The sequence below is a fragment of the Leucopleurus acutus genome (genome assembly GCF_964270905.1).
Source record: "Leucopleurus acutus genome assembly, chromosome: 11".
In the NCBI taxonomy this organism is placed as follows: domain Eukaryota; kingdom Metazoa; phylum Chordata; class Mammalia; order Artiodactyla; family Delphinidae; genus Leucopleurus; species Leucopleurus acutus.
In genome coordinates, this window is record NC_139152.1 from 45,242,851 (window position 1) to 45,345,117 (window position 102,267).

Sequence of the window (102,267 nt, forward strand, 5' to 3'; positions counted from 1 at the left end):
CTTATACATATATCCCCACGTTTTTGGATTTCCTTCCCATTTAGGTCACCACGGAGCACTGAGTAGAGTTCCCTGAGCTATACATTAGGTTCTCACTAGTTACCTGTTTTATACATAGTATCAATAGTATATATATATGTCAATCCCAATCTCCCAATTCATCCCTTCCCACTTTCCTCCCTTGGTGTCCATATGCTTGTTCTCTACATCTGTGTCTCTATTTCTGCTTTGCAAATAAGATGATCTATACCATTTTTCTAGATTCCACATATATGCGTTAATATATGATATTTGTTTTTCTCTTCCTGAATTACTTCACTCAGTATGACAGTCTCTAGGTCCATCCACATCTCTATAAATGACCCAATTTTATTCCTTTTTATGGCCGAGTAATATTCCATTGTATATATGTACCACATCTTTATCCATTCCTCTGCTGATGGGCATTTAGATTGCTTCCATGTCCTGGCTATTGTAAATCGTGCTGCAATGACATTGGGGTGCATGTGTCTTTTTGAATTATGGTTTTCTCAGGGTGTATGCCCAGTAGTGGGATCGCTGGATCATATGGTAGTTCTATTTTAGTTTTTTAAGGAACCTCCATACTGTTCTCCATAGTGGCTGCATTATTTTTAGTTCTTTGAGGAACCTCCATACTGTTTTCCATAATGGCTGTACCAATTACATTCCCACCAATAGTGTAAGAGGGTTCCCTTTTCTCCACACCCTCTCCAGCATTTATTATTGTAGACTTTTTTTTTTTTTTTTTTTTTTTTGCGGTACGCGGGCCTCTCACTGTTGTGGCCTCTCCCGTTGCGGAGCACAGGCTCCGGACGCGCAGGCTCAGTGGCCATGGCTCACGGGCCTAGCCGCTCCGCGGCATGTGGGATCTTCCCAGACTGGGGCACGAACCTGTGTCCCCTGCATCGGCAGGCGGACTCTCAACCACTGCACCACCAGGGAAGCTCTATTGTAGACTTTTTAATGATGGGGATTCTTACTGCTGTGAGGTGGTACCTCGTTGTTTTTATTTGCATTTCTCTAATAATTAGCATTTTTTCGTGTGCCTATTGGCCACCTGTATGTCTTCTTTGGAGAAATGTCTATTTAGGTCTTCTGGGGGAATTCCCTGGCGGTCCAGTGGTTAGGAGTCCGAGCTTTCATTGCCAAGGTCTAGGTTTGATCCCTGGTCAGGGAACTAAGTAAGATCCCATAAGCCGCATGGCGCAGCCAAAAAAAAAAAAAAAATTTAGGTCTTCTGTGCATTTTTTGATTGGGTTTTGTTTGTTTTGTTTGTTGCTGTTGTTATTGAACTGTAGGAGTTGCTTGTATATTTTGGAAATTAAGCCCTTGTTGGTAGCATCGTTTGCAAATATTTTCTCCCAGTCCGTAGGTTGTGTTTTCGTTTTGTTTATGTTTTCCTTTGCTGTGCAAAAGCTTATAAGTTTGATTAGGTCCCATTTGTTTAATTTTACTTTTATTTCTATTGCCCTTGGAGACTGACCTAACAAAACATTGGTATGGGGACTTCCCTGGTGGCACAGTGGTTAAGAATCTGCCTGCCAATGCAGGGGACACGGGTTCGAGCCCTGGTCCAGGAAGATCCCACATGCCAAGGAGCAACTAAGCCTGTGTGCCACAACTACTGAGCCTGTGCTCTGAGCCCTTCAGCCACAACTACTAAGCCTGTGTGCCGCAACTACTGAAGCCCACGCACCTAGAGCCCCTGCTCCGCAACAGAGAAGCCACCGCAATGAGAAGCCCAAGCACAAAGAGTAGCCCCCGCTCACCACAACTAGAGAAAACCCGTGTGCAGCAACAAAGACCCAACGCAGCCAAAAAAAAAAAAGCAACAATGGTATGATTTATATCAGAGAATGTTTTGCCTACGTTCTCTTCTAGGAGTTTTATGGTGTCATGTCATATTTAAGTCTTTAAGCCATTTTGAGTTTATTTTGACACAACAGTTTTTTTAAATTTTACTTACTAGATTACTGGTTTATTGTAAAAGGATACAACTCAGGGAGCAGCCTGATGGAAGAGATGTATAAGGCAAAGTTTGTGGGAGTTTCCATGCCCTCTCCAGGTGCCACTCTCCCCACATCTCCACATGTTCACCAACTCAGAAGCTCCCACAACAGATTTTTTAAAAAATACTAACAATATTGGACTTCCCTGGAGGTCCAGTGGTTAAGACTTCTCGCTTGCACTGCAGGGGGCACAGGTTCGATCCCTGGTCTGGGTAATATTCCACATGCTGTTTGGCCAAAAACCAAAACAGAACAAAACCAACAAAACGATATTATTAATAACCATACACTAATGAATTTATAAGTCTAGGTGAAATGGATAAATTTCTGGGAAAATATAAATAGCAAAATGGATCGAGAAGGAATTTAAAACCAGCAAGCATTAAAGAAATGTAATGTTAAAAAAAAAAAAAAAAAAAAAGAAATGTAATGTTAATCAAAGGGAGTTCCCTGGCAGTCCAGTGGTTAGGACTCCATGCTTTCACTGCCATGGGCCCGGAGCAGCCATAAACAAACAAACAAATAAATAAATAAAGCTTCGAAAAATAAATAAATAAAATGTTAATCAAAGACTTTCCTGCCAAAAGTTTTGACCCAGATGATTTTACAGATATGTTCTACTGATTTTCAAGAACAGTTTCTTACTACTTCATGCAAGTTTTTCAGAAACTAGAAAAGGAGTGTGCAGACAATTATTATTATTATTATTTTTATTTTATTTTATTTTATTTTATTTTATTTGTTTTGTTTTTTGCAGTACGCAGGCCTCTCACTGTTGTGGCCTCTCCCGTTGCGGAGCACAGGCTCCGGACGCACAGGCTCAGCGGCCATGGCTCACGGACCCAGCTGCTCCGCGGCATGTGGGATCTTCCCGGACCGGGGCACGAACCCGTGTCCCCTGCATCGGCAGGCGGACTCTCAACCACTGCGCCACCAGGGAAGCCCCAGACAATTATTTTTTAATATACTAAGTTAACTAGTATTTTACTTAGGACACTTGTATATACACACATAAGTATAAGATGTATATATATACATATACGTAAGATGGACCAGTAACATTCATTTCATGCGTTTTCATTATCCAGTTTTAGGATCAAGATAACGACTATTGGTTGGGTAATATTCATGCTGTACTCAGAAATTTTTTTTTAAATAAATTTTAATTAATTTATTTGTGGCTGCATTGGGTCTTCGTTGCTGCGCGCTTGCTTTCTCTAGTTGTGGCAAGCAGGGGCTACTCTTCGTTGTGGTGCGCAGGCTTCTCATCACAGTGGCTTCTCTTGTTGCAGAGCATGGGCTCTAAGCACGCGGGCTTCAGTAGTTGTGGCACTCGGGTTCAGTAGTTGTGGCTCCCGGGCTCTAGAGCACAGGCTCAGTAGTTGTGGCACATGGGCTTAGTTGCTCAGCGGCATGTGGGATCTTCCTGGACCAGGGCTCGAACCCGTGTCCCCTGAATTGGCAGGCAGATTCTTAACCACTGCACCACCAGGGAAGTCCCAGAAATTATTTTTTATTTTTATTTTTTGCCCCAAGGCATGTTGGATCTTATTTCCCTGACCAGGGATCAAATCCGCACCCCCTACATTGGAAAGACGGAGTCTTAACCACTGGACTGCCAGGGAAGTCCCCAGAAATCTTTTTAATGTTCTTATTAGTTGTAATTGTGTATGTGGGGTTTTGTTTGTTTGTTTTTGCATTAATCACTCTTGCAGGGGCTCTTTCGTTTTTGTTTTTTGGTGCGGGGGCCGCACCGGGCGTGCATTCAGGATCTTAGTTCCCCACCAGGGATCGAACCAGCACCCCCTGTAGTGGAAGCCTGGAGTCTTAACCACTGGACCGCCAAGGAAGTCCCTGCAGGGGCTTTATGTTAAATGAAACTTACTTGGCATATACGTTTTACCTCTTCTAAGTGTTTATTTAACGAGGTCCATTTCAAAGGATTCTGTATGTAAAATACCTCCCCTGAAGTTTTCTCCCCTAAAAAATAACTTTTTAAAAAAATGCCCAGTTTTTCTAACTATGTAGTACTAGAATTTTTTAGTATTAAAAATTTACTACTATTGGGACTTCCCTAGTGGCGCAGTGGTTAAGAATCCACCTACCAATGCAGGGGACACAGGTTCGAGCAAGGGACACGGGCTCAAGCCCTAGTCGGGGAAGATCCCACATGCCGTGGAGCAGCTAAGCCCGTGTGCCACAACTACTGAGCCTGCACTCTAGAGCCCGCGAGCCACAATCACTGAACTTGTGAACCACAACTACTGAAGCCCGTTCGCCTAGAGCCCATGCTCCACAACAAGAGAAGCCACTGCAATGAGAAGCACGCACACTGCAACGAGGAGTAGCCCCTCTCGCCGCAACTAGAGAAAGCCTGCACGCAGCAACAAAGACCCACCTGCAGCCAAAAATAAATAAATTAAAAAAAAATTTTACTACTATCAACAAATGACGCTGGAACAACTGGGCATACACATGCTGGTGTGGGGCAGGGGGAGATAATGGGGAAGGAGGAATTGCCAAAAGGCACAAGGAAATTCTCCTGGGTGATGGATATGTTCATTATTTTGATTGTGGTTATGTATGTCAAAACATCACATTGTAGACTTGATATATGTGCAGTTTATTGTATATTAATTATATCTCAATTATACCTCAATAAATTGTTGCCAGGGTGGGGAAGTCTTTAAACATATCAAGATCAGAAACCATAAGAATAATAGTGACTAATTAGATTATACCAAAATTAAGGATTTCATTATTGACAGCTAATGATAAAAGTTAGGAAGAGATATTTGCAATGTCTAAAATCAATGAAGGACTAATATGGTAAATACATATACACTAAACTGCTACAGGGAATTCCCTGGCAGTCCAGTGGTTAGGAGTCGGCACTTTCACTGCAGGGGCCTGGGTTCAGTCCCTGGTAGGGGAAATAAGATCCTGCAAGCCAAGTGGTGCAGCCAAAATAAATAAATGAATAAAATAAATTGCTACAAATCAATTTTTTTAAATGGGAATCTCAATAGAAAAATAGGCAAAGGAGGGCTTCCCTGGTGGCGCAGTGGTTGAGAGTCTGCCTGCCGATGCAGGGGACACGGGTTCATGCCCCAGTCTGGGAAGATCCCACATGCCGCGGAGCGGCTAGGCCCGTGCTGAGCCTGCGCGTCCGGAGCCTGTGCTCCGCAACGTGAGAGGCCACAACAGTGAGAGGCCCGCGTACCGCAAAAAAAGGAAAAGAAAAAGAAAAATAGGCAAAGGAAAATGAATAGGCAATTCATAAAAGGAAAACCAAAAGTAAGAAAAAATTTGAGATGTTCAAACACATTAAAGAAATGCAATGAGATTTGTTGTTGTTGTTGTTGTTGTACGTGGGCCTCCCACTGTTGTGGCCTCCCCTGTTGCGGAGCACAGGCTCCGGACGCGCAGGCTCAGCGGCCATGGCTCACGGGCCCAGCTGCTCCGCGGCATGTGGGATCTTCCTGGACCGGGGCACGAACCCATGTACCCTGCATCGGCAGGCGGACTCTCAACCACTGCGCCACTAGGGAAGCCCTTTTTGTGTGTGTGTGTGTGGCAATGAGGTATTTTTAATTCATGGCAACTTGGAAATTTGAGTAATGTCAAGGACTTCCCTGGTGGTGCAGTGGTTAAGAATCTGCCTGCCAATGTAGGGGACACGGGTTCGAGTCCTGGCTCGGGAAGATCCCACATGCCATGGAGAAACTAAGTCCGTGTGCCACAACTACTGAACCCACATACCACAACTATTGAAGCCTGTGTGCCTAAAGCCCATGCTCCAGAGAAGCCACTGCAATGAGAAGCCTGCACTCAGCAAGGAAGAGCAGCCCCTGAGAGCCACAACTAGAGAAAGCCCCGCGGGCAGCAACGAAGACCCAACGCAGCCAAAAATAAATAAATTAAAAAATAAATAAATAAAAATAACGTCAAGTATTGGCAAGAAGGTTGGGATACAGAAATCCCACTATTAATGGTGTGACATTCCAGAGACTGTGGAGCTCAATATGCAGAAGAAATTATCACAGAACCAAAGCAGACATGTGCGTACAAGGATATTTATTGCAGCATCACTTGTGGTAGCAGGAAACTGGAGGCAATCATTGGAGTAGTGAACAAATAAAGGATAGGGATTCCCACAATAGAGTATCTTGCAGCAGTTAGGAGCAAAGGACTAGAAGGCCACGAGGGGCGTGGTCAGAGAAAGTTTGTTTTGTTTTATTTTTTTAAGATGGTAGATATTACAGCACACTTGTATGCTAATAGGAATGATCTAGTAGAGAGAAAAATTGATAATACAGGAGAAAGGGGATAATACAGGAAAAAGACAAGAAGGAATGGACTGACGGGGCTTCCCTGGTGGCTCAGTGGTTAAGAATCCGCCTGCCGGTGCAGGGGACATGGGTTCGAGCTCTGGTCCCAGAAGATCCCACATGCCGCAGAGCAACTAAGTCTGTGCGCCACCACTACTGATCCTGCACTCTAGAGCCCGCGTGCCATAACTACTGAGTCCGTGTGCCACAACTACTGAAGCCCACGTGCCTACAGCCCAAGCTCCGGAACAAGAGAAGCCACAGCAATGAGAAGCCCGCGCACTGCAATAAAGTATAGCCCCCGCTCACCACAACTAAAGTAGGCCGGGTGCAGCAACGAAGACCCAATGCAGCCAAAAATAAATAAATAAATAAATAAATAAATTAATTAATTAAAGAAATGGACTGAGGTGTAGAACTGGAGGGTGGGGGTGAGGGTGGGGTGAGGGATGGGAATGGGAGAGTGACAGCTAGCTTAAATAGCAGCAATGACAATTCACTGTAACAAGATGGAAGTCAGAATACATAAGTGAGGATGGAGGTAATTTGGCCAGATTGGTGTGAGATAGATAAGGATGTCTTCTTCTGATTACTTTTCACAATAAAACAAGAACCAAAGGAAAAATAAAGGGATGCTGGATAACTGCAGAGAGCATTCGTAAATAAAGCCTCCCTTCCTTCATTTATTGAGTCAGAGCAGCACCCAACAGAGATGGCCCCTTACTTGTCAGCTTTATCCAATGTTTACATCCCTGATGTTTAGCATAATGTATTGAAGAATGGATACCAGCAAGCACACCTGGCTATCTAGTCGGGGAGGGGAGGGTTAGGGTTGGTGATAACAGGAAGAAATACAGCTAGCTTTCAGTAATGAAGACCTCCCTGTCTTTTCTCAGTAAATACAAATGACAACCTTTAAGTAAATATGACTGCTCTACAAACAAAGAAACTAAGGAGGGTTTCCTCCTTCAGAACCAGAGCCTGAAGACTAACTAAGTCAAGGTGGATGAGTGATAAAATGAAAGTCCCCTTAAGTGCTGTTAGCTCAGTTATCACGGCAGTTTGATTCTGAGCAGGGGAAGCTCCAGTCTCGGAGTGACAGACGAAATCCTAGCAAAAAACCGGAGTCCCTTCTTCTGATCATCTGATCATCTCAGCATTGTCACCGGGTGGATGACCTTGGAGTAGTCCTACATTTCCAGTTCTGTAAACTAGAGTGAAGTCCCCTAGGTCACATAATTTTTATGTTAAGTGAAACATTATCTAAGTTGAGGAAGCACTTGAAAACCACGTGGTATATGTATGTATGTGTTAATGTTGCTATTACTATTATGACTGTTATGTAAGTGGTCAGGGTAAGATCAACGCCCAGAGGGCAAAGGTAGCCTCCAGAGAGGTAGCCTCCCCAGAGAATGGGCCCTCTAGGATGAAGATCGATACAAAGCGAGTTTAAAGAATTTTAGCCAGTAATCTTTGCTCGGAGTGAGAGGTGGAATTTTTCTTAATCAAAGTTAAAATGTTCTCGAAGTCTTCAGGCTTGAAACTCCGGGGAAGATAATTAGGCTCTCTGGGCAAGATCCGGAATGCAACGCCGTGTGGGGCCTCACTGCCGCCGGTTGGGCACCAGGGGGTGCCCGTCGGATCCACTTGGAGTCTGGCTAGGTTTGGGGCAGCCCCTCGCGGTGCGCCCCACCGCCTCTGGCCAGAATCCTGGAGCTAGTGCTGGAGGTGCCCAGGGTTCATGCCTTTGGGGGACGCAGTCTCTAGTGCCCTCTCCGCGTCCCCCTCCTTCTCCTCTCCAGCGACAGCCCGGGCCCGGAAGGCCTGGGAAAGTGAGCGCCTGTGGTGGGAACGCTGGCCGCCCCGACGGCGCGGTCCGACCCCAGTGTGCAAGGGGAGGCAGCTGTTCTCCCAGGCGGCCTTGGGGGGCAGCAGAGGGGACGGTGACAGGTGCGGGAGCCCCTCCCGGAGTGGAAGTGAAAAGGCGGGCTTCGGGGTCTGTTCCCAGGCTGGAAGCCACCCCCGCCCCCCAACCAAATCCCCGGGAGAGGCCGGGCCGGCGCCGGGTCTGGAGGAGGAAGCGGCCGGAGACACTGCAATTTCACGCGGCCTCTGGGGCTCGGGTTCCTCGGCAGGGTGCATGAGTTATGGGGTTTCGAGGCGGTTCCGGGGAAACTGAGGTGGCCTGAGCGGGCGGCAAAAACACCCTCCCCCTCAAAAACACACTCGGAGAGAAGAATTCACATTCAGACGGAAAATCCCCCAAGTGACCCAACCGGCTAGGGGAGTTGAGTGATTTGGTTAGTGGGCGAGGCCAACTTGCAGGGGGTCGGGCTTTGGAGCGCTCTCCCCACCCCCATTACCTTTCTCCTTTGGAAGCATTTGGGGGCGTTTGGAATCTTGGCCTCCCCTTACTTCAGCTCCCGGAGAAAAATTAGGGCGAGACCCGTCCTGGATCTGCGCGGCCAAGTTGCCGGGCACTGGGGCGTGGGGCGCGCTCGGGGCGGGCCGCAGAGGCTCCAGCAATCGCTACTCCAGCCTCGCGCCCGAGGGGGCGCGGCCGAGATTCACCCCCTCCCCCTGCGCTCCCTTGCAGACTACACCCCTCCCCTGCCATCCCGCCCCAAACTCCGGCTCCGGCTCCGGTTGCAGTTTGCAACCTCCTCTGCCGCCGCTACCAAGTCTTCGGCGGCTCAGGTGGCTCCGCTTAGATGTCCTAGTCCAGGGCCGCCCCCCGGCCGGATTGGGCTGGGCTCCCCTCACTCTCCGCTGGAGTCATGAGAGCGAACGGGGCTCTGCAGGTGCTGGGCTTCCTCCTCAGCCTGGCCCGGGGCTCCGAGGTGGGCAACTCGCAGGCAGGTAAGCGGTGCGGGAGCACCGGCAGGCTCGGAACCTGGGATTCCGAGACAAATTCGCGGGGTGCCGGAGGCCAGGGGCAGGAGCTCGGGCTGTGCGAGGCTGGGGGTGCGGAGCCCCGGCGCGCTGGGGCTCCCTGGGCGGAGACCGTCAGGATCAGGTTCTCGGCGTGGTCCGGGCGGGGACGGGATTCCCGAACCACTACCTTGCCCCGGCCACCTCCTCCCTGCCGTGTCGCGGACCCTCTGATTTGTCTCTCCGGATAGGGCTGATGCCGAAACAGTTCACACTTCTGAGGGGCCCTGCAGGGAGGGGAGCTGGGACCTCCATTCTGTAAACGTGAGAGGATGATTGGAGGTGGAGATCTTGGAAAGAGCGGGGCAGGGAAGGGGGGGTTCTCGGTTTGTTCCCAACCTCCTGCCCCCAGGGGCTCAAAACCCTCCAGTTTTGTTGTTTTGCCGGCAGGGCGGAGCTGTGGGAGGGGGGAGGTTGTTGTTGTCTACTGTTGGAAAACGAGAGAGGCACCTCCTCTTCCGTGAGTGGGCCTGCCCTGTGGAGAGCTGAGATTAACCCAAGGGCCAAGTCCAGGTGACAGCAGGGTGAGAGGCCCCGCAGAGGCTGACTGGCCTCTTTCTCTCAAAATAATAAAGTTAGCTGGTCCCCGACTTGACCAAACTTTTTTTGTCAAGACCCAGATCAATTCAACTAATACTTATTGAGCATCTACTATGTACAAAGCACTGAGCCAGGAGCTATAGGGTCAAGGACTTCCAGACACTATTTCTCTTTGTCTTTTCTCTCGCCAACCTGAGGGCCAACAGGGCACCTGTCCTGTCTTCTGAGCCCCCTGTCCTTGGGGTGGGGCGTCCTTCTTAGGCCCAGAGTCACCCCCACCCCCATTCTGTTTATTGTCTGGCTGTCTCTAGCAGTCTAGACAAGAGTCAGATTGCTCCTCTGTTCCTCCTCCCACTCCCATGCCAGCTGAGCCCACCTCTTTGGGGTGTCTCTGGGACCGTGGACACCTGAGGGGTGCTGGGGTTGCTGGCACTGGAGGAACCCTGTTGATTTCCTCCCCTCCCCCCAGATCTCGGCTTGGGGTTTGGCACAGTCAGGGCCCCTTCCCCAGGGTGGGAGTGGGAGAAACACCTGTGCTTCCCTCACAGTTGCTGGGCCTAAATTTAGACCCTGGGATCTTGAGATGTGAACACTCCCAGCTGGTGGAGGGCGGGGGTCTGGGGATTGGAGTGTGAGAGACTGAGTAAAGTGACTGTGTATCACTGTCCCATCCAGACCCCTGGAATCTTCAGCTGGGAACCCAGGAGTCCCAGATCCTGGCCACCTTCCCTGAGGGAGACAGGAGGCAGGCTTGGTTGGGTCTCTTTACCCTTTATCTGGATCCTGCAGCCTCTGGGCATCCGGCCCTGTCTCAGTCCTTCTATAGCCCCTTTGTCCTGGCTGTGATGGGGGGTGGGGGACTTTGGAGAGGAGGCCTCTGGTTAAGGAGGGGCTGGAGATTCTTGCTGTGACCCACCCCAGTGCTCTTTACCAAAGGGGGGGTCTGTGCCACTGGCCCTCCCTGTGCCCCTAATCCCTGCGTATAGCAGGGACTTTCTAATTCCCCTACCCCCCCCTCTCCTCCCCAAGCTGCCTGGTTCCTCCTCAGAGGTGCTGTTCATACTCTCTTCCCACCCAGCCCTTTGCTCCTATTTGTGTAATATGGACTTTACCCTCAGGGTGGCAGGGAACTGGGATCTCGAACACCGTAGCCTCCCAAGCACAGACACAAAGTTTGCACAAACACATATGGGCAGGTGGAATGGATGGGGCCACCTGAAATCCTTCCAAATAAGGAAACCCAAGGACAGAACCAGTGTAGATTTCTGGGCCAGTAGGGGAGCTGTGTACGTGTACGTGTGTGTGTGTGTGTGTACACGCCCACACCCCACTTCCCTGTGCAGAAATCGTGGCTCCCTTATCTGGGGAGAAGGGTTGGCGCCTTGACTTGGAAGAGGGGGTGTCCTGCCAGGAAGGGGGTTGGGGTGGCGCTGTTCCAGAAACGACTAACCTCCTAGTCGTTTCGTTTTCAACCCAAGGACCCTAGAGTTCCCAGGCTCCTCTGGGAGCTCCCAGCCTGTTTACCCCTCTGCTGGGTCTAGCTCACCCCTTTCCCTTCATGGGGTGTGATAGGGAATGGGAGCCCTTCAAAGGTCAGGTGGTCAGACTAGGGGTGCATCAGGGAGGAGGGGTTGGGGCCTCACCAATCTCCCTCCCTCCATTCACTCCTGCCTCCCACTAGGCTGCCACTGCCTCAGGGAAGGGTGGCTGGGACAGGTGGTATCTACCCCCCTCCCCACGGTCTTTCACTGAGCCAGAGGAGAGACAAGTTGTAGGGAGGGCTTCAGGATCCAACATTTCCCATAGCCCCTATGTCTTCCATACTTACAAAGTAAAGTGAACCCCCAAGACTGACATGCCTCATGAACCTCGAGTCTAGGCTGTCCCTAATGTGAGTGAGAGTGCCATGTTGGAAACATTCTTTTTTTTAATTATTATTAATTAATTAATTTATTTTTGGCTGTGTTGGGTCTTCGTTTTCTGGGCAAGGGCTTTCTCTAGTTGCGGCAAATGGGGGCCACTCTTCATCGCGGTGCGCGGGCCTCTAACTATCGCGGCCTCTCTTGTTGCGGAGCACAGGCTCCGGATGCGCAGGCTCAGCGGCCATGGCTCACGGGCCCAGTTGCTCCACAGCATGTGGGATCTTCCCAGACCGGGGCTCGAACCCGTGTCCCCTGCATTGGCAGGCAGATTCTCAACCACTGCGCCACCAGGGAAGCCCTGGAAGGCTTCTTAATGAATCTCCTCTGACGATGAAATTGGGTAGAAGGCTTAGAATGGAGGCAGTCGGCTGCTGTTTCCATCCGGCTTCTCTGTATTTGCTGAAAAATACTCTAGGGCTGGAAAGTGTGATGCTGAGGGAGCTGGAGTGGGCTGGGATGGGGAGCAGAGTGAGAGGAAAGCCAGAGTTGATGAAGGGGGTGCGAGGTGGGCAGTCAGCTCCCTATCTTCCAGCTTTATAGACAAAGCTCACACTGAGCCCCCCACACTACCACCAGAGGCCCCCTGCCAGTGAGGTCACTCGTCTGAGCCCAAGGCTTGAGGGGAGAGAGGGGGCCAGCGGCTGAGGACAGGGTGTCTGGGGACAGGGTGGGGCAGCCCCCTCCTCCTAAATAGAATCGCCTCATTGTGGGCCGTACCGTGGCCCCAGGCACTGCCCCCGCCCTCTGCCCCCATCCCACCCTCAGTAGACACAATAGGGGCTGTGTGCTGCCCCAAAGAGATATTTATTCCAGGACCTAGAGAGGCAGGATGGGGGTAGAGAAGTGCCCTGGTTGGAGCGGGGGAGGGAAGAGGAGGGTAACCAAGCTGTGGTCCTTTTCTAACTTCTTTCTAGGGAGGGGAAAACAACCCCACATCCTCCTTGATTAACTCCTTAGCACCTAAAGTAGTACCCAGTAGAGGCACAGAGGAGGCCCAGGTGGGAAAAGGCAATCTTTCACCTTCCTGTTCAGGGGGCCAGTGAAGGGATTCTGGGAAAAGAGGAAGTTGAGGCTCTCAGTCTGGCCTTGGCATCTGCCTCTAGGGCGGAGGCTTGGAGGCAGCGGCCTCTGATCGTGCTAAATGTTACTGGAAGAGGGCAACCAAGGGGTGGTCCTGGGGGACAGGGCCGAAAACTTGTGTCCAGGCCTCTGCCATTCTTACCTCCACTTGGAACAGTGTGCCCTGGGACTCTGAATGGGCTGAGTGTGACTGGCGATGCCGAGAACCAGTACCAGACACTGTACAAGCTCTACGAGAGGTGTGAGGTGGTGATGGGGAACCTGGAGATCGTGCTCACAGGACACAATGCTGACCTCTCCTTCCTGCAGGTTAGAGTGCCGACCTCCTTCCTCGACCTCTTCCCCCTTGTCCTCCCTACAGAAGCCTCTTTCCTGTCCTCAGGGCTGGAGTTGAGCATTCCTAAGACTCCATGGTTCCTAAGATCCAAGCCAGTGTGTTTATGGGGCAATGATTGGAATCTGGGGCCTGTGGACTGGTCGCTGTAGCCGGGGATGCACAGGGGCTGGCCCTGAGAAGGGGGCAGGGGCAGGGTGGGGTTCTGCACCAGGGACCAAGAGGCACCTGAGGAGGTGAGGAAGGGATAAGCAAGGACCCTCCTGGCCTGAGGAGCCCTGAGAAGGAAAGGCTAGGAGCCTAGAATTCCTCGGTTATTTCTACAGCTTGTCTTCACTTGCAGAAGTCGTGTGGCGCCTGCTACTCCCTACTCCAAAACAGGACTTGGAAAAAATTAGAGGAGCTAGAGCTTCCTCAGTGCCTTAGGGAGGGAAAGCGGATCGACACTTCTTGCCCCACTCTCCCTCTCACCCACACGATCTGCTCCATCACAGTGGATCCGAGAAGTGACCGGCTACGTCCTTGTGGCCATGAATGAGTTCTCTACGCTGCCACTGCCCAACCTCCGAGTGGTGCGGGGGACCCAGGTCTACGATGGGAAGTTTGCCATCTTTGTCATGTTGAACTACAACACCAACTCCAGCCATGCTCTGCGCCAGCTCCGCTTTACTCAGCTCACTGGTCAGTTCCTGATGATTCCTTCCAGGCCTGCCCCTCAGCCAACCTGCTGACAGGTGCCTCTTTGATGATGACCCAAGACTGCTCCCTCTAAGTACCCCCGTTCAACGTGCCCACCACCTTGACCACCACGGTCTAAAGGTCCACTCCTCCTTAAATGATAGAGGGCCCTAACAGGGAGCTGAGGCATCTGTCCCCGGGGAGGGTCCTTATGTCCTGGTGGGGCTGGAGTTGGAGCTGAGGCTGTTACACATTCTTCTAACTTCCGAGTACAGTGTCCCTTGATGTCCCTCCTTCCCTGGGAATGGGAATCCTCCCTCCCGCCCTCACAAGTCGCCCCAAGCTGGAGGACTAGAGGGGTTAAATACCACCTGGCCACCTTCTGATTCTGCCTGTCCCAGTCAGTTGAAAAACACACAGGTAGGGCACGCGGGGGTGGGGAGGTGTGGATTTGAGTCAGGGATCTACTCTCCTTCTTTCCCTTCCCCTCCCCAACTCGCTAAACCGGATCTGGACAGGTGTCTGAGGGGGAAGGACTTTCTTTTGGCCTGTTCCTCTTACAAGGCGCGCCTCCTCTGCAGTTTGGATTTAATTGGACATATCCGCCTGCCCATGTCCTCTGCTCAGACTGGTGGGGAGGCAGGGAGAAGGAGGACTTCCCTGACTAGCCCTTGACCCCGGCACTTCTCTTCCCTACCTCAGAGATTCTGTCAGGGGGCGTTTACATTGAGAAGAATGATAAACTTTGTCACATGGACACAGTTGACTGGAGGGACATCGTGCGGGACCGAGAAGCCGAGATAGTGGTGAAGGACAATGGCAGGACCTGTGAGTGGCCATGATCAAGACTGCCCCCTTGCCCCCACCCAACCAGAGTGACCCCTTTCCCCTCAGTATGTCCCTAATGTGAACCCAGCTGCCACTGAACAAACCTTGGGCTCTAACCCAAGGAGCCTGCCAGGAGGGAGCAGGTCAGTCCCCTAGAACCCGAACCGCAGAAGCAGCGTGTGAAGGAAAGGGGCTAAAGAACTCTGTGCTCTGAGTGGGAAGCCAGGTCTCTGGACTGCACATCCATTTCTCTTTCCACTCCTACATCGTTGCTTCTTAGAACCTACCTAGCCCTGACCGCAGTCTGCCACTCCCTGTCCACTCACTCACACATATTCCTACTGGGTTCAGTTTGCCAAGAAGAACCAAATTCCTGGGTTGGGACTGGGCTGAGTGAGGCATGTGCCCCGGGCCCTCCCGTCAGCTGCCCTGTGGGTGGTGTGGAGGCGCGGCTCCACCCCTTGCTGACAGGTTCACTTGAGCCCAGCCCAGCTCCGCTGGGGTAAGGAGGGATGCTGCCCTGGCTCCTCGCTTCCCGGGACTGGGTGCCTGTGTGCTGACATCATACCCTGTGGATCCGAGCAAGCCTTTCTGACAGCCGCTTGTGCTACTTTCCCTCCCAACCAGGTCCCCCCTGTCATGAGGTCTGCAAGGGGCGATGCTGGGGTCCTGGACCAGAAGACTGCCAGACACGTGGGTTTACTTCATTTTAAAGACTTCAAACTCATATACACTTTCATATCCTTGCCCACCCCAGCCTGTGTCGACAGGGGGTAGCGATGAGCCTCTAAGGCAAGAGGGTGAGAGAGAGCCTCAGAATACAGTCCTGTGAGCCCTGACAGCTGTGCTTTCTCTCCGTCCGTAGTGACCAAGACCATCTGTGCCCCTCAGTGTAATGGTCACTGCTTTGGGCCGAACCCCAACCAGTGCTGCCACGACGAGTGTGCAGGGGGCTGCTCGGGCCCTCAGGACACAGACTGCTTTGTACGTACTGTTACCACCGCTTGCCTGTTCTGAAATGGGACGTGGGCTTTGGGGAGGAAGTAGGGGTCCATATGTAACATGAGTCTTATGAGCCTTCTGTGTTCCTAGGCCTGCCGGCTCTTCAATGACAGTGGAGCCTGTGTACGCCAGTGTCCACAGCCTCTTGTCTACAACAAGCTAACTTTCCAGCTGGAACCCAATCCCCACACCAAGTATCAGTATGGAGGAGTTTGTGTAGCCAGCTGTCCCCGTAAGTGTCTGAAGGGAAGGAACAATGGTAGTGGAACGAGGATTTTAGATGAAATTTTAGGAGGCAAAATGGATCAAGTTGGGTGGTTAATAGAGGATATAGAGGGCAATTGGTTGTGATCATCTAGTCACCCCTAATGAATGACCCCTATGTCCCGTTCCCGCATCTATCTCCCCATGACTTCCAGCAATTGCTCCTAGCTCTGCTCTTTGGATCCAAAGAGCAAAGCGCCTTTCTAATCCATGAGACAGCACTTAAGGAACCTCGGGTGGTCGATTGGAGCAAATGCAGTGCAGAGCAGGAGGAAGGAGGTTCAGTTAGTTGGTAGTTGGCAGTGTTCCTCCCTCATCTCTAATGGTGCCCTCCTCCCTCCTAGATAACTTTGTGGTGGATCAAACATCTTGTGTCAGGGCTTGTCCTCCTGACAAAATGGAAGTAGATAAAAATGGACTCAAGATATGTGAACCTTGTGGGGGTCTGTGCCCCAAAGGTGAGTAAGAGATGGTAAGGAGTTGGTGAAGAGATACCCTTTCCCCTGAGCCTACTCAGACTCCACCCCCCACACCCCCTCCCCAGTGAGCCTCTTCTGTGTTTACAGCTTGTGAGGGGACGGGCTCTGGGAGCCGCTTCCAGACTGTGGACTCGAGCAACATTGATGGATTTGTGAACTGCACCAAGATCCTGGGCAACCTGGACTTTCTTATCACCGGCCTCAATGGGTTAGAGATTCTGCTTTCATCCCCTGATCCCCCACCCCATCCACCTGCTCACGGTTCATTGCATTGGTTCAAGCCTTTGTATGTGGAGCTGATCAGGAATCTAGATCATAAAATCTTAGAGGCCACAAAGGACCTGACAGTGCTTAACTCCCCAGCCAGGGCTTGAATCCCCTCAGATACCCCTAAGCAATCCAGCCAGCTGAGTGGCAAGGGACAGGGACGTTGTGTCCTCCTTCTTAAAGGTTTCTAAATGTTCTTACTTAAATTGGATAAAAATCTGTCTCATGACTTCCAGCTGTTTCCCCTAGTTCTGCTTCTTGGTTTGGAGCCACAAAGAGCAAAGGGACATTCTAATCCATAGGACAGCATTTACAGTGAGTGAGTGAGTGAGTGAGTGAGTGAGTGATTGAGTGAGTGAGTGAGTGAGTGTGTGTGTGTGTGTGTGTGTGTGTGTGTGTGTGTGTGTGTGAGTGTGTGTGTGAAACGTTAGGGCCACCTGTCTACTTTGGACAAAATTTTAGATCTAAAGTTGCAAAAAATGGTATAAAGATTTCCCATACACTCTTTATTCAGATCCCCCAAATGTTACCAATGTACCACATGTTTATCATTTCTGTCTCTACACACCACACACACTATATATACATGCTCTTGTTTTTCTGAACCACTTGAAGGTAAATTTCCAGACATGGTGTCCCCTCACCCCACTGAAATACACATTTCAGTGTGTATTCCTTGAAAACAAGAACATTTTCTTACAAAACCATAGTACAATTGTTTAAATCGGGAAATTAGCATTGATACAAAATGTTATCTAATCTACAGACCTTAATCACATTTCGCTAATAGTCTTGCTCATGTCCTGGATCACACATTTACATTTGGTGTCTCTTCAGTCTCCTTTAATCTGTCACAGGTCATGACCTTGACATTGCTGATAGAGTACAGGTCAGGTGATTGGTAGTGTGTTCCTCAGTTGGGGTTTATCTAATGTTGCCTCACACTTAGCTTCAAGTTATGCATTTTGATAGGAATACTACAGTTGTATTCTCAGTGCAAAGTATCAAGGAGGCACATGATGTTGATTTGTTCCATCATTGGTGATGATACCTCTGGTCACTTGGTTAAGGGGGCGTCTGCCAGCTTTTCTACTGTAAAGTTACTATTTTCCCTTTGCAATTAATAAGTATCTTGTGGGGAGATATTTGCCTGAAGCAGTTTTTATGAGAATTGCCAAATGATGATTTTCTAACTCCATTATTCCTCCTGTATTTATTTGTAGGCATTCTCGTGTGAGGGAGAGCCTTCCCTTCCTGTTTATTTACTTACTTGTTTGTGTGTTTAATCTGTGTGGATACTTGTTTTAGTCAACATTTCAGAGTCTCTTACAATCATCATTCCAGTTGTCCTTGGTCTGTTCATTGTGGGGCCCCTTCATGATGGCTCCTGTGTTCTTTGGGCTTATACCCCTCATTCTTTGAGCATTTCCTTACTTTTTTGCACAGGATGCTGTAGGCTCATGTTATATTTCTCCTGCCTCAGCCATTTCTCCCAAGAGTCCTGTTTCCTTTTAGTGGAGAACGCTGTTTGGAAACTAAGTTCTGAGGCTAGGCGTGCTCACTGCTACTTGGTTATGCCTCTACCTTGTTGACTGGTTTTTACTGTTCTCCTCAGAGACCCCTGGCACAAGATTCCTGCTCTGGACCCTGAGAAGCTCAATGTCTTCCGGACAGTGCGGGAGATCACAGGTGAATGGGAGGAGAGCCTGCCCTTACTGAGTATACCACTTGAGAAAATCATGTGCCAGGCGTCAGGGGAGGGACCAGGCAAACCTGAGGAAGGAAGGGGAGAGGCTCCCCACTCATGTGCCCCTCTCCAACCCCTCAGGTTACCTGAACATCCAGTCCTGGCCTCCCCACATGCACAACTTCAGTGTCTTTTCCAACCTGACGACCATTGGGGGCCGAAGCCTCTACAAGTGAGTAAGGGGTGTGGAGGCCGTCGCATCTCCGGGCAAAGGACCCAGTTTCTCAGGCATCCTTGAGTGAAATACAAGGCATGGTCTCATACAGTGGGAGTTGGATGGGGCAAAGGCTAAAGGAGGGGGGAGTCCCTCTCAGTGGGTTGATTAGCCCAGAGCAAATTTGTTGAATGGAAATGAATCCACTGCGTGCTCAGTTTTTCCTCTGTAGTCTCCCCTCTCATCCAGTCTCCTTGTTCTCAGCCGGGGCTTCTCACTGTTGATCATGAAGAACTTGAATGTAACATCTCTGGGCCTCCGATCCTTGAAAGAAATTAGTGCTGGGCGTATCTACATAAGTGCCAATCGACAGCTCTGCTACCACCATTCTTTGAACTGGACCAGGCTGCTTCGGGGGCCTTCGGAAGAGAGACTGGACATCAAGCATAATCGGCCCCGCAGAGACTGCGGTGAGGGAAAGGGCCCACGGACGGGGCGGTGGAATCAGGCAGGAGAGGGGCATAAGGGCTGCTCTGCCCTGCAAGTGGGAGTAGGGATGGGGGACGGAGCCAAGGGGACATTAGGCTGGAAGCAGTAATGAGCAAGAGTTCAGGAAAAGGCTTGTTAGGAGACCTCAGACCCCTCCTAACCCACCCTCCCTTCCAGTGGCAGAAGGCAAAGTGTGTGACCCACTGTGCTCCTCTGGGGGATGCTGGGGCCCAGGCCCCAGTCAGTGCCTATCTTGCCGAAACTACAGCCGAGGAGGTGTCTGTGTGACCCGCTGCAACTTTCTGAATGGGTACAGTGAGGGGGGAGAGTCAAGAGGGGGTTGGGGGATGGACCCAAGGGATGGAGCTGTTCACGTGGCACCTGAAAGCCTTTAGACAACTTTCTGTATATGCCTTGGTGGGAATTAGGTAGGAGGCCCTGTGGTTGGGAGATCAGAGCATAAAGGTCAGGCCTTGGAAGTGACCCACCTCCCTTTACCCCTGGCCCCCCACTGCAGGGAGCCTCGTGAGTTTGCCCATGAAGCTGAATGCTTTTCCTGCCACCCGGAATGCCAACCCATGGAGGGCACTACCACGTGCAATGGCTCGGTACAGTAGCAGCACCAGGATCTCTAAGGGAGAGAGGGCGGGGCAACACTGGAGGGTCTAGGGAATGATATGGCCAAATTTCAAGGCCATAGAGAGGCACAGGGAGGTCAGATAATGCTAGGGTCTGTGAATGGAGGATCCTAAATGGCTGGGCTAGTTCTTGTTGGGAAGTGTGGAATTGATCTTGGAATACCATACTTCCTGACCTTCTCTCTTCCACCCAGGGCTCTGATGCTTGTGCCCAGTGTGCCCATTTTCGAGATGGGCCCCACTGTGTGAGCAGCTGCCCCTTTGGAGTCCTCGGTGCCAAGGGCCCCATCTACAAGTACCCAGATGCTCAGAATGAATGTCGGCCCTGTCATGAGAACTGCACCCAGGGGTCAGTGATGGGATGATAAAAGGGTGTTGGCAGAGGGGTAAGAGTACAGAACTAGAGGGAAAGAAGATGGTGAGGAGAGCAGAAAGAAAGAAGGAACTATGACTTAAGAACCACTCCCAGCTGTGTAGTGAAGGATTGGAGAAAGGGAAACTCAGTAGCAGCACAAAATGATGCTACAATTTGGGGAACCTGGAATAACCTCAGCTCAGGGGAGTTTCATTCAAGAGAGGGACTCAGGGAGGATTGGTGAGCCAGAGATGGGAGCCATGTCTTGGGATATGCTTTGGGCTTCAGGATGGGATGCCATGGTAGGGTCTGAAACAATGTACGTTGAGAGTGTTGGAATTGAGCTTCCTGTGGAAGTTTACCAAGCTCCCATTTAAGGAGGTGACTTTCTTCTCCAGGTGTAAGGGACCAGAGCTACAAGACTGTTTAGGCCAAACACTGGCACTGATCAGGTATGGTGGGCTTGGAGATTTAGGGAGCTGGGAATATTTGGGGAAGGGCCGTTACCTCCTGGGAAGATTAAGTCTCTATTCATTCTGGCCCTCTATATACAGGCTACTATCACTGGACCTGGGGACACAAGAATCCAGGCTTCTGGTCTTCCCTTCCTAAGATTAACTTGCAGTAGTCTTGGGGTGCAGATTGAGGTTAACCCCTTCATATTGCTCAAGGATATATGTAGATGTGAATGTTAACTTCTTGCCCCAGATCTGCGCTATACCTTTAGTACAGGTGTAAATGACATTTGTAAGGGAAGTGTAGACCCAGGATAATTCTGGGCTTCTCTGTCCCACAGCAAAACCCATCTGGCAATGGCTTTAACAGTGGTAGTAGGATTGGCAGTGATTTTCCTGATCCTGGGCAGCACTTTTCTCTATTGGCGTGGGCGCCGGATTCAGAATAAGAGGGCTATGAGGCGCTACTTGGAACGGGGTGAGGTGAGTGCCTAGCTTACCCTTGAAACATACCCTATACCATCACCCTTTAAGATCCTCTTCCTTCCCCAGAGCTTTGATCCCTTTCTTCAAGGAGGTAGTATGGTCCATTAGAAAGGACTCTGGCCAGAGAAATGGGAGACATGAATTCTAGTCCTGATTTTGCCATTAATATGCTGTATGACTTTGAAGAAGTTAGCTTCCTTCTCTGTGCCTCAGTTTATGCATGTATACAGAGGAAATAATAACATTCATCCTTACAAGGTGGCTGTAAGGGTAAAAGGGGATGATGTATGTGAAAGTGCTTTGAAAAACAGAGAATTGTATAAAGGTACTCAAGGAGATAGTATTACCAACTCTCTCCCAACAAAGGGAAAACCTGACCCTCTTGATTTCTGGTCTCATGAACACAAACGACTTCCTCAATCCTCAGGTCTTTTATTCCCCCATATGCCTGCAATGCTTTCCAAGACTAGAGACATTCCTCTTCCTGCTCCCACCCCTTTGGGCTTTGCTGCTCTTGGCATCCACCTCTGGGGAGGGGGTTGGAGAGGGACATGGGAGTGGGCTTTCCTGAGTACCTCCTTTCCGTCTGTTCCAGAGCGTAGAGCCTCTGGATCCCAGTGAGAAGGCTAACAAAGTCTCGGCCAGAATCTTCAAGGAAACAGAGCTGAAGAAGCTTAAAGTGCTGGGCTCGGGCGTCTTCGGAACTGTGCACAAAGTGAGTGGCCCACAGGAAGTCTGGGGAGGTGGGAAAAGGATCTAGGGCAAAGGAGGGAAAGATTCAGAGACAGGACTAGCCTGGGGAGAATGACCTTAGGCTGACTCCTGCCCAAAATTTCCCAGGGAGTGTGGATTCCTGAGGGTGAATCGATCAAGATTCCAGTCTGCATTAAAGTCATTGAGGACAAGAGTGGACGGCAAAGTTTTCAAGCTGTGACGGACGTAAGTGAAGGCAGGGTGTTCTGTGTGCCACTAGGAGAGGGTTGATATTAGATACGATTACGTAGAAGCACGGTCTCGTGTTAGCAGATACTGTGTTAGCCATGTTGATGTCTTTGAATGTTGGGGGAGCCCTGGTCTGGTTTTATGTGACCCTGTTTGTTCCCAGGATGACCCTTCTTGTGTCTCTTAGCATATGCTGGCCATTGGCAGCCTCGACCATGCCCACATTGTACGGCTGCTGGGACTGTGCCCAGGGTCATCTCTGCAGCTCATCACTCAGTACCTGCCTCTGGGCTCCCTGCTGGATCATGTGAGACAACACCGTGGGGCACTGGGGCCACAGCTGCTGCTCAACTGGGGAGTACAAATTGCCAAGGTGAGAGGAGACTGGAGGAGTTCTAAGATGAAACTGCCTGTGGGCCCACAGGGAGGGGACCAGGAGGTTCAAGTGTTGAGAGGTGCCTTAGGGTTTGAGGTGATTCTGAAGCTCAAGGACCAATTTCCCCAACCTTGAGAATACTTCCTTCCCTATAGGGAATGTACTACCTTGAGGAACATGGTATGGTGCACAGGAACCTGGCTGCCCGAAATGTGCTACTGAAATCACCTAGTCAGGTTCAGGTGGCAGATTTTGGGGTTGCTGACTTGCTGCCCCCTGATGATAAGCAGCTACTGCACAGTGAGACCAAGGTAAGGTGACACAAAGGCTGGGTAAGGAGGCAGGGGTGGAGTGAAGCATGGGGACGGGAAGTACTCTGTGGTTTCTTTGAGAGGCTAGCAGATGCTGCAGGGTTAGTCCAAGGAGAAGAACCTGGAGATGCCAGAAATAAAAGTTTAGAGAGCAGCAAAGAACAACGGAGAACATGGGTTTAGAAATGCTAAGAAAATGTGTGGAAATCAGCTGGTGACACCTTTGTCTTTAATCCCCCAGACTCCAATTAAGTGGATGGCCCTCGAGAGTATCCACTTTGGGAAATACACACACCAGAGTGACGTCTGGAGCTATGGTCAGTCCATCTGGATGCCCACCATACCATCACTGGTCCAAATTCCAAAGATGCCTTTTGAGACCCTTTCTTAGAATCTCTAAGCCCTTCAGATCCTGGGTCAGATCAAGTTCTGCCTTCTCTTCATCTGCATGCCCATGTCTACTATTTTGCCATCAACTAGTCATGTCTTCCTATACCAGGAGTAACAGTTTGGGAGCTGATGACCTTTGGGGCAGAGCCCTATGCAGGGCTGCGACTGGCTGAAGTACCAGATCTGCTGGAGAAGGGGGAGCGGTTGGCACAGCCCCAGATCTGTACCATTGACGTCTACATGGTCATGGTCAAGTGTGAGTTACCTGCTGATTTCAGCCTTTTTTTTTTTACTCCATTATTGCTTCATTGGACTGAAAACCCAAAAAGCATAGATAAACAATGCTCAGTGATGAAAAGTGAATACCCAGGACAGCGGTGCATGCCCCAAACGGTCTCTGCCCAATAAACACTAAGCACTCTCCACATTATTGATGCCAATGGCATCTACGTGGATGTCAGGCTCCCCACACAAAGATGAGGGAACAAAGCATCAGCCATTTTCTAAGTAGCTTCCCTCCCTACTCCACTCCCCTCTTATCGCTCTCCTTCCTACATCTTACCCCCAGGTTGGATGATTGATGAGAACATTCGCCCAACCTTTAAAGAACTAGCCAATGAGTTCACCAGGATGGCCCGAGACCCACCACGGTACCTGGTCATAAAGGTGAGTGGAGATTAGGAGGTGCCAAGGAGATCTAGAGAAAAGGGAACTTGGCTGGAACCAGGATGTACCTTAACAATCAACCACCTGCCCTCACAGAGAGAGAGTGGGCCTGGAATTCCGCCTGGGGCAGAGCCCCCTGCTCTAACAAACAAGGAACTGGAGGAAGTAGAGCTGGAGCCAGAACTAGACCTAGACCTGGAGTTGGAGGCAGAGGAGGAGAACTTGGCAACCACACTAGGCTCTGCCCTTAGCCTGCCACTTGGAACACTTACTCGGCCACGTGGGGTAAGATTTTCCAGTTTCCCAAGACTTTCTGCACCCTAAGCCCTCTGTCCACCTGCGCCCTCACGAATCCCACAGATGTCCATATTAACTATTCAAAGGCCGCTGTGGTGAGTAGATTTCTCTCTTAATCTAAACTTCTTCCTCACTTGTTTCATCCTAGAGCCAGAGCCTTGTAAGTCCATCATCGGGATATATGCCTATGAACCAGGGGAATCTTGGGGAGGCTGCCCAGGTAAGGTCTGTCTCTTTAAGAGGATGCCAAGAGGCTGGGTGGCAGTGTCTTAGGATTGATAGGGGTAGTGTGGGAGACTTTAAAAACCTCTGAGGTTTAATCAGTGTCCTACAAAACAGAAGGCACTGAACGACCCAAGCTCCTTCTAAACAAATCTCTCTTCTTCCCTCATTTCTGTGTAAATCTCCACGTATTATTTTCCTCCTTAGAAGTCTGCAGTTCGTGGGTGTAGTGAACGGTGCCACCGTCCAGCCTCTCTGCACCCAGTGCCACGGGGACGCCTGGCATCAGAGTCATCGGAGGGCCATGTGACAGGCTCTGAGGCCGAGCTCCAGGAGAAGGTATCCATGTGTAGAAGCCGGAGCCGGAGCCCACGGCCACGAGGAGACAGCGCCTACCATTCCCAGCGCCACAGCCTGCTTACTCCTGTCACCCCACAGTCCCCACCAGGGTTAGAGGAAGAGGATGTCAATGGTTATGTCATGCCAGATGCACACCTCAAAGGTGCCTGACTTTCTGTAGCGCTTTCCTCAAATCTTTCTCTAATCCTCCTTCCACAGGCTCCTCTTGATCCTTCTGTCTTCTCTGATCATATCCCTCCCTATTCATTTTTTCCTAAGACTCCCCCACTCCTCACTGCCTATTACAATGAAGTAATACCACATACCTAGCCTCTCTTCTCAACCCTCAGGTACCTCCTCCCGGGAAGGCACCCTTTCTTCAGTGGGTCTCAGTTCTGTCCTGGGTACTGAAGAAGAAGATGACGACGACGAGTATGAATACATGAACCGGAGGAGAAAGTGCAGTTCATCTCGTCCCCCTAGGCCAAGTTCCCTTGAGGAGCTGGGTTACGAGTACATGGATGTGGGATCAGACCTCAGTGCTTCCCTGGGCAGCACACAGAGTTGCCCGCTCAACCCCGTGCCCACCATGCCCAACGCCAGCACAACTCCGGATGAAGATTATGAATATATGAATCGGCGACGTGGTGGAGGAGGTCCTGGGGGGGATTATGCAGCCATGGAGGCCTGCCCAGCAGCTGAGCAAGGGTATGAAGAAATGAGAGCTTTCCAGGGGCCTGTACACCATGGCCCCCAGGTCCATTATGCCCGCCTCAAAACTCTACGTAGTTTAGAAGCCACTGACTCTGCCTTTGATAACCCCGATTACTGGCATAGCCGGCTTTTCCCCAAGGCTAATGCCCAGAGAACATAACCCCTGCTCACTGAGGTACTCAGGGAGCATCTGATGGCAGCTAGTGCCTCTGGAGGGTACCCCTCTTCTCCTTAGTCTGTCTCCCTCACAGATCTCAGCCCCATTTCCCTAGTCCTAGACAATTCCAATCAACCTTTGGAGGCCTTAAACACTCGGACACAAAATTCTTGTGGTATTAGCCAGCTTTGCACTTTTTCTCTTTCCCAAACCCAGGAAAGGAGATGGTTTTCCCTATTTTATGTGCTTTCCCAGTCCCATTCCTCAACTTCCTTGGGGGAACTCCCTGGCGATATGAAGGATTACTCCCCATGTCCCTTTCTCTTAGACTCTGACTTGTTGAGACTAGGCTTTAAAGTGTGCCTTTGTTGCCCATCAGACTTCGAAGGAAGAGGAAAGGGGGAAACCTGGCAGGGGAAAGCAAAATTTTGGCTTGTGACCCTTAACCCCCTAGAAAAAATGAGAAGCTTAAAATCTTGTGAAGAGGTTGGGAGTAGATATTAATGATTACTATTAACTGAGCATTTACTATGTGTCGAGCATCATGCTAAACTTTACCAACATTATCTAACTTAATCCTTGACACCAATTCTGTATGCTAGGTATTATCCCATTTTACAAATAAGGAAACTGAGCCTTAAAGAGATTAAGTAAATCAAATAGCAGGTCCGGATTCAAGATTTTCCAATGCATGTGCTCTTACTGTAAAGTATCAAGGAAAACTGATATATAAGTCAGAGCCCTTGAAGGGGCATTGTCTTCTTGTTTTTGCACTGAATCAAGTCTAACTCCAGCAACTACAGCCTGCTCCTACACCCAGACTTCTTATCTCAGAAGGTGGGAGTAGGGGGTGGTCAGAAGGAAAAATAACTGGGCATCTCTGTGTAAACCATAACCTACATGTGCTGTATATGATCTCCACCCAAGGGACGGATTCACAGTGGTCCCAAGAGCCACTTTTAGGAGCTATTCTCATCCAGTAGTGGGAAGCTTCCAGGTGGCATAGAAAGAGGACCCAGCTTCAGACTTCTGTCCCCATGGATGGGAAACTGGGGGTATCTGTTGTTAGCCCTGAAGTTTTTTTGTTTTGTTTTTATACGTCTGAATAAAAATGCCAACGTTTTGCAGCTTCTTGTCTGTCAAATAAAAACCTTTAGTGTGTGAGGTAGACCGCCCTTTTCTCTGTCCCTCAGCAGTGGATAGCTACCACTATATGCTTCTTTCTCTGTCTCCTGATAGGCCTACTCGGCCCCATGTAGCTTTCTCCAGCCCTACTTTTCCTTATTCCCTTAAGACCAGCATAGGGCACAGTCCTTCTCACTTAAGGGTTTTACTAGGAATCTACAGGGCAACCAACTGGGAATAACAAAACAAGCAAAAACAACACGTTTAGGAAGTTAGAAAAAGCCCTAAGAGGTGGAATACTGAAAACGCAAATGTTTTAGAACTCCCATTCTCTTAAATCTCCGTGAACACTTCCCCTAGGTGCCATCAAAGCCTGTTGTTAAACAATAGTGCCATCTTCAGTGGGAGTCCCGTCTCTAGATTGGGAGGCTGTAAACGGATAATCCTTCAGAAGTCTGGCTGCTCAGTTAGCCCCTGCTGCACAGACTCCTGATCTCCTTCCACACCCGCTCTGCCCCTCCCCGTTCTCGCAGCACCTGAGGACGAGCGGACTGGCCGGGCCGGTCCCTCCTGCCACTCCAGGGATCCGGGGAAGGGCGTACGCGCCCTTAACGCAATCTCCCCGACTAGCCTCTGTTCGGCTCCACCCTGCCCCGCAGCTTCCAAACACACTTCCCCGCCGTAGCTCCGCCCCTTCTCCCTTAGCCCGTCCCTCTCTATTACGGGTTCTCGCTCAGCGCTCCTGGTGATTGTGGTTTTTCCGGGAGAGACCACGCTTCTACTCACGCTCTCCAACGGCTCCGCCTTCCCGCCGGAGCCTGACCCTTCCCAGCGTGCTCGGCGATTCCGGCGTGCGAGGCCCTCGGAGGGCAAGGCCCCAGGGCCTGGCTTAGGGACGCGAAAGGCAGGCTGGGAATTGTAGTTTGATAGCGCGCGAAGGGGGCTAGAGGCTGGCGGTAGGAGGGACTCGTTGTCCCAGCGTGCCCTGCGCCTCAGCCCGCGCGCTCGCAGTTTCTCGCTCTCGCCCGCCCTCCGCTCCCTAGCTTGCTCGCGCTTTTGCTCGCGCTCTCCTCGCGGATCGAAGGGACTGTGGCTACAGCCTGTGGCTGGGAAGGGCGACAGAGGCGGCGGTTCAGGAGAAACGAAGCTGCAGGGGTGGTGGTGGTGGGAAGATGTCGGGCGAGGACGAGCAGCAGGAGCAAACTATCGCCGAGGACCTGGTCGTGACCAAGTATAAGATGGGGGGCGACATTGCCAACCGTGAGTGCGGCCTCAGGGGTCCGGAGATCGAGGCTGGGAGGGAGGGGCAAGGGGGACGGTGTTGAGCTGGCCCCTGAGGGGCTGGAGCGGTGGGGTCATGCAGTGTGGGCTAGTGAGGGCCCCGCGCAGGTTTGCTGGAGGTGGCGTGGTGGGGAGGCTCCGTGTCACGCCTGGGACCTGAGAGGCTAGGCCTGGGCTGGAGTCTCTGGAGATGCGGGCGGGCGAGCGGGCGGCCGGGAGGGGCGGAGAGCTGGGCCTCCGGCCGGCTCCAGCCCTAGGCGGTTGGTAAGGAGGCGAGGCGTATCTCTTGCCCCTCACCCTTCAGTCCGGATCTCTGTCTCTGATTTTGGCAGCAACGAAGCCATCTCGAAAAGGAAGAGCCCCTCTATTTTGTAGCGGCTCTCCGCCATCAGGAGCCTAGCCGGCACGTGTTGCCAGGTCCCCTGCGGATCGCCGGCTCTCTCCGCTGTGGTCCCTGACACCAGCTTCCCTACCACGTGCTTTGTTGTAGTTTTTCGTTCTTTACTTCAGCTCCTTCCTTGATGGGGGCCGCCTTCTACTCTTGGGCCAGCTCAGGGACCGTTGGAGGGCACCCCATAACTCTTGGAGATGTATCTCACTGTTCTCGAAGTTATTCATCACTACCTCCAATCTGCGCAGATGGCTTTAGTTAGTCGTCAAATTTGATTGTTCTCAAGGGTTTCACAACTTTAGGAGTGTTTTGAGGTCCTCCCCCCAACTAGGCAAACCTGTGAATAGTACTGTTAAAGGGGGGACTGATGTTAGAATCTCAGAATATTAGGACTGTGCTCTGACTTACTCAGTAGCTGCCCCTGCCACTCTGGACAGATGTCTCACTTTCTGACTTCTCTCTTTCCAATTTAAAACCCAGTTAGGGGGACAGAAAGTGCTGTCTTTGGGCTTTTAAATGGTTTTGACAGTAAAGATAGGCATTTAGGATGCCTTTGATCCTATGGCTGAAAACCTGAGGTTTTCAGACTTCCAAAGAATCACCAAAACTTGGATCACAGAAATCAAATCTGAAGTCCAGGATGGGCCGCGGAGAGGGTATCCGGTGAACAAAACAATGCTTTATAACATAATGGACATGGAGTGGTTTGAATCAGAAAAAAAATTTTTTCCCTCTTGCAGTTTATAACTTCTGAGGCACTTGTGATTCCAGATACCAGTTTGAAACTCTTTTGGGTCACATACCTCTTTGAAACCTGCTAAAAGCAGAGCTTGCTGAAGCTCAGGGACCTTAGTTTAAGTCTCCTTGACTTGTTATTTGAAGAAATAAGTTTACATAAATTGGGATTACTAACATCTAATTGGGGTGTCTGGGAAGGGAAGAAGGTAGCATTTAACGGTGCATCAGCTTGGAGTCAGCAATTGCATGTCTATCTTCTTGTTGTCCCTGACGCCTATAAATTTCCTCCAGGCTGCTTTGCATGTATGTTGGATACCTTGGTGAGAACCCCCTTAAAGTTCATAATCCTGTCCTACCACACCACAGATACCATCTTTGAAAGTCTCCCTTGCCTAAGGAGACAGATGGTGCATACCCAGTTGTCACACTATATAAGGGAGAAAAGGGAGTGTTGGCTTTTTTATTTCAGGAAAGGAAGGTAGAGATTTCGAGATTATAGGGAGGTACATTGCAAGAGACAAAACTTATTCCCTCTTTCATCCTTTGAGCAATGGCACTAGGGAATATTAGAAACTCTAAGTCCAACTTCTAGGTGTTTCTTGGATGGTAACTTAGACAACACATGCAGGACTGATACGGGGTTCTGTTCCCAGGGGTACTTCGGTCTTTGGTGGAAGCATCCTGTTCAGGTGTGTCGGTACTGAGCCTGTGTGAGAAAGGTGATGCCATGATAATGGAAGAGACAGGGAAGATTTTCAAAAAAGAAAAAGAAATGAAGAAAGGTAAAAATAATCCCTCACGAATTTCTTAAGTTTGACCCTTATTCAGTCCTGTTTGTTTTATTGTAATGATGCAACCCCTACCCCAGCACTCGTTGAGATATTTGGAAATTTGGAATGGCAGGGGGGATTCAAGCAGTTTCCCACCCAATCCAAATTGATCAAACTTAAGCAAGACCCTGAAGAAAATCCACTCATCTTTCTGAGGGGCAACAGGGCTCCAAGAGAGTGAGCAAGGCAGTAAGGCTGATTGTCTCTTTACAGGTATTGCCTTTCCCACCAGCATTTCAGTAAATAACTGTGTATGTCACTTCTCCCCTTTGAAGAGCGACCAGGACTATATTCTCAAGGAAGGTGACTTGGTAAAAATGTAAGCTTAAACTATTTTAGAGCACTTGTCTTCTTCCTAAGCATTCACAGTAGTGCCAGTTGCTAATGCTGTACTCTGCTCTTGCCTTTCAGCGACCTTGGGGTCCATGTGGATGGCTTCATCGCTAATGTGGCTCACACTTTTGTGGTTGATGTAGCTCTGGTAGGTGGACCACTTTGAACGCTGTTCAGCCAGTGGGGAGTGGGGGAGGGCGCACTGCTGCTTGCTTCTTATCCCCAGCCCCACCACCACGCAAGTTTTGAGAGAGTATCTAGAGAAATGAAAGAGGAAAGGGTGTTTTCTCTCCTGACCACTGGCTGCGTAATGGACACAAACAGATATTAACTGAAAGACCAGCTGTGTTAAAGAGCTTTCCAGGAAGGCACTCACTGCATTTCCTTATCTACAGGGGACCCAAGTAACAGGGCGGAAAGCAGATGTCATTAAGGCAGCTCACCTTTGTGCTGAAGCTGCCCTACGCCTGGTCAAACCTGGAAACCAGGTAAGCTGTTGAGTCCAACTCCAAAGCTTGTTAGAGCCAAAGATGCATTAGGCATCTACAGCTATTCTATACTGAAAGAGAAGAGGCAGGAATTAAAGAGTAATACCAAAGAGCAGTTAAATCTGAGTGCCTACCTTAGATGGTATCGTGCTAGGTGTAAGGGCATATGTGGTCCCTTTCTCATGGAGCCTGTAGAGATCCTTTTTCATATTTTGGATGTGCATCTTTCCCCAAAATAATTTGAGATAGAGAGCTTACAATAAAACACAGATACCACAGTTTTAAAACTCAATTTTAGAAGCTTATAAAACAAAAATCATAATAGTACCAGTAAATTGGTGGCAAAGAGGCCAAAGCCCCTTGCAAGACAAAATTAGGAAGCCCAGGGATCATAAACTGCTCATGAATTCATACAATTTAGTGTGTTAGACTATTAATGGAGATTTTTCTCTAACGCTTAGATTTCAGAGACCTGTTCAATACTTAAAGCATCCTCTTTTTTTCTGTGCTCTCTTCTTTACACTTTTCATCAGTTTGTCCCCATTGTAACTTAATTGCATCATTTTTACTTAAACCTCTGTTGTAGGTTTCTTACAGTGGTACCTACTTCGTAGAGCTACCATAAAGCACTTTGAACAGTGCTTGGCACATAGTAAGCCCTTGTGTCAGCTATTATTATTTTGCACGTTAATTATTTTTATTATTTATATACTGTGTCTTTTCATTATTTATATTGTGTCTTTTCACTGAAAGGTACTGTTAATATAGTGGCTGTTGTCTAGCTGTGACATTAGACTTTCTGAATTCTCACCCTGTTGCCACCCCATACTGATTTTAAATAACTTCAAGTTCAAATTTCCTCATCTGTAAAGTGGGGAAAATTAAATTGTGCCTTATTATCACATGGCTGTGAAGATTGAGATCATCCATGTAAAAAAGAGTTTCTATACCCTTTCAACAGGTTAGAATTCCAGGTATAATGGACTAAACACTATGGTCAGAAAACCTGGGTTTATACCAGGTTCTTTTGGTTAACTGGTTTAACCCTGGGCAAATCATGTAACCTTTCTGAGCCTCAGTTTCCTCCTCTAGATTGGGTTGTAGATCTGCACTATTCACCTTAGAGAATCATTATCTAAGTAGACCATCTTCGTGAAAGTGCTTTGTAAAATGGTATGCAAGTGTTATTTCTAGGTTGTAGGGATGATAGGGCCTATGAAATGAAAAACCAATGCGAATCATTGCACTTGCTTGAGGATATTAGATCTCTCAGTTCTTTTTTTTTTTTTTTTTTGTGGTACGCGGGCCTCTCACTGTTGTGGCCTCTCCCACTGCGGAGCACAGGCTCCGGACGTGCAGGCTCAACGGCCATGGCTCACGGGCCTAGCTGCTGCATGGCATGTGGGATCTTCCTGGACCGGGGCACGAACCCGTGTCCCCTGCATTGGCAGGCGGACTCTCAACCAGTGCGCCACAAGGGAAGCCCTCTCAGTTCTTTTATGCTTCTTGTTCTCATGGTAGACAACTTACTAGCCCGTGTATCTTATCTTTTATTTGATCTTGTACTTCTAGAACACACAAGTGACAGAAGCCTGGAACAAAGTTGCCCACTCATTTAATTGCACACCAATAGAAGGTGAGACCTCAGATAGTAGGGTTGGGGGTCTAAGTATGAGTGGTTTTGCAGAATTAAGACTTTTGCTCCCTTGAGGATCCATCTTGGCTCTGACATAATCCAAGCCAAAAACCTCAGTGCCCTGTGTTTCCATAGCCAGGCACTTTGCTCTCATTACTTGGGTGGGTGGGTTGGAAACCTTTTGGGATTCTAGGTGAGTGGTACCATAGACTTTGTCCAATCTGCAGGTATGCTGTCACACCAATTGAAGCAGCATGTCATCGATGGAGAGAAAACCATTATCCAGAATCCCACAGACCAGCAGAAGTAGGTGCCCTGTATGCCACCCTGTACCTTCTGTCATACCAGACTAGTCATGAATTTATCCTTCCATACTCCAGGCTAATCTTTTTTTTTTTTTTTTTTCAGGCTAATCTTATCTACTTTCTACTCTAAACTCCAGGAATTATTTATTGCTCTTTATGGTTCCCTTTCTGTTCCTTTTAGGAAGGACCATGAGAAAGTTGAATTTGAGGTACATGAAGTATATGCTGTGGATGTTCTCGTCAGCTCAGGAGAGGGCAAGGTGAGGAATGTTTACCAGAGCTAGCGGGGTGGGGTGGTGGTGCTGAGGGTGTGTTCCAAGAGCACCAGACCAAAATGTGATCTTTTTTAGGCCAAGGATGCAGGACAGAGAACCACCATTTACAAAAGAGACCCTTCTAAGCAGTATGGCCTGAAAATGAAAACTTCTCGTGCCTTCTTCAGTGAGGTTGAAAGGCGTTTTGATGCCATGCCTTTTACTTTAAGGTACTACTGCACTTACAAGCTCAGGGCTTGGAACCAGTCTGACCCATAGACCACACACCCAGGAGCACTCTTTTATTTATTTATTTATTTTTAATTTATTTTATTTATTTATTTTTGGCTGCGTTGGGTCTTCCTTGCACGCGTGCTTTCTCTAGTTGCGGCGAGCGGGGGCTACTCTTTGTTGCGCTGCGCGGGCCTCTCATTGCAGTGGCTTCTCTTGTTGCGGAGCACGGGCTGTAGTCACATGGGCTTCAGTAGTTGTGGCTCGCGAGCTCTAGAGCGCAGGCTCAGTAGTTGTGGTGCCAGGACTTAGTTGCTCCGTGGCATGTGGGAACTTCCCGGCCCAGAGCTCGAACCCTTGTCCCCTGCATTGGCTGGCGGATTCTTAACCTCTGTGCCACCAGGGAAGCCCCCAGGAGCACTCTTCCTTCCCCCACCTTTCCCTCCCTCTCTCTCCTTTCCTGCCTAGACTTGTAGCTCCAGCCTGTGTGCATGCCTTCTCCCCTCTGCCATCTCCCTCTCATAGAAGGTAGTGTAAAAAAGCAATCCTACGCATGATTTCTGCCTGAGGGTAGGAGTTATTTAAAAACATGAGCAAAATGGTAAGACATGATAAGGAGATAAGGATACCTGAATTTGTCTCTCCCTCCCCAGAGCATTTGAAGATGAGAAGAAGGCCCGCATGGGTGTGGTGGAGTGCGCCAAACATGAACTGCTACAACCATTTAATGTTCTCTATGAGAAGGAGGGTGAGTTCTAAGAAGAGAGTTGTACTTTGGAGCCCCTGATTATGGTCCCCTCCTCCCTATAGCTCACAGAAAAGAGGATGGATGACAAGGGAACATTTTATCAAAATACTTTGTTTCTCTCATAGGTGAATTTGTTGCCCAGTTTAAATTTACAGTTTTGCTTATGCCCAATGGCCCCATGCGGATAACCAGTGGTCCCTTTGAGCCTGACCTTTATAAGTCTGAGATGGAGGTCCAGGATGCAGAGCTCAAGGTTAGTGTGGGATGGAAAGGGGCGGGCACGTGGCACTTGTCTTGGGAGTGAGGAATAAGTGATGGGAAGGTCCTGAAGAGAGCTACAGTGCTGAGAGTAGCACTTGGTGTTTGCTCCACATTCCTCAAAATTTGTTTTCCTTCTTCTTTATGTTCCAGGCCCTCCTCCAGAGTTCGGCAAGTCGGAAAACCCAGAAAAAGAAAAAAAAGAAGGTTCGTTACAGTCATCCCTCTCTGGCAGGGTGAACCTGATCCCTCTTTATTCCACCTTCCTGGGTCATGGTGGGTGTATAGATTTCTGTATGTCCTTATTTCTCCCCGTCTCAGCCCTGACCTAGAGAATTAGGATATTTTTGTCCTTGGTCCCCCAGACACTACCCTAAGTTGTTGGAAACTGACATGTCTTCTCCCTCTCCTTTCCATGAATGTAGGCCTCTAAGACTGCAGAGAATGCCACCAGTGGGGAAACTTTAGAAGAAAATGAAGCTGGGGACTGAGGTGGGTCCCATCTCCCCAGCTTGCCACTCCTGCCTCATCCCCTTCCCACCACACCCCAGGCTCTGTGAAATGCAGTTCGTCTTCTCCACCCAGGACCACCAGCAGAGCGGGGTCTCCCTGTCCTCGTCCCAGTCCCCCAACCCAGCCCCCTTCCAACAACAACCAGCTCCAACTGACTCTGGTCTTGGGAGGCCAGGCTTCCCAGCCATCGAAGACTACTTTAAATAGAAAAGAGAAATTGAATAATAAAATCAGGAGTCAAAATCCATCGTCTTCAAGCCCCTCTTTCTAGCCTTTTTCTACTATTCTCTGCTTGGTCGAGGTTTATGACCCTACAACAGAACGGGGAAGAGGCTAAAGTAGCCGCCACTAAAAACTCAGCTGAAATGTTTTTATACCACTTCAGTGTCAGCATTTTCCCATCTGTTGGGGCTTGTTCCTCTCTCTTGTCCCACTCTCCCCAAGTATTTTATCAGGGCTCAAAATAGAGGAGCTATTCTTCAGACTGTTTTTCTTCACATGTGGCAGATTCCTTTTATGATCCAGGCTGTCTAGTCAGGCCCCTCCCATTTTTAGGAGCTGGAGCCTGCGTTTACCAAGGGATTCTCATCTATCAAATGGATCCTCATTTGTAAATCTTTGTAGTCAATTTTGTTCTGCAGGACATTTTTTTCCCCCTCCACAAGGCTGTAAAGAAGTAATCCATCTCAACCATGTCCATTTCTTTGGAGTCAGTGGGATTCCTCCCTTGCTCTATCTTAGAAACCTGAGTCGGAAGCTCCACTGTGGTTTTGTTCCCTGTATGAAATATTTTGACCTCCCTTTCTTGAAAGAAAGACCTGGAACCAGAGGAGCAGACTGATTGAAGAGACAAAACTCCTGGCTTTCTGAAGCTGTGGACTTGGATGAATTGCTAGGGGTTTGGAGAGAAAGTTGACGAATTTCAGTACCTCTGGCATGCTGTCCCAGGGAACTAGGGCTCCCGCTAACTTACAAGGTTTTTAAACACATTGAAAATGACATGGCATTAAAATAAATTTGGATTTGCTCATAATCATGTGTCTTTGTTTGCTGCTCTTATTTGATGGCGGTGGGAGAGTGTGAGTTGAAGTGGTGATCATTTGGAACCTGTTTTGTTTTGTTTTGTTTGGCATGCAGAATCTTAGTTCCCCAACCAGGGATTGAACCCATACGGAATCTTAACCACTGGACTGCCAGGGAAGTCCCTGGAACCAGTTTTCTATAGCCATATTTTACCTTTCTAAAACAAGGAATACCTTGAGTTGGGGGGACATAAATCCTGGGTTCTCTGAAAAGAGTACGTTTTCTATGAGAGTTTGTGATTTAGTTTTCTGACGTAAAAACATAAACCTTGCTGCCGACACTGTTCGGGACATTAATGTTTACTGCAAAAAGTAAGAACACTGTATGCAAGTGATTATCTTGATTTAGGAAGCCAGGAAGAATGCATTTAGTGTTATGCAATTTTTCAGGGCCAGCCTGAGATTGGATGGGTAATTTGTATTAGAGCTGCTTCCGCATGAGGCATTGCTGACCTGAAGATACTATGCTGAGTGAAACTGAACACATCCCTTCATGCGAACTTACAGAGAGTGGGCAATCAACAGGTGAGATCCCAGTGGATTTGATATAAAAACAATCCTGGGGTTTTTTGTTTTCAAACACATTACCTTCTGCTGGTGACAATACTAGAACCGCTTAGGCACTTGGAACAAGGGCCCTAAATTTAGAAACCTTGTTTTTCCAGAGCTAAAAAGTGAAATTTTATAAAGGGAAACCACTAAAAAAGGGATTATAACAAGCCGTACCATATCTTACAGTGAATAAGGTGAAGTCTGTATGATGAAGAGTTCTCTTTCATCCATAACTGTAGCCAAATCTTTGGGTGTCTTTTCCGGGTACTTCTGACCTAACCATACCGTGAGACTGGGAAGTTGTCTTGCCACCAAATACCATTCTTGCCCTAAAGAAACGTGTAGCTCATCTTGCTTCCCCTCTGTCCATTGATTTGATCTTCACCCTATGCAGAAGGAGAATCACTTAAGTATTTTCTGAACAAGATGCATCGTGGCCAGGAATATAGTGATAATCTGCCTCAGGCATTGTAGAGAAAGACCGGACTTGGCTAGGAAAAGAGTTTATCTTCGATAGTTACAAAGTTCTCTGTAGTATGACAGCTTTCTCGACTCCTCACTTTACATCCTTTCAATGTTCTGAAATCTTAGGACCTTTGTAAGTTCCAAGATCGAATCTCCCTGCAGCAATTTAGTTTAGAAAATAAGGTAAACCAGTAAAACAAATCAGGAGTTTTTGTTCAATCTGCACCTATCCATAGTAAAATGGAGGATATCGCCAACAAACTGCAACTCCCATGAAGCAATGAGAGGGAAGGCGGAAGTAGCTGCCCTTTGCTCGTTTGCACCTCTAGGTCTCTTATTGGAAATATGTGCTCATATTTAAATAATACAGTATCCTCATAATAAAACTGGGGAAAGGGGAATTTTGTAACTCAAACTCAAAATACTGTTTTCCAACAGAACTTTCCTAATTCAATCACTTCTCAGATACCTAAGGCCGAAACCTATTGTTACTCCCCTCGGGCAGCCCCGCCCCTAGGGGCAGGGCGAGACAGCGGAAATGACGACAATGAGCGTTCCATTAAATATCCGTAGGCGGGCCTCTAGCCCTCTCTCGGCCTTAGCGCCATCTTCGGAGGTGAGTGTCTGTGCTGCTGTGTTCGGTTTCCGAGTACAATCCACTAACATCTGATCTCTGCAGTTACCATCGTTATAGCAAACTAACTGCAGACTTTTTTTCTTTCCCCGTAGAAACCTCCGCGCCATGAGAGCGAAGGTAAGCAGTCCCTGGCAGTGATCTGAGGCTGTTAAGAATTGGCGATTGTGGGGGTAGACCTTGGCAAGGGAAGTCCGCCATCGTTCCGGGATCGCTGGGTTCTCAAGGGTGCCCAAGATATGTTGGGAGAGGAAGGATAGTTTGGGGAGAAGCAAAGGAAGTGGTGGGTAAGTGCTGTGGTGAGAGAGGCTGGGAGTGCGAGAGAGGGCGGGAGTAGAAGAGCGCATGCGGGATTCGGGGTTTTACGTCTGGGATCCGGGTGGGAGTCCAAATTGTTGATGTGGTTACTCATATAATGCTCTTCATATCCCTGCCTAAACTTGTTACTAAAACTAATGATACCTTGTTTTATTGTCTGCCTCTGGTTATGATCGGTTGCCAGTGGAGGAAGAAGCGAATGCGCAGGTATGCTGAGACATTTCCAGTACAGGAGGGGGGAAGTGGAGCGCGCCTTGGATGAAACTTGGGAGGAACATTTGGTTTAGAAATCTACAACAACTTTGGGTGAAAAACGTTATGAGCATTGACTGGCCAAAGCCAGGAGTTGGGACACGAGACGGCAGCGTCGTATTGTTGATTTTACCCCTCCCTTGTATTGTCCAGATGTAAAATGGGAGGGAAAGACTGAGCTCGGGTTTGTGGGCAGGAGGTGTATACTTATGTCTGGTTTTCAGGCTGAAGCGCAAAAGAAGAAAGATGAGGCAGAGGTCCAAGTAAACTTGTACACCCATGGAAGCCACAGGAGCAGAAACACGGGAAGCCAGAGGCCAGGGACGCTGGTACAAATTGTTGGACTGCTTGCCTACTGTCTAGAATTTGTCTCAGTGGATCTGGAACATCGATGGCCATTCTGATCGCCTCGACCGCCTTTGAGAGACCCACTTTGCTCGTATCAAAACGGCCCCTTTTGGCCCTTTGCCCTGGACCTTTTGACATACTGGACTAGTTCTATTCTCAGTTGTGGCTGAATGTAACATGTAACAATAAATCATATCTTTTGCTGTCTTAGCTGAAGAAAAAAATTCGTCTTGTGTGTTATGTGATTTTTATGGTTCCATTGGCTGGGGATTCTGTACCAGTACAGTCGACCTCTCCACCCCGTGATGTAGAGGAAGTCAAGCAAGCTCCTTAGGCTGCAAGTCGGGTGTGGGGGTTCTGGCCCTCGGAGCTGCTGGAGCATTGGGTGCCCTTTACTTCCTGGAAAGGGTGTTACACACGTCAGGGAGAGTGTTCAAGCTGATCTCGCGGGCACAGGGGCAAAATGTGGTTCCCCTCCTCCCTTGTCTAGGCCTGCATTACAAAGTCGTTTTGGGGGCTCTTGGCTGTTGGGTCAGGTTGCCATGGTGACACGCAAAGCTTGCTGGGAACTTCCTGCGGCTTGTCGCGCAAGTACTTCGCACACCATAGAGTGTGGTTCCGGGTCTGGTGGCTAGAGTGTCATTTCTTCCGCAGGAAGCGGAAGGGCGATAGGGTAGGCGGCTCTTTGTCGAAGCTAGAGGACCGGCAGGCGGCAGCAGCAACTACGGCGGCGGCGGCAGGTGAGGGAGGCGGGAGACTTAGGTGGAGGCCGCGCCCGGAGGGGAGGAGTCGGGGCCGGCCCAGCGGCTGGGCTCGGCCGGGCTACACAAGGCCCCCCAGGACCGACTTGGCTCTTCCTCACGTATCAGGGCCGAATCCCTTTTCTGACTGACCCCGCTTCGCGAGCAAACGCCAGCTCTGTGACGTCACAGCCCTGCCCATCCCCTCTGCTTGATGTCACCTGGAGTCCCCTTCCCCGCTTCACTAAGTGCTCCGTTTAGTGTCCTATTCACCTGGTCCCCGGCTGAGCTCCGGCGGCACTGCACAGAACCTGCCAGGCTAGAGACATGCTGCGGTAAACTCCTAGGACTTTTTTCGCAAACTCTGGGGTGTTGAGAAGCGTCACAGTCACCGCCCTCAAGTCTAATCCGCCATCCCATTGCACTGTCAGTCGCTGCCCTTGCACGGCTCCCTGTTCGGAGTTCCTAACCCCAACCCTAGGCCGGGCTTTGATCCCCACATCCTCCTTCACCTTGAGACGGGGTGCCCCTCACGCTTTGTTCACTTAGGGCTGGTTTTCCAACCCGTCCTCCTAGGCTCTCCAAATTAGTTCTGTTCCTTACTACTCTCTTCTTACTGGCAGCTTCTCCCTTTGACAGGGGAAGTTCAATTTGAATCCTAAGGAAATCTTGACGTGCCCAGAGCTCTTGCCATTTTGTCAGACTTCATTCTTATAACAACCACCCCGTAGTTCTCCATTCTTACCCCTTCTCACACCCAAGTCTCTGTTTTTCTCCTGTTCAGAACCCAGCAGTGATGTGGAGGTGGAGACCCACAGGAGCCCCGGACTTCACCTGAGCTACCTCAGGTATCAAACAATCCTGGGAAAGTTGGGTGGGGAGGCATATCAGATATGATTATCAGCTTCTGGTGGGACTTGTAACACGGGTCAGGCTTGGATAGATGCCATTTATTTTTCACCAGGTCATTTCCCTTTTAGTGAAAATTTGTGTCTTCTCTTTTCCCACTCTTTTTTGCTTGATTGTTTCTGTCTTTCTGAGACTACCTCCCTTTGGAGGAAGATGACCCCTCTTTTACAGATTTTCTTGCAACTCTGGCCTGTGACCTAGTCGGTTCATTTTAGGGTTCATTTTGTCTTGAAGGCAAAGTCAAGGCAATGGACCGGGTGGTTGGGGGTGGTCAAGGCCAAAGAAATTGGAAAGATTCCCTTATACTCAAGGGGAAACAATATAAAGTTTTCCTATTTGAACAGCAGGGGGAGCCTGAAAAGGCTAGGAAAGGCTTAGGAGGTCAGACACGTGGTAGCAGGGACTCCTAGTCTTGTTGGCTGTGGGGAGAGGACAGCGCTAGAACCAGGGCAGTGGACTGACGTTCTTGAGCTCTTTTGGGAAAGAGGAGACTTTAAAAGCTTTTATAGAGTCTGTAAGTAAAGAGCATCTTTATAGGGCAAGGAATGGTGTGGTTTGATGTCAGTGGGATCTTCCGATGGAGGGATAGGAGGGGTATAGAATGGGGAAAGAAAGGTCACTTGTTCCTGTGAAAGTAACTCCTTCCTATTGCCTTGATCTTGCCACAAATGGTTTTGTCCTTTTGAGGTCTATAAGTAGAGATTCCAGCTGTAGAACTCTTCCCCTGAAATGGAGGGGGAGGGGGCTGACCACCCTAGAGTTGAGAATAATGGTAATATGGGAGAGAATACCAAAAAATGACAGGTTTAGGTATTGCCCTAAAGCTGGTGATACCAGTCTTTTTACTCAGGATTTCCTGGGGTCTAGAGATCTGATACTTCACAGAGTCCTCACCTGAGATCCCATGGAAGAGGGGGTCAGGGAAGTAATGTCACCAGTACTCCATTATCCACTGCGCTTAGTAGCTCAGCAGCTTATCTTAGCCACTGTTCTCAGTCTCCTCTTAGCCTAATGAGACACCAACAGCAGTTTTAATTTTGATTCCACAACTTTAATAAGGTCAATTCAGAAGGGGAAATAAAATCCAACACTGTTCTCTCCCTGCTCCCTCCTTGGCATATCACCATTAGTGAGATGAGGTAGCTTTACCCCAGCTCCCTCCCTCCGACAGCCAGGCAAGTGTGAATCATTCTGACCTAGACCAGGTGCACAGGGCCTGGGCAAGACTTCTGACAAGCCAGCCAGTCCAGGCAGAATTCTCATCCGTTAGATTCTCCATCTCCAGAGCCATTATGCCTCTGGCCTGCCTCTTGCTGGACTGCCTGCCGTACAGTCAGCAAGAGTTTGGCCTCGCTGGAGGACTCCTGTTTGACACAGCTCTCCTCTTTCCTAGCAGTCACCAAGGGTGGCAAGAAAAGGAAGAAAGCCCTGAGTTGGGGGGGACCAGGATGCCTGACCGGGACAGCTATGCCAACGGCACTGGGAGCAGCGGTGGAGGCCCTGGAGGCGGTGGCAGTGAGGAGGCCAGTGGGACAGGGGCAGGCAGTGGCGGGGCCAGCTCAGATGCTATCTGTAGAGACTTCCTGAGGAATGTGTGCAAGCGAGGCAAGCGTTGCCGCTATCGCCATCCGGACATGAGTGAGGTGTCCAACTTGGGGGTGAGCAAAAACGAGTTCATCTTCTGCCATGACTTCCAGAACAAGGAGTGTAGCCGCCCAAACTGCCGATTCATCCATGGCTCCAAGGAGGATGAGGATGGCTATAAGAAGACAGGAGAACTGCCCCCTCGGCTGAGGCAGAAAGTGGCAGCCGGCCTGGGCCTTTCACCAGCTGACCTACCAAATGGGAAGGAGGAGGTCCCTATCTGCCGTGACTTTCTCAAGGGTGATTGCCAGAGAGGCGCCAAGTGCAAGTTCCGTCACCTGCAGCGGGATTTTGAGTTTGATGCCCGAGGTGGAGGAGGTGCTGGTGGTGGGGGCTCAACAGGCCCAGTTCCCCCAGGACGACGTCATGACCTCTATGATATCTACGATCTCCCTGACAGGGGCTTTGAGGACCATGAGCCAGGCCCCAAGCGCCGGCGAGGTGGATGCTGCCCCCCAGATGGCCCCCATTTTGAATCATATGAATACAGCCTGGCTCCACCCCGAGGGGTGGAGTGCAGGCTACTAGAGGAAGAGAATGCCATGCTCAGGAAGCGGGTAGAGGAGCTAAAGAAGCAGGTCAGCAACCTTCTGGCCACCAACGAGGTACTGCTGGAACAAAATGCCCAGTTCCGCAATCAGGCTAAGGTCATGACCCTGAGCTCCACTGCACCAGCAACTGAGCAGACTCTGGCCCCCACCGTGGGCACTGTCGCCACTTTTAACCATGGCATCGCCCAGACTCACACTACTCTCAGCAGCCAGGCTCTACAGCCTCGCCCCGTGTCCCAGCAAGAACTGGTGGCCCCTGCGGGAGCTCCAGCCGCTCCCCCAGCTAATGCTGCACCGCCTGCTGCTCCACCACCCCCACCCCCACACTTGAACCCAGAGATCACACCACTGTCGGCTGCTCTGGCTCAAACAATTGCCCAGGGAATGGCACCCCCACCTGTCTCCATGGCTCCTGTGGCTGTATCTGTGGCTCCTGTGGCTGTATCGATGGCCCAACCCTTGGCAGGAATCACAATGAGCCACACCACCACTCCCATGGTGACTTACCCCATCGCCTCCCAGAGCATGCGTATCACAGCCATGCCACACTGATGGAGCTAATGGACATTCCCCTGGTATAGCCTCCCAGGGCTGGGGTCGAGGGGCCCTTACCTACCCACTCGCCTAGCCCTCCCAGGCCCTGTCCAAAGGGCTCAGTCATGAACTAGGACAAGAGACTACAGGAGTTTGCTTCTGAGCAGGGGTTGGGTTGGTGTGTTTTCTCTCACCTCCCTTTTATGAGGGTCCTCTTGTCCATCTTCCAGCCTCACAGAGGGGGCTTGCATAGGAGTGCAGACTGAAGCCAGCAGAGGAAGGACTGACTGAGGGGTTGTGTGTTCTCTGATGGGAATTTGGGGGACATCGTTGGTCTTGTCCTCTCTTCTGCACAGCACAGGTTCCAGCACTGGCTTTGGAAGAAAAAAATACCCTGCCCAGAGGGGAAGCCAGGAAAGATTGGGAAGTGGGTGGCCAGGAGAGAAGGCCTGATAGGAGCCTTCAGACAATTTGGGGCCTAGCTGAGTTGGACAATACAGGAACTGCTCCTGGGCCCATGGGAAGTCGGGGACCATAGTACTCCAGCCCAAAGACTAGGGGAGCATTCATTACCTTGGCTTGGCCTGGACATCCATAGGGCAGGGCCCACCACGTTCCAAAGAAATAAAAAAATATATTTTTAACAAATGGAGGCAGTGAAAACTTGCTTAGATATTCTGTGTGGAAGATGGGAGCAGTAAATAGATCTCCTGCCAAAATGAAATAAAGACCCCACTCTCACATAGTGGTAAGGATGGATGGAGGCCAGTGAAGAAGGGTAGGGACCCAGAACAAGATCAGATGGGGCTTTGGGGAAGGTACGCTGTGAGGTAAAAACATTGGAGCCACCTAGTCTTGTTTAAAAATAGTCCCATCTGTTTTGATTTCTATCTGCAGGAACTATTCCCAGGTTGCCTTAGTAACCAGGGCTCCTAGGGTCATTTAGGGGGCAGGTACTAAGAAGGGTGGATGTGCTGGGACATGGGAATGGGATATGTATCGACAGATCCTCCCCTTATTCAAACAGAGCAGGGCAGGTGGCAGTTGCTCTCTGAGTTGACAGCAGTTGATGTAACTCCTACCCCATCCCTTCCTCAGTCACCAGTGCCTTAAGCCTTCAAGGCTTAAGAGGTGCTGGGGAAAGGAGAGTTCTTCTGGGGACACGAGCCTCAGGGTTCGTCCCTTTCTTCCCTCTGCCTCCACATAGAACCACAGAGGTTTTAAATCCAATTAAGAGTCAGTAAGGCCAAGGGTCTCAGTAGCCAAACCTCAGTTCCTCCTCAGCTCATGGCTGATGGAGGGGAAACAACTCAAGTGTCTAGTCTATGGGACAGTGGATTTGGGGGTAGAGAGAGTGATCCTGGTTTGTTCTTTCCCCATGATATCTGCTGCTACCTCTTGCTCTCTTGTCTGGTTGATCACTCAGGTTACACCTGGGGTTGGAGATGGTGGGCTAGGTTAAGGCCAGTCATTTAAAAAAAAGGGGGGGGGGCGGCGCTGCAGCACGAAAGACTAAAAATGGGCAAATACTGAAGTATTGTTTGTGGATTCTAAAAACCACATATTGATAAGCCTGATGTTGATTTTCTGGCACAATTCTGGTTTATTAAAAGAGATGGTTTATGAGCATTTAGACAAATGTGATCATAGATATCAACATGAATTCATCCTAGCCAAACCCTGACAAGCTAACTTTATTATTTTTTTGCCAAGTATCTTTGAAGAGATAGATTTGGGAAACTGTAGATGTCGTATGTACTTTATTAACGTGCTCCAGCTAAAGACCACCAGGAATACACCTGCAATTGAACAAGTTGGGTTTAATGCTCATTGCAGTGATGGAGAGAGGATGCCATTTGGAACCACGGTGTGTCTTGCAAGAGGGTGTTAGGAAGGACCCTACAGGACTTGAACTTCATTAAGTGAGTCGGGGGAAGGTTCAAGGAAGTGGAGCTTCACTCTAAATTGAGTGCTGTCAGGGAAGCAGGGAAAATTTTATAATTGCATATCTTTATCTTCTCTAGAAAAAGGGCAGACTAAAGTGAAGCTGAAGCTGCATTAGCTGGGAGAGGGGGATGTTTGGTGTTTTGTGGTTTGCACACTGACCTTGTCTAGTGCTTAAACAAAATTGTGAAGTGATCTTGTTTTTTGCCTCACTTCATCACAGTCACTGAGTAGTCTTGTCTGATATTGGTGTTTTGTGAGATTGTGTCCAACAGTACCTGTGAGCCCAGGTCAGATCCTAATAATTCCAAAGCCTAGCTGTGTCAGGACAGCTCCCAGATGTCAGGAACTGCTTTCCTCTTTCTCACCTGCTAAGTCATTGCAGATAAGAGAATAATTATGGGTCAGTTAACAGTAGAGTTTGATGGAATCAAAACTGAACATTTGTGCCTAGTAAATGTTGACTAGCACATTCACGTTAGAGAAATCCCTAGTCTCTAGTGATATACCCAAGGGCTACAGTTTTTTTTTTTAATTGTATAAAAATATGAAAAGCCCAGTTACCAACAGTAACACAAGGAAACACTAAGTAATATGGAAAGTGTCTGTAACTTGTATTGACTAAATTAATACAAAGGGTCAATTTGGACTGACCGACCTTCCCTCTAAAAATTGCTTGAGCCTATCTGAGAAACAAATGCAGAGATCTGTATTAGCAATAATTCATGTGAGAACAACATGGGACTTCCAATTGGCTGCAAAAAATTAAAATCTTATTCTTTATAACATGTCAGTTAATAAATATCAAGAGGCTGCTATGTTCTAGGTACCTTTATAGAAACTCCATAAGGGTAAAAGAACCATAGTTCTGCATTGTAAATATAGTAGTTCTACCACATCTATCTGAGTGGAACCAGTTCTAAAGTATTGTGTGTTCTTCTAAATAGTTTTTGCAGAGGGCCATTGGCAAACCAGTGGGGTATCTGAAAAAAACTGGCAAGAGAAGACTGAGGGTTGACCCAATAGATGTCTTCAGCTATATGAAGGGCTACCTTATGGAGAAAAAGGTCCTGTGTTGCTGCATAGGAAATAAGCAGAGAGTTCTAGAAAAATTGCTAACATGTGAGTACTTAATATAAACCAAGGTACTGTGTTAGGCACTTTACATGCAATATTTCACTGACACAATGGGCATTATTATTATACTTGTTTTGCAGAGGAGAAAGACTTAAAGAGGGTAATCAACCCAAGTCTCCACAACTAGTAAGGAATGGAACTAGGAATCTCTTCAGGCAGTCTGACTCCAGACTTGGCATAAGAAAGTTCTAATGATAGCCATCCAGCAATGGGACCACTACTTTCCAGTAACTTACAAGGAATAATACAGAGGAAGTTTCCTCAAATCCCGTTGCCCCTTCCATCTTGGAGAGTAGGCTGAGACCAGATTACCACATCCAACCTTGGGAGGCAGCTGTAGTTTACATATAAATGCAGATTGCAAAACCAGGAAGTCTAAGTGCTCTCCTCGCTTAGACACTTCCTCTAACAAATGGCCATCCTTTTTCGTGTTACCCACTTACTGCTTATCACCACCAGGTGGCACCTGGGCAGCAGAATTGTCAATGGGCGGGGACCCATCTTGTTTACTTGTTCCGGTGCCTTGCAGCTGCTGATTCTGTGGCTCCTGGGCCCCAGCTGGGAAGAGACCTTCCTGGGGATGAGCTTTTGTCCTCCATACACTGTCTTCAGTAGGAGGATCTGATGATCTAGATAGGATGAGAAAAGGGAAAAGTTTGAAAAGGAACTTCCATAGGTCACCCTCTTCATTCCCCAGCCTAAGGGATCCCTTCCCCTACTCCAGTGTTTGGCAAATTTCAGTTTATAGGGAGGTTTCCTTCTGAGGATGTTCATCCATTTTCCTGCTATAGTTCTGGTTCATCAAGTTGGTGGGCACTCACCTCCTCCAAACTCCTTTAGCTCCTTTTTTACCTGCTCATCTCTGAGAATACAGAGAACATAGGCAGATGGAAAACTGTTCCTTACACAGTTCTGCAAACTGAAAGAAGCAGTTTAGATACTGTTTCAGAGAAGTAGAGAAAGGGAAGTGAGAAAATTTAAGATTAAGGGAGGGAGGGATAAGTTTTAAACAGCTTTGATGAAACATAGCCTGATGAAATCTATGTCCTGCAGAGCCAGATAAAATTTAACAGCTGTAAACCAAACAGAATAACACAAGCCCCACATACATCGCATTAGAAGGTAATCATGACCAATCTGTCCCTCCTGGGCTTCCAATCAGTCCAGTTTCTAAGTCCCTGGACAACAGTACACCTCTAAGTCCAGTTAACTAGTAACAAGTCATCATCAATATACCCTGCATTTTTTCCTTCCTAAACCTACACAGTGCGATGTAGAACTTAGTTCTACATCTGACTGTATTCTAAACCTTCCTTATAACCCAGGCAAATGAGAAACAGAATTGTCTCATTACTCTTGATTTCCCATTTTAGTGTCCTAGCAGTTCCTCAGGGTCAGGAATTCTTGGAAAATGTAATCATTTCTGCGGCAGCTGAGACCCCACCCCCCTTGGAGCCAATTTAGTTTTAATTTGCTCTTTAAAATAGAGATGACTAATTCTTGGACATAGAATGAACTAACTTGAAGATTTCTAAAGAGAAATAAAGCCTCACTTCCTATTCACTCCGCTTTTTCCCCCCTCCCTCTTGCCTGAAGGCTAGATTATCTCAATTCTGTAATTTTCGGGTTCTCCAGTTTTCTCTAGAGTCTGTCGTTACACTGCATAGACAAAATAGAGGACTGGGAACAAGATAAACAGGGTCGATCATCGAACACTTTCATTCCAAATAGGGTAATTTACTTTCCTTTTATAAGGACAACCAGCAAAAAAGTGGAAGGATAAGGAATGTGCTTAAAGTATGAAAACGTGGGAAAGGAGACAAATGAACATGTAGGAATCGCAGACCAAGTTCTGCCAAACCGTCTGAAGGGAGGGGAAGGAAATCCCGACGCTCCACAACCCCTCAACTTCGCAACTCCAGCTCTCTCTAAAACAGAGTAATTGCCGGTGCGGCTCTGCATGACGTCATACCATAGGCACTCCAATCCCACGTCGGGGAGCTCCTGGTCCCGCCTCTCCTCTTGAAATTGTACGCCGCTCCTCCCCCTCTTTCTGGCTAATCTCATGCTGCTCTTTAGCCTTTTTTCTCCTTTTCCCGCCATCTCAGACCGCCCATCTTGGCACTCCGGTCCAATCAGGAAGGTACTGCCTCTCCCGAGCCCTTTCCTCTCCCCGAGGCAGGGGGCGGGGTTTCGGTCTTTTGACTCCACCTTCATCTATGCGGCACGGACCAACCCGAACCGTCAGAACGAATGGGCGTGGCCCTAAGTCCCCTCCCCCATTCTGGGGTTTATGGTTTGTAGGCGGGGAATCTGGTCTCAGAACTAGGCAACCTCTAGCTGGTCTCTGGGTCGGGCGGGTCCTCCCAGAGGTGGCAGCATGGACCGCTCTCCTGGAGACCGCCCCAGCCCAGTGGACCAGCCCTACGTTCCCTCCGACCCCCATGACCAGCCTCCCACTGCTCACGCAAAGCTGGACCAGAGTTCTGGGAACCAACCTGCCGGCCCAGGCGCCGCGGGTGAGGCCTTGGCGGTGCTGACTTCGTTCGGGCTGCGGTTGCTGGTGCTGGTGCCGGTGTACCTGGCCGGGGCAATAGGACTCAGCGTGGGTTTTGTGCTCTTCGGCCTCGCCCTCTACCTGGGCTGGCGCCGGGTCCGCGAGGAGAAAGAACGGAGCCTTCGAGTAGCGCGACAGCTGCTGGATGATGAGGAGAGGCTCACGACGAAAACTCTTTACATGAGCCATCGAGAACTACCTGCCTGGGTGAGCGACCACCCTCAATCCTCAGTGCAGCATAGTCCCCTTCTTGCCCCTTAGTTCTCGGGCTCTCCCTCCCTATCCTTAAAGTCAGCTCCGCATCTTGGGACGATGGGCCCCAGACTTTCCCCTTTGGCCCGCTAGCCTCTTACCTGCAGGGACGCGCCACTCTTTGGACCGACTATCCACTACCCGCCCCCCCTTCCACACGCCCGGATCCCGATTCTTCCACAGAATCAGGACTTCTTCCTCTACGCTTGGGCAAGAGCAGTAACATTTGGGGAGCCCGTCTCAGCCGTAGCTCTTCCTCCAACCAAACCGCTCGAACGCCCCTCCTCGTTTCTGGTGCCACTCACACTGCTCCTGGGCGTCCCTGTTCCCGTTGCCGCTCAGTGGGTTCCCTCCTCTTTCCTGTCCTCCCCAAGACTTTTTTTTTTAAAAACCTATTTAAGGCCATAAGGTTCTTCTCCCTCTTCCCGCTCATATCCCGAGACCCTCCCCGGGAGCATTGCCCAGTCGAGCTCCCGCACCCGGATGGACCCTCCGGCCCTAGCCTTCCAGCCTCAGGCGGCCTGGCCGCAGCGCAGCGGAGGCGGCTGCTGGACAAAGGGCGGGGGTACTGGGGGGAGGGTAGTGTGACTGCTGCAGTGCCCGCTGCCGCACTCCACCGCCCCTGGCCGGCCCCACCCTTTTCCGGGCTGCGGGCTGCGCCTGCTGGGTTGGGGCCAGGACCCTATTTCTACGCCCCCTCTCCTGTGGTAAGGGCCCCCGATGGCTTCTCAGGCCTTGCAGATGCCGAGCCCGTTACCCGGCCCTTCCCGGCCCCTCCCTTCCTGCTCCTCCCAGCAGAGGTGCCTGCCTGGGGGAATCAAAGTTGACACTAGGCAGGGCTTCCCTGGTGGCACAGTGGTTAGGGGTCCGCCTGCCGATGCAAGGGACACGGGTTCGTGCCCCGGTCCGGGAGGATCCCGCATGCCGCGGGGCGGCTGGGCTCGTGAGCCATGGCCGCTGAGCCTGCGCGTCCGGAGCCTGTGTTCCGCAACGGGAGGGGCCGCGGTGGTGAGAGGCCCGCGTACCGAAAAAGTTGACACTAGGCAAACACAGCTATGCTTCCCAGACCCTGGACTGGGGAGGAGAAAGGGGCAGAAATGGTCCCATGGGACTTGTAGCCCAGGCAGCAAGAGTCTCTGTTCTTCCTACTTCTCATCATGGAAACTAATTTTCCTCCTAAAGCAACTACCCCTCCTCCTCCCCCAGTACAAAGCACAGGTGTCCTTCCTTCCCATCAAGAGTAACACCGATTAAAAAGAAAGAAAACACCAGCCTGGGCCTGTATAGCTCTTCTGGCCCCTCCCTAACACAGGAGCCGCATCCTGCTTCACCTCTTGGTGTAGAAGCCCCAGTTCGAGGGGCAGAGGGAAGGCTGGTAAAAGGAACCAGGACTTCTCCAATCCCAGGATTTCCTCCTCAAACTCTGATTTGTCAGGACCTCCCCCTCCGGAAAGAATGTGCCCTTCTCTTCCCTCCTCCTCCTCTCTGCCCCAGCAGCTGTCATCGTTTCACACCCCTGAGCTATCTGCAAAGCAACTTTGTGTGGCTGACACTGTCAGCTCCCAGGGCCCCAAACCCCCTGGAGGAATGAATCCTCAGGACATCCCGGCCCCTCCCCCAACCCCTGGGTGTGAGGAGGCCCTGTCACACTTAGCTTTCCTTAGTGAGCATCCACCTGGCATCTTAGGAAACTACGGGCAGAGGACAGTGCTCCTCACTATCTCCACGTTCTCCACCTCCAGGTCAGCTTCCCAGATGTGGAAAAAGCTGAGTGGCTAAATAAGGTGAGGGTTGCTTGTCTTGGGTTTTGTTTTTCCTGAGGGGGAATGGGGTTCGCTCTCTTGTCAGACCCTGCCACGCTTCAAATCTAGCCTCCCCATGGGGAGGAGTCTGAAGGAACTTGCCTTTAGAGGGAAGGCAGTGCTCTCCTATGACAAGCTCCCTTTCCTCCCAGATTGTGGCCCAGGTCTGGCCCTTCCTGGGCCAGTATATGGAGAAGCTTTTGGCCGAAACTGTGGCCCCAGCTGTTCGAGGATCTAACCCCCACCTGCAAACATTTACATTTACACGAGTGGAATTGGGTGAAAAGGTACGTGTGTAGGAGGGAAAGTAACGACAGGGAAGAGATGGAGCAGGGGAGATGGGTGGCCCAAAGGGGCCTTTCCCTCCCCTCTGAAGCATTCATCTCTGCAGCCACTGCGCATCGTAGGAGTCAGGGTTCACCCTGCTCAGAGGAAAGAACAGATCCTGCTGGACTTGAACATCAGGTAATGCCACTCACCACTCTTCCCGATTCCCTTTCCTGGTCGCTCTGACTACTTCACTCCCCTTACCCACTTCAGCCTAGTACTAACCCTCTGTTCTCTTCCTCACCAACTCCCAGCTACGTAGGTGATGTACAGATCGATGTGGAAGTGAAGAAATATTTCTGCAAAGCAGGAGTCAAGGGCATGCAGGTGGGGCAGTTGTCAGGGGCCTCCATAAGAAGCCTTTGCCCTAAGTTTCATTAGATATGGGGAAGTGGGAGGTTGGGAAAACCAAGGCTGGGGAGGTCTGGGAGGGAAAGAAGGCCGTTTCTGAGGAAAGGCTTTGTTCGTCTCTTCCTGCCCCAGCTGCAGGGTGTCCTACGGGTGATTCTTGAACCACTCATTGGGAACCTTCCTATCGTGGGGGCTGTGTCGATGTTCTTTATCCGACGCCCGGTAAGGGAAAACGTTGAGGAGGGGTAGGGAAGCGGGGGAAGCAGAGAGGACTGGAAGCTATGGGGAATGGGGGAGGGAACTGACAAGTAGGCTGAGGGTCTGGCAACTGTTGGATGGGTGTGACCATGCCACCATATGCTCTGTCCCGATCCCCCTGCTCTTTGCTTCCAGACCCTAGATATCAACTGGACAGGGATGACCAACCTGCTGGATATCCCAGGACTCAGGTATGAAGGATTTATCGAGCACCTGCTAAGTGTTCCAGCCCTGGTTTGGGGGTTTAAGGGATACAGAGCAGTAAAAGATGCAGCTGATGCCCTCTAAGAGCCTTGACCATAGTTGGGGAGATCAGACAAATACCCCTGAAAAGTTTCATACTGTGATTTTTCTTCTGTGGGGGGACTGTGCATTTTGGTAGAGAATGAAGTGGGCTACAGACTCCTCAGCCAGGGCAAAGGGCAAAAGAAGAGCTGCGATGGCAGTGAGGAGGGGACAGAGCAGTAGGTGGGAAATCAGGATAGAAGAGAAGCAAAAAGGTATTTTCAAGAAAGGACTTCCCTCTAGCTTTAGGTCTCTCTTGGTTGTGGGAAACATAGTTGGCGGTGGGGAAATATTGACACACTCACCTCCTTTTCCAATCCCCCATTCAGCTCCCTCTCTGACACCATGATCATGGATTCCATCGCTGCCTTTCTTGTGTTGCCCAACCGATTATTGGTGCCCCTTGTGCCTGACCTTCAAGATGTGGCCCAGTTGCGTTCCCCTCTTCCCAGGGTATGGTCTCTCCCCTATTAGATAGATCATTCTCTCGGGAACCCTGTGGTGGGTCTTTAATTTCTCACAATATGATTCCTACCCTCAGGGCATTATTCGGATTCACCTGCTAGCCGCTCGAGGGCTGAGCTCCAAGGACAAATACGTAAAGGGCCTGATTGAGGGCAAGTCAGACCCCTACGCACTGGTGCGAGTGGGCACCCAGACATTCTGCAGTCGTGTCATTGATGAGGAACTCAACCCCCAGTGGGGAGAGACTTATGAGGTGGGAGAGCTAACAAGTGGGGCTATGTCAGATGGGGAGGCTCCAGGAGATTTGAGAGAATATGCTGATTGGATGATCTTCACACCTGCGGACCCTCATCCCTCTGTGTTCTTCAGGTTATGGTACACGAGGTCCCAGGACAGGAAATTGAGGTGGAAGTGTTTGACAAGGATCCAGACAAAGATGACTTTCTGGGCAGGTGAGACTCTGCCTGTGTTAGGATTCTAAATCCCCAGGGCCACCAAGGTCTCAGAGGTAATTATAATCCTTTTCCAGGCCTGGGAATCATATTTTCATTTTCCTTCCCAGCCTTCCCACCCCTCATCCCCACCACACACACATGCATATATATTTCCGGAGGGTAAGAAGGGAGTCTGAGATGTGCCAGTTATTTCTGTGTGGATGAGAAGGGGGCCAGTGAATGACATGTTGCTAATTGTAACACTCCCCTCTTTTCCCTTTCACTGCCCCCAGAATGAAGCTGGATGTAGGGAAAGTATTGCAGGCTGGAGTAATGGATGAAGTAAGTTGAGAGAAGAGGAAGGTGGAGGGTGCTGTCCCCCATTGTGTAGACGGTGGTTGCTACATTGGTGGGGAAGAGATTGGGTGTATATGATCTCTACTATACCTCACTTCTACCTCTCCCTCCAGTGGTTCCCTCTACAAAGTGGGCAAGGCCAAGTTCACTTAAGGCTAGAATGGCTTTCACTTTTGCCGGATGCAGAAAAACTGGAGCAGGTAACTAACACTGAAAACAGGAAGCTAGCAGGGGAGAAATACATAGCTAGAAGTATGGGGGCCTGGAGGGATGAAGGTCTGACTACTACCACCCCACACCAGGTTCTACAGTGGAACCGAGGAGTCTCCTCCCACCCGGAGCCCCCATCAGCTGCCATCTTAGTTGTCTATCTGGATCGGGCCCAGGATCTTCCTGTGAGTGTGGCTTCTGAGGGCAGGTGAACAGGAAGCCATGGGTGCAGCATTCCCACACTCTCCCTTCCCCTGGCCTGCCCTGCTTCAGTAGCAACAACATGTAACACAAGGGTTCCAAAGAGGGGGTCCAGGAGTACGATTTTTTTTTTTTTTTTTTTTGGCCTGCGTTGGGTCTCGTTGCTGTGTGCGGCCTTTCTCTAGTTACAGCGAGCGGGGGCTACTCTTCATTGCAGTGTGCGGGCTTCTCATTGTCGTGGCTTCTCTTGTTGTGGAGCATGGGCTTTAGGCGCACGGGCTTCAGTAGTTGTGGCACGTGGGCTCTAGAGTGCAGGCTCAGTAGTTGTGGCGCATGGGCTTAGTTGCTCCGCGGCATGTGGGATCTTCCTGGACCAGGGCTTGAACCCGTGTCCCCTGCATTGGCAAGTGGATTCTTAACCACTGCGCCACCAGGGAAGTCCCGTGAGTTATATTTTTAAATTATCTATTTAATCGATGTTTTCTAACTATTTGTATAAAGTTGTTCATAATATTCTCTTATAATCTTTATTTATTTTATTTATTTATTTTTGGCTGCATTGGGTCTTTGTTGCTGTGTGCAAGCTTTGTCTAGTTGCAGCGAGCAGGGGCTACTCTTCATTGCAGTGTGCGGGCTTCTCATTGTCGTGGCTTCTCTTGTTGCGGAGCACAGGCTCTAGGTGCACAGGCTCAGTAGTTGTGGCTCGCGGGCTCTAGAGCGCAAGCTCAGTAGTTGCAGTGCATGGGCTTAGTTGCTCTGCAGCATGTGGGATCTTCCCGCAACAGGGCTCGAACCCGTGTGCCCTGCATTGGCAGGTGGATTCTTAACCACTGTGCCACCAGGGAAGCACCAGGGGAAGGATTCTGATGACAGCTGTCCTTCCTTCACTGAAACAAAAACAAAAACAACCAAGATAGTGACTTCTGAATTCTACCCCCCCACAGCTGAAGAAGGGGAACAAGGAGCCCAACCCCATGGTACAGCTGTCAATTCAGGATGTGACCCAGGAGAGCAAGGTGAGGGCCAGGACAAGGATATCATTGTGCCAGGTGTCGTGTGTGTGTGGGGACAGGAGGAGGGAGGACTGTTCTTGGGATGAAGTGTTCCCTTTAGGATGCCTGTAAGAGGAAGGGTTTTCTGGAGAAACAGGACTGGGACTGTGGCATGTACCTTGATTACATCTTGCACATCTCCAGGCTGTCTATAACACCAACTGCCCGGTGTGGGAGGCGGCCTTCCGGTTCTTCCTGCAAGACCCTCGAAGCCAGGAGCTCGATGTGCAGGTGAGAGAATCACCTATCAGTCCCTCCTCGATACCCTATTCTGTCTTCTCAGATCTGCACCATTTCTTCTCTCCATCTTCTCCTTTGATCTCTATTTTCTCTTCTTGTTTTTTTTTCCGGCTGTGCCGTGTGGCTTTCGGGATATTAGTTCCCTGATCAGGGATGGAACCCAGGCCCTTGGCAGTGAGATCACGGAGTCCTAACCACTAGGCCACCAGGGAATTCCATGATCTCTATTTTCAGTCCACCTACCTAGACTCTCCACCTCTTCTACTCTCCACGGTTCCCCACCTGTCTCTCTAGAATCATTTTTATAATTGAGAATTGTGCACTTAAAATGAGTGACTTTTGTGGTATGTAAATTATGCCTCAAAAAAATTATTTTTTAAAAGAAGAGAAGGGGACTTCCCTGGTGGTCCAGTGGTTGAGACTGCGCTCCCACTGCAGGGGGCACAGGTTCAATCCCTGGTTGGGGAACTAAGATCCCATATGCTATGCGGCACAGCCAAAAACTAAACAAAAACCCTGTTAAAAGAAGAGAGGAACATATTGAGCACCAGCTAGACACCTAGCACTTTTTTTTTTCTGGTTTATTTTTATTTGATTTTAACTTTTTTTTTTAATTTTTAATTTGACATTGGAGTATAGGGTTAGCACAACATTGTGTTAGTTTCAGATGTACATCAAAGTGATTTAGTTATACGTATTCATATACCTATTTTTTTCAGATTCTATTCCTATATAGGTCATTACAGAGTACTGAGTAGAGTTCCCTGTGCTATATAGTAGGTCCTTATGGGTTATCTGTTTTACATAGAGTAGTGTGCATATGCCAGTCCCAGCCTCCCAGACATCTAGCACTTTTAAGGTCATAGAAAAATCACAAAATACAGTATCTGCCCTCACGAAGCTTACTGGCTAGTTTCAGAGAGGAGACAAACATATATAACCATCTAAGAATGATTCAACATTAATCATTGGGAGTAAAATACCCATAGTATAGTGCTTAGGATGGCCAGAGAAAGGTACAGAGGCTGGAGTAACTAGAGAGTCTTTGTGAAGGAAGTAGGATTTTCAGAGGGTCTTAAAGTATCAGTAGGATTTAAATAGGCAGAGAAGAGCAGAATGAGAACTTTCCAGGTAATGAGACCAGAAAGAGCAAAGGAGGAAGGGACTGTAGAGTAGGCAGAGGACTGTAAAAGGATGGCCTGGAGTGGAGCAAAAGGTTTGATTGGCACAGAGAGAATGAGCTGCAGCTGTGTCATCATTTCCGCAGTCTACCTCCCTTTTCCCTAATCCCTCACTCCATCCCCTCCTCCTGTGCCTATAGGTGAAGGATGACTCCAGGGCCCTGACTTTAGGGGCGTTGACCCTGCCTCTGGCTCGCCTGCTGACTGCCCCTGAACTCACCCTGGACCAGTGGTTCCAGCTCAGCAGCTCTGGCCCAAACTCCCGGCTGTACATGAAACTGGTTATGAGGGTATGGAGGTAGAGGGGAAGGGCCTCGTGGATTCCTGGTGGTATTAAGAGTAAGGAAAGGGGATCCTCTACGATGAAATGAGCTAGTGTATCTGAAAGCATCTAGCAGACGCACAAAAAATGTTTGTTGATCTAACTGGGGGAAGACATGGTGTCTGAGTTGGGTGAGTGTGGAGTGAACCCCCCAGAGATAAGCACAGCCAAGGCAGGGACCTAGTTTCCCTGTCAGAGCCCCTGCTCTGCCCCGCCCCCCCCAGCCCCCACATACCTTGCCTGCTGGTGGCTAAATGCACTGCTTTGATTTGACAATCACACTACCCTTCCCAGCTCTTGTACTTGGATTCATCAGAAGTGCGCTTCCCTGCTGTGCCTGGTACTCCTGGAGCTTGGGACCTGGACGACGAGAGCCCCCAGACAGGCAGCAGTGTGGATGCCCCACCTCGACCCAGTCACACTACTCCTGACAGTAACTTTGGGACGGAGGTAAGTCTATATCTGGAAAGTACTGGAGTCTGTTTGCCCACCCTACGTGCGCAAAGCCTGTTTCAGGGTTGGGTCTGACAGTATTCTCTCTTTGACCACCACCTGGTGCCCCATCTGTCCCTTTTACAGAATGTGCTTCGGATTCATGTATTAGAGGCCCAGGACCTGATTGCCAAAGACCGTTTCTTGGGGGGATTAGTGAAGGGGAAGTCAGACCCCTACGTCAAACTAAAGCTGGGAGGACGAAGCTTCCGGAGCCGTGTTGTTCGGGAAGATCTCAATCCCCGTTGGAACGAGGTCTTTGAGGTCAGAATTGAGGGCTAAGACTCTTCCCAGTCTTGCCCCATTCCTCCCCCAGCTCTGAGAGTGGTCTAAAAAACTTCTGGGCTTCAGTTGACTGGGGGAGGTGTCCAGTCATTCTGAGAAGAAAACGAAAGGATCCCACTATTTTCTCCCACTAGGTGATCGTCACATCAATTCCAGGCCAAGAGCTAGAGGTTGAAGTTTTTGACAAGGACCTGGACAAGGATGACTTTCTGGGCAGGTGAGGCGGTCGGGGGGCGTCCAGCGGGGAAGATGGGCTGGGCCTCTGTAGACCTTGGAGACAAAAGACTTGGCTCTTGACCATAGACCTTAATCTTTCTCCTCTACAGGTGTAAAGTGAGTCTCACCACAGTCCTAAACAATGGCTTCCTCGATGAGGTGAGCATGGAATTAGAATCAGCAGTCTGTCCTGATCTGGACGCATGGTTCATTCTCATAGTTCCTGTCCCCACGCCCCCAAGTCTTAACCCTGCCCACTTCCACAGTGGCTGACCCTGGAGGATGTCCCATCTGGCCGCCTACACTTGTGTCTGGAGCGTCTGACCCCCCGTCCCACTGCTGCTGAGTTAGAGGAGGTAAGGAAAGATGCTGGAGGAAGGAAGGGACCCAAGAGGGACCCAAGATGGGTCAAGGTAAACTCTTCTATGAGCTTTTAAGGCATATGCCAGGCCCCAGAGTGTCAGTTACCACTCCCCAGCTCCCATGTGTCCTTCCCCAGGTGCTGCAGGTGAACAGTTTGATCCAGACTCAGAAGAGTGCAGAACTGGCGGTGGCCCTGCTCTCCGTCTACCTGGAGCGGGCTGAGGACCTGCCGGTGAGATATGCTCCCCACGCCCCATAGCTCCCTGGCCCTTCTTCTACATCCCTCAGGTTTGGATGCTCCTAGTGTATTTGGAATAGTAAATTCCAAATTCCTCTCTCCCAGGGTGGTGCTGGGGTGGGAAGAATTTTCCGTTCGAGGCCAGGAGGGTGAGGGCTGTCAAGTGGAGACATGGGGACATGGGCCACTGGCTGTGGATGTAATTTGTGAGGGGAGGGGGGAATCTGCCTAACTGGTCCAAATTTAAGAATAACATTCTCTTTCCAGCTCCGAAAAGGTACCAAGCCTCCCAGCCCTTATGCTACTATTGCCGTGGGAGATACTTCTCATAAAACTAAGGTATTAGGAAATGCTGCAGGACTAAGAATGGGAGGGATGAGAGGCGTAGAGGAGAAAATGTCAACACTGATCATACCCCTCATCTCCACCAGACTGTTTCCCAAACGTCAGCCCCTGTCTGGCATGAGAGTGCCTCCTTTCTCATCAGGAAACCAAACTCTGAGAGCCTGGAGTTGCAGGTACCATAAATTCATTCTACAAACATTTTGCAGATTGCTGTCACAGGCCAGGCACTGAACCAGGCACAGGGCATTCAGAGATAAAAGATGTTCTTATCTTTTTGGAGCTCACACTCTTCTTTTAGGAGAAAAATAACCAGAGAATACTTCCTGACTGATAACTGCTGAGGTAAAGGCAGTGTAGGGAAAAAAGGAGGGGTTCTAACTCAGACAAGGGAAAAGGTGAGGTAAGAAAGATAGTAAGAAAGGCGTCCTTAGCTTAAGGGTAAATAGGCCCTGACCAAGAAAAGAAGGACAGGAAAACTCTTAAGGCTGAGAAGGGAATGGAGGAGAAAGAAGGCAAATTATACATTATAGAGGCAGGAAAGAGCAAGATCACAAAAAAATTATGCTAAGAATTTGGATTTTATCCTAAAGGCATAGGGAAACATTTGAAGGAATGAGAGGTGGCATTCAGATTTGCATCTTAGGAAGATGGTGTCGACATCAGGGTAAAAAAATGAACTGAAGGAAGGAAGCACTGGAGGCAGGTAGGTCACTTAAGAGACTGTTAGAGTAATTGAAGCGAGAACTGACAAAGGCCAGATAGTGTTTGGTGGTTATTTTGACATGGAGGGGGAAGAGGAACAAAGAACACCTAGGTGTTAACTCCTGGGGTTTTAGTGTGGATGGACAGATAAAGGTGCCATTGCCAACACGGGGAATGCACCGAGCAGGAGTTTTTGAAATTGAGATGTCTGAGGGCTGTCCAAGGGGAGACAGCCATCTGGAAGGTAGATCTGTGGCCCACTGTGGTGTTCCTCCCTCTCCCTCTTGTTTGAGCAGCATGAGCAAGCAACAGGTGGCAGCTGCAGTCACAAGCGTGAGTGAGACCTCTCAGGGCGTGTGTAGAGTGAAAAGAAGACAAAGGTTGGACATGCTGGGCGCTGCAACAGAAGGGCAGATGGAGGAAGAAGAGCACTGAAGTGTGGCCAGGGTGGTGGGATGCTCCCCAGGAGAGAGTGGGTTCCAGAAGCCAAAAGAAGAGTGTTTCAAAAGACAGGAAGTGGTCAAATGTTACTGAGAGGTAAAATTAGGTGACTGAAAACTATTCACTGACTTTTAAAACTAGGAGGTCACTGATGACTGGAGCAACTTCAGTGGCTGGAATGGAGTAGAAGCTAGATTTCAGTGGGTCGAAGGGTGACCAAAAAGTGAAGAGGTATGGGAGGTGGGGAGAGGATGGGGGAAGGTAATATAGGAGTGCTGACTTTCTCTATATGGAGTAAGTCAAATACCTTCCAAAGTTGATAGAACAGTAAGTAGAGAATTACATGAATAGAAACCAACAGAATGTCAAATAATGCGACTATTAACAACACTGGCAGAGGTAGAGAAGAGATGTAAATAAGCTCAATTTGTCATCTTGAATAGCAGGGAATCAGTAGATATTAAAGTTGGCAAATTCTGAAATAGAGGTATAGACATATTAGTTAGAATTACGCCAGAACAAAGAAAATAGGAAGGGCTCATTACATTTGGAGTATGGACATGAGGACAGGATGGGCAGGAAACAATTTTATTCTATTTTTACTATTCTTTTTTCTACCCTATGCAGGTATTACTGGGATAATTTGTGAAAGCTTAGGAAGTAAAGATAGTACAGTCTACTCTGGTTAAAAAAGAAAGGGAAGCAGGGAAGTGGGACCAGCAGCAACTATTACCACAGCTCCCCTGCCCTTCACGAAGGGGAGTCTCTCCAAAACCACTCAAGTGTCCAAGCATTTGGACCTGGAATGCCAGGATTAAATCACTTCTCTCTCTCTTTTTTGCCTCTGGCCTCGCTCTGCGGCTTGCGGGTTCCCCTACGAGGGATCAAACCCGGGCCCTGGCGGTGAAAGCGCCAAGTCCTAACCACTGGATCGCCAGGGACCTACCCAAATCACTTCTCTCTTGACGGCAGTCCTGTTGCTCCACAGGTTCAGGGTGAGGGGACTGGCGCATTGGGCTCGTTATCCCTGCCCCTCTCTGAGCTCCTCGTGGCTGACTGGCTCTGCTTGGACCACTGGTTTACGCTCAGCAATGGTCCAGGGCAGGTGCTACTGAGAGCACAGCTCAGGGTGAGTGCCAGGAGACAGTGGGCAAGGGGAGGGAGGGCGGGAGCAGAGGGCCGTGTCCTTCTAGCCCGGGAGCAGAAGGACTCTGCGTGCTGCTTTCTTGTTTACCTAGATCCTGGTGTCCCGGCACTCAGGGGTGGAAGCTTACAGCCACAGCTCCTCATCTCTAAGCGAAGAACCGGAGCTCTGGGGAGGACTCCCTCACATCACTTCCTCAGCCCCAGAGCTCCGGCAGCGCCTAACACACAGTGACAGGTAAAGCGCTGGGTCGGAAAGATGGGACTCAGTCAAGGATACAAAGGATAAGCTACAGACTCCCGAGGCACTACCTCCTCCCAACGCTATCTCCATCTCTCCACAGTCCCCTTGAGGCTCCAGCCGGGCCTCTAGGCCAGGTGAAACTCACTGTTTGGTACTACAGTGAAGAACGAAAGCTGATCAGCATCGTTCACAGCTGCCGGTGAGACTCCATCCCTCACATCCTCCAGGTTCTCCCCGTCCCTCCCCTCAGGTTGCCTCATCACCTCCTTCCTCCTGTCACAGGGCCCTTCGACAAAATGGACGGGATCCCCCCGACCCCTACGTGTCACTGTTGCTACTGCCAGACAAGAACCGGGGTACCAAGAGGAAGAGCTCACAGAAGAAGAGGACCCTAAATCCTGAATTCGATGAACGGTCAGTCAGTGAGCATTCAAGTGAAGAGATGGCAGGCTCGGGAAGGGCCCCTTCCCCTAACCCCAGTCCCTCCTCAGGTTTGAGTGGGAATTGCCCCTGGATGAGGCCCTTCGGCGAAAGCTGGATGTCTCTGTGAAGTCTAGTTCCTCCTTCATGTCAAGAGAGCGTGAGCTGCTGGGGAAGGTAAGAAGAGGGCAAAGGTGGACCAGGCAAAGGTGAGAGTTAGAAGTTGCTGGTGGAAAGGCTTGTAGTCCCTATTAGGGAGTAAGCACCCTGGTGACATTACTTTACAGATGTACTTTATAGTACTTTACTACCCAATTACCTCTGCACTGGTTTGGGACCAGAAGTGTGTCAAGGTAGGATGTGGTCTTTGGAAACATCAAAAGTAACATCTCACCCCTACTATCCCCCAACACAGGTGCAGTTGGACCTCACTGAGATAGACCTTTCCCAGGGTGCAGCCCAGTGGTGAGTGTCTGATGAGCTGCGGATGGGCTTGGATGCTTAAGTAGGAAAAATCCCAATCATAGGAGGGAAAAAGGATGTAACCCAAGCTGAGAACCACTGATCCTCGGAAGTATAAGAGCCCTCAGATCTTGTCTCATTTGTAAGAGGACACAGCAGCAACTATTACCACAGCTCCCCTGCCCTTCATCTTTCTACCTGAGCCCTCTCTGCTTGTTCCCACAGGTATGACCTCATGGATGACAAGGACAAGGGCAGCTCCTAGGAGCCGGAGATTACCAGCCTGACTGCTCTGTCTCCTTGCCTCGCCTCTCGCTGCATCACCGCCTCAATGTGATGAGCCTAAAGGTTGGGGCCCGGGGGCAGAGCCTGCACCCCTCAGCCCTCTCACCTCCCAGGCCCATGCTAGGGCCTTTGCGTGACCAAAGAGGAGGACCGTATGTTACCCTTTACTGCACGGCCTTCATCCTTCTGGGCTCCTGGGGCAGGGACGTGAGCTGGCTATCTCCTGCTCTGCCTGCACATTCTCCTTTCCGCCCAGCTCCTCAGGGCCTTCTGTGTCTGTGCCTGGCCACTGGCAGTGGCATTAGCTCATGCCAAATACAGCTTTTTGAAAGACCTTTTTTCTCCTTCTTCCCAAACAGCAGTCAGGGAGGGTGGAAAGGCTAACCTCTCCAGCTGAGAGCCTCTTGGACTACTGCATGCAGCAAATGTACAGCCACCCAAACCCCATGTCCAGTTCTATACCCACTTTCCTCAAGCCTGTCCTGAAAATTACACCTGCTGTGTTGACTAGGGCCAGCCAGTCTCTTGAATCACTCTGGGAACAGTAGATTCCATCAACGCCTTCAGGTAGCCAATACCAGTCTTGGTGTGGGGCCTCTAGCTGGTGCTGTACAGGGGGCTTTGGAGGACCCAGGACAGCAGAGCCAATTTTTTGTCCAGGTGCCTAGGCTGTTAACTCACTGACTAGAAATGAATCTCTTAGCTTTGTACCAACTCTGCCAATCCACTGTATCTTACATTAAACGTCATACTCAAATCATCTGTGGCTCTTTTCCTTAAGGGCAGAGAATCCAGCCTACCCATCAGGTGTTTATTCCAAGTGTCAAAAGCCTTTATTCAGTTCACAAATGATGTCTGTTTATATTTTTAACAACTGATTATCAGTTTATTAAAAAAGTTGATTTAAAACATCTGCCATGGTGACTTCAACCTCGACTCCTGGCTCAGTACTGATGGAAGTAATCTTATTAACAATCGCAGAAGGACTGTGCGTGTCACTGAGTCGCTGTGGATCCTCACCTGAAAAATGATACCAAGTCCTAGAGCCTTCACCACAGGAATTTTCCTTGTAGTTATTCTCACAGTCTTGGTGGGCATCCGTCCTTTCCCCTTGAGAGTCTTTTCCTTTGCGCCTCTGATCAAGTCAGCACATACCTTCTCCGAAGACATTACGCTGTAGCTGCTTAGAGTAATTCTAAGTCAGTGAATCTCCACCTCTGGTTCTCAGAGTCTCTCTTTAAGAGCCAGGCCGTGGTGCAGCTTCCTGACCAACTTGTTCCTCCGTGAGAGCAAACAGTGGTGAGGTAGGCGCAGGTGGACTGGAGCTCCCTGCAGCTGAGACTGCTTCTTAGAGATTGAGTCAAGTTCATTAGTGGTCAGAACCTACTGTGGATGCAATCACCAAGACTGTTGGTAGCGTTCAGGGTGGTCAAGGGACCTGTGTGAATTAGCTGCTATTGAGTTTCTGGTGCGATTCATTCCCAGTCACAGTGATGAAGTCTGTTACCGATTATTATCCTCTGGGCTTTCCAGGGAAAGGATTCCTAAACCTGGTGAACTTGGAAGCTCTGTGCCACAGCACAGGGTCACAGAGTATCAGTGGCATGTTCAGCCACATGCAAAAGGGCTTAAGGCCCCACCCAATGGGCAGCTACATGAGAAATATTTTATACCCATTCAGAGCTGCTCACCCTGAGCTCAGCTCCTTTCGGGACCCTTCCTGGAATGCAAGCTAGAGAGACTGTGCCCTATCCCTTCTAATTACCACGTGAAGGGAGAGTGAGATGGAGGAAGAGTGAACTACTGAAAACTGAGTCACTGGAATAGGAACTTGGAGATTCCATAACTGCCTCAGGGGAGCTTTATCATCTTCTCTGGAATTTAAGATGCTGTCCACTGGGAGGAGAGGAAAGGCTCAAGGGAAAGAACTAAACTCAGCTTCCAAGGAGTTGTCAAAATCCACCTTATTAGCAAAAGCTGAATTTAAACTCTATGCCATTGGGACTTCCCTGTTGGCACAGTGGTTAAGAATCCACCTGCCAATGCAGGGGGCACGGGCTCAATCCCTGGTCCAGGTAGATCCCACATGCTGCAGAGCAAGTAAGCCAGTGCGCCACAACTACTGAGCCTGCGCTCTAGAGCCCGTGAGCCACAACCACTGAAGCCCATGTGCCCAGAGCCCGTGCTCCATGACAAGAGAAGCCACTACAATGAGAAGCCCCCGCACCACAACAAAGAGTAGCCCCAGCTCGCCGCACCTATAGAAAGCCCATGCGCAGCAACGAAGACCCAACACAGCCAAATATATATATATAAATAAATAAAAGAAACTTTATTAAAAAAATAAAAATAAACTCTATGCCATCAACTAACTCAGCTCCTAATTTTTTTTCCCAATAACTCCTTGGTACTCACTGCTGGTTCTTCTGCCATCTCTACTTCCTCCCCATAAACTTAAGAGCCTTGGCTGTGAGCACGAAGTCTCTGTTGCCCTTCCCCAGACCCAAAAACTGAAGGGGTGAAAACCCCCAAAACACAGGGCAGAGGAACTTATATTTCTAAGGTCTCTCGTTTTATTATTCAATACTGGGCATGTAGCCCAAGGCCTGCTGTTCTAGCTGGCTTCAGAGATCTTGCAATGTGTGATTTTAAGAAGCACTCTTTACCTAGTTCATCACTTCCAAGTAATTACAATTCCAGAAAACTAAAGGACATGGCACAAATTCTTCCATCCCAGAAGGGTCCCTACTCTTTCCCAACCTTTTCAAGTTCAGGATACATAAGAGAAGAAGTACTGATCTACGTATTAAATACAAGATGAGACACAATTCAGTACACTGTTGCTCTTACACAAAGATGAAGTAAACTAAGGGTCATTAATCACAGGAATTAAACAAATGCTAATTTGTTATTTCTCAAACAGCTGGTCTTTGACACTGGCACCTCTTCCAGAGAAAGGCAGAGATGATGGCATATGGGTACACTGTCACTGATGTTTACAAATACTGCCCTCTTGGAATGTGGCTTTATTGGCCCAAACAACATGCTGTAGTTAACTGGGTGTGGCAACACATTTGTCTACCCGCCATTTGCCCCTCTTCCCTACCTACAGAACCCCAGAGCATTCTTAGTGGCATGGCAGTGTGCCAGCCCCAAGGGATTAATCACAATCCTCTTTGCTGGATACTCACTTTCCCAGCCTCCACTGCAACTCTGAGTGGCTCTATGATCCAGCTCTGGTCAATAAGATGTAAGAGGAATACACCTGGGGATGGAGCGCCAACAGAAGAGAGCCCTCACTGCTCCCTTCCTTTCTGCTTGGGTCATTAGTGGGAAGATGTGGCGCCTGGAGCTGCAAAGCTTTCTTTAAGGCCTGAGGTCGCTAACACAAGGAAGAAAAGCTAACATGATAACAGAGATACATATTTTATAAATTAGAGTTATATTATAACCTGCTTTTTTCACTTAACACATAAGCATTTTTACACTTCATTAAATATTCCTTGAAAATATAATTTATAATGGTCACAATGTGTACAGTTCCTTAGAATGATTGCCCCATAGTTTAACTGATTCTCTATTGTCAGAAATGAAGGTAGTTCTGCTTTGCTATTCACTGTGGGAACACAAAAGTATACACATCTCAAATGATTTCCTTAGGATAAGTATAATTGGTGGGTCAACTTATGTACTTTAATGACTTTTTTTTTTTTTTTGGCCACGCCACGTGGCTTGTGGGATCTTAGTTCCCCAACCAGGGACTGAACCCAGGCCCTCAGCACTGAAAGTGCAGAGTCCTAACCACTGGACCACCAGGGAATTCCCTAACGACTTTTATTTTTTTTTATTTCTGGCTGCATTGGGTCTTTGTTGCTGCGCGCGGGCTTTCTCTAGTTGCGTCAAGCAGGGGCTACTCTTAGTTGCACTGGGCAGGCTTCTCATTGCAGTGGCTTCCCTTGTTGCGGAGCACAGGCTCTAGGTGTGTGGGCTTCAGCAGTTGTGGCTCGTGGGCTCTAGACCGCAGGCTCAGTAGTTGTGGCACACAGAAGTCCCCTAACGATTTTTAGTACAGTCTTCCAAACTACATTCTAAGGAAATTATATGAATTCTCTACTCCCACCAGCATTACACAAAAATGTTTTCCTATATTCTCTTTTGGATATTACAATTTTAAAAATCTTTGCCAAATGATGGGCAAAATTTTGCCTACTTTTACAGATTTTTCCTGTCTCTTCCCTCACTATCAGATTACCAATTGTCATTTCTGGGTGAAATTAGTAAGCTTTCTCTCCAGTAGCAGTCCCCCTACCTGTCAATTTTCTAATCTTCGGCAGGAATTCAGAAAACATTTGTGGAGCATTGCACTAGAAAGGTACTACTGAAATGTAAAGGTAAGACTGCCCTAAAGAACTAAAAACCAATCTGACACACAACGCAAAGGCAACAAAAGCAAAAATAAACAAGTGGGACTACATCAAACTAAAAAATTTCTGTATAGCAAAAGAAACAACCTACTGAATGGGAGAAAATATTTGCAAATCACTTATCTGATAAGAGACTGATATCCAAAATATATAAAGAACTCAGACAACTCAAAAGCAAAAAAACACAAATAACCTGTTTAAAAAAATGGACATAAGATCTGAATAGACATTTTTCCAAAGAAGACATACAGATGGCCAATAGGTACATGAAAAGGTGCTCAACATCACTAATCATCGGGGAAATGCAAATCAAAACCACAATGAGGTATCACCTCATACCTGTTAGAATGACTATTATCAAAAAGACAGGACTTCCCTGGTGGTGCAGTGGTTAAGAATCCGCCTGCCAATGCAGGGGACATGGGTTGGAGCCCTGGTCCGGGAAGATCCCACATGCCGCAGAGCAACTAAGCCTGTGCGCCACAACTACTGAACCTGCGTGCCACAACTACTGAAGCCCACGAGCCTAGAGCCCATGCTCCACAAGGAGAAGCCACCACAATTAGAAGCCTGCACACCGCCAGGAAGAGTAACCCCTGCTCGCTGCAACTAGAGAAAGCCCGCATGCAGTAACAAAGACCCAACGCAGCCAAAAAAAACAAAAACAAAAAACAAACAACGACGCCACAACTAAGAGGTGGTGCAGCCAAAATAAACAAATAAATATATTTTTTACAAAGCTAGAAGTCATGATGCCATAACTACTTCTACTTGGCAAACTGCCAAAAGGCAGCCATAAAGGAAAGAAGGAGTAAAAAGATCAGATAAAACACATCTTCGAAATCAACTTCTGTGTAAGTGATGAAAGACACTAAAAGGCATCTGTTATGCCCTCACCCAGTCTTGTAACCAACCATATTATACAACCCATTTCTGTTCTTCCAAGCTTTCCCCAACCAGCATACATCACTTCTGCACTGCCCATAAAGTTAACTTATGCCTCACCTTTCTGACCTCCCGAGGGTTTTCTACTCTGACCCACTGCCTGCAGGCCCATGCAAGCCCCAATGTCCAGCAAGGTATGCCGCCAGGGCATTTACTGATTCAGCAAGTGAAGTTGGGCCTGCCTGGGCTGGTTCCCTCCCGACACAGATGAGACCTTTGATGAACATCTGGGGGATGTACAACAGAGGGAATATCACCAATATTTATAATAACTATAAATGGAGTATAACCTTTAAAAATTGTGAATCACTGTTGTACACCTGAAACTTTTGTAATATTGTACAACTATACCTCAATTAAAAAAAAAAAACAGATCTAAAAAACAAACAATCTCCGGAAAAGAGATGTCCAATGCTGGGAAGAGATGTCTTAGTCACGGGCTGGAGAACCCAGTCCTCCACTCCAAGGAGACCTGTGAGGAACCGACAAGGTGGCTGGCGCATACGCGGCGCAGAATGGAGAAATCTCAACTTAGAGACTGGGGCAGGTGACCCGGCTCAATTCCAAAATTTAACACTTACTTCAACTACCAGTTCATATCAAAAACTGTTCCAAGTCACACGGCTACTCAACAGCTTCTGTTCTCTTTCTACCAAACCGCAAGAGGAAGCTAGAGACCGCACCACTCTGCCCCGGGCAGTAAACGCTTCCTACTATTTGACCTCCATCCGGCCGGCTGCCACTGCAGCCTTTCCCCACGTTCTGCGTTCTCACCAGTGGATTCAGGAAAATATCCCCGCCCACACTAAACGCGTAACGCAGGCCTGAGCAAGGGAGATATCCTGAGGGACCGCGCGCGGTTTTAGGGTCAGAGAAGAGGATTGTAAAGTGCTCACTGCCTTTCGGTTCCGGGACAAGAATCACTTCCCAACGATCGTGAGTCACCAACCGCCGCCGCGGGCCGGAAGTCACTGAGCCGGCGTCCGCCCTGCTCTGTAGGGCGGCGTTTCCCGTGAGCCCGCGGGCGCGCGAGGACTACGACTCCCGGCATGCTCAGAGGCCACGGGAATTAACCCTTCAGGGCCCGGGGATGCCCTGCGCCCCGCCTCCGCCCCTTACCTGGACCCCGCAGGGTGAGTTTTGGGGCGCTGGGGAGGGACTCTTTCCTTTATTTAAGGCTTAGGGGGGTGTGTGATGTACTCCCGGCTGGAAAAATGATTCTGACTTTCCTAAAATGAGACAATTTGCAGTAATGACATTCAAATTCTTTATTTGCGAGTGGGAGACCCAGCATCAACTCTCTGAATCCCAGGGCCTAAGAGGTATCACTACTATCTTCCTCAGAATGCTATCTAAATCGTCTCCTTCTTTACCCCCAGAACAAAAGTAACCAGCAACCCATCCCCTCTTCCGTACTCCCCCCATCGACTTTCACCCTTCCCCAGCGCCCCCAGCAAGGTTTGTAACCTGGCTACTGAGTCAGGGTTTTATTATCCCTCCGGTTGGGTGTGAGTACTCATGGAGCCCAGGGGACCTCTCGCATCCTTTTGGATTAGAGATTTTAGAAATTAGGCCCTTTGCCTCTCAGAGCCTGCCCTTCCCCCCAGGTGCCACCACGGAGTCCCTGCAGGTTCAGCAGGCACCCTACCTTTGTCTGACTTGAATGACCATAAGCTTGTGGACAAGGTTCGTTCCTTGATCCTTGCCTTCATCCCCACCTCTAAAACAACACTGGACACAGGGTACAATGCGGGGGGTGGGGGTCACACTCTTCTGTTGCTATTCTTTCTCTATATTGTGCAAAGTTCCAGTTCTGGGCTGGGAGGGAGGGGGTTAGGGACTTGAGGTATTAAGGATTATTAGGCTGTGGGGCCAACTACCCTGCTCCTCATCCATGGTAAGAGGGAAATGGAAGGGCTGTTTCCTTCTCCTTTCACTACTCCCAGACTCCACTTGAACAATCCCAGTTCACAAGGCCCCCATCCCTGCCTCAGCCTTCAGGAGTCTAAAGCTGCTAGGAAAAAGGGCTATTCTGAGTCAGGCGGTTGGGGGCCTGAAATGCCTGGATGCCCTTCTTTGCCTCACCCCTATTTCAGTGTTTGTCACTGGCAAGCATCCTATCCTCACCCTGGAGGTTAACTCCCCCATTCGGGGCAGTCTCTGGCCTCCTCCTCCTCCCCCTCCCCCCCAAAGCGGCCATTGTTCTGGTCAGCATTTGGGGCGGGGTGGACAGAAGGGAGAAGACCTTGGGGCAGGAGTCCTGAACTGTAGGAGGCCAGGGGAGTGAGGGCAGGCCGTCATATCTCTCCTCTATCTCACCCTCCCCACAGCCAACTGGCTCCCTGCCCCTGCCCCCGCCCCTTGACATCCCAGACTCCCTGGCTATTTAAACAGAGATGGGTGCCCCCATCAGCACACTGTCCTTTGGCCACCGGACATCATGCCTCCCAAGAAGGATGTTCCCGTGAAGAAACCAGCAGGACCCTCTATCCCCAAGCCTGCTGCCAAGCCAGCAGCAGGGGCCCCTCCAGCCAAGACCAAGGCTGAGCCAGTGCCAGCACCAGTGCCAGCTGTCCTTCCAACCCCTGGGAAAACCCAGGAGCCCCCCATCGATCTCTCCAAAGTGGTGGTGAGTCCCTGGAAAATGAGAAAAGAGTTTGGAGGGGGTGGTACAAGGGTGGGATACAGCCTAGGGGACTAGGGGTATCTAGAAGGTAGGGAATCGGTAAGCACTGGATAACAGTGGCGCTTTCTCTTAGTACCCCATTTGGAAGCATCCAGGCTTATGACTCTGCTGTTGTCTTTGTTGTCACGTGTGTGTATGTACACACCCACACCCCCCCACCTTCTCACCGACCCTCCTGCTGGAGGCAGGGCCTGTAAGATGGGGAACATCTGGGTTCTGAGGACAGTTTCAAGGTGAAGGGAGGGAGCTGCTGCCTGTGCCTGGCTGACTATTCAACACTAAAGGCCACAGCTCTGAACCCCAGGAGGAAAGGCTGAAGAGGACAGACTTGTTAGACAATCACAGCTGGGGGCCAGGGGTAAATTTAGCTTTTGTTCAGCCCCCAGTTATGTGAGGGATGCAGGGCTCAGGGCAGTAGAGGGAGGGGAACAGGTGGCATGGGATTAACCCCGTTCCCTGGAAACCCTCCCCCCAATAATTCCTCCTCTTGGGATTCTCCCAAGGTCTGGAGCTGGGAATGGGACTGAGGTGGCTGGGCTCCCAGCCTGGTCCCTTTGGGCCCCTCCCCAGAAGTGGCTGCCAGTTGGTCGGGAGGAGTGTTGGAGAGGAATTGAATGAGCCCTGTCATCTCTCCTCACCTGCTCTTTTCTTCCACAGATCGAGTTTAACAAGGACCAGCTGGAGGGTGAGGCGAAGCCCCTGAGCCCACTGTCCATCCCAAGTCCCTCTTCAGATCCTCCTTCTATTCCCCTAACTCCATTCCTGACCTTGAAAACTCCCACACTAGTACTCTTTGTGTTCCCCGTTCTGCTCAGCTCAAGCACATAGTTTCTGAATCTCCTTTCTCCTGGTGGTGATGGGACCCCTTGTCAACACTGACCCCTCCTTATACTTCAGAGTTCAAGGAGGCCTTCGAGCTGTTTGACCGAGTAGGGGATGGAAAGATCCAGTACAGCCAGTGTGGGGATGTGATGAGGGCCCTGGGCCAGAACCCTACCAACGCCGAGGTGCTCAAGGTCCTTGGGAACCCCAAGAGTGATGGTGAGGGGACCTCTGGGACGATGCGGGTTTTCAGTTTGGTGGTGGAACCGAGGAATGTTGGTAAGGTGACAAAAAATGCTGAGGTGGGTCCCAGGACTTTAGAAACTGTCAGATGCAGGGGCAGAAAAGCATCGTGAATGTTGAAGGGATAAAACCCTTCATGGTGGGTATGGGAGCTGGGTCCTGGGTGACACTACAGTGACCTCTCCTTCACTTCTCTGATCTCCAGAGCTGAAGTCCCGGCGTGTGGACTTTGAGACTTTCCTGCCCATGCTCCAGGCAGTGGCCAAGAGCCGGGACCAAGGCACATACCAGGACTACCTGGAGGGGCTTCGGGTGTTTGACAAAGAGGCGAATGGCAAAGTCATGGGAGCAGAGCTCAGACATGTCCTCACCACCCGGGGTGAGGCAGGCACCAGAACTCCTGTGGGGCTGAGAGAAGGGGGTGAACTAAGGAGAAGCTTGGCTAAGTAGGCAGAGCCAGGGAGGGATTACTTGCCTGTAGATCATGGGCAGGAGACTGAGAAGGTCAGAGCCTTGGGGACAGTCTGAAGGTCTTACTCCTGTGGAGGCTAAAGTGTGTGGGCTGCAGATGCCTCCCAAAGGGCAGAGGAAAGGGGATGAGGTGGGAGATTTGAGTTTCGGTTTTGGAAGAGATGGTCGTACTCTATGATATGGTATGTCTCTTAATCCTCTGGAATTCAGTTTCCTTATCTGTCAAAACTTTCACCGGGTGTAACTGAGGTGAAACGGAAAGCAAGATTCAGGGACACGTTCAAGGCATGCTCATTACAGGGAGAGGATTCTCTTGGGGGACTGTTGCTGTGGGCAAGTCTCCAGGGTGGAAGAAGAGGAGGTACCACTCAGAAGAAAGAGGCCTAGGTTGATGAGGGAGGGAAGGCAGGGGCTAAAACGCCGTGTCTGGGGCTCAGGAGAGAAGATGACTGAAGAGGAGGTGGAGGCAGTTCTGGCAGGACACGAGGACAGCAACGGCTGCATCAACTATGAAGGTGAGGGGCCAGAGGAGCAGAAGGGACAGGGGAAGCGGGGAGGCAGGAAGTTCGAGGTATGTGGGTGAGGCACCCTGGGACCCATATTATCTAAAGTCAGGTGGATTATCATCAGGCCAGCTTCTGCAGCCCCTCTTGCCTCCTCTCTCTGCAGCCTTCCTGAAGCACATCCTAAGCGTCTGAGCTCCACAGGTAGGGCCCTCCCACTTCGCCTTGAGAGGCAAGCCTCCTTGCCTTCCCTCAGCCAGGGTGGAAAAGCAGGGAAGTACGTCTGCATGTCCTGCTGCGCGAGAGCGCCAGGATTTGGCAACTTTCATGTTTTTCCACAGGTGCAGTGGGGTCGGATACTTCCCCCCTCCCGCCCCCCGCAGGCGAAAGCAAGTTCCTGCCACCAGGAGGCTATTGTTTCAAAATAAAGAGACGGTTCCTCCCTTGGTCTCCGACTGTTGCTTTCTTTATAGGTGGGGGAGGGAAGGAAGGAAAGGGAGGGCTCTCTTCTCCCCCCACCCCGCCTCCCCAATCCGACAACCTCTGACTTTCTTGCTTCTCGGAGGAGCAGATTCCTCGCGCCCCACTCCACCCTCTTCTGCAGTTTCTGTGCCCCAGATAGGGCTGCTCAGGAGAAATGAACAGGAGTGGGTCCCGCCCACCTCATTACTAATATAGCAGCGTCATCTGCATAAACCCGGGCCAGGATTCCTATTGGCTGGGTCGGCTGGGGGTGACGTAATTGGGACGTACTAAGACTAGGGTTGGGCCCGGAACCGGAGCCATTACTGCAGGAAAAGGTCCCGCAGAGCTGAGCAGTCAAGATGGTGGGGCCCAGCGCTGGGAAGATGAGCGGGATTTGGGGCGAGAGGCGGGAAGCCGGGGATAGGGGGCGGGGAGAAGGCAAAAGGTAGGGGGTAAAGGAACCTGAGGGCCTTAAAGGTTGGAGGTGGGGTTGGAGTGTCGGGGATCCTGTCCTGCTGGGAAGCGGGTCCCCAGCATGGAACGGGAGTTTGTGGTTCAGAGTTCTTGGGACTGGGATAGAAGCTTGGGGGATTGGAGTTAAGATGCTGACCGCTCCCCTCTTCTCTGAGCAGTGTGACTTCACCGAGGACCAGACCGCAGGTAGGTAATCTGACCCCTATTGAGGTCATGCTTAGGGAGAGGGACACTCCCTCTAGCACCCTCCAGCCACCTGTCTTCTCTTCAGCACCCCCAGGGGAGTACTTCGTGGATTCCCTTCTCCCTCCTTCTGGATCTTCCATTTTCTTTTCTCACTCTTTCTTCCTCCCTTCCCTTGTACTCTAGATCTGAGCCCCAAGCACTGGGTGAGTTTTAGGTGGTGTGGGCATGTGAAACAACTTGGTCACTAATGCCTGTTGTGTGTGGGGCTTGGGGACTGTGTATTAAGCTGCCTGTGCTCCCCTGTTCCTTAGTTAGCTACTTCTGCCTCTTTTCTCCTCCTGTGATAACTTTCCCCCTCCCCCAGCTTGGAATCGTGAAGGCTGTAGACAGCAGTGACCTGTTACTTTGTGAAAATGGAACAGGGGAGTTTGCTGAGGATACTTCTTTGTAGCTGTACTCTCTGAAAGGTCTCTGTACTGGAGGGGTGGGAAGTGGCAGGCTGGGATGACCCCAGTCCCAGGCTGCTGCTCCCACTTCCTTATAAGGACAGGGCCCAGACAGGGCGGTGGCAAATCCCTGCCCTGAGTAGTGAGGTGAGGAGGCTGGGCAGGCTGCTGTAGGCGGAGGGTATGTAAATGGCTGGTACCTCTGCCAAGGGGAGGAAGGCCGGGTATTTATGTGGGACACCTGAGTCGGAGGAAGGGACGCTGGATCACTTAGAGGGTTTGGGTGCACAGCGGTATAAATATCTGGTTTCCTCAGCATGATCAAAGTGGAATGGGCCGCAGGGGCTGTAAGGGAGGGTTTGGGTCAACCCCCACGTGCCCAGTGCTGATGTTTATCTGAATCCTCAGAGTTCAAGGAGGCCTTCCAGCTGTTTGACCGAACAGGGGATGGCAAGATCCTGTACAGCCAGTGTGGGGACGTGATGAGGGCCCTGGGCCAGAACCCCACCAACGCCGAGGTGCTCAAGGTCCTGGGGAACCCCAAGAGTGATGGTGAGGGTCCTTAAGAATAACTCTGCAGTGTGGTAGTGGGTTTGCAGTCCTTAGCTGATGGCTTCGCTTTGTCTTCTTAGGCCCTGAACTCAAGCAGCTCTTGTCTAGCAAATCCCAGATAAGATTTCTCCTGCCTTGAGTGGGAACCACATAATCCCCAGTCCTGAGGATGCATGTGACTTTGCTTCCACCTCCTTTATGGCAGAGATGAACGTGAAGGTGCTGGACTTTGAGCACTTCCTGCCCATGCTGCAGACTGTGGCCAAGAACAAGGACCAGGGCACCTACGAGGACTACGTTGAAGGCCTTCGGGTGTTTGACAAGGAAGGGAACGGCACGGTCATGGGTGCTGAGATCCGGCATGTTCTCGTCACACTGGGTAAGGCTCTGCCCTTCCTTCTTGAGCTGAGGTGCCACCTGATAGACCTCATGTGTCACCCAATTCCAGAACGCTCACTCTTTCTTCCCCTCTGCAGGTGAGAAGATGACAGAGGAAGAAGTAGAGATGCTGGTGGCGGGGCACGAGGACAGCAATGGTTGTATCAACTATGAAGGTGAGGGACTAACTGGGGTCTCACGGAGGAAGCAGCCATACAGGGCAGGTCAAGTGCAGCATTTGGGGCTTTCCCTGTCCCTGGATCCAGGCTCCAAAAAGTGCCAACAGGCAAGGGGCAGGGCCCAGCCCAGGAGTGGGAGGCCAGGGGGGTATGACAGGAAAGGAAGGGCTTATGTGGCATGAAGGGTGGGAAAGGGATGGGAAGTAAAATAAATGGATGTCTAATCCCTCGCCACCTGACCCCTTCACCCCATGTCTCTGTCTTGTCTTCACCATTAATGTCTCTTCCTTCCTGCAGCGTTTGTGAGGCATATCCTGTCGGGGTGACGGGCCCATGGGGCGGGTACGGCTCCTCCCAGCCCCTCTTCTCTAGTTGACCTCCCCAGTGTTTTTCTTCCCAGCCTTTGCTCTCTAGCCCCTGCCCTTCCCCTACTACCATCTGACTTCCTCCTGGCATGTGTCTGCATGGAGCTGACTGGGGAGGGGAGGGGTTCCTCAAAGAGGAAGACAGCCTGGGGGTGTGGTACCTCCTTCTCTCCTAGAATGGGCTGAGGTTTTGCTTCTTAGGGCGCTGGTGTCTGGGAACTCACACCAGCCTATCCCAGTCTTGCTTCATGGTCATCCTTCAGCCCGGGAGCACGGGCAGCTGGCAGCGGGGGGTGGGTTGCCTGTCCCACTGTGCTACTGTAGCTGAAGTCTCTTTCCCGTCCTTCTGCTGGGCAGCTCGGAGGTACCCTAACCCAAAACTCTGTCTTCTCCTCCCGCCAATGGCTGACAGTAGCTGTAGGTGTAGTTGAGAACTCTTCTGCCTCTGCTGTGTTCTTGCTGCTCAGGGTGGGGTGGGGAAATAACAGCTGGTGGGAGGGGAGCTGGGGGCTGAGAGGACTGGTCAGACTCAAGGTGGCCCCTCTGCAAACTGACCCCAAGGTTGGTGGCTGTGGGCACATTCCTTCTTAGGCTACCTTTGTGGTCTTGTGGTCTCCTGGCCCCTGGTGGACCCCTCCCCTTGGCCCTGCTCCCTGGATCACCCCCTCTCCTTTCCACAGAGCTCGTCCGCATGGTGCTGAATGGCTGAGGACGTTCCCAGTGTGCGCGGAAACCACGCCTTCCCTGTGGGAGACTGTGTATGTAGCCCCAGAGGCCTCCTAGGTGCTCTTGTCACAGTAGTTTTCCCAGATTGTCTCTCTTGGATGATGTTTGCCTTCAGCATTCACCAAATAAACTTGCTCTCTGCCCTACATGCGGTTCTGCTTTCCTTCCTGAGCAGGGTGAAGGGGAGGACAGTCTGGGGTCAATGGACCAGAGGCTGGGGAAAGCCGGCCGGCAAAGGGCCTCTAGGAACCATCTTTGCCTGATTTAAGAAATGCTGGCCTTAGTTATTGATGCTACAAAGGCTACCCCTTGGGGATTAGGAAAGCCATAAATCCCTGTAGCACCAACGCTGGCCACCCTTGTGCCATCCCATATGGTGCTGAGTCCTCTCCTAGCCCTCCCCAGCACTGAAGGCCTTTTGTCGGGGAGCCCGGGGAGTGTTTATTGGCAAGAAAGCCAGGCCATATTAGCACTGCCTGAGCCTGTCTCACTTCAGCAAGGCTAGGGGCCAACAGTAACAAGTAGCTGAGATGCCTGCCTTCTCCCCGCCTAATAAGGGAAGATATGAAGCCACCACTTCTGAAAGGATAAATAGACAAAATCTCTGGGATGTGACGATGTCCTTCTAAGTCTTAAATGGCTATTTTGAGGGCAGGTGAGAGAGAGCCTCTGCCCAGTCCCTGCACCAGTCGTACAGTCTGGACAGCTGTGCTGCCCTTGGCCTGTTTGGGAGAGAGGCCCAGTGCCTCTGCAGCCCCGCCGAGCGCCACTGCGAAAGACTCCAGGAGTGCTGCCCACAGCCTGATTCCCCACCCCCCCGCCCCGCCTAACAGCCACAGGTAAGAGAACACAGAAGGCATCCACAGATGGAACTAAAGCAAATTAATTTATAAAAAAAAAAAAAAGAAAAAAAGAAAAAGAAGAAGAAAGAAAAAAGAGAAAATTTACAGAAAACTTTTGAACAGAAGAAAGGTGCCAAGACGCAGAGGAAGAGAAATATGGGGACACGAGGAACACAAGGCCTGGTGGGAGGAACCAGGAAGAACTGGTGGAGAGCCTGGAGTCACTTTTGCCTTCACACCAAGGACGAAGAGCGGGGAGCTGGTACTGGGGGCACTGGGATCCGGGGAGCAGAGCTGAGCCATGAGCTGCGAGCAGGGGGTCGGCCCTACCCTAGGTCGGGCACCCCCTCCCCGGCTGCTGCCCCAAATCCCAAGGAATCCCTAGCTACTGCCAGCCACGGCTCTGATGGTCTTGGTGGGAGAGGGAAGAGGTGAGCGGGGTGACCCACCCAGCCCTAAGAAGGAGGTGCTTAAGTGCTTTTGACAATTTCACGTTTTTAGGACTTCCCATCCTCTTAGAGCCCCTCTCCACATCTTCTGGGAGCCCGCTCGCTGACAGAGCCCAGGCAGGAGGCAGCATAGCCCCGAGCGCCTTTTCTTCCCCTACTGCCTGCCACAGGAACCCCCAAAATGTGTCCCCACCAAATACACATACGCTGACATCAACTACGCAGGAGACTTTAAAACACAAAGCTGGCATTCAGAGGGAAAGGGGCCATTGGCTGAGCTGGGGTGGCCTAAAGCAGCAACACCGAGGAAGCAGCAGGAGAGATTAGTGGGAATAAACTGGGGGTGGGGTGGCCAAGGGGGTTCGGGAGCTGCCTCAGTCACTAACGAGAGGCCGGAGGAGACAGGTATCTGCACCCTGTTCTATCCCCAGAGCTCTCCCCAGAACCTAAATTCCCCTTTACTAAAACTCGCCTCCCTCCTCAAAATATGTAAAAGTTGGATTTTTTCCACTGGGTGGAGGGAGCTCCAATGTGGCTTTTTTAAAATCTCTACTTCCTTTTAAAGAGCTTCACTTTTTTTCAATCCATAAAAAATGCAATAGTTTTGAGGGGATGTACCCTTAGAAGTGGTTAATTAGAGCCTTGTATAAACACTTCCCCCAGCCCTTCCTTTGAGGGCAGCATCCCCATCCTATCTTCTCTCCCAGACATTAGAAACATCTTTTCAACAGAAGTCCTTGAATAATCCAATATAAAAGTGCATGCCTCTGACAGGCATGGTGGGGGCTTTGGAGGGGCAGGAGGAGCTTTCCTTACGTAGTGATGAACTCTCCAGGCTGGGGAAGGGTCCCAGTGGTGGGGAGAGGGCTGTTCCTGGAACCTTGATATCCATGGGGGGTGAGGGAGAGAGATGTCTGGCTGGCTCCTCACTGTGTGGGTGGCACAGGGGTGACTGTGCCTGGACTCGGGGCCGTGGGGTCTGGAGGCAGGGGGGTGCCTGGGTCTGTGGAGAGAAGGGAGCTGCATCAGCTGGGGTGAGCAGGAGAGAGGGCTCCAGACCCAGGCCACCAGACAAACAACCGGGCATGGCATGCAATGGACAGGAGGTGAAAGAGTACCCACGGTGTACAACTTCCTTTCCCCGACACCCTTTCCCACCATACGCTGGGAAAACTGGGATACCCCAAAGCATCCTTCTGCCCCCAAGGGAACTCTCTACATGGGGCACTTGAACGTGACGGGAACAAGCAAAGGGAACGCCAATCATCATGCAGACAAGTAGCCGTTTTTCCAGTTTACAACGGAGATGCTCTGTGCCACAGGACTCCTCCATGACCCACCAGTGAAAGGCCCCAGCGTCATCCCAGGGGTGGCAGCTGCCAGGCTGGGGAATGGTGGAGGACAGCCAGAGAGGCCCTTCCCTCCTGTGTTCTAATTTTACCAGAGCGTTCAAAAAGGGATTGTGGAAGCTCTAGTACCTGAGCCCACCCCCACTGCCCTCCAGCCCTCCACGTGGACCCCTCTCCCTCACCCTTCTCCCCTCCAGGACCCTTCTCACCTGGCAGTGGGCTGGCACTGGGCAGGAGGTTGCCCTGAACAGCTGCCACAATGGCAGGGCTCTGGGCTGCGGCGGATCCGAGCCCCGGCCCAAGAGGCAAAGAAGATGGCATGGTGGTGGTCGCCGGCAGGTTAGGATGTAGAGGGTTCGCCATGGACACAGGCAGGTTAGGGGGGGGGAGAGTGGCCGGGGCGAACGGGAGATGGTGGTGATGCCCATGCAGGTTAGGAGGAGGGGGGAGGTTAATACTGATGGAGTCGGCTAGGCTACCAAATGGGATGATGGATGGAGCAGGGGGGGGAGGCGGCATGCCAAAAGGCAAACCCAAAGGAGCATTACCCGCCACGCCTGGGTGCCCGCTGCCTGGCACTGCCCCTGGCATCATTGAGGGAGGAGTTTGTTGGTTGGGGAACGGTGAGGGGCCTGGGAATGAAAAGGAGAGATCGAGAAGATTAGAAGCATACAATCTCACTTGCCAACTCACTTTCACAGCGAGGATAACCTCGTCACTCCTAGGTGCCACCTTCCTTTTTCCTGATACTAGAATAAGTGGTAAAGCCTTGGAACAAAATTCCCAAAGTCTGGGACTGGGGAGGGATCCCTGCTGGCTTAGGGATATAACCAAGGTCAATCTATAGAAATCAAGGCTGAGCCTCATCTCCAGTCCTATCCCATATCCCCTCTGAGGGGAACTGGCACGGTCACCCGGATCCCTCCAGTCAGCGAGAGCTTCAGAACCCACCACTCACCGTGGGGTCCAGGGGGGGGTACCCCTGGTGGGACTGCCCCAGGCTGGGGGGCTCCAGCTGTTTGCTGCTGCTGTGGCACTGCAGTTGACCCTGCCTGCCCAATCTGTTCAGAGGGGCCCAAGCTTCCGGGAGGGGCCCCACTGCCCGCAGAGGCAGGGGCCATGGAGGCTGGAGCCAGAGCCAGGCCGTGGACAGCGGGTGGCCCAGCAGCGCCCGCAGGTGGGACAGGCTGGGAGCCCGGGGGCAGGGCTTGCGGGGGCGGCTGCTGCTGTTGGTGCATTTGCTGAAAGTGCTGCTGCCGGGCCCTCATCTCCGCGTACTTCAGCTGCTCCATGTGGAAGGCTTGTCTGTCGGCCAGGAGCTGCTGCCTCTGATACTCCAGCTGCCAGAGCCAACGAAGAACGGTTACTCGGGTTCAGGAGACCCCAGAGGCAAATGCCTTGTCCCCTGCTTTGTCTTCTGACAAACCCAGACTCTCGTTCTGCCAGTTCCCCACGCCAAATCTCACCCTTGTGCTTGGCTTCCTCTGTGCCCCCCCGCCCTCCCCTCTCCAATTCCCCCCACCAGGTCTTCTGGCTGCCCGCTGGCTTCTCACTGCAGTGGACTTAATCTGGTGGCAGCCCTTGCTCATTTCAGCTCCAAAGCTTTGAATCTGTCGTTACTTTAATCTGGAAAACCCCTCCAGTTCCTCTTGTCAAATCATGTTCTTTTCTTCCTTCAAAACTGGAGAAAAACTCACCACTCTTAGGAAGCCATCCCAGATCAACTCCCTAGCCTCTGAGCTTCAGCCTTTATTTCGTTCTCTCTCAGGACTTTTATACTTAATTGGAGACCTCTTAATTTGCATTTGTCAGATACCTGAAGCATTAACTGGTTTTGATGTCTCCATATTGTATGTTTGATATCTTCAGTTGGGGAGATCAGGGTCAGAGTCCCTGTCTTCTAGTTCTTTTATATCTTCTCAAAATCAAAATGATTCAACACCTTGTCCATCCCATTCCCTTTCCAAGTTCACCTCCTGGATCTGAAGCCCTTACCCTCTCATCACGCCTTAAACCTGTTCAATCACTCAACAAATCTCTATTGAGAGTCTACTATGGGCCAAGCACCCTTCAAGGACCTGGAGATGCAGCAGTCAAAGAACCGACTAGAACGTGACCCTGGAGCTGACCTTCTGTGGGACCTCGGTCTCCAGGCTGCACCTGTGGATTGCTTGTCCCCAGCTGCCTGGGCTGACTCCGGCTCCGGCCTGGGCTAGCCCGCTCTGCTGTGTTGCCCTGTTGGCCTCAGGCTCTCTGCACTGCTGCTCCCTCCATCCTAAACTGGGGCCCAGCCCAGTGTCAAGGTGGGACCCCACCAACACCCAGGGGACACAACTCACTGCTTCTCGCTCCCGGTCCATGATCGTCTCTAGCTCCTCAAAGTGCCGGAGTTTGATTTCCAACTTTTTCATCTGGGTCTCCACCAGCAGGGCCACCAGAGATTTGATCTTCCTCTCCTCAACGGCAGCCAAGTGCTAAGGAAGGAGGGGTGGGGCGGCCTGTCAGTGGGAGGACCCAGCTGAAGACGTTCCGGGACCGAGAAGGGTAGCATGGAGGCTGCCAGGTTTCAAGAAAGAACTTGCTGTGGTCACAACCCAGAAAGCAGCACAGGCTTGACCGATATTTTTAAAAGAACATGAAGAGAGAGAGAGAGTGGCAAAGGATAAGACAAGGTCAAATAATTAGAGGGTGAAAACAAGCCCAGTGGTAAAGGCTTAAAAAAGCTTAGAGAAGAGATGACCGAGTCTCCCTCTCACGATCAAAAGGGAAAGGAAACAGGCCAGCGTCGTTTAAGGATGACAAGAAAGGATTTCTTCCAGGTGACGTGAGATGAGGGAAGGGGCACCTCCTCCCCTGGGTCTCTGGTCCTCACCTTGGCCTTCACGGCAGCGGCAGCCAGGGCAGCGGCCGCAGCGGTGGAGAGGTTGCCCTCGCCGATGTCACGCTCCACCTTCGTCTTCCTTTCCCCCTCCGACTCCACCACTTCCTTCAGCACTTCCTCCTGCCCTTCCTTGGGCTCCTTCTCCTTCTCAGGATCAACTGGGCCAGGAAAAGGGTCTTGAGCCCTACAGCCTCACTTCCTTCCTGGACCCCAACCACCATGCTCGAGGCTCACCTATCGGGTCCCCGTCACTCTTCTCTGACTCCTTCTCGCTGTCGCCGTCTTTCCCTTTCTCGTCATCCTTCTTGGGCGCCTCGCTGGTCTTCTCCTTTGCTTCTTCCTCTATAGCCCCAACTCCTTCTCGTGGTTCCTGGAGTCCCAGGAAAGGGGGGGAGCATCAGGGCGCTGGTTCGCACACAGAGGGCCCAGACCAGGAACTGAGTTTACGCCTCTTACTTGGGAGGTTCAGCCCAGCCTGCCTGAGCTGAACGGAGCCGGCTCCCCCCACCGCGGTCCACGCCTGTCCCCTCTGCCCTCCCAGCCTGTGTGGGTCCCGCTATACCTTGGGCTCCTTCTTCTCCTCTGTGGCCTGGCCCTCCGCCCGCGCCTCGTCAGTCCCGCTCTCCTCTGGGCCCGGGGGAGAGGAAACGGGAAATGTCTGACACAGTCTGTCTACAACGCTCTTCCAACAGCCCCTTCTCCTAGCCAAGATCTTACTGGGAGGACCAGTGGGGAGCCACGGTACCTAAGGTAAAGCCCTGGGAAAAACAAAAGCCCCACCAATTCTCCCCATTCGTCTTGTGCTCTGAGGCCAAGTGGACGCAGGGATGGTGTGGGGAGGCCAGGTGGCTCAGGCTCTTGGTAAAAAGGGAGGAGTCCGGGAACGTGCCAGGTCTTACCAATCCGCTCAGGCTCATCAGAGGTGGTTCCTGCAATGCCACTGCTTTCCAGACCAAAGGCTGGGTCTGCTTTGCCTGTCACTTTGGCTGCTTCTTCCACTTTCCGAACGTGGGCCTCCACCAAGGCTGTAGGTACCTCTTCCTTCATTTTGGAGAACTCTTCTGTAAGACCCAGAGAGGGTGAGGCTGGGAGCGGGCGGTAGGCAGTTCTGGCTCTCCCTGTGAGAGCTTCCTCACAAGCCCGGCTCTTCATCTACACCTTCATGGAGCTGGACAGGTGCCTGGGCTGATGCCAGCAGCAGACAAGGCCAGGAAGGCAGCCAAACTTGAGGGGGTTTCACGGCCTGAGTACCCAGCCCTTCAAACGCAAACCGAGAGGGCCAGGACCCCTCCGCATTACCTAGGGCTGACTTCGCAGCAGCGGAGGCCACGCGAGGGTCGACGACAGAGGCCAGGAAGGCCACGGTGCTCATCACAGGGTTGCCGGACTGGCTGAAGGGGATGGGCTGGTAGGCCAGGGGGCCCAGGGAGGCCTCTGAGTCCTCCAGGTACGGGTCTTCAATGGGAAGCCGAAGAAAATGCAAGATGCATTCGTCCTGTGTGCGGCTTCCCACGTGCTCTGATACTTTGTTCCAGTCATCTTTGTACATTTCCAGTGCCTGGTGGTGGTGGAGACACAACCTCACTTAGCCACTTTCCTTGAAGGTCAACACCCCCATCCCACTAAACGGAGCTGCTTCAAAGCTCTCTGGGTTGTGGTATTTGTATACTCTGCTGGATCCAAGGGGGATCTGCAAGTAGCACTAAGAAAGGACAAGGGGTTAACGAAATGGTCCCAGTCCCTGGCCTGGAGCTGGTCCTTGGGGCAGGTGCAGTGGGCGCCAGGAAGGAGAGAGGCTGGGGCAAGATCACGCTCTCCCCACTCACGAGTGCAGCCGGCCCCCTGGCCACTTCCATTTTCATAGGGCTCCCCTTCCCTTGCCCTACTTACCTCCAGGAGTAGCAGGGTCTCCTGTTCTGTCCACTCTCGAGTGGCACTGGCCGCAGCTTTGCTCTGCAGGGGAAACACAGGTGGGTCAGAGGGAGGAGCCCGCAGCCTCAAGGAGCGAAGGTGCACCACGCCCAGGCAGCCCGCACCTCCGTACCTTGGAGGGGACGTTCTTCTTTGTGTACATGTCCGTGCGCAGCCCAAAGTTCTGCATGTCTGTCGGTTTCTCCTTGCCTTTATCAGGGAAGTTGAGCATTTGCTGGGAAGCAGAGGTCTGCTATTTGTGGAGGGGAAAGAAAGAGGTGAGTCCGAGTGACTGCCAGGAGCCAGGGGCAGACAGAGAGACAGGACAGACAGAAGGAGCTTCCTTCCCACAGCCAGGGACACCCCTGGGCGGGACTTCCTCCCTCACTGCTGTAGCTCCTCTGCTCTCATGGCTCTTCTTCCCGGGCAGGGGCCCCCCAATAAAGGGGCAAATAAGAAGCCCAGCGGGGTCTACACCCCACCTACCAGCTCTGGCTTGCCCTTAGCCGTCTCTGGCACCAAGTCATCCAGCTCTTTGCCCTTTCGCCCAGCCTTGGTATCAGCATCAACCTGGCGGCCCTGGGGGACAGAGCTTGGCGTCATGGAGGCTGGGCAGGAAAAGACCAGGCCGAGGCCCTGGAGGCCTCAAGAGCAAATGCCGGGCAGCTCGCAAGCTTGGGGGGCACTCATGCCACTGTTCCGTACTCCCTTAATGATTGTTTAGATCTGTAGTTGGCATGACATCCACTTGTATTCACATGGATCTTTACAGGTTCTCTTAGGATTTAGGAGCTGAACAAGTAGGCTCTAACCCTACACGTGTGACCTTGGGCAAGCCACGTAACTTTTCTCTTCTTAATTTTTGTGATGTATGAAATGGAAGTGGAAAAAAAATGGAAGTGACAAAAATTATGAAGCAAAAATGAAAAAATGTTGGAAACGTGACAAAGTTAAAAAATTTCATGCAACTTAATTTTAAGCCATTTGTCTCTATCCGCTCCGTCCCCTTATTAGCCTGTCTGCTCCCCAAGGACAAGAAGCATCTCTTCTGCCTCAGCAAGTCCTCACAGTCTTGGGCACAAAGGCTGAGAGAGGGTGCTAAATACATGGGGCTGATTCCTGTGGCCCTTTGCATCCCCTGGGAAAGGAAGAAGCCTCAAAACACTCCTGAACCATTACCCTAAAAAACCAGAAAAAGAAAAGTGCGAAGAAGCCCCGTTTTGCCCAATCCCGCCCTGTCCCCACAGCCCCTCGCCCTACCTGCGGGGTCTTGGGCTGCAGAGGCACCAGCCCAGACGGTGTGTCAGCCAAGACGTGGAAGTGCGAGGTGGGCGGAGGCCCCATTGGTGTTGGTCGACTCTCGGCATCCACCTGGTAGTTAATAAGACCCCACTGTTCTAGGAAGGCATGGACCCTGTGAGGAGAGAGGCAGAGACACGGTCACACACGAGGAGGAGGGCTGGGGTGGAGCTGGGGCACCCTCTTCTCCACTCCTCCCACTCCCTGGGAAATACCGCCTCCTCCCAGCACCTATATGCCAGCGACCCCACGTCCACATCCACAGCAGGAGCCTCTCTCCATACCCACCCAGCTACTAAACATCTCCCCTCGCATTATCTCGCTGGGTAGGCTCCTTCACTACGGACGCGCCCCTCCTCCATTCCTCCACACTTCCGAGAGCGCCCCTGCCATTCCCTAAGTCACCCGTACCCGAACCTGAACTTCGCCTTTCTCTAGAGATGTTCTTTCCTGCTCGTCCCCTATGCTCCTTGCCGGCCTCTCTACATCAGCCAAGAGACATCTGTGGGCATTCATCCTCAGGTACCCGCTGCCCCTCAGCTGCAGACCCACCTCATGATGGCACAGACATCACCCGCCAGGTTCCTGCGGCAGGCAGTGGACGTGAGATACTCTTGGGGGTTCAGCCGGTAAGTGTCGATCATGAAGTTTCGATAGGCCAGGTAGCTTAGAAAAGAGAGAGATGAACGATGAGAGGGCTGAAGGGTAGGTAAAACGATAAGAGAGCTAAGGACTCCTCCTGTGTGACAGAGACAGAGAAGAACACCGCAGCTGACTCAATACACACTGCGGGTCACTGTGTGCTAGACACGAGGGGTTCAAACCTTTGATGGGGTTTTTAGTTAAATGAGTTATCTCCTGAGCTGTACTTGGGGATGTTTCATCCAACGTTTTTTGGCTGTGCCACTCGGCTTGCAGGATCTCAGTTCTCTGACCAGGGACTGAACCCAGGCCACCACAATGAAAGCCTGGAATCCTAACCACTAGGCCACCAGGGAACTCCCTCAATCCAACTTTTGAAAAGGAATCAAAAGGTAAGAGAAAGTGCCCTTAATTCCAAAGGCAGATGTTAAAGGGAAGTCCTGATCGGTGCCTCCACCTCCTCAGCATGGCGTGGTATTGAGAAAACGTGTTTCAAAGGTGGAAAGGTCTAAGTTCAAATCCTAGTTCTATTGTGATGGCCTTCAACTTTTTGAACCTCAGTTTCCTCATCTGTAAAATGAAGTGTCTATTGAGAATTAGAAAGGTCTGTAGAGGTTTAGAACAGTGCCGGGCACACTGTACTAGCCCCCAAAATGGTAGCTATTGTGTGGTATAGTGTAAAATTTGAGAACATGAGCCAGACTAAAGGACTCAGATCCCAGCTTTACTACTCAAGAGCTGTGTGACCTTAAGCAAGTGACTTAACACCTCTACACCTCAGTTTCCTTATCACTAGACTGAAGATAACAGGACCTACTTCTAAAGCTGACATGAATATTAAATTAGTCAAGGTATGTAGGACACTTAGGATAACGCCTGGGAGATAGTAAGCTCTCAATACATGTAGGCAATTATCATTTACTATTTTACACCAAGAGTGCAAAGTGTAGAACAGTTCTAGTTCCAACTCTGCCTGCAGATCAAGTTGCACTCCTGTCATCTGTCACTACTTCCTCTGGAGAGAGTAAGGCTTTTTCACACACTGTTCTCCCCAGGAAGAGGAGGAGGAGAGAACCATACCAGGCTTCAGGGAAAGAAACATGGTGGAAGGGAAGGTGGCCCCGGAGCAGGGAGTGGGGAAGCTGAGGAGCAGCTGGGAAGCCAGCTGGTTCAGTCCTCAGGGGGCCTGGGCTCAGCACTAAGTCCCACCTGCCTCACCATATATATCCTGGAGCATCCCTAACCATGGAAAACACCAAACTGAAGCCAGGCAGATTTGGCCCGGCAGGAGGAGCCTTGAAGGAGATGAAGACTTCTGAGCCCCAAGCCCAGACTTTACAAAACACATCTCTCCATCCCTTAAATTCACAGACTTGGGTCTTAATAGTTCCTCCTCCCATTTTTTCCTATCAAAACCTACTCTAAGGGACCAATAGCAGTCAGTTATATTTTAGTCAAAGCTACTACTTATGCTAGAGACATGTGCATTTTAGACAGCATGAGTAATTATGGATGGAGAGGCTCTGTAGGCACCGGAGCAGATACCTGTTTTGAGCAGAAGAGGCATATGCTTAACATGGCCCCCAGGCAAATCCTAGAGAGCAGTGGTCACAGTGCTGGGCTGAGGCTGCCTGTGGGCAGAGACCATGTCTCTGTAAGCCTAGCACAGTGCCTGGCTCATGGAAGGAGCTCAAGAAATGTTTGCCACACTGGACTGGGAGGAACAAATGGGGACACAGGAGGCAGAGCATCATGAGCTGAGATTTCCTTACATTTCTGGAGTCTTGGACTTGTTCTTGCCGTTGAAGAACTCAGGGAGAGCCCGCCGCTCTATGGCATGAACACTGCAAGACAAGAAAGGGTGCATTCGGAGGCTCTAGAGGAGAGGTGAGACCCCAAAGGGAGGAAAAGCCTGGAAGATGGGGCAGCAGGAAGGAATGAGACGCTTGGGGAGAACTCTCCGCCAGGGCTGGAAGACTCTGAGACCAGGAGCTTCCCTAAAACTGAACTGTACCCCGGTCTACCTGGCTGAGGAAGAGGTAACTCATTTGGAGGCAGGAGGAGGAACAACATGTTGATCTGTGGAGCAGGAAAATGAGGATTTAGTGAGAAGGTGGAGCACCGATACCTATTATAGTCAAACCAGGCAGCATAGCTTGGGATGATGATGTGATGGGTCTGTTCGGTCACGTTGTCCTCATGCAGGTCCGGATTCTTGGTCTGCTCCCCCTTGTTCCCCGTGCTGTTCTCATCCTCATCCTGCGAGTATGGAGGCTGCTGGACTCTCAGCATTCCCATCTTGCCCCTAGCAACCCCCTGCTTCTCCTATACCCCAGGAATGTGGGCACTAAAGACGGGATGGGAATGAACAGTTCTGGGCCCCAGGACTCAAAGCGTCAGAGTTTTGAGCAACAGCTAGAAATCGGGTGGGAGAAGTCTGGGCAGTGGAAAGTTCTGGGTAGAAGGAACTTTATAATCACAAGTCAGAATCACATAGAGAGGTAGGGCCTCTCTAAACTGGCTCCACCTTGCCCGTGGTCTCCATGCTTTCATCCTCTTGTTCATCTGAAAGAAAGAGACAGCAAGATAGCAGGCTGGAGCCTCCTCAGGGGCCGCAGAACTAGTGTGCTTTCGGAAAGGTCCCGGCAGGCTAGGGGCAGGTGGCAGCCTCCCCTCCCCTCCTTTAGGCGTTGACCACCCTGCCCCAAGCTCCCCATCTTACCCAGGTCAGTCATGGTGCCTCCTTTGACTGGGGCTGACTCCGAGTCCTTCTTAGTATTGACTGCCAGGGGAGAGAGTCATTTTCACAGACAGGTTCTGCCTAAATCAAGCCCTCGCCTCTCCACTGCTAACAGTTCCAGAGAGCTCACTTTCTCCAAAAGCTTGCCCCATCTGATCACAAAACGTAGCAACTTCCTCCAGTCACAATCATTCTGTGGCTTGAAACTTTCTCCCCTTCCTGCCACTTTCTCCCCTTCCCCAACCAAAAATTCATTTAACTCAACTTTTTTCTTATAAAGAAGCATCTTCTACTCTATGAACACTCATCAATCATTCTTGTCTTTGATTGGCCCTTATCTCCATTCATGCGTCTGTAAGTTCTTCATGGACTGAGACAGAGTCTGACCAAATCACTCTGTAGAGGAGTAGTTGGATCTTAAACATTTTTGAAAGCAGAGGACATTTTCCTCCACTGAATTCATACACAGCAGCTCAGGAGAAAACATAAATAGAGAGGAGAGCTGCTCTGATTGATGAGGGGGTGGAAGCCGGAACCCCTCTCTCTCAGTGGCCTCCCCTATCCTACTCCGGAAACCCACTCCTGGATGTCTATGGAATACAGACTGTAAACCAGTACTGCAGAGCAATGGTCTCCAAAATGGGGACGCAAAAGAGGGTCCACTGAAATACAGGCAAAGAATATCAGAACCTCTCTTTATATTTTTTAATCTTATCCTCTACATTTGCCCAGTTTTAGACAATGTATGTGTTTTATAACGCTCCTAAAGTAGTGGTAAATAGTACACGTGTATAATTTGTGCTCAAATATATTTTACTGACGGTGTGTAATAAAAAAGAGTTTGGAGGCAGAGCACAGTCCACAACTCAGATACGGATATGAAGTTCAAGGCTTGTCTGATGAAAATGGTTTCAGTAACCAGCTAAGCTGAAGGGAAACATCCTCTACACCTGGAGCTGGGCCTGGGAAGCCAGCCCACCCAGGGGGTTTGACACAGGAAGAGCTGGACAGGGAGCGGGGGCCCAGGAGCTTGGTCTGGCCCATACCTGTCTTGGGCAATGTCACCTCTTCCACATTGGGGACCGGTGAGGGCTCATCCATGTCCTTTGTTAGGTCTTCTTGCTCCTCTTCTCTGTGGCCACGCTTTGACTTGGTGTAAGGTGTTGAGGGACTGGGAAGGAAAGAGAGTGAAAGAGAATCTAGTCACCCCTGGACAAGGAATCCCTGGAAGGTGAGGTCCAATGGAAGGGAAGCAAGAAAGACTCCCAAAGAGACGGTGAGGTACAACATGATAAATATAATTAACACTGCCGTACGGTACACATGAAAGTTGTTAAGACAGGAAATCCTGGGAGTTCTCAGCACAAGAAAAAAAATGTTTTTACTTATTTATTTTTCTATTTCTTTAATTTATTATCTACATGAGACGATAGATGTTCACCAAATGTATTATGATAATCACTTCATGATGTGTGTAAACCAGATCATGATACTGTATTCCTTAAACTTATACAGGGCTGTATGTCAACTACACCTCAATAAAACTGGAAGGAAATAAAAAAGGGAGAGAGAATCCTGAGGGCAGAGCTGAGCAAAGAGAAACCCATCACTATAGAGTAATGGGAAGAGGCAAAGGCCTTTCATTTGGAGATTAAGCTCTCTGTGAGTTTACTAGTGGCCGGGATCAGAAGTATCCACTGGACAGCTGAAGACCTCCTCATCCTCCCGCTCAGGCTCAGCCAGGTCAGGGCCCAGTGGTTACGGGAGGCAATTTGTCCTTCCTTCCTTCACCATGGTGTGGACAGAGCAGTAAAGGCGGGGGCGGGTTAGGGGCTGGCCTACCCTTTCTTAGCATTCTTCTTCTTAGCTTCTGGGGTCGGTGAAGGGGATGGGGAGCGCTTCCTCTTCTTATAGTTCCCCCCCTTCTTGTCCCGTCGATCCGAATCTGGGCTGTTCACCTGCAGGTTGGAGAATTGGGGCAAATGTCAGCCAACAATCTCCAGCAAAGACCTGTTCTGGGACTTGTGCTAAGGGATCAAGGAGAAAAGAAGAGCTTTCACCTCATCCGTCAGTGTCTTGGCTGAAATCTTCTTTCGGCGGGAGACAGGGTTTTTGTCATCATTTACTTCATAGTCTTCCTCATTCATCCATTCATTGAAGGTGTCTGTGTCCAGGATCCACTTTGCATGAACCTGAAGTACAAAGGCAGACTGTCTTGGAGAGAGGCCTGGAAGCCCCAGTTCTGTCTGGGGATCCTTAACAGAGGAGCCCAAGGGCACAGGAGCCTCTGCTTCACCTCCAAAAAGTGGTCTGGCCCTGGCATTCTTCTTGGGGGAGGGGGCACAGACAAGGAAAGCTCACCTTCCTAGGTTTCTCAGGAGTCGGAGCATCTTCCACAGATGCTTCAATTTCACTGGCTGGGATCCACGTGTCGTAACTGCCACGGGAAATTGAGCGTAAAGCACAATCAATGGGATAGAGTTGTGGAAAAATAAAGTGCAAACCTTTTACCTTTCTCATTTACAAAAAGTATGGGTTGTTGGGTTATTTGTTGGTATGATTATTTTTCCAATTAATATTGGGATTCTTTTCACTATAAAGTAATAAAAATGACTATAAAATATTTCAAAAATAGAAAAGAATCACTCTAACACAAGTTCTTGTGACACTCAGTATATATTTTTCCCCCAGTAACTTTTTCTGTACAATTTTGTTTTTATATAATTGCATTGATACTAGATGTTATCGTACGTCCTACTTTTTGCAATATTTATCTACAAATCACGTGTTATCTCTATCAGTTTAAAGATTGCAAAATAGCCCACTGACTAGATATATAAATTTGCTGAAACATTTTCCCACTGTTAGATATTAAGATTATCTCTAATGTTTACTTACCAAAAATTATACTACGCTAACCATTTCACACAGAAAGCCCCAATCCTTTTAGACTAAGCCTTGTCCAATAAGTCCAAACTTCCCCCAAGACAGAGGATTCGCGTAATAGGTGGGAGGAGAACAAATTAACGTTAGACCTAAAAATAACCCTCGAAGAGTGCCTTCTCGCTTTACTAGATGTTCTAGGGCTTCTCAGTCTGGCTCTTGTACTTAAACCTGCCCCAGGAACCCATCCTCACCTGTCAGGATAGTAGCCCCAGTGCAGAAGAACCTGCTTATCCCTCTTCATGACTGGCCGTACCCATTCCTCTGGGGATAGAGACAGAGCAGAGAGAAACATAAGCTAAAGGGAGATACACACAAAATAACTCTGTACACAACTCCTGTTGCAGCAGGGGATCTGGAAATAGGAACAAAGGTGGTAAGAGGCTTCAGGGCTGAAAGGAGAGAGGAGCCCAGGCACTGCATAGCTGCTAAGCAGTCCTCCACCTCCTAGTCCAAGCTGTCCACTGCAGTGACCAAGAAAACCCTGGTCTCACCTTCCTCCAGGTTCCCTGGGACAGGATACACAACATGGGAGGCATTGTTCTTATCCTCAGTGACCGTTCCCTGGATGGCACAAGGAGAAGCAGGTAAGTATGGTCCCCTCCGAATTACTCATGGATGTAAATAAACCAAAGTAAGGTTTAACCACAGATCTGCCTTCCTCATCATATTTTGCTCAGAATGGTATTGAAGTTGGTTTGCATTCTCTAAGCACACATCAGCTAAGTGGCAGAGAGAAACAGCTGGGATTGTGCAAATAATGGAGACAAATCAAAGAATTTTAAATTGCAGATAATCCTCTGAGTAGATAAGCTGTCACACATGGGAAACGTACAGTCGATTTTATGTCCCTGTATGTCCCAACAACATCTGCTTGTTATTATAGAGTTCCAAAGAGCAAAGATTTCATTGATCTGAAACCAGGCAACCTCTAGCTCAGTGGAAGTAGATGCTCTTCCCCCCAGGCGCATGCGGTCTCTAGGAACAGTGATCCAAATCTGCCAAGACTGGGAAATGGGAGGAACAGCGAAAGAGAGGCTCAAGGCTTTCATTCTAATACCTTTCCAAGTAGGTAGGGCTACCTCAGGGCTGCTGCTTGTACGGAAAACTTCAGAAAGAGAGTCATGGGGTTTCTAAAACCTCTCCTGACCCACCCACTCACCTGATGTCTCTTGATAATGTCTTTTAATTTCCCTAGCAGTTTGGGTTCAATTTCTGGGCACAGAAAAATGTTAGGTCGAGACAGGCAATTATTCTGTAGGGAGAAGAAATAAATGGGATGAGATTACAGGGAAGGGGTTTTGGATTCTCACCAAGGGAAGGGAGATGGATGGAGGAGGTTCCTATTACCTGCACCAAGGATTTCTCAATGGTCATGAACATTTCCACGTTGCGGTCCATGCGTGATGGATTCTGGAAATCGTAACGCCGCCTTGTAAAGAGGCAATAATCTAGTGAGTGGTATAGCTCAAGTCTGGGGATGAGGTCAGAGTATGTGACTTTTTTAACATGGGAAATTAGGAGGCAATCGTGCCCTCAGCTTTGCCAAAATCACCTGGGATCTGGGGTTCACTGATCATAACTCCGTGAATCACTTTGTACTTAGTGCAAAAGGACAAAGAAAAGCTTGAGATGCCAACCTAAGAATCCCTTTTCCTCTACAATACACACACTGATGCACATACACATACTCACTCATTCTTGGAGACTATTTTGGCTCTGACTCCCAGCCAACCTAGCAGGTCAGGCCTACTGACCTAGCAAAGTAAGAGACTTGCAAGAATGACTAGGCTCTCCCACCCCACAAAGACCCCAGGGAATCATAAAGGGGGATTCCCTCTAAACTACATGTAAGAAGCACAGAGAGAAGAGAAGGCATCTCACCATCCCTGGTCACTCTTGAATTTGTAGGCAGCTGCAAGTATGTGGCACAGGGAGCCTCCTGCTTTGAAATCTAGGAAACATTTGATCTACAAAATTGAGAAGGGAAGAAGTATGTGAGAGTTACATCCTAAATTTTCTTATGACTTTAACAATCCTTTCACAAAATCCTATACTGAATTGATCTCCCTCTTGAAGCTGGAATTCTTTAACCCCTGTGCCATTCTATCATGAGGCCTGGAAGAGAGGAGAGAAAGAAACCAATATTCACAAAGCCCCGCATGTGCTTTACTGGGTTACCTCGTTAACCATTACAGAAACCCTACAAGGTAGGTGTATTAATCCCATGGAGAGATGAAGAAACCAAGACTCAAAAGGTATAAATGGCTTGTCCAAGATCACAGAGACACCAAGTGGCAGAGCCAGGATTTGAACACAAGCTTGTGCAAATCCAAATCTCATATGTTTTAACCATGCCATGACTTTCATGACTGAGCTTAGACACCGTGAGATAACCTGTTGCACAGAATATTCCTAGGACAAAGGGAATGGTAAACTGGGGACTCTGCTAAGCCAGTAACACCCCAACCAGGGAAAGGGATGGTAGGAAATAACCCAAATCTCAAAAATTACGAAATTTACAAAAACACAAAAAAAAACAACTCCCTCTCGGGTTTGGAGGCTTTGCCCCCGTGCTTTTTGCACTCACCGGCAGTTTAGTGAGCGGTGCATTGCTGACATGTTTGCCAAAAACTTCTTCCTGAAATTGTAGCAACTGTACAACCAGGCTAGACAGGGACTTGTTGGTAGGTGGTTCAGCTTGTATATACTGGGGAAACAGGGAAAAGGAAAGAAAAATAGACCCCAGATCAATTATCCACCATCTCCCTTATTTCTTCCCCAGGAGCTCTGGAAGCATCTGGGGCAGAAAGAAATAGTGTCTTCTTCCCCCACGTGTCTAGTCTCTAAAAAGAAAATGGCAGAAGGAAGGCCCTAGATGCCCCTCACCAAGAAGTTGAAATTCTGCTGCCTCCAGCCTAGGTTACCAGTCTTTGGTGTTGGAGGTAAAGGCAGTCTCCTACTCTCCCTCAGCAACACCCTAAAAATGGAGTTGCAGGACCCTGATCTCTAGACAACAGCACTGAGAGTTGTAAAATTCTGAAGATTCACGGAGTTCAGGCCACAGAAGCAACATCTTCAAGGCTCTAAGCGAGACAACAGTCTACTCCTTGGGGTAACTTTGTGGAAGGTCAAGATTCCCTCGATAATACAGCCTAATAAAAAAGATGCAAAGAAGTAAGGTAGGGCAAACGGACTGAGAGAATAGTTTGTACATTCTGCTTCTGCTAGGACTGGGCACAAATGTCTTCAGAGGCCTTGCTAGATGGAAAAAAAAGACCAGCTACTACCCAGCCTGGTGGGAAATAGCAAGACAACATCTGTCCTTTCTGAGGAAACTGTATCGGAGACAAGCAACCCTGGGCCTTCTTAAATATTTCCATATTATGCTACCTAGCATCCTAGCCTTCTGTTCTCATTTAAAAACTGTGCCAAGAGGCTAACTTTCTCTTTACCTTTTGACCCCTTTTTCCTCAACCCTGATCACAGAGAAAAGTGCACCTTTCAGTGGGAGGTGTAAAGAGATCCCTGAAAGAAAAGGCAAATGACAGAGAGCTAAGAGCTTGAAAGCTGAACCAGGTCACAGGCTGTCAATCCCCCCAGGGCCACAGACTAAACCCCTAGACTGATCTCCCTTCCAAAAGGTCAAAGGTAGACGCCTGGGAACCAGAGCCTCACGCTGGGGTACAGACAAGCCACAGACCCAGCAGCTGTTTGTCAAGATCCTGACACCCAGAGAGACCTCCCAGGCTCATGACCAGGATCAGGGGGGCGTTCTCCTAAACCACCCATCACACTTCTGACAGGCTGCAAAGCTGGGCAGGAAGAACTGGGGAGCTGAAGGAAAGTCAGAAAGAGAACCCCTAACTGGGGGTAGTGAGAAGGAAGAAGGGCAGACCATCTCCAGAGAAAAGCCCTATGTAGAGATGCTCCTTTCAACCAGGCCTATAGACAAAGACAACACCAGGAAGAGATCTGGTAGAAAAGACAGGTAAGGCTTGAACCCTTTGTTCACTACCTTATATCTCCTGTTATGGGATGGGGGACTACGGACATAAAGTGTGTCCTAGACTCTGAACCCCAAACCCAAGGCAATGCAAGGCCAGGTGGTGAGGTGACTTCAATGTGAAGCTGAGGAATGGTTTTATAAGGGGTAGCTGCCCAGGAACTCCTATACCCTGACTCCCAAAGAGGTTCTGTTGCCCCTTGTACGGAGATGGGGGACGAGCGATAGACAGGTGATCCCGGGGTGGGGGCCTTTTTCAGGCTGATGAGCAGTCGAGGGCCTGCTCTGTAGCTGTTTACCCTCCCGCTTTCATCATCTCTCTGAACACACACAAAGCACCGGGGAGGCCTCAGCCTTGCTGGTACCTGGCCCCGTGGGGAGCTCTGGCGGGCACCGTGCCGGGCACGCTGTGTGTGTGTGTGGGGGGTGTGCATTCGGCACCCCGTCCACCCCCGGCCGTCTCTCCCGGAAAAGCCCGCAAAGCGATGGCTTATGGAGGGTGGGCAGCTGGCACCGGGACCCGCCGGGCCAGCGGAGAAAAACAAGGGGCAGAGGGCGCAGCAGTGGGGGCGGGGGCTGGAATCAGAGGCTGGGGGGGGCGGTAAAAGAGGCTGGAGGAGGGGCGCGGGGCGGCGGAGGGCGCGCTGGGGCCGCTCAGGACGCCGCGGGGGAGGGGCCGCGGGCCGCGGGCCGCGGGAGGGTGGGCAGGATCCGGGGGGGCCGCGGGCCCCCTCGGTCCCTTTGTCCCGCCCCCGGGCCCCGCGCGGCCCTGCCCGCGTACCTTTTTGTAGTTCTTGCCGAGCCAGAGCCGCACGTTGTCGAACTGGGTCACGGTGTCCGCGGCCTCGTAGTACTTCACGTTGGGGCCGCCGTCCTTCTTCCGCACCGCCATCTTCTCGGGCTCGGGCCCCGCCGCCGCCCGCCCCGCTCAGCTCCCGCCTCCTCCTCCGCCCGCCTCCCGCCGCCTCCCGCCGCCGCCGCGGCCGCCGCCTCCCGCCGCCTAGGCTGGCCCCGGCCCGCGCAGCGCCCCCTGCCGGCTGGCCGCACGCGGCGGCGACGGAGCGCGGGGCGCTGGGCGGACCCTGGCGGCCTCCCCGGAGGCGGCGGCGGCGGCGGTGGGAGCTGCCGGAGCTTCGGGGAGGAGGCTGTTTCCTGGAGGGGGCGCACACTCCCCTGAGATCGCCCTTTACCGACCTGAAGCCTTTTCTCTTCTTGTCTTTCAGCCCGGGAAGTGGGGTACCTCTCTATCCTACCCCAAGGGGATGCCCGTGGCATGAGAAGCCCCCAGCCCATAGCTCCGGGTAGTCCTCACCTTGCCCATTTCTAACCCCACGGAACCCCTAATCCCAAGGAACCCCGGACCCCTTTCCGCAAGAAGTTCTTTCCTTTCATCCATCCCCAGGAGTTCGCCGTTTACGCTCTTTCTGAGCCTCCTTCGCCCCTAAGGCCATGTCCCAGGTCCGCCTCTCACTCCGTAACCCGAGGAGTCCCCTAGCCGCTACCCTGGGGGCCCAGCCCCTCCTCTCCAACTGCTTCCTCTGCAGGCCTCACCGTCGCCTCCTGAATAGCTTTACGCTCCTTAAGACCCTCATCTTCGTGGGGCGGGAGACCCTCCTTCCTTGGGTCACCCGGTCCACCAGACTCTATTCCTCTGAGCGGCGTGGAGGAAGAGGTAAGGAGCGGGGCGGGAGGAGGTCACAGGGTGTGTGTGTTTGGGCCTGGCCCGGCTTCCCTGTGTCGCACTCCCTCCGGGTCGCTATGCGGACCCCTTCTGTAAATGCGCGGCGGAGAGTGGTTTTGGAAGTCACGGTGGCCGAGTGGTTAAGGCGTTGGACTCGAAATCCAATGGGGTTTCCCCGCACAGGTTCGAATCCTGTTCGTGACGGCCGCTTTTTTTTTTTTCTCCTCAAGAGTGTGTGAAGGGAGCCCCTTGTCTTCCACGTGTCTTTCGTGCACTTCCCTTTGTCTCAGAAACAGAAGCCAGAAGGTCTCACCTCTGGATTTGGGGGGAGGGGGCGGGAATGAGGGTGACCATGAGAAGCGTAATTATGCACCACTGTATTGGCTGCTAGGATACAAGGCACTTTCAGAGTTCTGTAACTTCAGGTTTGCAAGCAGAGTTTTGGCATACCTTGTTTCATTCTTTTGGGAGGGCATAGCAAAGGATTTGGTTGAAGAAAGGTTAAGTTTTGTTCGGGAATGTGAATAACTGTTGTGCTATAATAGTCAAAACTGGAGTTTCCAGGTAAAGAGGGCACCTCTGGATTTCATGACCAGACGTCACATCTTGTAGGTCTGATTACAATGAAGACCCGGGAAACAAGGCATTCTCTCACTGGGATTGCTGTGAAGAGCTGCACCTCAGGTATCACAGGGCTAGTGGGGAGTAACCTATTGAATCATGAACGCTGCCAAGCTAGCTGGAGCCAGAGTGTGCGAAGATAACTCACTTTTTATTGAGTGCTCATTATGTGTTCTAAATTCTCCATGTTCCAAGTTCCTAGCTAGGGTATTAATCCTTCTCTAGCCTCTAACCCTCCTGTACTCACCTCAGCTCGTTCTTCCTATTCCCAATTGCTCACTGTGGGGAATATCTAGGATACCTGTTGAAGATGTTCTCTTTGTATTTTATTTCTTGCACAGCCACATCTCCAAGAAGGTTCCCCAGGGGGCAGGGGGGTTCAAGGGTAATTCACAGAGCTTTTTACACATTTACACTTTGGAGTTTCCCACCTTCCTATCATTGCTTATGCTGTTTTTTCCATTCATGCTGTTTTTCCCTCACCACTTCCTTCCCCCTGGCCCCCACACCATTATTATTTTCCATCCTCCCCGTCTTTTTACCCCTCCTCTTTGAGGTTCTTGATTACAACAGCTAGAACTTACCACCACCATCCACTAGGTTGAATGCAAGGCATCTCCTTTGACACGCTTCTGCAAAAATTAATTAAAATAAAATAAAACAAGTTACATTATTCTACCTCCTAAATAGTCTCAACTGTGTCCACTTTTCTCAGAGGTGAGTGTAGGCTGGACCCACCACTTGCTGAAGGTAGGGGTACTTTTGAGGACCACATGAGTTGATGTATATATAAAGCTTCACTAAAGCATCCACACTACCCCGGTTTAAGGTAGCTGGGGACCTTAAACCCTTCCATGGTTGCTTTTTGTATTTCATGACCTGGTCCCTTTTTTTCTCCCCACTTTTTCATATTCACTACATTTCATCCACTGGTATTCTGTTAGTTCCTGGTGGCATATAGTATTTTTCTGTGTTCATGCTGCTCTCTGCCTGAAATAATCTTTCTCATCCTTACCTTCTTCTCAGTCTCCACTTAAATGTTGGTTCTCCTGGGAAGTCTTCTCTAACCACCTGTCTCCCACCATATCCTATTCTCTAATCTTTCTATGTGAAATCCTTCTTCCCCCATAGAATATACACTCTTGGCACATATAAGCCACTCCAAAAAAACCTTTTTGCGTACATGGGTGTTTTTTAACATAGTCATGTGTACATGCTTTAATCTTCACTCAGACTGGACTGTAAGCTTCTTGAGAGTAAGGACTGTGTATTTTATTTGTTTGTACCTCCTCTACTAGGCCTTAGACATAGATGTGATAAAAAAAAATGTACTGAATGAATAGAATCTAATAGATTCTGTACTGGACTTCCTACCAAATCCCATTTTGCACACACTCTCAAATTTAAATATCTGAAGAGCCAAGACCAAAATTGACCAGCAGAGGGCAACCGACAACTATGTTGTGAAGAGAAGAAGGCCCCCATGGTTTACAAAATGGAGGATCTGGATCCAGAATAAACTGGCTGAGGTTGTTTGGTACTTGAGATACTACTTTTCACTCTCAGATGCTTGACTTGTAACTCTGGGGGTGAGAGGCCAAGACTTTGAACCTTCCTGTACAATAGATAATTTCAAATTGTAACCATCCCCATAGCCCACCACCCACACAATTCCTTCCACCCTTCCACCCTCCCAACAAATCCTATCTCTCTATCCTTATATTTTTCTTTGTGTTGCATAACCAGGCCCCCTTTCTCACTATTCTTACGTATTTACTACATTCTACCCACTGGCATTCTTCATTTTCTGGTTCAGTATTTGGCCTTGCTCTTCTGAGCTGAAGTTACCTTCTGCACCTTGGCTTGCAGTCCCACTCATTTCAACCTCCTAAGGAAGCTTCCATGAATATCCTTCCATAACAAGTTAAAATTCTCCTACTCTATTCATTCAATCCTTCATTAATTTAGGACAAACAATACTATACCTTCACTTGACACTTTCAAATCACCATGTTGTTTTCTACTCTTTTTTTTCTTTTTTTAAATAAAATGTGTATCCTCTGGGACTTCCCTGGTGGTCCAGTGGTTAAGACTCTGAGCTCCCAATGCAGGGGGCCTGGGTTCGATCCCTGGTCAGGGAACTAGATTCCGCATGCTGCAACTAAGACCCGGTGCAGCCAAATAAATTAAAAAGTAAATAAAATAAAATAAAATGTATACCCTCTGCTTCCAGCTCCATGCTATCTTTAATAGCCTGTGGTAGAAAACTTTGCTATGTTTGAAACCATTGATTTCTTACTGGGCTTGAGAGACATTGTACTTCCTTGCTTTTCTCTTAGAACACTGTTTCTTCATCTCATTTTCTCCCTTCTTCTGTGGAGTTTTACTAAAGCTTCATTCTTTTCCCTCCTCGAGAAAGAGAAACCCCAAGCTACCATTCCAGGCATGGCCTCTCAGCCACACCATCGTCCTATATCTCCAGCTGCCTATATGTCTGCACAGCTGACCTAATGTCACCTAAAACAGCAGTCCCCAACCTTCTTGGCACCAGGGACCGGTTTCGCGGAAGATGGAAGATGATTCTTCCACGGACAGGGGTTGGGGGGGATGGTTCAGGCGGCAGTGTGAGCCATGGGGGGCGGCAGATGAAGCTTCGCTGGCTCGCCCCGCCGCTCCCCTCCTGCTGTGCAGACCCTTACCGGTCTGAGGCCTGGGGGTTGGGGACTCCGACCTAAAACACAAACAAAACTTTTTCTTTCCCAGAATCACATTCTCAACTTTTTCCATTTGTTAGTACTATTCTCTCAATTCCATCTATTTCCAACCTTAAGAATTATCAGACATTTTCTATTCTGCCATGCCCATCATTCATCAATCATTGCTTCCTCCATCACATCATCTATTTCATGCTTGTGTTACAATGGCCTTCCAGGTGCCCCAGTTTCACCACACTTAAATCTCTAAAACACTGCTTTCATCGTATTAATCCCGTCTAGGAATTTCAGTGCCCTATCTGTTCAAACACATGCTCCTATTATCAATATGCCTTGCCTAAATCACCCATTTTTTAAATCCTTAATTCTTTCCAGTAAGATACCCTAATCTAATCAGGCTGGGTATCTCCACATCACAGCCTAATTCCTTCCTTCTGTCTCTTCACCTTAAAACCAATGACTAGCTAATGCCACCCTATACTGATTTTTTCAGCTACAAATTCTTAGATCTTAATCCAAATTGCTTTCATGTGACTAAAAAGCTAGTGTGGGGAAATCTAACACACAGGAACTTATTATCCCCTTGCAAGTTGTTGACTTGTTCCAAATGTTAAGAGGCTTGGATCTCTGAAGTTTATCCAGTAAAGCAAATCATTAGAGGACTTGAGCTGAAATGATCTCACCCTACACTTATTTCAGGAATGCTCTCATAGCACAAAACATTTCTGGAACTCCTTCACAGCTAGTTTATGAGCCACATTTAAATGATTCATTACTTCAAAATTACTTTAAAAAAAAAAAGCTGAGCACTAGCCACCTTTATCATGCATCTGTTTTCCAGATTCTGTTCCAGATTACTTCTGGAAGTCCCTAAGGTCACATTCTTCGCTTTCTTCGCGTTCACTCTAGTGGCTGTATTCATTCCTGGAATTCCTTGATCACCTTTGGGAAGATAACTCCCAAATCCACGTCTTTAACCCTAACTTCTTTCTCTTAAGCTGTAGACCCACATTTCCTTTTTCTGGCTAACCCCCTCTTATGGGGAAGCACTTCCAACCGATTGTTCCCCAAATGAGCTCATTACTTCACCCCTGAAACCTGCTCATCCTCTTCTCCTCCCTATTCAGGTTAACGACACTGTCCTCTTATTCACAGATTAGAAACCTCTGTCTGTATCTGTGACTCATCTTTAGTTACATGCCCCTTGTTATGTGCACTGGTTGGGAGCCCAGGCTCTGGAATGACTTTCTGGGTTCAAATCCCAGTTCTTACTATTAGCTACGTGAATTTTGTACTTTGTCTCGGTTTCCCCACATAGAAAATGGACATGATAATAGTCTTTTTTTATAAAGCTGCTGGGATGACTAGATGTTTAATATTTAGTTCGTGACTCACGGTACGTGCTCAACCTGGCTGTTAGCCCCTTTCCTCATTGCCAATATCTGATCCTATTTGGAACTCAGCTCCAATGATTCCTGAGAAAACTTCCCTCCTGCATCCCACCAGGTAGACAGTTGACCCCTTTCCTCCTGTTGTCCCATTGTACTTAATTCCTACCTATTAGCAATATGCTATTCTGTATTTCCCGTTATTTGTTCCAAGTGTACGTCACCTAAGCTTTAAATTCCTTTCAAGGAATATACAATTATTTGTGTATCTCAAATGCCTAGAACCACGTCTGGCACTTGACTGGCATGCTGTAAATGTTGGCTGAGTGAATCTGGTCAGTTACTAAGGCCTGTTGATTTTTCTCCCCTCATGTCTCTGTCCTCTTTCCTGGTCTATTTCAAGTTCTAATCCTCTCACATGAATTACTGCAAAGCTTACTAATATTGTCACCAAATTTTCATTGTTTTCCCATCGTCATCAGAATCATGAATTGGAAGTCACTCCTCTTCTCAAAAACCTACCTGTAAAACTAAAGTCCAAATTCCCTGCCATGTATTCAAGGCCTACCAAGAATTGTCCCTAAATTATCTTTAGTTTTATCTTCCATTACTTCCTTCAACAAACTCTATGCTTCAGATTACACTAGTCTGTTCCCTCTTCAACATGTCCTTCACCTTCACTTGTTTTTATTCATGGTATTATCTCAGCTTAAAATAGAGATTGCAAACTCTGGTCGACTCCCAGAGAGATCAGTACCTTACCCAAGGTTACACATCGCAGAGCTGTTGTCCTTGAAGTCTGGGCTCCTAGCCACTCCACTATCTTGCCCTCACATCTCCAGACCAAAACATCTCCAAATATGGCCCACAGGGACCAGAAGCATCATGTGAAAAATGCCAGTCTCTGAGTATCAGGCCCACTAAGCCCCACTCCCAGGTGATTCTGATGAAGTATAGAATTAATGACCTCTGCTCTAGAAATGGATCTTCCCTGACCACCAGATCTAGGGCAGAAACCCTGCTTTGTGTCTGTCCTGACCCTTACCCCAGTTTGTAATTACATTAATTACAGTTTGTAATTACATCTCCCCTTTTCCCAATTTGTTTTTCTCCTAGGACTCATGCTACCAAACATAGCATGTTTTTCTTACTATCTTGTTTCTTGTCTGTCTCCTCAACCAGAGTTTTACAGCCAGGAGGGCAGGGGCTTTGGTGGTTTTGTCACAGCTGTATGTATCTCCAGCACACAGGACAGTGCCTGGAGCTCCATAAGTATGGGTTGAATAAACTGATGAGTAACTAAAAAAAAAAAAAAAAACGCTGGTGGATCCTATGTTTTTG

The 102,267-nt window shown here is 50.1% G+C and overlaps 7 protein-coding genes and 1 long non-coding RNA gene across 18 annotated transcripts; 7 read left to right on the plus strand and 1 right to left on the minus strand.

Annotated features, from left to right (window-relative positions):
• The first annotated feature begins 9,025 nt into the window (after positions 1 to 9,025).
• Positions 9,026 to 26,538, plus strand: ERBB3 (erb-b2 receptor tyrosine kinase 3). The gene is made up of 28 exons (XM_082850127.1): positions 9,026 to 9,220; positions 12,992 to 13,143; positions 13,663 to 13,849; positions 14,549 to 14,674; positions 15,302 to 15,367; positions 15,540 to 15,658; positions 15,767 to 15,908; positions 16,285 to 16,398; positions 16,507 to 16,627; positions 18,302 to 18,375; positions 18,515 to 18,605; positions 18,852 to 19,057; positions 19,254 to 19,386; positions 19,594 to 19,684; positions 19,909 to 20,063; positions 20,468 to 20,521; positions 20,866 to 21,007; positions 21,606 to 21,725; positions 21,851 to 21,949; positions 22,140 to 22,325; positions 22,484 to 22,639; positions 22,881 to 22,956; positions 23,139 to 23,285; positions 23,598 to 23,695; positions 23,792 to 23,980; positions 24,141 to 24,212; positions 24,422 to 24,716; positions 24,904 to 26,538. Exons 1-28 carry the CDS (start codon positions 9,139 to 9,141, stop codon positions 25,425 to 25,427), a joined length of 4,017 nt encoding a protein of 1,338 aa, XP_082706253.1. The 5' UTR covers positions 9,026 to 9,138; the 3' UTR covers positions 25,428 to 26,538.
• A 1,050-nt stretch (positions 26,539 to 27,588) lies between these two features.
• PA2G4 (proliferation-associated 2G4) lies at positions 27,589 to 35,577 on the plus strand. The gene is made up of 13 exons (XM_082849587.1): positions 27,589 to 27,809; positions 29,613 to 29,741; positions 30,003 to 30,108; positions 30,201 to 30,270; positions 30,518 to 30,610; positions 32,183 to 32,246; positions 32,474 to 32,552; positions 32,733 to 32,811; positions 32,902 to 33,035; positions 33,690 to 33,784; positions 33,910 to 34,037; positions 34,196 to 34,249; positions 34,468 to 35,577. Exons 1-13 carry the CDS (start codon positions 27,722 to 27,724, stop codon positions 34,531 to 34,533), a joined length of 1,185 nt encoding a protein of 394 aa, XP_082705713.1. The 5' UTR covers positions 27,589 to 27,721; the 3' UTR covers positions 34,534 to 35,577.
• A 1,672-nt stretch (positions 35,578 to 37,249) lies between these two features.
• Positions 37,250 to 38,432, plus strand: LOC309968461. Of its 2 annotated transcripts, XR_014326574.1 has the most exons (4): positions 37,250 to 37,270; positions 37,384 to 37,408; positions 37,791 to 37,813; positions 38,083 to 38,432. It is a non-coding gene; the product is annotated as an uncharacterized lncRNA (long non-coding RNA). The 2 variants fall into 2 exon arrangements; XR_014326575.1 differs by lacking the exon at positions 37,250 to 37,270 and having other exon boundaries at positions 37,278 to 37,408.
• A 476-nt stretch (positions 38,433 to 38,908) lies between these two features.
• ZC3H10 (zinc finger CCCH-type containing 10) lies at positions 38,909 to 44,102 on the plus strand. Of its 2 annotated transcripts, none has more exons than XM_082849758.1 (3): positions 38,909 to 38,946; positions 39,731 to 39,794; positions 41,249 to 44,102. In XM_082849758.1, exon 3 carries the CDS (start codon positions 41,304 to 41,306, stop codon positions 42,600 to 42,602), a length of 1,299 nt encoding a protein of 432 aa, XP_082705884.1. In that variant the 5' UTR covers positions 38,909 to 38,946; positions 39,731 to 39,794; positions 41,249 to 41,303; the 3' UTR covers positions 42,603 to 44,102. The 2 variants fall into 2 exon arrangements, with proteins under 2 accessions (XP_082705884.1, XP_082705885.1); XM_082849759.1 differs by having other exon boundaries at positions 38,923 to 38,946; positions 41,252 to 44,102.
• A 3,881-nt stretch (positions 44,103 to 47,983) lies between these two features.
• ESYT1 (extended synaptotagmin 1) lies at positions 47,984 to 64,434 on the plus strand. The gene is made up of 31 exons (XM_082851177.1): positions 47,984 to 48,429; positions 50,217 to 50,258; positions 50,429 to 50,563; positions 50,668 to 50,741; positions 50,858 to 50,930; positions 51,087 to 51,176; positions 51,348 to 51,403; positions 51,827 to 51,950; positions 52,039 to 52,215; positions 52,332 to 52,414; positions 52,690 to 52,738; positions 52,867 to 52,953; positions 53,056 to 53,148; positions 54,109 to 54,180; positions 54,361 to 54,447; positions 55,778 to 55,927; positions 56,254 to 56,409; positions 56,539 to 56,715; positions 56,871 to 56,953; positions 57,063 to 57,111; positions 57,219 to 57,308; positions 57,452 to 57,547; positions 57,821 to 57,892; positions 57,985 to 58,071; positions 60,030 to 60,170; positions 60,280 to 60,422; positions 60,529 to 60,627; positions 60,711 to 60,842; positions 60,920 to 61,025; positions 61,264 to 61,313; positions 61,536 to 64,434. The coding sequence occupies exons 1-31, from the start codon at positions 48,046 to 48,048 to the stop codon at positions 61,573 to 61,575; spliced, it is 3,297 nt and encodes a 1,098-aa protein (XP_082707303.1). The 5' UTR covers positions 47,984 to 48,045; the 3' UTR covers positions 61,576 to 64,434.
• Positions 64,435 to 69,404: 4,970 nt separating this feature from the next.
• On the plus strand, positions 69,405 to 72,136 carry MYL6B (myosin light chain 6B; the record flags this gene model as incomplete). The annotated part of the gene is made up of 7 exons (XM_082849242.1): positions 69,405 to 69,593; positions 70,308 to 70,335; positions 70,548 to 70,691; positions 70,921 to 71,094; positions 71,624 to 71,701; positions 71,856 to 71,893; positions 72,031 to 72,136. 6 exons carry the CDS (start codon positions 69,405 to 69,407, stop codon positions 71,882 to 71,884), a joined length of 642 nt encoding a protein of 213 aa, XP_082705368.1. The 3' UTR covers positions 71,885 to 71,893; positions 72,031 to 72,136.
• A 306-nt stretch (positions 72,137 to 72,442) lies between these two features.
• On the plus strand, positions 72,443 to 75,606 carry MYL6 (myosin light chain 6). 3 transcript variants are annotated; one of them, XM_082849244.1, is made up of 6 exons: positions 72,443 to 72,516; positions 72,787 to 72,814; positions 73,669 to 73,812; positions 74,018 to 74,191; positions 74,289 to 74,366; positions 75,415 to 75,606. In XM_082849244.1, exons 1-6 carry the CDS (start codon positions 72,514 to 72,516, stop codon positions 75,441 to 75,443), a joined length of 456 nt encoding a protein of 151 aa, XP_082705370.1. In that variant the 5' UTR covers positions 72,443 to 72,513; the 3' UTR covers positions 75,444 to 75,606. The 3 variants fall into 3 exon arrangements, with proteins under 3 accessions (XP_082705370.1, XP_082705371.1, XP_082705369.1); XM_082849245.1 differs by lacking the exon at positions 75,415 to 75,606 and adding an exon at positions 74,667 to 74,711; XM_082849243.1 differs by lacking the exon at positions 72,443 to 72,516 and having other exon boundaries at positions 72,742 to 72,814.
• A 509-nt stretch (positions 75,607 to 76,115) lies between these two features.
• Positions 76,116 to 95,414, minus strand: SMARCC2 (SWI/SNF related BAF chromatin remodeling complex subunit C2; the record flags this gene model as incomplete). 7 transcript variants are annotated; one of them, XM_082850132.1, is made up of 30 exons in its annotated part: positions 76,116 to 77,754; positions 78,310 to 78,375; positions 78,649 to 78,732; positions 79,059 to 79,440; positions 80,440 to 80,574; positions 80,973 to 81,139; positions 81,216 to 81,351; positions 81,544 to 81,608; positions 81,881 to 82,042; positions 82,281 to 82,539; positions 82,872 to 82,934; positions 83,026 to 83,145; positions 83,379 to 83,471; positions 84,153 to 84,306; positions 84,744 to 84,857; positions 86,606 to 86,677; positions 86,962 to 87,092; positions 87,361 to 87,398; positions 87,556 to 87,615; positions 88,620 to 88,744; positions 89,416 to 89,531; positions 89,634 to 89,765; positions 89,935 to 90,010; positions 90,711 to 90,780; positions 91,011 to 91,080; positions 91,679 to 91,771; positions 91,867 to 91,948; positions 92,401 to 92,486; positions 93,107 to 93,226; positions 95,304 to 95,414. In XM_082850132.1, the coding sequence occupies 30 exons, from the start codon at positions 95,412 to 95,414 to the stop codon at positions 77,678 to 77,680; spliced, it is 3,459 nt and encodes a 1,152-aa protein (XP_082706258.1). In that variant the 3' UTR covers positions 76,116 to 77,677. The 7 variants fall into 7 exon arrangements, with proteins under 7 accessions (XP_082706258.1, XP_082706255.1, XP_082706259.1 ...); XM_082850129.1 differs by having other exon boundaries at positions 78,310 to 78,732; positions 83,026 to 83,142; XM_082850133.1 differs by lacking the exon at positions 78,310 to 78,375.
• Between the last annotated feature and the right edge of the window lie 6,853 nt (positions 95,415 to 102,267).

What these genes read in the sequence shown, in the direction of transcription:
- ESYT1 (XM_082851177.1), top strand. Translation starts at nt 48,046, where the DNA reads ATGGACCGCTCTCCTGGAGACCGCCCCAGCCCAGTGGACCAGCCCTAC. An exon ending in GAGTGGAATTGGGTGAAAAG is followed by an intron (nt 50,564 to 50,667) that starts GTACGTGTGTAG and finishes TCATCTCTGCAG; the next exon opens with CCACTGCGCATCGTAGGAGT. An exon ending in ACAGTAACTTTGGGACGGAG is followed by an intron (nt 56,410 to 56,538) that starts GTAAGTCTATAT and finishes TCCCTTTTACAG; the next exon opens with AATGTGCTTCGGATTCATGT.
- ZC3H10 (XM_082849758.1), top strand. Translation starts at nt 41,304, where the DNA reads ATGCCTGACCGGGACAGCTATGCCAACGGCACTGGGAGCAGCGGTGGA.
- PA2G4 (XM_082849587.1), top strand. Translation starts at nt 27,722, where the DNA reads ATGTCGGGCGAGGACGAGCAGCAGGAGCAAACTATCGCCGAGGACCTG. An exon ending in TTGTGGTTGATGTAGCTCTG is followed by an intron (nt 30,271 to 30,517) that starts GTAGGTGGACCA and finishes CCTTATCTACAG; the next exon opens with GGGACCCAAGTAACAGGGCG. An exon ending in TCAGCTCAGGAGAGGGCAAG is followed by an intron (nt 32,812 to 32,901) that starts GTGAGGAATGTT and finishes GATCTTTTTTAG; the next exon opens with GCCAAGGATGCAGGACAGAG.
- ERBB3 (XM_082850127.1), top strand. Translation starts at nt 9,139, where the DNA reads ATGAGAGCGAACGGGGCTCTGCAGGTGCTGGGCTTCCTCCTCAGCCTG. An exon ending in CGCTGCAACTTTCTGAATGG is followed by an intron (nt 19,387 to 19,593) that starts GTACAGTGAGGG and finishes CCCCCACTGCAG; the next exon opens with GGAGCCTCGTGAGTTTGCCC. An exon ending in GCCAGATGCACACCTCAAAG is followed by an intron (nt 24,717 to 24,903) that starts GTGCCTGACTTT and finishes CTCAACCCTCAG; the next exon opens with GTACCTCCTCCCGGGAAGGC.
- MYL6 (XM_082849243.1), top strand. Translation starts at nt 72,757, where the DNA reads ATGCTGACCGCTCCCCTCTTCTCTGAGCAGTGTGACTTCACCGAGGAC. An exon ending in CACCGAGGACCAGACCGCAG is followed by an intron (nt 72,815 to 73,668) that starts GTAGGTAATCTG and finishes CTGAATCCTCAG; the next exon opens with AGTTCAAGGAGGCCTTCCAG. An exon ending in GCATGTTCTCGTCACACTGG is followed by an intron (nt 74,192 to 74,288) that starts GTAAGGCTCTGC and finishes TCCCCTCTGCAG; the next exon opens with GTGAGAAGATGACAGAGGAA.